Source organism: Phocoena phocoena, chromosome 16, assembly GCF_963924675.1.
Source record: "Phocoena phocoena chromosome 16, mPhoPho1.1, whole genome shotgun sequence".
Classification (NCBI taxonomy): domain Eukaryota; kingdom Metazoa; phylum Chordata; class Mammalia; order Artiodactyla; family Phocoenidae; genus Phocoena; species Phocoena phocoena.
In genome coordinates, this window is record NC_089234.1 from 16,240,597 (window position 1) to 16,384,775 (window position 144,179).

Consider the following 144,179-nt stretch of genomic DNA (forward strand, 5'->3'; position numbering starts at 1 on the left):
TTCCATGGGCTTCCCTGCATCCTTCCCTCCTTGTTGTCCAAAGCTGAATCTCCCTGGCGCTCTAGTGATTTGGCAATGACTCAACAGAAATAAGATTTCAGAACTCTGCCTGGTTTCGAATGTGCTTTCCACTTTCTCACCAACCCACTTCTCTGACCACACCTTGCCCTGAATGAGAAGTACATCAGCAGGAAGACTCACTGCTCCTTAAATTGCCCCAGTGGCATATTTCTATTTAGTTCTCCAGTGAACTTCCCCATCCTTCTTCACGCAGCCAGGCTAAAGAGGGCATTTCATTCAGACATGGCTAGAATGCCCTGCCCCAAAAACAGCATCATGAAAATCAGCTTACCGTTTCTTCCAAATGAGAAAGCAATCCCACCCTTTTTAACTCCCAGGAGCAATTGTAATGAGGATTATGAACAAGCACCACAGATATCAATTTTCAAATGTAAGAACCTTTTCAAGTGCCCTAACCCTAATTGTAGACTATAGCAGTATGATGGTTTTAAAAGCCAGGTTGATGATGCCTCAAGTTAAGTTATATTATACCTGCACGTGCAAGGGAAAGGGACATCAAAGAAAAAATGGATTTGGATGGCGAACAGAAATAAATGCCGGACACAGACGTTGAACACATCTGGCTTTCCTGGAGCCTGATGTTCGTTTCTTAGGCGAGGACAGTTAGCGACTTTCGTGAGAGCTGGGTGTGGCTTTGTTACGCCCTCTTACTTTCCTGTGAGTCTCTGAAGGCTTCTTATTTCCAGGCACCAAGGATGTATCAATTGTCTTAATTGTTACCCTTTAAAGCCTATTCTTATTTTGCGGTACGCGAGCCTCTCACTGTTGTGGCCTCTCCCGCTGCGGAGCACAGGCTCCGGACGTGCAGGCTCAGCGGCCATGGCTCACGGGCACAGCCGCTCCGCGGCATATGGGATCTTCCCGGACCGGGGCACGAACCCGTGTCTCCTGCATCAGCAGGCGGACTCTCAACCACTGCGCCACCAGGGAAGCCCTAAAGCCTATTCTTGTATTTTAACAAAGGAAAGTAATCTTTCGGGTGAGAAGTCAAGGTTGACCCAATGAATGCATGCAAAGTCAGGATTAGGTTATTATCAAGGAAATGCAGCTTCCTTACTCTCAACCTAGGGGACTAGAAAATTGCTTGGGAGAGGGAGGTCTTTGGGGGAATTGCTCAAGTGGAAGAATAACAACTATTTGTAATTAACATGTCATTTTTATGGGCTTTGCTTTTTGAATTTATTCTTGTATGTAATTTTAACTCTACCTCTTAAGATCTTTTTACCCTTTGATTTATCTAAATGTATCAGGTTCTAAAGTGACGATATCTTAACAGAAAGGGTTTGCCCTCTATGAAGCAGTATAGGTGGCTGTAGAGTCTCAGGGACCTGGGTTTGAGTCCTGGCAGCACTCTCTGGGTGACATTGGGGGCATGACTCCTAAGTGCTGTCTCCTGGCTGATAAATGGGGGATAATAACACCCTCACTTCCCGTGCTGCTGTGAAGGGTAGGATGACATAATGCACACAGCCACTTATACCAGGGCTGGGCACATGGTGCAAAGAACATCAGCTCGTTCAGAGATTTCTGAGGAAAATGGCACTGAGAATTTCCAGTTCATCAGGCAAATGCCTGCATCTGTAAAGGTCTCTCCTCTCTATCATGCTTCCTAGGACCAAACCAGACAGCAAGAGCACCCCGGCTGTGCCCAGGTTTAAGCCCTAAGTAAATAACAGATATAATCTCATGGGGAGCAAGTGCATTTTGTTATGGGTACGGAAATATTTTATCAGTCTTCAGACAAACAGTAGATGAAAGGACGTTGTTTTTTCCAATTTTTCTGACGTGTACAGCGAGAAAATAGCAGTGTGAGCGTCTCAGCAGCCTTAGGGGCACCTGGGGTACAGTAAATAAGACCATGTGTTGAGTGCAAAATAAGAGTCCTGGATGGGCCTTTCTGGGCTCCTGGGTTCTAAGCCCAGTTCTGCCACTGACAGTGGGACTGGGATAAGTCACAAGCTCCATGGGTCTGATTCCCTCTGAGAATATGGTGGCTTGCCTAGTTGGTCCCCATGGTCCAGTAAACCTCTGAGTCCTCAAATCAGCTCTCAACAGCTGTCATTTCCCACTCTGGGGGTTCATAAAAGCATTTTATGACAGCAGCAGGCTCAGAAAAAGGCTCAAGGCAAGATGTGTTTTTCTTCCCAGATATCTGTATCTAGGGAAAACGACTCCACTGGCTGTGCTCTGGGGTGACACAAGGCAGCCCAGCCATCACCTCTCATCGGGATCCGCTTGGGGAATATGAGGTTGATGGGACTTACGGTTAAGTGGAGTCTTCTCCGTTTGGAGGAGAAACACCTTTAACTGAAGCCTGCGGTGATTATCAGATGGCCGACAAAACCTAGCCAGTCTCCGTGAGCAGGATGCAAGGTCTTCACAGGGAGTTTTAGAACTTTCCATATTTAGTTCTAAGCTACACATGCTAGTCACTCTTTTGCAAACCGGCCAGCTGTCTCTCAGTGGGAGTGCATGCTACTGTTTCTTCCTGACGTGGGTTTACTTGACACTGTCGTGCCTGCTCCGTCTGAAAGCAGAGTCCACTCGCCCTAACCAGAAGAACTGGAGAATCAGATGCAGATCTCTGTGGCTCTTATGTGAGGAAGCAGCCTTTTGCAGGAAGACGGGCCGCCAGTTTGGTCGTGTGTCTGGTTTAATTGCTCCTGATTTGTCAAGGTATAGCCGTCCTTTTAAAGTGCTACGTAAGCAGAATGGAAGCAGAATTAACCCAAAGAATGCCTCATTTCCCATAATTCACTCCCCGAGTAAGCTGTTTACCTTCCATCAGCTCGCCAGCTACTGTGACATCTGTAGTAAGGGTGTCACGAGAAGTCCTTCGGCTTTGCCGCCGTCAAGGTCTTGCTTCCCACAAAGTGAGTGACACTCTTGCTGTTCTCTTAATTATTTTTATTTTGATCCTTGACTCCAGTTTAAAGAAGGAAGGCCTTATTTAATCGATCGTTTCTTAAAAGCAAAGGCTGGTATTGAGACTTGGGGTTGAATATGTGGTTATGAGGGGCACACCTAGATACTGGTGAAGCTAAGTGCAGGATGGTGCTAAAAACAAAAACAAAGTAAAACAAACAAAAAAAAAACCCAGAAGCGATGAACTTGTGAGACTGTGACAAACCGTCCACGGATCAGTGAATGAATGCCTTCCACCCAGGCCTGGTACCTTTATATAGAGCACACAGCCTGGGCTTCAGACTCACCAGCCTTTTCAAGGAGAGCAGCTTTATAAAATAGGTTGATACAAGATGGCAACACCTTCGCTGGGCTAAGACGGGAGAGGCTCGAAGGCCTGCTTTCCTTTTTTTCCCCTCTCTCCTTTCCTTCTTTTTTTCTTTAAACCAGAACTTCCTACTTGTCTTAGTTTCCTGTTGCTTCCATAACAAATGACCACAAACTTAGTGGCTTAAAACAGCACAGATTTACTCTCTAATAGTTCTGGAGGTGGGAAATCGAAAATGTCTCACTGGGCTGAAATCAAGGTATCAGGACTGCGTTCCTTCTAGACGCTCTGAGAAAGAATCTGTTTCCTTGCCTTTGTCAGCATCTGGAAGCTGCCCACATTACTTGGTGACATATTCCGAGGTTCCAAGGGCCAGGATGTGGTCATTGTCAGGCAGCCCTTATTCTGCCTTCCACACATCCAGAATCACTGAGTGCTTCTGAGCGAAGGTGTGGGGATGGGGTAGGGCAGTGATTCCACACGCCAGTGATGCTCAGCGTGCTGCTCTAGCTCTTGGAGTCAGCTAGGAGTCCAGAGCTTCTGGAATGGATTCGGACCAAACCTATCATTCTGGATTCTTTCTTGCAAAACCATGCGGCCCGCTGTGCATTTTACCAAAACATGAACTCAGTGCACATGACAAAGGCAAGTGTATAAAAAAATATAAAGAATTATCCAGCATATTTTACAAATCTGAAGGCACCCGGAGACAAAAGGAAAAGATTTTCTGTTGAATTTAGCCCTTATTCTTCACAGGTAGACGAGTCTCTCAGATAAGAGTTTAGGAAAGGGAACCTTGTCGGCAGCATAAGATACGAAAAATCCCAGAGTGCTTTTGAAGCAAGGATAAAGGGAGTGTTCACCAAGCGAGTGCATTTATTTCGACCCAACCCATACTTACCATTGTCTGCACCTGTTCCTTACCCTATGGTAAATACAATTAGGATGTTTTTCTTAAGCAAAGACCGTTGCTGAGTTTCCCCTTAGAAAGCAAAGGGCTGCCACTACCACCGAAAGCAAGAGCAACAGATATATTCTAATGCCTTTGGGACAAAACACATTTTTAAGGAAAATATTTTCTTTTGGGGACCTAAAATTGTCTTTAAAAGATTCCTTCCCGGGACTTCCCTGGTGGTGCAGTGGTTAAGAATCCTTCTGCCAATGCAGCAGATATGGTTTCGAGCCCTGGTCTGGGAAGATCCCACATGCTGTGGAGCAACTAAGCCCGTGTGCCACAACTGCTGAGCCTGCGCTCTAGAGCCTGCGAGCCACAACTACTGAAGCCCACGTGCCTAGAACCCACGCTCCGCAACAAGAGAAGCCACCACAATGAGAAGCCCGTGCACGCCACAACTAGAGAAAGCCCACGTGCAGCAATGAAGACCCAATGCAGCCAAAATAAATAAATAAATAAATTTATTAAAAAAAAAAAAAAATCCCTTCCCTTCCCGCCCCTCCTCCCCCCACAGAATCACAATCTCCAAAAAAAATAATTTTGAAAGAAGAGGAGGTAGGTTGGATAAATGTCCATGGAACTTCTGGGCTATTCTCATTTCTTTTTGAGGGCCAGCAGCCTGCTGTGGGTTAGAAGATTATGTTCATTTGTAATAAATTTTGAGGCTAAGAAAAACCAAGCTAATAGTCCTTTGACAAAGACCAATTTCATGCCCTTGTTTTAATCTTTAATCTAGTCACCATATGTTGTTTCTGAAGGATTAGTTAACTAAAAGACCTTATTTTGAGGACAAGCTGGACTAACGTTGGCAATATGCCAGAAAAATGAGAAAATAATTGCAGAAATGTCTGCAAAAACGCTTAATAATTTCTTTTATTAATAAAAATTTTAAAACTTAAGCTGGACTGGAAAGAGAATATAGATTTTACTCCAAATTCACGAGCTTTCAACCCACAAGAAACAAATGCCCACAATTCTTTTAGAGAACACAATTAAAGGTCCACAGATAATAGTAATGACAGTACCTATGGGGTAGAGACATCTCTAAATCAACTGTATTTCTGAGGTAAAATTTAAACCAGTAAGGAAGCACTACCCAGTTAGAATTCAATATTGCCTTCTTGTTATTTTTTTATACAATAGTAAATATTTGCATAGAGTTAATTTACATAGTTGCTGTATTGTTTTCCTAAGGCTGCTGTAGCAAAGAACTACAAACTTGGTGGCTTAAAACAATAGAAAAGTTTCTCTCCCAGTTCTGGAGGCTGTAAGTCCAAACTCAAGATGTTGACAGGGCCATGCTTCCTCTGAGTCCAGAGAAGGATCTGTTTCATTCCTCTTTCCCTAGCTTCTGAGGGCTTCTGGCAACCCTTGTCCCTCTTTAGATTGTAGATGCATCATTCCAGTCTCTGCCTCTGCCTCTGTCTTTATGTAGCCTGATCTCTGTGTGTCTCTGGATCTCTGTGTCTTCACATGGTCTTCCCTCTCATGTGTCTGTGTCCAAATTCCCCTCTTTTTATGAGGACACTGGTTACTGGATTAGGACCACCCTAATACATTATGACCTCATCTTAACTAAGCACATCATCAAATACTTCCAAATAAGGTCACATTCTGACCGTTACCATTTCACTGGCTCTGCATTTCCATCCGTATAATGGGAATCACATTTCTTGTTCCTGTCTGGTTTTAGTATAATGGATGTATTATTAATTGTTCTCCAATAAGATCTATCCTTTGAGTCTTACTCCTGAGATCTAGTAAGATAGGAGGTCAAACTTCCTGTGGAATTATTTTCATGTAACATGAAAATTATTAAGCACGGAATCTTTTTTCATATAAGCTTTTCAGACTTGCATCTCCTAGAACATACCTTGGGGAAGATCAGTTTAAGAATTTGCCCTCTGTATCCAGTAAAAATAATAAAACTAGAGATGTAGGTATGTGGTCTGAATGCTTGTGTCCTTCTCACCGCCCCCCTCCAGTTCATATGTTGAAATCCTACCCCCCAAGGCAATGGCATTAGGAGGTGGGGCCTTTGAGATGTGCTTAGGTCATGATGGTGGAGCCCTGTTGAATGGGACTAAGCTCTTATGAAAAAGGCCCCAGAGAGCTAGCTCCTCCCTTCCACCATGTGAGGACACATGAGAGACTGACAGTCTGCAACCCAGGAGAGGGCTTCCACTGGAACCCAACCATGTTGGCACCCTGATCTTGGACTTCCAGCCTCCAGAACTCTGGGAAATTTATATTGTTTACAAGCTACCCAGTATATGATATTTTGTTATAAGCAGACTGAACAGGCTAAGAGAGTAAGTAATATTCTTATCTTCAACGCACACACACACGCACACACACGTGCACACACACACGCACGTTGAACCACTGAATGCCGCATGGGTTTTTGGCTTTAGGAGAATGTGTGGAGTTTCTACAAGTACTGCTGAACATTTTCATTAGCTCTTGGATAAAGGCCTTCTTTCGTTGACAACTTTAAAAGATTTATGATGACTTTGGAGATGGCTACAGTTGCCAGTCATAAAAGAAACAACAATCTCATGAGCACTAGGCAGGGAATGATGGTCCTTGCCTGGAGTACAACCCAAGAGGATGGGGGAGAGGAGGTCCCTTGTGGAATGACAGTGTGCAGAGCTTGGCTGACTCACTCCCCGGTGAAACTGGTTAAAATTATAAGAAAGGAACGATTAAAACCTCTGGAAATGGTCCTAAGGACAAACAGTAAATGAAGAAACGTCTGTTCAAGAAAAATCTACAAGAATGTGGTGAAGAGTTGAGTCTGTGGTATTTGAAACAAGACTGCTTCCTCCCTCATCCCTCCAGCTCAGTGAGGTGAGGACTCCACTCCAGACTGCTGTAGCCAAGAGCACAAGGCTGCCTAACCCCCCAGCTCCAAAATGGGGGGGCTTCCTTCCTGCAAAAAAGCAGGACTTGAGTGTTTCCAGCTCCCAGCTTCCTGCTTCTGAGGCTGAGTCCCAGGCCAGTGTGGGCAGGAGGTGGGTGCTCCCTGCTTCTGTCCAGCCCTCGCTTGTGGAATGAAGGCTGTACCTTGGGTAAAGTGCACCAGAAGCACTGGGGCCCCTATTGCGCTTGCCTGGCTCCTGAGGTATTGGTAGAGGCAAAGCCAAGAGGACCTCGGGCTGCGGCCACCCCAACCTGCACTGAGCACTTAACCCCAAAACAGGAATGTCACTCAGGGAGAAGCTGTTGTGTCATTCCCGGTTCCAGAGCCCCGGCTCGGAGATTTTGCCCCGGGGGAGAGGGGGAGAGCAGGCGGTTAAACAGTTAGCTCCTAATCTCTTTCCAAAGGAACTGATTTTATTTATAACACAGTGAAAAAGCACAAATATAAAGGCACTCTGAAGAACCGTGGAGGCTGTGGTTAAAGGCAATACAGAGGTGATTCATGGACTTAAAGGATAGCCTAGATTAAAAAGATTTGGCTTAGACCGTGGGGTGGCCGGCTTGGAGGAGAGAACTGAGAAATAAAACAGCTGAGGAGGAGCCCTCGTGAGGTCAGAACACATCACAAATGCTGACCTCAGAGACTGTTCCTTTAAAGGAGCCACCATTTGATTGGACTCATTTGTAGAGCAGTTGAGTGCACTGTTGAAAACAATAGAGCAGTCTGCTTGAGATTAGTAGAGTTTAACAAACAGCTGGGTGTGGTCAGTGGCGGGGGAGAAAAGCCCTCTCTATACCGCAGTCACTCAGGGGTTCCGGCAGGCACACCCAGAGCTGCACCTTCCTGAGGAACAAAATCAGAGTCTTATCAATGTGTGTATGTGTTGGGTTGGGGAAGGGGTGGAGAGACTTACAGTAAAAGAATCCAGCCAGTTACTAACATTAAACAAGCAAAACAACAGTAAGAAGTGGATGTCAGTATCCAGAGTTGCTATAATATGTCATTGAATATGTCCAGTTTCCAACAAAAAAAATTATGAGGTATGCAATGAAACAGGAAAGTATGACCCACACACCAGGAAAAAACAAAACAAAACAGCCAACAGTAACTGCGTGTGAGAGCACCAGATGTTGGATTTAACAGAAAAAGATTTCAAAATAGCTACAATAAATATGTTCACAGAACTAAAGGAAAGCGTGATTAACGAAGTAAAGGAAGGTATGTTGCATTAAACAGAGAATGGCAATGAAGAGAGAAAAATTATAAAAGAAGCAAATGGAAGTTCTCGACTTTAAAAATATAATTGGAATAAAAGAATCACTAGATCAAGAGAATGAAAAGACAAGTGACAGATTGGGAGAAAATATTTACTTATCTGATAAAGGACTAAAAAGCCAATAATAAGAAAATGAGCAAACTGATTTAAAAAGGGCAAAAGACCTGAACAGACACGTCTCCAAAGAAAATATACAGATGGCAGATAAGATGCTCATCATTACATGTAAAAGATGCTCATCATTACATGTAATCAGGGAAATGCAAATTAAAACAACAATGAAATATTACTACACACCTATTAGAATGGCCAAAAACTAGAACACCAACAAGACCAAAATCAGATAAAGATGCAGAGCAACAGGAACTCTCATTCATTACTGGTGGGAATACAATAAACGGTACAGCCACGTTGGACAGTTTGTCAGTTTCCTTACAAAACTAAACATACTGTTACCATACAGTCCAGCAATTGCACGCCTTGGTATCTACCGAAATGAGTTGAAACCTTATGTCTACACAAAGACTTGCACACAGATGTTTAGAGCAACTTTATTCAGAATTGCCAAAACTTGGAAGCAACCAAGATATCCTTCAGTAGGTGAATGAGTAAATAAGTTGTGATACATCCAAACAATGGAATATTATTTGGCTCTAAAATAAATGAGGTATCAAGCCATGAAAATACATGGAGGAATCTTAAATGCATACTATTAAATGAAATAAACCAATCTGAAAAGGCTACATATTGCATGATTCCAACCATGTGACATTCTGGAAAAGGGAAAACTATAGTGACAGTGAAAAGGTCACCAGTGGCCCAGGGTTAGGTGGGAGGGAAGGATTAACAGTAAGAGCACAGAGGGTTTTTAGGACAGGAAACTATTTGGTATGATACTGTGATGGTAGATACATTTGCCAACCATAGAGTGTACAACACCAAGAGTGAACCTTGGTGTATGTTATGGACTTTGGGTGATAATGATGTGTCAGAGTAGGTTTATCAGTTGTAACAAATGTACCCCTCTGGTGCAGGATGTTGATAGCAGGGAGGCTGTTCCTGTGTTGGGTCAGGGTACATATGGGAACTCTGTATTTCCTGCTCAATTTTGCTGTGAACCTAAAACTGCTCTAAAAAATAAAGTCTATTAAAAATTCACTAAAGAAGCTCAAATGTAGATTTGAACTAGCAGAAGAAAAATTAGTGAACCTGAAGACACAGAAATAGAAAATATGCCAGCTGAAGAATAGAGAGCAAAAGGAATGAAGAAAGATGAATGCAGCCTCAGAGAAATAGGGGAAACCATCAAGCATGTCTGTATACACACAACAGAAGTATTGGAAGGAGAGGAGAGAGAGAAAGGAGCAGAAAAAAACACAAATTTTCCAAATTTATTGAAAAACAACCTACACATCCAGGAAATTCAATGAACTCCAAGTAGGATAAATACATAGAGATTGACAAATAAACATATCATAGTAAAAAATGGTGACAGTCAAAGACAAGAGAAAAATCTTGAAAGCAAGAAAAAAAAAACTTGTCACAAGGGCATCTCCGTAAGAGTAAGCACTGACTTCTCAGCAGAAAAATGGAGGCCAGAGGTTGGGGAATAACATTTAAAGTGCTCAAAGATAAAAACTGTCAACCAGATGGAGTTATTATAGAACCCACTAGTTGAAGGACATGGTCTACAACAAGACTGAACTTACGTTAGATCAACTGACTACAAGCCTGGTGGGATTCAGTATCAAGCCGCAGAACTCAGGACAACACTATAGTTACATGCAAATGAAGACACGTGCAGTGTGAGGTCTGGGAGGACCCCAAACACAGAGCTTCAGTGCCTTTTCCCAAGGGAATCAGTGTATGTCACCCTTCTGACTCAATGATGTCACCAACCAGGAGCTCTACCATTCATGCCCAGTTTTTATTAGGTTATCATTACCTAGGCATAATTTATTGAACATTGGACATGTGATTGAACTCTGTCTCCAGCTCTTTCCTTCCCTCTCCTCCCTGGAAGTCAGGAGGTCAGGCTGATATCATGTGACTCAAACTTCCATCCCTCTAATCACATGGTTGATCTTTCCAGCATGACCAGCCCCCATCCTGAAGCTATTGACACCTAGGGGCTCACTGTGAGTCAACTCATTGGCATAAATTTAGTTGTAATCCAAGGGGCTCATAAATAACAAAGATACTTCATCACTCAGGAAATTATAAGCGTTTTAGAAGCTCCATGCCAGGAACCTTGGGCAGAGACCAGATAAATATAATATTTGTTATACAACAGTCATGGTGTGTCATTCTTTTTATATGTTGCTAGATTGAGTTTGTTGGTATTTTTTATTGAGGATTTTTACTTCTATATTCATAAGAGAGATTGGTTTATAGTTTTCTTGTGATGTCTTTGTCTTCTTTTTGGTAGCAGGCTGATAGGATGAATTAGGAAGTGTTCTGCTATTTTTTTGGAAGAGTTTTGTGAAGAATTGGTGTTAATTCCTCTTTGAACACTTGGTAGAATTTACCAGTGAAGCCATCTATTGCTGGGATATTTTTGTGGGAAGTTTTGCAATTAATAATTCAATCTATTTATTTTTATAAGTCTTTTAAGACTTTCGATTTCTTCTTGAGTCAGTTTCAGTCATTTTTGTCTTTACAGAAATGTGTCCATTTTATCTGTTAAAATATTCGTTTTATTCATTCATAATCCTTTTTATTTCTGTAAGTTCAGTAATAGTGTCCCCTCTTTCATTTCTGCTTCTTTGTATCACTGTTCTGGAGATGGTAGTGGGGATCGTGCCCTACGTTTTTGGAGCGACACTCATGCTTTGTGAGCTGGCACTGAGTGGGGGTGGCAGCCTCTCATCTTCTTGGCTTGTGTCTTATGCTGTGGAACCTCTGTCGAATGAATGAGGTGGGGTGAGGTGTTCAGGGCCCCAGCGTTCTTGGCTTGCTGTGCCTGGGGTAGAGCCTTTACTGTATGAGTGAGGCTAGGAGAAGGAAGGCAGCCCGTGACTCTTGGCCGCAGTCACCTGGAATTTAGCATAGAGGCAGGGATAAGAGGGAGGTGGGCAGGGGGAGGGGGATAAGAATGCAGGCAGCCTGCCCTCCTGGGGAACTACTGCAGCCCTTACCTGGGAACTGGAGAGAGGCCACACCCACCCAGAGTGGGGCTTCTGATATACCGATCTGGGGCAAAGGGAACAAGGGAATGGGTTATGGCTCTAGTGCCATGGATTCTTGAGGTTTTAGTAGATTTTCTTGAATAAATGTTGCTTCCTTTGCTGTATGCAATTGGGACAATTTACAGAGATAGTTGTTGATAGATAGTTTTCACCAGTTATGATTCACTGGAGAGAGGGTCCTCAGAACTCCTCATGTGACATTCCAGAAGTATGCCTAATCTCCAGCATTAGTTTGCCTTTCCACAGAATGTGCTTTAAGTTTTGGCTTTATAACTTTAGGTTATGGACAGTTAGGCTGTGGACAGTTCAGGGAGGGCTGGTGAAAAACAGGAGACTAAGAAAGAAAACAGGGCTTCCCTGGTGGCGCAGTGGTTGAGAGTCCGCCTGCCGATGCAGGGGACATGGGTTCGTGCCCCAGTTCGGGAAGATCCCACATGCCACGGAGCGGCTGGGCCCATGAGCCAGGGCCGCTGAGCCTGCGCGTCCGGAGCCTGTGCTCTGCAACGGGAGAGGCCACGGCAGTGAGAGGCCCCCCCCCAAAAAAAGAAAGACAATGTAGGAGGCATATATGTGGGGAATTAATATTGAATTGAAAAAAATGTTAAAATATGATATGATTAACTTTGAAAAGAGAAGGTTAAGGTTATGAAGAGCTTAGTACAAAGTGGAATGCTTATAATGCAGAGCAAGACACATAGGTTAGACACACATAATCTCTTTGCAAGGTTGTTATATAATAGAACATATTGCCCATAAAGGTTGCAGAATAGCATTTTAAAACAGACTGGATCCTTTACTTTAGATGGTTGATCTCCTGAGTGACTAAAATGCAGCTTCCCCATCACCACATTCATTATGGTAGAATTTGACAGAGGTACTTTATTAACATAAATGATTAAAATAACATCAGTGTTGTACCTTTTACCTACAACACTGAGCCAGAGTGAAACACCCACGAATATTTTAAAGTTTTTAATAGCAAAGTGCAATTAAACCGAATGAGGTTCTGGGCCACGCGGATGATTATTTTGTTCTTCCTCCAGAAAGCTAAACAAATAAAAGCAGCTGTCTTTCCTACTTGACTTTCCGCAAAAGGCTGAGTTGGGCTTGTTGCTCCCCAGACTGGGGCACAGGGTAAACAGCCTCGTTAGATCCCTGGCAATGCTTGGATTCTTAGGGCATGTCAGCTTCCTGAACATGGGTAAGCTATTGTTTTTCCCTTTCCAGGATGAGGAGATAAACCCTACTTCAAATATTTATCCTCCTTATCTTTTTTTTTTTTGCGGTACGCGGGCCTCTCACTGTTGTGGCCTCTCCTGCTGCGGAGCACAGGCTCCGGATGCGCAGTCTCAGCGGCCGTGGCTCACGGGCCCAGCCGCTCCGCGGCACGTGGGATCCTCCCGGACCGGGGCACGAACCCGTGTCCCCTGCATCGGCAGGCGGACTCTCAACCACTGCGCCACCAGGGAAGCCCTATCCTCCTTATCTTGCTTACTCTAGCAAGGGACTTGGTTGTGGTGTCATTTCAAATGAAATGCCAAATATAGAACAATTTCAATTTAAAAAGATAGATATTATTTAATGAGATGCCTCTTTGCAAATTAAAATCTCAAAAATATTAGGGGAAATACATGCTCTCATATGTTGGCAAGATTATAGAACTTGGCCTTTCTTTGGGATCCTCCCACTCTTCCAGTGGCAGTTCAGTAATTTCTTCAATAAGAGGAAGAAGTATCAGATATAGTGATACTATCTGACAGCTTCTCTTAGCAACAGAAAATATACGGAAAATATATTTAAATGGTAATTTGCAAAGTTTGGTTAAAATTATACTTATTAAAGTTGTGCTCTAAGATACTAGAATTTGACTTTGGGGTCAAAAAGGGAAAACTAGTAACTACAGCTGGTGAAATATATACACAAATTATACATACTAAATTATATATGTATGTCATGATTATATACATATAGATATATAGATTTAGATAGTGATCAATATATATGTTAGTATATATTGAGTATTATAGAGTCCTAAGGCATAAAAGTGGTTTAAAGTTTATAGAGATGTCTTTAAGCTAAAAAGCTAAATTCTATCTGAGCTAAAAGTCAACTTAAAGTGCTTTGATGAACAGCAAAAGTACAGTACTCACTAATGTGAAAAAAATTCTCATCTTAGTTTCACTAAAACCTAGTGAGTTAAAAGCTGATTTGAAGCAATCCTGTTTATTTATTTTGAGGGGTTATCCCCCTCTTGGAAAATAACTAGCTGCACTGACACATCCGTGGATGCTGACAAAGTGTTGTTTCACGTACTGAAAGGCAAACTTCAGACTGCAGGAGTTTGGAAATACATTTGCCTGTCATTTCAGTTATCCAGGTTCCTTGATTATATCTGCTCCTAGACAGTTGACAAGATAAGGACTGAGCACAAAATATCACCAATGTCGATGTATTCCACGTGTCATGAAAAAAAATCACATAATAAAGAGCAATATGTTCTTTGGAAAGCTTTGAAGATCAAGGTCACAAGTCTGTAAAATAGCACAATTACTGTACGTTGGGCAGCCCGTGATTTCCTGTAAACCTTCATTTTAATGGAGTTCAAAAATATCCTAAGTAAGGTTTTATATACATAAAGGATATTTAAAATATTTATTGTTGCATATTCATAAAGCAAAAAAGGGAGGGGATGAATATCCAATTTTTTTTTAACTCAAGATCCTTTTCTTTCTTTCTTTCTTTCTTTCTTTCTTTCTTTCTTTCATTTTCGGCTGTGTTGGGGCACGCGGGATTTTCTCTAGTTGCAGAGAGCAGGGGCTACTCTTTGTTGCGATGCGTGGGCTTCTCATTGCAGCGGCTTCTCTTGTTGTGGAGCACTGGCTCTAGGTGCATGGGCTTCAGTAGTTGTGGCACTCGGGTTCAGTAGTTGTGGCTCGCGGGCTCTAGAGCGCCGGCTCAGTAGTTGTGGCGCATGGACTTAGTTGCTTCGCGGCATGTGGGATCTTCCCAGACCAGGGCTCAAACCCGTGTCCCCTGCACTGGCAGGTGGATTCTTAACCACTGCGCCACCAGGGAAGCCCAAGATCCTTTTCTTAGTAAGAAGTTTCTTACTGCGTTAGGAGTTCAAAACGGCAATTGCATTAGGTAGAGATTGGATTTGCACAAAATTATAATAACAAAGTTACATTTGGTTACCTAAAAGTGTTTTAAATTATTTTCTGGGTCCTATTAAAAAATCTGTGTATCTTTATAAACATATTGACATTTGAATTGGTCTATAGTGTGTGTTTCATTCTAGAAAATGTTATAAAGTCCTAAGGCATAAATAACAAATTATTATTTTGAAGTAAAACTAAACAAAAAGATTTTTCCATATATATTCCAAATCACAGAATCTTAGAATGATTCAGAACTTGAGGTCATCTGGTTTCATTTCCCACCCACTGTGATAAATACTTGATCCAACTATCTTATAGCCTCTATTTGAAGACATTCATGGGCAGAGAACTCGGTGCTCTCTGTGGCATGAATGACTCAATGTTTGGAGCATGGACTGGTTGTTAGTCACTGGGCTAAGTGCTTTTCTAATATTATCAAAAAATAATTCTGTGAGGTATTAATATCCAGCTAGATGAAGAAACAATGTTGGAGGTGAAGTAACTTGCTCAAGGCCATTCTGTTATTAAGTGACAGTGTCAGGTCAGCTGGAACAAATTGGTGTTTTAGACATGACACTATATGCTGTGTGACAAATTCCCTCTCATTTTACATGAATTCTCTTTGCATGTTCTAAGATAACCATCACAGGCTTTCCTCACTCCTACCCCCAAACAAACATTTTCTTTCTCATATTACTTCTCATTACCCTCTGGTTACCCTTACCAGGCCACCCACAAAGCTAGCAGTGCAATTGTGGGAAACAGAAGTAATCTTTTTCCCACTTCAATTTGCTCTAAAAAGTTAGAAATATTAATTTGCAGAAGTTCAAACAATACAAAAATATATCAGGTCAATAAATACTAGTCTTTCCCTGTCCTCTGTATTTAACTCTATATAGTTATTAGGAATTTGTTGTGTCCTTCCAATTAGCTATTTCTTGTTTCTCTCTGTATATGCAGGCAGCCCTTGCTTTGAACAATTCTGATGTGCACAGTTTCAGTGAGTATAGTTTAACGCCAGTTCCCCAACAACACAACTCCAGTTTCAGTTATCACAGTATATTAACTGTAGTTACCTATGTACAAACCTCACTGCCAGCTCTTCAGTCCACAAATCACTATGTAATAACGGATGTGTCCCATGACCATGACTAATGTCACTTTCAAAGTCTGTTAGTGACTAGTCATTGTTCACGTTTAGTTCATGCAGATAGCAAATCATGCAGTTGTGTTGCCTTATTGTTTTCTAGTGATAGAGCCATGTGACATTTTACAAAAGTGGAAAATCGAAAGAGGGAATTGGCTTAAAAGACAAAAGGTACAGCAAAGAAATGAAAAGTGAAAACACTGGAAGTGAAATTTGAATGGAACGTAAATAGAGTTACAGAGGAAACAGCTGCCCATGGGAATGTTTGATGGACTCTAGGTACACAACCAGAGAAACTGAGCGAACTTATTAACATAAATGAGGAAAGTGGCTGTGATGAAAAGAATGATGATGTCTCAGAGGAAGTGACACTGGCAAAAAAAAAACACTTCACATTAAAGGAACTCTTGGAGAATATAGCACAGTACTGAAAGCACAAAAATTAAAATGTTGGTAGCTCATCCAGACTTAGAAAGGAGTGTGACAATTTGCCAGGGCAGAGGAAAGGTACTTGCTCTCATAAATTTATGATGGGAAGAAAGCAAACAATGTTCAAATACTCTTGATAAGTTTTCTTAACAAAGAAATGAAAACTTAAACTCTCAATGTTTGTAATGTCTTAAATTACAGTGTGCTAAATATTAGCTTTATTTTTAAAATTTTCCCATACATTTATAACACTAAGAGTTTTTAATATTTTAGTTTTTTAAAGGTCATGGAAAATAATACTTTCTCCCATTGATAATTAAGATTGCTTTGCAGTTTCAGCTTACATGAATGGTCTTTTTAAAAAAAAAATTTGGTTGTGTGGGGTCTTAGTTGCAGCACACGGGCTCCTTAGTTGTGGTATGCGAACTCTTAGTTGTGGCATGCATGTGGGATCTAGTTCCCTGACCAGGAATCAAACCCGGGCCCCCTACATTGGGAACACAGTCTTATCTGCTGCGCCACCAGGGAAGTCCCTGCATGGTCATTTTTATATTGCATTACTGTACAAAGATTGTCTATGTCATTTGTGTGTGTGTGTGCACGTGTAAACAAATATGCACCTGTATAGAACTAGTTTGTTTTTTTTTTTTTTTAACTAGAAGTTGGTACCTTTTGACCCCCTTCACCCATTTCACCTTTCCCTCACTTCCCAGCCACCAGTCTGTTCTCTGTATCTATGAGCTCAGTTTTTTGGTTTGTTTGTTTGGGTTTTTGTTTGTTCTTAGATGCACATGAAAGTGAGATAATACGGTATTTGTCTGTCTGACTTATTTTGCTTATCATAATGTCCTCAAGGTCCATCGATGTTGATGCAAATGGCAAGATTTCCTTTTTTATGGCTATTTTGTGTATATACGTGTGTGTATATACACACACGTATATACACGCACATATATCACATTTTTTTATCCATTCATCCATAAATGGACACAGGTTTTTTCCATGTCTTGGCTCTTGTAAATGCTGCTGCAATGAACATGGGGGTGTATGTATCATATCAAGTTAGTGTTTTCATCTTCTTCAGATAAATACCGAGAAGTGGAATTACTAGGTCATATGGTAGGTCTATTTTTAATTTTTTTAGGAACCTCAATACTGTTTTACATAATGGCTGCACCAATTTTAATGCATTCCCACTAACAGTGCACAAGGGCTCCCTTTTCTCCACATCCTTACCAACATTGCTTGTCTTTTTTGATTATATAGTTAAAAAAATAAAAGAGGATATTTACATTAATTCTGTTGATGGACATTTAGGTTGTTTCCAGTTTTTCACTATTACAATTGCTGACACACTTTTGTGCACATATTCAAGTACTTGAACGAATCGATTTCTGTTAAGTACAACTACTGGGTCAAGACATTTATGCATTTAAAATTTTGATAGATATTTGCCAAACAGCCCTTGAAAAAGATGTATAATTTATATTCCTTTAAACCATTACAAAAGTGCACATTTCCACGTGCCCTCACCAAGACTTCTTAAATTTTGCCAATTTCACGGGCAAAAAGTCAGATCTATCAGCAAATCCTATTGGGCTTACCTCTACAATGTGTCAAGTTCTATCCACTTCTCCCATACTAACCCAATTCATAATCCACTCTTTATTGCCTGGGTTAATAGCTTCCTAACTGCTTCCTCTCTCCTGGCCCCATTCCTCATAATCCATTTTTCACATAGCAGCCACAGTGATCTTCAAAAACATAAACTAGATCACATGACTCCCTGTTTAACATTCCTTAGGGGCTTCTAGCTGAACTTCGAAAACTCAGAATGCAAATCGCTCAAAATGTGGCTGCTGCCTACCCTCTGACATTGTCCCCATCCTCCTGACCCCCACCCAGCTCAGCAAGTTTGTGCCAGCCTCATTGCCTTTTGTTTTTTAATGGAATGCAGGTGTACAAATTGTATTATCCATAACCCTTGGTTTTCTCTCTCAGTAAAAACTCCTGAGTCACTTAACACACAAGCTAGGCTGTCGATACAACTCGCATCTAATGGTCACCCTCATCTCCCTGCCTCCCACCCAAACTAACTACCAGTCTTAATCTGGTAGTTATCATTTCCTTGTTTCTCCTTTTTGGCAGAATTTTATCTATATATTCCTAAAATATTTTCAGTTGTTTAAAATGCTATAGAAAGAGTATCATGACTTACAGGGTTCTAAGCAGTAAAATTATCTCATCTCATGATATACTTAAAACAGCACAGAAGAGAGAAACATGGCTTTAGAGGGAAAATATTTAATCTGTTTCCTGAAAGTAATGTACAAAGCTTTAGAAAAGCGGCATTAGGTTTCAGTGTACAGTATCAACAGATTCTTGTTTTCTATAATCACACATATTATACACTTCTTTTGAGTTGGTAACGAAGGCCACTGTGTACTCATTCCAACCATCTTCTGTTAACACATGCACTTGAAAAAGTCACTGAAAATAGACTTGAAATAAACGTAGAAACAGTGTTGTATAAAAATATATTACTCTACATGAAATGCTTAAAAATGCAGACCAAGTAAATTCTTTTAGAACTTGACCATGTCTAGAAATATCAATAGATGACCCTGTAAATTGGATTTTCATTGCTTTCATTATTTTGAAGAAAAAATAGATATAATCAAACCCTTGGAATGACAGAGATGAAGTTAGCACAGCAGACCAACTCTATTCTCAAAAATAAAATCACAAGTTTATACACAGGTCTGAGTTTAAATCTGACAAATTTATGAAATGTTACAATTTGAGTGATGTGTGTATATGTGTATGTGTGTGATATATTGATTTGTCCATAATCCACACGTGAAGTAATGACAGCAGTTAAAACACTTCTAAACTGGCTCTCGATGTACCCTAACAGTGAACATTTCAAACTTTAAAAAAATATTAACCTATGTATAACATAATTAGAGACATATACGTCCAAGTAGAGAGAAATTACTTCTAAAGTCATGTCGGGTACTGTCCTCCTCCTTTGGAAACTGACGTATTAGGAATTTTAGAAGAAAAATTTACCACAGCAAAACCAATCTACTGCATCTGTTATTCTGGAACCATATAGTTCCTCACTGAAACTTCTATAGAAACTACTATACTATTGTTTTCCAAAAGCGTGAAGCCTAAGGTGTGGAGAGGAAGTGGTCGTGTGTTTTTACAGGTAAATTTGGATGATGAACCTCAGAGGCACTCGGGGAAAACACATTCCAACTCCGTACAAACACGCACTTGTTAGTGTCTGAACGGTGTAACGAACACAACAGGTAGCCATCCTGCACGTGCTCACAGAATGAGTATATTGCTGGTGGGATTAAGAATAATGACTACAACATCTAAAAATGGAAGGCAGCTCCAAGGCTGAGCCCTTCTTCATTTTCAGAAAGGAACGTGTCTATTTTTACCCTTCGTTACCATAATTTATCAACTGTTTTGCCCTATATACCTTAACACATACTTTTCATGAGCATAGCACACTAGATAAAGAATAAAAAATACTGTTTAAACTGGTTCTATTCAAATCTGAGGGCTAATTTTTTCCCCCTCAGTACTGAGGTCTCATTTCATTTTACTGCAAATGTAACCAAGTATATTAAAAGCAAAAGGTAGTAAATTCTGCTTGTCCATCTAACTCATAAAAAAATCTGACACTCTTGCTTAATTCTGTATTACTGAAAAACACCAGGTCTGCAAGTTGCCGCTTAAAGAGGAAGGAATTCATACCGTGCCCTGACATGTTACAGAAATACTTTTGAGTATATGGCTGTTAGGCGCTCCGCTGTGCTTGTTTAGTGCTTCTTAGTATATGGTTGTTGGTATAGGCTGGGAAGTAGATTTGGAAATACTTGCGATTCTTTCCTTTTGGTCGTGGGGCTTTCAACAGAACAAAATGTCCTTCGGTCCACTTGAGAGCAACATGCCAGTGAGGAAGAGGGACACACCAAACAAGGAATAACTGTAGCCGGACAAACATTCCACAAGTATCTAGGGTTCGCATTTTCCAACTCCAACCTTTGAAAAACACTAAACCAAATCAGCACACTAAGAAATGGAGGGGATGCAGTCAGAGAAGCTGACCACGCTGCCTCCTGTTCTGCTTTTCCCAGGCTGCGGTCAGACCGGCAGCCTCGGCCCGAAGCAGCCAGGCTGACCTGCAGTCTAATTAAATACGTGAAAGGGCCAAGGTCTGCTGGTCACAGAACACACACAGGAGATCAGTCCAGGCTCTACCTCTTAACGCCATGCTTTCTATTACCCTATTGCAAGGAAATGGGGGGAAAGAAAGCAAACTTTTAATTATTCAGGACAAAATCATGACTTGTGGTTAGCGTGAATTCATTTAAAAAAAACCATGTGCCACAGGAGTCGGAAGAGGAGGAAACCTTGGTGATTAACAGTGAATTCTAAAGTATGACGCTATCATTACCTTTTCAAGTCGATGTACATTTCTTTAAGGGTTTCAGAAGTGGAGTTTTATAACGATGTTAACAGATTATAATATTTAAATTAGCAAACGATTTAAATGAAAAACATCTGCATTCTTGTATTTAGATGACCATGAATCGTAATCAATGGTATGTAGCATTTTACTTCATACCTTTTAACAGTACCTAAAGCTGGAATGATAGGTTGACCTGGTGAAAACTTTACTATAATAAACTGCAAATATCTGAGTCTTGCGGGGTGGGGTGAGGCCTACGTACTTCAGTGCTATTTACGAATCAAGCAGGCAGATGACTTTGTGTTAACAGACTGGCCAAATATTACGTTTCTAGGGCTCACTTTGGTTACTAAAACGGTATTTTCTTAAATATGAATAAGCTTTTAAGGGTTTGAGAGAGTCCTGTGCTAAGAATTCTGTGAGAAGGTCTTACAATTACCTTCTGAAGACTAATTAAAATAGCACTTTTGGAACTAGAACTGAAAAGCTATTTAATTCTTTAATACATCCATCTGCTAAGAAAAACTAGATAATATCTGAATTTAAGAAAGAATGGTACATAAAATCTTCTGGGAAAAACAATTATACAGACTGTTCCAAACCCTGAAGGATAACTATGTATAATGAAAAGTCCCCAAAGCTAGTAAGATTAAACGGATTTACTTTACATTTCAATCACCACTAGGATTTTGGGGGTTCTTTGTGTTGATTAGTTACTATATATAACTATGAAGATTTATGCTTAAAAAAAAAAAAAATTGAGAGGCAGGCATCACAGCACGGTAGCTGAGTAGACGCACCCGTGCTCGGCCAGTCCTAAGTGTGTGATCTCCATTACACTGGTGTAACTGCTTATAGCTTCTTTATGTCCCAGTTTCTTCGTCAGGGAAATAAGGAAAAATAGTACCTCCCTCATAAGGTGGTTGTGAGGATTAAATCAGTTAATACACAGAAAGCACTTAGAAAAGTGTCAGGCACATAGTAAGCACTGAATAAATTTAGCTATTATTACTTTAAGTACTGCCAAAGGCTTAAGAAAGCATTCACAAAAGTACTCTTAATCCCAGTCTGTTTTCACTCTACATGTAGTACAGCTAGGAATTAGGAGATCTGTGTTCAAATAAAAGGTCCATCACTCACTAGTCACCCTTAGTCATTCAACAAAACTGGCTGAGCAACTGACTGCACCAGGCACCACTCCAGCATCAGCCGTTACTCGGGGAGCGCTGATCTCGAGACGCGCTGCCAGCATTCTAAAGCTGCTTCCTCATCTGTAAAATGGACATAAGATCTACCTGTCTGATTCATAAGGTTATTCGGAAGCTCAAATGAGGCAAAATGCATGAAGGCACTTGGAAGATTTAGGAAAGCACCGTCAGAGTATGTTCCAGGAATGTGGTTTAGGGTATGTCTGGACCCTCTAAGGAAGTTTATTACTCAGTTCCAGGTCTTAAAAAAACAAAACTGTAGGTGTTTCTTTATAACAACGTTTATAAAATAGTAATATGTTTATTATAAAACTTTCTCTTCTTGAATTCCAACTCTATGGAGAGTATTAAATACCAAACAGTTGATAGAGAAATTCGTTTCCTTTAGAAACTGTGGTTGTAAAGAAAATGTGAAGCCATGTGTTTATAGACGTAAGTTATTATCATTATTATTAACTAAGCCAATAACTAGCAGTTTCATTATTTACTAACTGCTATACAAACACTATTTCATTGAGTCCTTACAGCAACTCCATAAGGCAGGTATAGCAACCCCAGTTTATAGGGCAGAATCCAAGCGACTGCAAAGTCTGTGCTCATAAACGCTATGCTACATCACACAATAAAAACTCCAGCAGAAAAAGCCATAATCATTTCTGTCTCCACCAGATCACATACTTAAGAGAAGTGGTAGATCAAAGAGCTCTAAACTGTGTTCTGATCTTTGGTAATAAAAGTGACGTTAGAAAAGCTATTATAGAACAAGTCCTTACTGTTCAGTTCATTTTAAATCTTTAAAGCACATTCCCAGGTGGGGGCTTTTTTTTTTTTTAAATAAGCCATTGCTCAATTAAAAAAAAATTACGGAAAAGTAGAAAACAAAAATATTCACAAGTCCACCATTCATAGTCCGCCACTGACACAGTCCCTCTGCATATATATTTTTATGCAACTCGTGAGCTATGAAATTTAGTTTCTGATGACTGTTCTTAAACACGATGCCAAATATAATGGCTAGACTGTTTTTAATTGGCAGATATAAACTAATGCTAAATGTCGGGTAAGCAGAAAATTATATTACAGAGGTATGTATTATTAATGTCTTCGCAAATTTTCCAACTATGGAAAAACAAGCAGAGAATAACTTATTTCAGTGGTACTAGCTCCAAAGTATATTGGCCATGTGAGAAATTGAGTTGATCTTTGTATCTGCATAAGTATATATACACATACATACATACACACACATATATATATATATATATATACACTCATCTACATATACTAAGCTTTTTTTGGCTGTTTTAAGATTTATAGCTTTCTGCAGGCCTGATAACACTATAGCTAAATATATTATTAGAACAGTTAAGGAGAAAATTGTTTAGTCATTGAACTTTACCAAAGTTACACTTATGGGTGATTAAACTGTGTAAAGCTTCCCCTTGTGAAGAGGTTAAATATTTGCTTCAGACAGCATTTTCAAGATAAGCAAAATTCTTTTCAGAGCTATCAATCCTGAGTACAAATTCAGAAAAGAAAATTCTACCATTTGTGAAATGATATCGTAACGAGTGGCAGAAAAAATGGTGACAAAGCAGCAGAATAATTTAGGGCAAAGATCCCAGGTATCATGTCTAAGTGTATGTAATGCCACATTACCGGCACTTTGATTACAGTGACTAACACTAAAATCTTTTTTTAAGCTATCACTGAACATAACTTTTGCTTTTCCTCACGCGTAGATTAAAAAATATGCAGAAATCTTTATAGAAAACAAAGTCAGGAATCACAAAGTTTTTAAAAATAGACTTTCTAGTGCTTCCTCTTATGTAAGAGATTTATGTTAGTCATAAATTCTAGGAACCTATTTATATTGCTTAATATGATTTACAGAAAATCATACCAATCCATATAAATAATATTTTGCATGTAGAAAACAATGCAGACTAGTGGCTGGCTAAGAATAAGAATGTTCAAGAAGAGCGTAGGCTTAATACTAACAGAAAACTCTGTCTAGATAAAGTGAACAAGAAATATTTTTGGATTTTAGTATGAAAATACATGAAAATACATACTGTGTGTATATTTGTGTATAATACTGAAAAAATAGTTATCAGGCATTCCTGAATTAACAATTTAAAACTGTATATACTTCTTTCAGAGAGTGAAATTATTGTCCTTAAATAGGAAAAAATTAAGCCAAACTATCCTGTCCAACTGGAAGTGAGAACTATAATAATAAAATGAGATTAAAAAATTACCATGGCCTATTCTCCATAAAAGAGCAAATTAATGTTATATATCCTTTTATTACAGAACATATTTTTTTATGGAGAGAAAAGGTTTATGTGGTACTTATATATAATTTTAAACAGAATTCCTTTTAACTTTACATTTATAATACTTCTCTTTAAAAATATCTTTAGCAGGCTACAAATTAAATGAAAGTCATGATCTATGCATTTCCTTACTTCAGATTTAGGTAACTTGAATAAAAGAAGTGAATAGTACGTTCAAAACTATAGTTCAAAAAAATGTAAAGATATGGGCAGATGATCATGCTTAAAAATTACACTTCAAATTGAGCACTGGTTTTGAAGGGAGAAGGCATATTATGCTATATCGTCTATAAATATTTACTGAATAAATATGATTCTCCTGTTTTTAAAAATCTTGTAAGTTGATTAAACCACAAACATGTTGAATCAGTTTTAGTAAAAACAAGCAGAGGCTTCTAAAATAGTTATAAAGAGAAATTATGATTAAAAAAAACTTTCAATATCTTCTAGTGACTGTGTCATCAAATCACTGTATGTTTCAGCCTTAATATTTTAAAGTAATATATTAAGATATACTATACATATTAATAGCATGAAAATGCTTCACATTGAAATTTTCACTTTCAAGGCTTGACAGTAATTTTTAAAAACATCACAATAAATGATCATAATTTAAATTCTGAATATGGGAACCAAAAAAACCCCCAAACCCAACAACATCTGCATTTAACGCTTCAACTGAAGTGTAAACTTCTAAGACAACATACATACCCATTTGCATCAGATTCAGTGTCACAGTTCTTTAAGTGGTATCACAGACAGTAATGTGTCCCAAAGTCCCTTTCTCCTTGAAAGGCATAACATTTCTGTGGATTCATCCGTTATTTGGTAAGACTGTTCATTCAGAAAAAAGTTAAAGGAGTGAGCCTGTATGTCCTTAGAGACTCTAACTTTTAGAAATATAGAAATATATTTTCTGTATATAGAAACATACAGAATATTTAACATACCATTAATAATGGTATGTTAAAATAGCAAATAATTTAAAATAGACTGAATAAATATATCTCAAATGAGAAAATCGCAGAAGAGAACAAAGAACATTTTTACCACCTAGGTACTCTTTAAGCTGCTACTGTGATGAAAAGACGTGTTTGGGGGCCTAAAACAGAACTTGCACCTTGAATGGCAGGCGTCCTTATATGTGGACTGGATCTTAACTGTCTAGTTATTGTGCAATTTACACATTCAGATGTGCTGCCTGATTAGTTAGAATATTTGGTATCGGGGCTGCCCTGGGGGCGCAGGGGTTGAGAGTCCACCTGCCGAGGCAGGGGACGCGGGTTCGAGCCCCGGTCCGGGAAGATCCCACATGCCGCGGAGCGGCTGGGCCCGTGAGCCATGGCCGCTGAGCCTGCGCGTCCGGAGCCTGTGCTCCGCAATGGGAGAGGCCACAACAGTGAGAGGCCCACGTACCGCAAAAAAAAAAAAAAATTGTATCATTATTGTTATCAGTATTCACTGCAAATTATCCCATGATAATATTCTGTCCTATAATGTGGACTTAAGTCTTGTGCCAAATAGCAGCACAGATTACAGGATCATGGTTCAAATCACGGTCAATGACTTAGCTGGTACACAGTGAGAAGGAAGGAATTTGTCTATAATAAATAAATAAGGAGCATAGCTTTATTTTAGTATCAGTTGCTAGAACTCAACAATGGGTTTCTGGGTACCCAGAGGCAGAAATAAAGTTTCTTTTCATAAATTACACAGTGATGGTGGGGATGGAGAACAGGAGGCACTGGGATGCTAGGCAGCTTGCTAAAATATATACTTGAGTTCTACTGGAGGTATGTAGTCTTGCTGTGTATCGGTTATTTGTAAAGGCTGACTGAACAAAATTCCCTTCATCATACAGGCACTGCTGTCTGCACTACAGTAATAGAGAAATACGCTGATAGAGAGAACGGCTTCGAGTGATAAACAATCCCCAGGGATCTGCAGTGAGATTGTTGGTTGACTGGAAATGCTCTCTATCTCTCCAGATGGTATCTGTCCTTGAAGAAGCCATTCATTGCCTAGAAAATAAACAGGTAAATTATTAAGACTGCATGAGAAGTCAAGTAGGAAAGTGGACAAACCTTACGAACACTAGATTCGTTCAATCAACAAAGATTTACTGAAAGCCTCTAAGTGCCAGGCATTGTGCTCTGTGTGGAGGATACAAAATAAGATAGAAGTTGTTCCTCGTCTAATCATCTTGATGTCAAATTAAAATTCTTCCTTTGAACACTGTAAAATAAATTATAAAGTTATTTCTACTGAAATCCAGATGAATACTGCCAATATGGTTATAGATTTAAAATGTGATTATGGAATTTTAAATGAAAACTACTAATAAGTTCTAGAAATAAACATAGGACACTTCAGAAAATAGATCATTTTTACCATATAAGTGTCTAGAAATATAATATGCAAACTACAAAATAATCCAGGGAATACAAATGTATGTACAACTGCAGTGACTTTCAAGATGATGAACTACTGAATATCCAAAGGTGGTAATTTTAAAAAGCCATTGATTTTTTTAAGAAACAAGTAACACTGAATACATTATTCCAAGGGACTCAATGTAGAAAATGAATAGATTTTGTCTACCTCATTTTAACACATAAAACTCCTGAGACTTAAATACATAGATTATCTATGTAACAAAAGTCTAAAAACCCACTAAAAATCATTAAGTCTTCTAGTATTAAAGTTTTTAAAATGTTTTTATTCACCCAGTGCCTTCTCTCAGAAGGAACATATGCGTCATATTGAGGAAGTGCATACTTAGGCTGACACTCAGCATTAGCTAATTAAGAGCCATCATTTGGGAAATGCAGGACCTGCTTTCCTGCCATCTTAAATAGAACACATTGAACGTAATCTAACGACTTAACGACTCGGGGCCATCTGTACAAAAAGTGGACCATCTACTGAGTAGTGATGAAATCCCATGTCTACTTTTTAGCTTTTCTCTCTTTTGACCTCAGGATGAGTCAACAGACTAGAGCACCTGCCTCTACTGGTCCTCTTTATCTCTCCTTTAGTTTATTGCTCCTAATATTCTGTTGATTGAAAAATTAAATCTGAGATACATATATCAAATAAGAGTAAGGAGAATGTGAAAGGTTGAGAATCTAAAGAGTTAAGTGCAGAGCTTTTAAACAATTCTTTTAAAATTCTCTGGCCTTTTTGCTTGCTTCTGGACTGAAGAATATGTTTTATTTTAATGTTTGATTTTGTTAGATAGCAGGCTAGTGGGGGAACTTCTTATATGTTAAATAAAAACAGGAAAATAGTAAATTACACTATCTTAATGTCCAATTCTAGAAATAAAACAGTGTTTCTCTAGATAATTTTTGGACACATCACATGTATCTAAAATAGATGGCTAAAAATAGCTAAGAATTTTTCTCTTTAGATCACTTCACTTTCCTTTAATACTATCCATGTTTTGTACTCCAATAACTTGATACTAATTAACTTGTGTATTAGAGTTAAAATAAACATGTTAATTTACCAGTATCCTATTAAAAAAATACTCTGTTTTTAATTTTTCTGTGTGCGGTTAAAGCAGTTATCTCCAAATGATGCAATGCTTTCAGACTAATGGACACAGGCAGGACAGTTAAACTGGCAGTTGAGGACTTGCTCTGAACCTACAGAGGACTGTGGAATGAATGGCCAGGGTTTGAGTTCTCTTCTGCCCAAACATCCTCCTCTAGTACTGCATGGCTCAGCCCTCTCCTTTGTGGGGAGTAGATGGGGGTGATCTCCCCACAGGCTCAGTCAGTCACTCCAGAGCCAGCAAACTCTAACTCAGCAGTTCCTTCCGGCAGATCTCTCTGTTCTCCTGGTGTGGATACCAAGCGGGACAGTAGCTGCTGCTCTGAGAAGGTACCAAGGCAAGAAGGCATAAAGCCCGGACCTGGGTAACGTACAAAAGAAAAGTGTGTGAGGGCCTGAGACAGGAGGAGTCGGGCAGCAAATTCAAAACTGAGTGAGAACCTGTGAAACAGCACGGGAGGCTAGGACACAGCAAGATCACTAGGGACCGGAACTTACTACTGTTCACTTTCAAATTGTTGCCTACTCTCTTAGAGATGTTGGAAAGCACTGCTAGAAGACAAGCAGTACACTGATTACTTATAAGTTCATGAAGTAAGTTCACACTGTGATTCAAACACACACCCAAATCTTTACATAATTTACAGTAACTGAATACTTTGGAGAACAGACTCAAACAGGAAATGTTCTGAGATTAAAAGATCACAAATTAGTGACTGAGGACAAAGGCTCTGCCTGGACTCTAATCATAGTAATTCATCTGTACTTAATTACACATCCTCCTCCAACAATGTTTTTTCTTCTACTTGAATGGCATACTTTTAAGCAATGGCTTTGGCATTCTTGTCGCAAGAAAGTTAATGGGGCTCAAATTCTACCTTTGGAATCCCTAGAGGAGAAAACACAGCTTCAGGCTTAATAACTGGTAAGTCAAGTCCTAATGATACTACTGAAATAAAATGAACAGCAATGAGAGCTCTAAAGCGTTTGACAGACGCTATCTGGAAAAGTGAAAGATAATAATAAAACCACCAAGGAACTGAATTAGAGTTTGTGTCAAGTTAATTCAGTTAAAAGCAAGAATATATTAAAAAAAATCAAACTCAAGGGAAAAATCAATTTAATTCTTTAGAAGAGAATCCGTGAGATTTAGCGGTACGGTGGTGATCGTAATCAATACTGGGTCAGGACCCCAGACACCTGCTGATTAAACTACGCAGCCAATACCTACACTTCTGCTCCCTCGTGCCTCACCTTGGCTGGAGACAAACAGCCTCCACGTGGACTAGCCTAACTTTCAATTCATGACAGCCAGCCTCAAACACAGCCTCCTGGCCGGTCAGCAGTCACACTGTATTTCCCTCATGCAGTCACCCTCCCACCTTCCTGACCCTCTCCCCCTCCCCCTCTCACTCCCACTCTCAGCTGATGGCTGTGCTTCCCAATAATTAAGAAAACAGAAGCATGCAGAAGAGTGCTTCCACAAGCATCCACTTCACAGTTACCCATCTAGATCTCTGAGTCGCACACTGGGCCCTCCCTCCTTACCGTGGAAATGAGGTCCACATTCCTGGCAAAGGCCAGCCTGCCACCTCTCCTATCCTCCTATCCTTTAGGATACCCCGCAACACATACCATCGGTCCTTTCCTCTACTGATCTTTGCCATCAATATAACAAACACACTGCTCTCTCAACTCCGTTTTCCCCTGAGGGCAACTGCTCTCTTTTCCCTTATCTTTTTAGCTCAGCTCCTCTAAGAGCTATCTATGTTTAACTTTCTCCAGTTCCTCTCCTTCAATTCTTTTTTAACCTGCTCTAATCAGGCACCTCCTCCATCACTCTGAAACGGCCCTGGTGGAGGACATCAATTAACTGTAACATTGAATCAACGATCAATTCTTAGTCCTTATTTCACCTGATCTATCAATCGCGCTCAACACAGCTGATCACGCTCCGTAAAACACCTACTCCAGGAAACTACCCTCCCTCTTGGTTTTGCTTCTACTTGCTATTCACTCTTCAGTCTTCCATGTGGGTCCCTACCTCCCTTCTTGATCTCTTTATGCTGCAGTGCTCTAGAACAGGGTCACCAAAGTATAGTCTGTGGACCGGTGCTGGTTCACAAACCATGGTGAGTTAAGTACAGAAACCGAGAGTGAGGTTTGGAAACTTTTGTAACATCCCAATGCATAACTGGTGGCTTTGAATTTTATGTCTTTAAAAAACTAACTTCGTTTTTAGGACTAATAACCCTAGAGCTAGTTTGAGATGGAGTAGCACAATGGAAAAGACACTACACTAAGAGCCAGCAGAGCTGGGTTCAAATTCCATCTTCTGACCTAATTCAATATATGCCCTTCAGCAAATCACTTTATCTCTCTGAGCCCCTAGTCTCCTCACTTATAAAATAAGAGTCTTAAAACAGATGGTGTCCTTTGGTGCCTCTCAGCCCTAATATTCAAGGGCCTAACATTCTAAGACCGCACGAGTCTGTCTCATGTAATGAATTTGCTTGATAGCAAATGGCAATTATGATTAACTTCAGGGGAGTTACACTGTTATTTAGTAAAAGAATCTCATAGGCTAAAGAAAACTGCTAAAGTGGGGTTCAGTCTGGATCTTTGTTTTACAAGACCTTCCTCAAATCCTGCCCAACTGTAAACCTATCACAAGTGAGAAAAATTACTAGATCAAGTCTCAAGAATTTATGAAAGATTTGCATTTGCAAGATTATTGTCATACCTTCAGCTGATAGAAACCAGCAACTGGGTGCTCCTTCAGTTAGCTTTGTTCCTGATGGGAGGTCTAATCTTAGCTTGAACTGAAGAGTTTGCCCTGGAGATGCAGCCACCGGGGAAAGTCTAATGCCTGGAGCAGATTTAGGTAGTCTGGGTAGGGTCTTCTGTTTTTCTGCTGGGAATGAGCCGTCCACCATAGCACTTTCAGATCTGAAGACTGGGAGCTAGAAAACAAGAAAATCTGTTTTTTAAAGCACAAGTACTTTATAGTATTATAGACTGACAGAGCTTATTTTCAGACTTCAGTACAAACATGAGATTCTGTGTCAAGGAAACTTAATTGCCCTTCTCTTCTGAATCAGAAGTTGTTTAAATTTCCTCATGATTATTTTGTAGGTTCAGAAAAATATTTCATCCTGGCCAAAAAACTGCCAACATTTATGAATGAAACTGAATTAACTGTCCGATATGTTTATAGATAGCAGGAAATATAAAACTATCAATTTAAATGTAGTGGATATAATATACACCCTCTTATAATTTTCATTGCCAACTATAAGATGTCATTCATCTTATATCAGAGATCTATGTCAAGAGAAATGACACTTATGATGGGAATCTGTGTTTTTATTTTAAAACACATCTTGGAAATTCCTAGAATTTTAGAAAAAAAACTTGCATTTTTCCAGGCAAATGTGATATATAAAGGGGTAACTTGTATTAGAGACCATGTCCATATCTTTAAAATTAGAACTTACTTAAGTTTCTTCCAATCTTATTCTTAAGTCTTGAGAAATGTGGCTCCTAGAGCTTCCTTTAAAGATTATTTGGTAATGGATTCACCACAGGAAACAAAGATTACCCACTAGTCAGAGGATCATTAAAAAAAAAAAACCACCCAAGATTAAACAACCCAACCCACATAGTTTGTATGTGTAGTGTATCAGTATGTCCATACATTTAAAAATAGATGAGTCCTTTTTTTTTTCCTTTTCTGAAAGTTCATCAAATTCTCTCCAACTTCTAGAATCTTTCTCAAACACTCTTGGCACAAATGGAATTTTTATTTTAAAAATAACAGGATATCCTTGGAATAGGCACCCACTCACTACTCTACCCACGTTTCACTTTCACCACCAGAGATGGCCTAACCAAAAGTGCCTCTGTTGTTGCTGAGGATCTTAGAATCTTTCTTAAAATGATGCCCTTTCACTTAAAGATTACTTACCACAGAAACTGTTTTTGTTTCTAAATCCATCACTTTAATTTGATGGTTATTGGTGTCTGCCACATATAATAACCGACCATTCTCTCCAATACACAAGCCTCCTGGTTCATTAAAAGTTGAGTCGGTAAAATTGGAACCGATAACATTACTTGCATCTCCAGTTCCCGCTAATGTTGTACAGTTTTTTGTTTTTGGATCCACAACTTTAATCTAAGAAGATAGAACAAAAATTTATATATCTGAAGCTCAACTGCAGATTTGTAGTAAGGAAAAGTATCATATTAAGCAAGCCAGAGAATTCCTGATTGACATTAGAATTCTTAATAAATCTCAGAAAAGGAACAGACATTTCCATATTTTCTTAAAAAGCCAAACATTCAAATTACAGTCTAAGGGGAGATATTTCATTCTGAGGGCTAAGCCTATAAAATCCCCAGTTACATCCTGTCTTCTAGAAGCAATCTTTGATAAAATTATTTATGGAATTAAAAAAAATTTTTAATGTTCTTCTTTCCCCTCACAATGGGACAGAGTGGCACTGACTTTCTTCTCATGAATATCTAACACTGGCTGAGGATTTGGCTACTATCGTTAAACTTAATGACTCCTCGCTGTGTTTCAATTACATTAAATTCAGTCTCTCATCACAAAAATATTAACATTTGGGTTCCACTGATTTTATAAAAAGGAAAAATGCACAGTAAGAATGCAGTAGAGACAAAAAAAAAATGGAAATGCTGATGAAAACGGAATTACTTGCTAACAGGCGTGGCAACCGTGCAAAGGCTCAAAAATGTTCATTCGTTACTTGACGTGTTAATTTCCCTGCTACCGCCTTGTCCTCATTTACTCAACCTTACTAAGCAGCTTTAATGGCTTGCAATTCACAAGTTTTGGCTAGTCATTGGGAATTTGTTCAGTCCTTTCCCCCCAGCTCAGAGTACCATCACATCCTCTCTGCAAGAAAGGACCAAGAAAAGAACAGAAAGGCTTATGTACAGTTGTCCAAAACTGTCATTCCTCGCTATATTTTAGCGGCAATTGTAGGAGGCTCACAGATCTTTCAGCATTTTAAATACCGCAAGTGAAAAGCAGGGTATTATATAATTCTTTCAAGACTCACCTTGTGATTGTAAGAGTCTGCCACGTAAACTAAATTCCTTTTCTTGTCCCAAGTTACTCCAAGTGGGTGTTGAAGCTTTGCATTGATTCCTACTCCATCAACATCACCAAAAGCAAATAAATTCTTTTATTTTTTTTTTAAAAAAGAAAGAAACAGCATGTATTAAAATTTTTTACAGTGCTTTGTTAGGGTATAAAGTGAAAATTAAGATAGCTGTATATGCTACTTAAAGGGGAAGAAGTCTGATTTCATATAAATAGGGTTGGGCATTTGACTGAAATTAGAAAAAAATGATAGAATTCTGAACTTGAATTAATTTGTGATGCTTAGGAATTTTATTCACAAAAATCACACAGCTGATCAGGAACAGGTCAAGTCTACTGATCTGGTGCTCTTTCCACCCTACTGCCAAATATCTAATCTACGTTTTCCCCTTGCTTGGTAATCAATATTTTATCCTTCCTTTTCTCCTGAAACTTTGACATTTATATATAATCAAGTCGAGTCATTTTATTTTCTTCGGTGGTTTTGTTACTTGTATTTCTTCATACTCACATTTCCTTTGGTTTGACTTCCATTTTAACATGGATAAGCCAAGAACTTTCTCCTTCCTAAGCTTTATTAACTCTTCACAATTCAGAAAGTCACAAGCTTGTTAAGCAGGCACACCACACGAGGGTGCTTCTCATTACCATAGGATCTCTCTCTCCTCCCACGAGGTGCTTTACCGCTCCATCTTTCAGCGAGACGGTTCTCACTGTACTGCTCTCACTATCTGCTACAAACAGGCAGCTCCAGGGATCCTCTGAGGCCAGAGAAAGACCTGAAGGTTGGGCGAAACCGGCTTTGTGAGGATATGAGTTATTTCGATTCTCTTCATTTCCACTTCCAGCAAACCGAAGGCAGGTTCCTTTTTTTAACTCACTAAAAAAGACAAATTCATAGTGAAGTCAACATTGTTATACTGTGTCCAATTTCATTAAACAAATGAATGTAAATGATGAAATCAAGGGTGACAGCATTATATACAAAAAAAAAAAAAAATCCAGTGATCTTGGCCTAAATTGTGCAGATCACCTTTCACCGTCGTTTCTAATCATTAACTTATTTATCCACTGTGTAGAGACCTTTCTACCTTTTTAAATTTTTGACATACACAAAAGTGAAACTATTCTCAATGGCAAGACAGGAAATCACTGACAAAGTTAGAAATATAAGAATAAAGATCATATCATTGATGGGATAGTTTTTTTTTTTTTTCCTCCAAGTGATGAGAGGTAGGTACAGCTAGATCCCACCTTTACTTCCTGACCTCTTCTTAGCTTCATGCAACATTAGGTTCTGAAAGGGAATTAAAAAGATCTAGGTAACCTTTTCTAGCTCTTGCTAGCGTAAAGCTTAAATTTTCATTAAAAATGTTTTATTTCCTTGTATATAAGTAGAGACTAGAAAAAAGAATTAAAAGAATAATTTGTGAAAGATAGCCAGGTACTCATTTTAAGATAATAATATGATTACACTGCTTTAACTAATCGATTGTACAAATCCATTTCTTATATACAGTAGGGAAATTTCTATTTAAAGGACTATCGTAATGATTCCTTTTGTAATGCAGAGAAAGTTTTATACCTTGGCTTCTAAGTTTATGTCAGAGGAACTGTAAGGAAGACATGGTAACGTCCTGGGTTGAGGGGAGGGAAGAAGCTGACTTCAGATGCAAAATAACGAGAGACTATATGTATATCTTTTCCTAATAGGGCACAACATGCAAAAGTCTAAAATGACCATCATATCATTTACTAGTTGATATGATCCCAATGCTAACTTTGGTAGGGAGCCAGGAGTGGAGGCAAAGGGACACAAAATGTATAAATACAGCCATTTATTCAAGGAACTCGTAAAAATAACCTACTCAGAGGAATACATGTAATAACCAATATGCCAAACAAATAAAGGAGTTACAACGATTTTAAAAAGGAGTTGCCTTTATTAAAGGTAGAAAGAGTGGGGAGAAACGGTAACTTCTAAAAGCTCAGGAGCTATTACCACTTGAAGATCAGTAACAAATAACGATAAAGGGTCCTTAAAATTATAATACAGGTCAATGTGATCCAAATGGACACTTTACTATTGCAAACAAGTGACAACTCTACTTATGTGGAAATTTAGTCCACTCTTGACCATCTAGGTCCAAAACAGTCATCGCTTACAACAGCATATTCTGGTCATCTCTGCTACTACTTTTTTCCTCATCTTATGTTATTGGTCCTGTCGCTGTTTGGGCTACTATCAGCTCTGGCCTGGATAACAGCAATCGCCTCCTCACTTGTATCTCTGTCTCCAGTACTGTCACGCTCCAAATGCTGCCAGTGTCCTTTCAAAAACACAAATCTTATGTCACTTCCCAGCTTAAAACTTCCTATAAAGGTATATGCAGAATAACTTTCAAATCTCTAAAAAAAGACTCACAAGGCACTTCATGATCTGGCTGCTACTGACATCACTAGGGTCATTTCTTGCCTGGAAAACCTCTACTCTTCTGAACTCCTTTCTACTCTCTATCAGGTTTTAGTTTAGTACCATCTTCCAGGAAGCCTTCCTTGATACCTCAGATCTTATTTATATCAGGTGTTCCTCTTATTTAGGTAAGGGACAACTTCCATTTAAAGGACTACTGCAGTGATTCCTTTTGCACACAGCGCCTGCACTTCCCAACTATTTTTTGTTTGTTTTTGCTGATCTGATTCTTCCTCTGAAAACCTGCTGAGGACAGTAACCACATCTTTTCATTTTATTCTTAATATAGTAAACATATCACTTCATCCCTACGGCCAAGCACAGTGCCTAGTTTGCTTAATAAGTATTTGTTAGATGAATGATTAAATGTTGCAAAACATCGTACAAAGCAACACACACACATACACTCTTTAGAATATCTGATATTTTGGATTATCTATATGACTGCCCCTTTCTACTGATAAAGGTAACTGAGGTGACTGACACTTGCTTTCTAGGGTGGTTTGACAGTCTTTATGGTCTATGACTTTCATTCATTTATTTCTTCTGCAGACCCTTACTGAGCTCCTATCATGTGTCAGATACTGTGCTAGGTACAGGGGACACAAAAGTGAATGCGAAAGGGTCCTTTCCTTTAAGAGGCAGTCTACTAGGAGAAAACAGTTATGTAAACAAGTAAGTGCAACCAAAAACAGAAGGTGAGAGAGAGAGAGGGGTGAGAGGGAGGGAGAGGGGAAGAAGGGAGAGATGGGAGGGGAGGGCAGGGAAGGGGAAGGCTGGGGTGTTAGGGAGAATAGGAAAGGCTCTATAGAAAAAATACAAGAAAATTTGTAGAGACACTACTTTTCCAGCTTTATACCCCTAACAGTGGCAGCAATGCTACCAACATTTACTGTACACGCCAGGCACCAGGCTGAGCCTTTCACACACATTAATTCTCAAAACAAGCCTATGAGGTAGATATAAATAAGGAAACTGAGGCTTAGAAAGTTAAAGTGACTCTCCCAAGCTCATGTAGATAATAAGTGGCAAAGCCAGGACTCAATCTCAGGCCTGACTACAAAACCTGAGCTATTAACTAGTCTGCTATGCAGTCTTCAAATATCTGAATTAATGATCAGGGATATTAGAAATGCGCATTAAAATGAAAGATGCTCCCAGTTCTCCTTGTGGATGCTCGGGGGGACCGCTCTTCCCAAGCTCCCAAAAGTTGGGTGTGGTCACGAGCCTTACTTGGGCTGACGAGTACAAGTGATGTGTGTCACTTCTGAGGAGTTTTCAGAGCCAGTGAGCAACTCCCCAGCTCTGTCTCTCTCTGCCAGGACAGCTGGCAGAGCTCCAGACGGTGGCTGCTGCATCAGCCTGGGGGGCAGAGTAGTGCTCCCCCAGCAAACAGACCTCGTCCTAAGCCACCGGGGACCTGGGCTGCTGGTTATGGGAGCACAGCCCAGCACATCCTGACCAGTACAGTGAGAGTTACGAGGATGGAAACTTCGGGAAAAGGAGTTCTGTGAACGCCACGCTTACCCGAAGAGAGATGTTACCAAAGTTACCACTTACTTTTTCTTTGGTAATCTGCCATAGTCCAGCAGGAATGCCCATATCTGATGAGTCCCTGCCATGGCTATCCACAGAATGTCGTCTCTTTGGACCTCTGGACCTTTATGAAAGTAAACAGTAATTACTACAGATATATCTGGTTAATACAAACATTCCCAATCTTTCAGAAATTTAAATTAAGGGAAGACAGTAGTATGTTTATAAATCATCTGATAGAAGAAAGTAAAAATATTTGCAACGTTTTAAGTCATTTTGGAAATTTTTCCATTTTCCTCGTGAAAAGTTTACTTCTTTAGACTTATAAATTTACATTCACAGAAATCCGAAGTATTCTTAATAGCAAAATGTCCCTCTGCATCTCTGGGCACAATGTTTTTAAACATCTGATTTCTTACTTTATGTAACAGAAGAAATGCGTTGAAACACACTCTCCAAAGAAACTCTGGCACTCAAGTACCTAAATTACATGCTTTAGGAATATAGGAATAGTTCTTTGAACAATTTCTCATGAAAGGACTGTATGTTTTAATAGTTTAAGAAATATATTTTTCTACCCCAGTATTAGCTTTTAGACTTAAGACTCACATCACTGCTGCTCTTTAAAAATCTACTGTTTAATTGTTGTGAACCTTTTTCAAAAAGATATGATTGACATGTAATAAACCTAAGAGTACACTATATTACAATATAGCTGTTTTCTAAAATTAATAATTTTCTGTTTTTTTAAGACTGATATTACAACTTATTACAATGTGACAGGGCTCTGTTTCTCAAATTCTATTTTCAAAATATTTAATTAAGCTGTATTCTGAAGCTACTTTTACATGTAGTTGAGACATTTTCACTAAAATAATTTGGTCAGACACATGCTAAAATAAATATATCGGAAAGGCTATTTTATTTGTACTTTCTTTAACTTCAAGTAGTTGCGTCCAGAAGGAATTTTTCTTCCTTAACTTGAATTACTTTCAAGTGTCTTTTAATTTAACAAAATTAAATTTTGTTTATTTAATTTAAATTTTGTTTAACAAAAATGTTGACAGTCAATAAACTGTGGTTGCTATGTGCCAAGCACTTTACAGAGATTATCACTTAAATCTTCTCAAAAAGCCCTTCTTACAGGCCCTTTACAAAAGAAACTGAGGCTTAGACAGGTTAGCTAACTTGCCAGGATCACAGAGCTAGTAAATGAAGGAACTGGAATCTGAACCCAGGAAGTCCAACAAGAAAATCTATTTAACATGCTGCCTCTTTTGCTGTGTTAATTGCTATCATATGAAATCTAAAGGAAAGTAGTTTATTTCCATTTAATTTTTCATAGTCAAATATTTTTAATAAACATAAATTAAAAGTGACAGTGCATCCATATATTCTGGGGACTCAAGTCTCCGCTTAATCACTTTAGAACTAGATCAAAACCTTTTCATTATTATATTCTTTTATTTTATTTTGCCCCTGCCATGTGAAGACAAAGGTTGAAGGTGACCCTCTATAGGCCAGAAGAGAGCTCTCACCAGAAACCAATCATGCTGGCACCTTGACCTTGGACTTCTAGCCTCCAGAACTGTGAGAAAATAAAATTCTGTTGTTTAAGCCACCCAGTCTGTGGCATTTTGTTATGGCAGCCCGAACTAAGACATTCCCCCTGAGAACAGAAATGAGACAAGGAGATCTGCTATCAACACTTATTTAGCATCATATGAAGGTCCTAATTCATACAAGAAAAAGAAGCAAAAAGCATAAAGATTGGAAATAAAACTATAATCATTAGAAGATGACATGGGTTTAAAGCCTCTCTACTTTGCCAAAGAAGAGCTGTGTTGGTATATACAGGAGTGAAAGACCAAATCAGGTCTCCATTATCTACTTCTCCAAACAGGCCAGGCTAGTTCAACTAGGGTCTACCTATGAGGCCAGAGCTTCATCGTAATATTAGTGTGAGCATCTGTTTGGTCTTGGTCTCTGTGTACTTATTTCCTTTAGAAGCTGGAGGTATGAGAAATAGTGTAGAAGCAGAGGCTGTGTCAGGTCGGGATTCAGGAGTTTATGATTCTACATACCAGTTGATGAGGATGATAATGACGGGGGGCATGGTGGTGAAAATGAAAACCATTCGGAACATTTCCTGTTTAAGGCACTGAGCTAATAATAAGCGCTTTATATGGATTATTTCCTTTAACAACATTAGCAAGTCTAGTTATTATCATCTCCATTTTATAAAGAAATTGAAATTCAAAGGGGTTAAATAATTTGTTGGTATTCACACAGCTGAACCTGGAATAATAATCCATTAGTGAGTCCAATTCCAGATTATTAGTGCTCTGATCAGAGCGAAGGAACTACAGAAGTGAGCCTGTGCTCTTCTGGCCAACACTCTGCTTGGCCCGTTCTCTTCTCCCTCCCTTCCACCCCTGCTCCATGGACTTAGCTTTGGATTCAATTACCCAAGTGCACTTTAATGTGTGATCAGAAATTGAGATCTGATCAAATGTAACCAAGGCTTTATACTCCAGTATTTGTGGCTAGGTCACTCCTTCTGCCCTTCTCTTCTTGTAGCCTCTGGAATAGGCTGTGGCCAAATAATCTCTTTCAAGGATTTTTTCCAGTCCCTTGCCTTTCCATTTTTGGTTTGGTTCAGCTTATCAACATCTTGAGATTTTCATAATGAGAATCTTATAGCAAACAACAATAACAACGGACACTTATATAGTACTTTCTATGTGCCAGGCACTGTTCTGGGTGCTTTCCATATATTAATTCTCATAATTCTCACAATAAACATTTGAGGTAGATACTATTAGTATCTCCCATTTAGATGAGGAAACTGAGGCATCAAGAGGCTGAGTAACTTGTCCAAAGTCACACAACTACTAAGATGTGAAACTAATTAGAACCCAAGTGGTCTGGCCCCAGAGTCCAGGCTCATCACTTCCTTGCTAAACTGCCACTCAAGAAGTCTTTACCCACCTAACCATTTCAGTGAGGGCTGAAGAGTTTGTTCTTGTAAATAAAATGGGAGTTTAAAAAAATGGGGGGGTGTAGTCTGGCATTTATAATGTCTATCAAACTAATAATCATGTTTATACTGTTCATCCTGGATTTTTAAATCTAAAGTATATAGTTGTGGGACTTCTCTGGTGGTGCAGTGGTTAAGAATCCTCCTGCCAATGCAGGGGACATGGGTTCATCCCTAGTCCTGGAAGATCCCACATGCCATGGAACAACTAAGCCTGTGCACCACAACTACTGAGCCTGCGCTCTAGAGCCCGCATGCCACAACTACGGAAGCCTGTGCGCCTACAGCCTGTGCTCTGCAACAAGAGAAGCCACCACAATGAGAAGCCCGCACACCACAACAAAGAATAGCCCTCGCTTGCCGCAACTAGAGAAAGCCTGTGCACAGCAACGAAGACCCAACACAACCAAAAATAAATAAGTAAAATAAAATAAAATAAAAAATAAAATTTCCATCCTGTTGGGAAGAAGTCTCTTGACTTTCACCTCAGCTTTAAAAAAAAAAAAAAAAGTAGGGGGCTTCCCTGGTGGTGCAGTGGTTGAGAGTCTGCCTGCCGATGCAGGGGACACGGGTTCGTGCCCCGGTCCGGGAAGATCCCACATGCCGCGGAGTGGCTGGGCCCGTGAGCCATGGCCGCTGAGCCTGCGCGTCCAGAGCCTGTGCTCTGCAACGGGAGAGGCCACAACAGTGAGAGGCCCGCATACTGCAAAAAAAGTAGGGGCTTCCCTGGTGGCACAGTGGTTGAGAATCTGCCTGCCAATGCAGGGGACACGGGTTCAAGCCCTGGTCTGGGAAGATCCCACATGCCGTGGAGCAACTGGGCCCGTGAGCCACAACTACTGAGCCTGCGCGCCTGGAACCTGTGCTCCACAACAAGAGAGGCCCGTGCAACGCGATGAAGAGTGGCCCCCGCTCGCTGCAACTAGAGAAAGCCCTCGCACAGAAATGAAGACCCAACACAGCAAAAAATAAAAATAAATTTATTAAAAAAAAAAAGTATATAGTGGTATCACCAAGTATGGGTATTAGTTCATTCTAACAAGAATGTGGCAATCATGAACATTTCAACCTTAAATTAAGAGTGCACTTGGGACTTCCCTGGTGGCGCAGTGGTTAAGAACCCGCCTGCCAATGCAGGGGACATGGGTTCGATCCCAGGTTCAGGAAGATCCCACATGCTGTGGAGCGACTAAGCCCGTGAGCCACAACTACTGAAGCCCATGTGCCTAGAGCCCGTTCTCTGCAACAAGAGAAGCCACCACAATAAGAAGCCCCTGTACCGCAACGAAGAGTAACCCCCGCTCGACACAACTAGAGAAAGACTCCGTGCAGCAACGAGGACCCAATGCAGCCAAAAATAAATAAATAAAATAAATTTATTAAAAAAAAAAAAGAGTGTCCTTAGAATCACTGACTTACAGCAGTCACAAATTAAAAATAGAAAAAGGACAATGCCAATAGCTAAAAAGGTTTTGGGAGTTAAGTATTTTTAAAGGCAAAATGCCTCATAATTATCAATTATCAAGAAGGATTAGTGAAATAGTTTCAGAAAACAGGAACAAAATCAGCAAATGAAATATGAATATAAAAATTACCTGCAGTTCAGCTTTTACAAATTCTGTGTTATTTTAAGCAACTATGATCAAAATAGATCCCACTGACTAGAACCCTCTTAATGGCATCTGTGAAATCATCCATTAGTGTAAATGGTTTTTTCTGCACAGCTTCTAAATCTCCCCTGTAAAGCAAAGCCTTAATCCACTAGGAAAAAGCAACAAAGTCTGTCACTGCCAGGGCACAGGAAAAGATTAATTATAACTGGAGGAGGGGGAGAGGAAAAAAAAAAAAAAACTCTCTGGTGGAGGGGCAAGGAAATGTCTTTGGCCAAAGACCCCAGACACCAAGTAGAGATTTCCCACTGCTGGGAGAGAAGCAGGAAACGCTTCAAAACCACTCACAAATGTAAGAGAGAGTTAAGCTGCCAGAGAGAGAAGGAACAGAATCACTGAAAAAGCTCTAAGCTCTCCACCTTGTTTCATGGAGGCCCAGGTACACAGTGCCTCCCTAAGACTGAGGCTCACCAGAACAACAGAGAACTCTCCCTTAGCCCCAATGCAACCTAGTACAGAAAGACAGCAGCAGTCTATCCCTCGGGGATCTGTGCTGGCTGACTGAAAGCTGACGGTGGAGTACTAACACTAAGAAAAAGTCTCTAGCATCTAGCCCCGCAGGCTTAGGCAACAGCCCACTGCTAGAGGACTGTGAAAGCCATGGTGACTTGACAGAACTCACAGCAATAATAAAATCCAGATCCAGGCCAGCTTCTGACTAAATTGACTCGACCTCCCATAATAATGACAAATACTATTGATCTCAGCCTCCATAGTTCCACGCATGACTGGAATTTAACAAAAAAATGAGAAGACGCACATAAATGTAAGCAAAACAAAATAAAAAAACAAATAAAAAAACATTTTCAAGAGACAAAGCGATCAACAGAAACAGACTCAGAGCTGACCTGAAATTTAGATCTATGACATAGACTTTGAAATCACTATGCTTACTATGGTAAAGAATCTAGAGAAAAAGATGGCCAACATACCTAAATAGATGGGGAATTTGAGCAGATAGATGAAATCTCTAACAAATATTAAAATGGAAATACTGTTAGAAAAAGAATAATGTCAGAAATTAAAAATTCCTTCAACAAGCTCATCAGTTGACTAGACACAGCTGAGGAAAAATTCAATGACCCTAAAGCTAAATCAACAGAAATTATGCACACTGAAACACAAAGAGAATAAAGGGTGAACATTAAAAAAAACCCAAAACCATAACATGTAAAAGTTGTTGAATATAATATTAGAATCTAACATACGAGTAACTGAAATCCCAGAAAGAAGAGAAAGGAGCAGAAAAACTATTTGAGAAGATAATGGTTGAGAATTTTTCCAAATAACGAAGGACATCAAGAATCCTGAGCAGGTGACTCCTCGATGTATCAATGAAACTGCTGAAAGCCAAAGAGAAAATCTCCAAGGCAGCCAGAGGAAAAAACACATTGTTTATACTAAGGAACTAGGAAAAGAATTAAATCAGACTTCTCGTTTATACTATGTAAGCTATAACACAGTGGAATGACATCTTTAAAATATCAAAAAAAAAAAAGCGCCAATCCAGACTTCTTTATGGAGTAAAAATAGCTTTCAAAAATGAATGCTAATTACTTTTTCAGACCCTCCCCCTCCAAAGAAAGGGCCAAGAGAAATCACTGTCAGCAGACAAGTGCTGCAAGAAATGTTAAAGTTAGTTCTACACGCAAAAGCAAAATTACTCCAGCCAGACACGGGATTTTTAAGAAATCAGCAACGTTGGGAAACAGTCTGGCAGTTTCTTACAAAATTACACATACACTTATCATATGATCTAGCAATTTCATTCCTAAGCATTTGCCCAAGAGAAAATATACGTCCACATAAAAACCTGCACACAAACGTTTATAGAGGCTTTAATCATAATTGCCATAAACCAGAGACAGCTGAAACGCTTACCAACTGGTGAGTTAATAAACAAATTGTGGTACAGCTGTACAATGGAATACTACTCAGCAATAAAAAAGAACTACTGATACATGCAAGAACATGGATGGATCGCAGAAGATTATGGTAACTGAAAGAAACCAGACATACAAAACTATACAGAGGAACAAGGAATCATTGTTGCCAGTGGGTGGAGTGGGTAGAGTGGGTGGTAGAGGGTGAGGGAGGGAGGACTGAACAGAGTCATAAGAGAACTTTTTGGGGTGATGGAAATATTCTATATCTTGATTGTAGCAATGGTTATAAAGATTCTTCATAATAGAACTTACACCTATTAAGGGTAAATGTTACTTTCTGTAAATTATTACCTCATCATTCGAACTGAAAAAAAACCCTTATAAACACCAAGTCAGTGCGATAATAGTTATTCAGATATAAAAATACTACTACTGTTTTTACTTTGTTAAAATAAAAACACACTAGTCACATTATATAAAACTTATTCCTCAAAAAAATTTTGTATTATCCGATAAGAGGATAAATGTATTTTATTTAGAGCATACTAATGGAAGTCAGAGAAACATATTACCTAAGCTGTAGATTACCAGACTAGCATACTAAATAGTTGGATTTCAATCATTAAAGGTCAAATAAGTACAACTAAATTTCTATCTAGGGAAATGCTGATTAAAGGGCCAAGGAAGGTTAATGGCATTTGGGCACACTATCTTTTCTGTAAATGATTTAAAATCAGGTGAAGTCTGAAGTACTTAGAGACTAGCAGGGGTTCTGACCTTTACGATAAAAGAAATTCTCAGGTTATTGTAGGGCATGAGTGGAGACAGCACAGACTTGGTATGCATTTTAGAAACATGGCAATGTTTCTGGTGAAAAAATGAATTTATTGGAGTTCTTTTTAATTATTTTTAGTGCATTATAAAGTTTTGACCATATTTAGAGTGATAATCAAAAATGGACAAAGATGAAAATAACTTTTATAAAGTGATTTTTTGTAAAAATCAATGTATGTGAATTATTTCCATGCTTTTATCACTGTAATGGCATAATTAGGTTAAATATTCAGGTACTATTAAAAATACAAACACACACACATTTACATATTACATATATATTTAAAATAATCAGAGGTATTTCAAGTCCCTTTCCCTAATCTCTTTTTGAAGTGTACGCTGTTCATTATCTGAGTCTCTTGGTGGGGTATATATTCAACTGCATATTGTCTTTGTTATTTTTCACTCTCTTTATATGATCTATTTTCTTTCCTTTTAAGGTTTAATTTTTACTTAAATATGCATATGAATGGATAACTGTTCTACATAAAGGTTAAATAATAACTAAACATCCATGTGCACAACACCAGCTCAAGAAAAGGGAAGATTATGTGAAAACTTCCTGCATCCCTCTGTGAGCATATCCTCCTCCTCTTCCCAGAAGGAACTACCAGTCTAAAAATTTGTGTTTTTCATTATCTTCTTTGATTTTAAAATTTTACCATGTCTGAATGGATCTCTCAATGTATAGTCAGTCTTGCTTGCTACTGAACATTCTATAAAAGGTGCTTTCTCCACTCAACAGATTTCCTGATACTTCTCCATGCTGTCAGGTGTAGCTGTGGTCCATTGTTTGCACTGCAGAACAGCTTAATATATGATGATACCACAATACCCTATCTATTTTTCATGTTTCCCTTCTGATAATTCCATCCTTTCTCATATTCCTAACTATGGTAGAATTTCAGAAATATTCTATATAATTCTTAAAGTATTAAAAAATTTAAGTGCTTACAAGAACAATTTTTCTTAACCACAGTCCCCTTCAAGTTGCATTTAATCCCACATCTGCTTAAACCAGTTTTACAATTACATAATTTAAATATATTCAAACCAATTCAATATGAATGAATTGGAAGGAAGTTTTTCCTCTGAAAACAAAGTTAATACTCTGGAAAGACAATAAAGCCAAGTAGCAAAGTCAAATTGTTAGTGAATAAGATGTGGAAAGACAATTGGAAAGAATAGGTTTTAAAAATTTCAGCCCTGTTTTCTTTGCAGGTGTTTTAAAAACTCATCACAGTTTAAGGAAACCAAAACAATACACTGTGATTGGTATAAGACTGTCAGAAAAGACACACTTAAACATCAAAAGACTGGCTAAAAATGTACATTCTATAGGGCTTCCCTGGTGGCGCAGTGGTTGAGAGTCCGCCTGCTGATGCAGGGGACAGGGGTTCGTGCCCCAGTCTGGGAGGATCCCACATGCTGTGGAGCGGCTGGGCCCGTGAGCCATGGCCGCTGAGCCTGCGTGTCCGGAGCCTGTGCTCCACAACAGGAGAGGCCACAGCAGTGAGAGGCCCACATACTGCAAAAAAAAAAAAAAAAAAGTACATTCTATAAATGTACATTTATAGTTCTTAAAGCATTTTTAGTTTTATGATTAACAGATTTTTTTTTCCACATGGATCAATTATCATACCCAATCAGTTCAGTAAATTATTCTACTGGGGCTTCCCTGGTGGCACAGTGGTTGAGAGTCCGCCTGCCGATGCAGGGGACATGGGTTCGTGCCCCGGTCTGGGAAGATCCCACATGCCACGGAGCGGCTGGGCCCGTGAGCCATGGCCGCTGAGCCTGCGCGTCCGGAGCCTGTGCTCCGCAGCGGGAGAGGCCACAGCAGTGAGAGGCCTGCATACAGCAAAAAATAAATAAATAAAAATAAATTATTCTACTGGATTTATTTACTTCTACTTTTATTTCACAAAGTATTCAGGTAGTTTACAAGGAAATAAACCCTAGTAAGATAAATAAATTTAAAATAAGAAAATTGAAACAATAGGTAAATAGAGTAGAAAAGAAAGATGCAGCCAAGTAATATTAAAAAATGAATGTCAGCCCGGAGATGGAAACAACCTAAGTGCCCATCATCAGATGAAAGGATAAAGAAGATGTGGCACATATATACAATGGAATATTACTCAGCCATAAAAAGAAACAAAATTGAGCTATTTGTAATGAGGTGGATAGACCTAGAGTCTGTCATACAGAGTGAAGTAAGTCAGAAAGAGAAAGACAAATACCGTATGCTAACACATATATATGGAATTTAAGGGTTAAAAATGTCATGAAGAACCTAGGGGTAAGACAGGAATAAAGACACAGACCTACTGGAGAACGGACTTGAGGATATGGGGAGGGGGAAGGGTAAGCTGTGACAAAGCGAGAGAGAGGCGTGGACATATATACACTACCAAACGTAAGGTAGATAGCTAGTGGGAAGCAGCCGCATAGCACAGGGAGATCAGCTCGGTGCTTTGTGACCACCTGGAGGGGTGGGATAGGGAGGGTGGGAGGGAGGGAGATGCAAGAGGGAAGAGATATGGGAACATATGTATATGTATGACTGATTCACTTTGTTATAAAGCAGAAACTAACACACCATTGTAAAGCAATTATACCCCAATAAAGATGTTAAAGAAAAAAATGAATGTCATGTTTCCGTTACACTTTGCTGGAGACAAATCTGTCTCTAAGTTTCCTAGGAATCAACATAACAATGCAAACACAATCAGTTATGATATTCAAATTATCCAGGAGCTTAAAAACAAACTTGATACTTAGAAAAAAACATAATTATCTATAACACAGAAAAATTCTCTAGTAGATAATCAGAGAGGTTATTTATAAGATAATAACTGAAATTAGCAGCAAACCCTTATAGTAAAAACAGTTCAGAAGTCCCACAGGACTGTGGTTTGATGAAATATATAATATGAAACATATACATATATAAATGAATGTAAGATATGTTGATGTGTTAATATATTTTTAAATGAATGACATGATGTCAAAATACAGTTAAGTAAAAACAATTGTAAGGAGAGCAATTATTCTATGATCCAGTTTCCCCATACTCTGACAATAATGCATTAATCCAGGATTAGACTTCAGAGTGATTTAAAGCAGTGGCTCTTAAAATGTTTTGGGGTAACACACCACTTCGAAACTGATGAGAATCTGACCAACTCCCCCAAACCTTAAATAGAATTTCTGGGAAATTTAAGTACTTCGCAAAATCTAACCATGAATGCCTTGAGTATATAACTCAAGGTTAAAAACTCTTGTAGTCATTGTGATTATAGGTCCTTCATACAGTACTTGAAAACCATTTTCTCTTAGCATTTTGAAAGGTGTTGAGCTTATTTAAGTGCATTCAAGATTACTCCTCTTGCCAAGTACCTGGAGTGAAGCTAATTTAAACTGTAAGTTAAATGTGGAACCATATGCTTTTAATGATCTATTGAGCTAAGGTAGGATTCACTTCCTTTTCTAAAAGCTGAGCTTAATAAAGACACAAGCCTCAGCACATCACTCCAGTTGGAAGCTGAGGGAGTACTTGTCAACAGGGCCAGTATTTTTCTTGGAAAGCAATTTGGGTACACTCTCAATATGAGATAAACAACCAGAAATTCCATGCCATAAAGTATGACTGAAAAATTTTTAGCCTATAAAAATATGTAAGTACTTTATTAAATAAATCCAACTTAGTAAAGCATCCGGTAAAGTACACCCTGTTTTTAAGCAATATAAATTCTGAAATATGTAACAGATTGAATTACTGGTCTCAAGTCTATTCCTCTGTGGTAATAATACAACCACACCCTTGCCATTGCCTCACTGTAGGCAAAGTGCATATCCCTGCCCCATAACTTTGAGCTTAGTTATGTGACTTGCTTTAATGACAGTAGGTAAGCAGATATGACATGAGCAAAGGCTTTAAATGTGTGTAACTGGGCTTACTCTCCTGTGCTCCTGCCTTTTGCCAAAAGAATATACCTCAGTCAGCTACTGGCTCAAGAAAAAGGAGAAACAAATGGAGCAGATCTGGACCCAAAAAACAGTCTGGAACCAAGCCCAGGCTCAGCCTTGATCAACTGAACCCCAACCCTGTATGTAAGTGAGAAATAAAGGTTTAGGTTTATATGAGTTTGGGGATGATTTCTTATGAAGCTTTACTGTGGCAATTACTGACAGACAGTAAATACACGCTGTAAGATGTAAAACATAAATATCAATAACTGAATTGCTATATGGACTATTAACTATAAATCACTGGGGCTTACATATTAAGAGAATTCTTATTTTCCTTGAGGGAAGGTAATAACATACCAAAATAACAGTTCTCATCCACTTTGACTATATTTTACTAACAGATATATTTCAGACTGTTTTTCCATCTATAAGATTATGTTCAAATAGCTCAGGTGTGTACCAAAAGCAGGGAGGCAAGTCCGGTTAAGTCCTGATGGGGATGAGTATTTTTAACCCTGAAATTATTTAGAATTGCTGGTGCATGGTGATAAAAAGAAGATCGAGGTGTAGTTGGTTTTCTTATTGTTTTAAAAATCTCTACATATAATATATCTCCTTATTGGCTGCTCTTGAGACACACTGCTCCCTCTACCTTCTCAACCCCTCCCCACTGTGAGCCACTAAAACAACTCATCATTATTAGGGCACCAAATTCCAAAAATGGAATTTTCAAAAATAACTTACGCAAAATACCTAAGTTACATATATTAAGTGCAGGTAGTACCAGAAGTTCATTCAGTTACTTTATAAATATTAAAAGCTTTATAAAAAGTTAATCACAATGAAAAAATTAAGGTCTTTGAATTATAACCAAACTGGCATCATAAAAAAATTATCTCAAATGTAAAATCATCCAACTAAGATGGTGCTTAAGTCACTCTATAAATATATTAAAATCATACAAACCATTTAGCTCCAAGTTCCATTTTCAATATATTCTACTAAATTTCTTTCTTCATTACTCTGGTTTTAAACACGTAGATAACCATGTCAGCAACGCTGAGGGCCAGTGAAAAATAAGAGTACTAGCGCTGCTGGATTATCTTTTCGTCAAGTAATATATAGGTAACAAAGATTGTAAAAATAAGGCAAATCTCATTTTCAATTTTCTAAGTAATTCAGTAGGATAAAGTTTTTACTTTTTAAATTAAGTTTTATTTTTTAATCTTAACGTTTTCTTCCAGTTTTATTTATATAATTGACATATACAGCACTGTATAAGTTTAAGATGTACAACATAATGATTTGACTTACATACATCATGAAATAATTACATTAAGGTTAGTGAATATCCATCACCTCATATAGATTAAAAAAGAAAAGAAAAAATTTTTTTCCTTATGATGAGAACTCTTAGGATTTACTCATCTTAACAACTTTCATATACACATACAGCACTGTTAGTTGTATTAATCATGTTGTACATTATAGCCCTACTTCTTATGTATCTTATAACTGGAATTTTGTACTTTTTGACCACCTTCATCCAAATCCCCCACCCCTGCCTCTGGTGACCACAAATCTGATCTCTTTTTCTATACGTTTGTTTATTTTTTGAAGTATAATCGACTACAACTCTATGGTAGCTCCTGGTACACAATGTAGTGATTTGATATTTCTATACATTGCAAAATGATCACCGTAAGTCTAGTTACCAAAGATATTGTATTATTATTGACTATCTTCCTCATGTTGTACACTGCATTCCTGTGACTCATTTCTTTTTTAACTGGAAATTTGTACCTCAATTTTCCTCACCTATTTCACTCATCCCCACCATCCCCTTCCTTGTTTGTTGTATCTATGACTCTCTTTCTGTTTTGTTATGTTTGCTCATTTGTTTTTAGATTCCACATATAAGTGAAATTATACAGTATTTGTCTTTCTCACCCTCTAGGTCCATTCATGTTGTCACAAATGGCAAGATTTCATTCTTTTTTATGGCTGAGTAATATTCCATTGTATATAGGTAACGTTTTTTTAACTACTCAAAAGAAGCTATAATAATTAAATTAAAATTTTATTGATAATCTAAAAACACCCTCTGTCATGTCTTGATTTTTTATATGACAGTAAATAAAAAGGACATTGTTAAACAGTATAGTGTGTGAATAATCTTTTGAAATTTTGAAACTATAGTCTGTCCAATTTCAGAATATTCAGAACTATGTTAATTGGAAGCTGCAACTAAGATGAAATTCTTTAACATTAGAGAAATACATACCCTATCTTGTGTATAAAATACAATAGGTATGTAATGTTACATGTAATATATAATGATATATTTACTCTATCTTCTCTATATTACTGCTGGCTTTGTTTTTATGCAATTAACAAATCCCAAGTCATTGGTATAAAAGCATAAAATAACTAGTAAAAGAATTAGTCAAAAATGAATGTTCCCATAATATCTTAAAACTTTTACTTAGCAAAATTTACTTATATTTAATATCAAAAGTTTACATACCTGACCTTCCAAAAACTATATCCCAAGGAGAACTAATGGGCTGCTCTTCTCCTTTAGCTCCACCTTCTTTATCTGTACCTTGAATTCCAATGCCAGCTACAGTGCTCACCATCTCAGCTTCTAGGTCAATCTATAGACATTAATACAGGTTTTATGCAATGCATCTATTTCCCGTAGAACATACAGAAAACATGTACTTTATTTACAGTATGTGTGAACTTATTATATGTTAATAAAACTGAGTGGTTTTTAGTGTGTAAAAAAAAACCCATGTGCAACATACTTAAAAAAAGCTTAAAAAAAAGGCTAATCAAGTACATGGTGACCTTGTTATTGAAATGCATAAAACTCAGTCCTTTTCATTTCTTCATCCGTCCATTCCCCCACTTTCCTCTTACTCCCCTCCCTCATCATGCCTTTACCAGAACTGCTGTTGATCTCATCTCAACTATAAAATATTTTAAAAGAAGGTGAAATTTGAAAATTTAAAGCAGAATCAAGGAAAACACTTGCTTCTTAAATTAAATGTATGTATTTCAATTATGCTTGGCTAGTAATTGACACATATGGAGCTTAATATATGGTAAGAACTAATCCAAGTATCATCCATCCATCCATCCACCCATCTTAATAACCCTATGACTGTGATTTTGATTACTTTAGAGGAAACTGAGGCACAGATCATTCAGTAAGATCCCAAGATCCCACAGCTAGTAAGTCAAGGATCTTGGATTTGAACCAGTTCTAGCTCTACTATGTTACATAGCCTCTGCTTCATAAACCAAAAAATCAATGCATTCTACTGAAAAAAGATGCTCTGGTTTCATCTCCTGAGACACTTTCAACATTTTATCATGAAAATTTTCAAACAAAGAGAAAGCTGAAAGAATATTGCACCAAACATCCATATATCAACAGTTCACTGACTTGCTTTACCACATATCTCATCCAGCTATCAATCCTTCATTCACATTTTCTGATGCATTTCAAAGTAAATCATAAACATTAGTACACTGTCCCTAAATATTTCAGTAGGCTTGTCATTAACTAGAGTTCCATATTTTTTCAGATCTCCTTTTTCCTTTTTTGAGGCAAAACTTACAACGAAATGCACAAATCTTAAGTCTATCACCTGATAAATTCTCAAAAATGCATAAACCTGTGTGGCCCCAACTTATATACAGAATGTTACCTTCACTCCAGAAAGTTCCCTCATACCTCCTTCCAGTCATTCTTGACCCCGGTGGCAAACAGTGTTAATTTTTTATTTCCACCACAGATTAGTTGTAACTCTTCTAGGATCTCAGATAAATGGAGTCATACAGTAATGAACTCTTTTGTGTGAGGCTTCTTTCATTTAACATGTTTGAGATTTATTCATGTTCCTTCTTATTGCTGAGCAGTATTCCATATAAGGAATACATCACAGTTCATTTATATATTTTCTTACTGACAGACAGCTGGGCTATTTCCAGTTTGGGGGCCTTCAAATAGAGTTGCTATTAATATTCTTGTATAAGCCTTTTTGTGGACATGCTTTCACTTCTCTTGGGTATACACAGAGGACTGTAACTGCTATGTTATAGGGAAAGTATATGATTAGTTTGATTAAAAATCTCCCCAAAAAAAACTCCCAAAAGGTTTTTCTCCAGTGCTCTATCATTTTCTATTCCCACCAATGATGTATGAGAGTTCAAACTGCTCCACATCCTTGCCAGCCTATGGTATTGTCAGTCTTTTTCATTTTAACCATTATACTGGATATACAGTGGTATTTCATTGTGGTTTGAACGTACATTTCCTTCTCAGCTCGTGATGTTGATCACTTTTCTATGTGCTTGTGGTCATTCTTATATCTTCTTTTGAAAAATATTCAAATCTTTGGCTCATTTTTCATTGGTTTGCCTTCTCATTTTTCAGTTGTAGAAGCCTTTATATTTCATGGATACTAATCCCCTACATAGATGTGTTTTTGTGAATTTTTGTGACTATTTTCTGACAGCCTGTGGCTTTTCACTTTAACAGTGAAGTTTAATAGAAGTTTTACATTTAGATAAATTTGAATTTATAGTTTTTTTCTTTTATGATTATTTCTGTGTCCCGTCTTTGAGAAACCTTTGCCTACATGCAAGTCACAAGGATATTCTCATGTTTTCTTGTAAAAGCTTCATAGTTTTAGCATTTACATTTAGGTCTGTGATGCATCTTGAATTGATGTTTGTATATGGTGTGTGAAGTAGGTGTCATATTTATTTTTTCCCCATGTTGGTATTTAGTTGTTCAAGCACAATGTACAGAAATGACTTTCCTTTCTCCCGATTGATTTCATGCTTTTTAGAAAATCAAGTGACATGTATACACTGATGTGTATACAATTGATGCCTGATAAGAACCTGCAGTACAAAAAAACAAACAAAAAACAACTAATACTAAACTTACTTTGGGTTATTTGTATGGAAATATGTTAATATGTTTCAGACATTACATGAAATTTCTAAAAATCTTATATGTTCTGGTATAATGTTATAAGTCATAATTCTAGTTATTACTTTAAAATGTATATCTCAGAAATAACTAAATTTCCTTGTCAATTGCATTATCATCTTTCATCAAATCTTTAACCGTGGTCATTTTTAAGTCTTTTGTCATTTACAGACAGTTCTGGGTGTACTCTGATGCTTTTGCAAAAATGTTCCTAGAAAAGGGTTTCATCTTCAAGGAATTCATGGAAAAGACTGACAAGTACAGGTTTCTGGTAACTGACTATACTGCTGAACTGAATGCATAAGCATTTTCAGAACTCCAATGGAAAACTGATGAATTCATAAAAGTGCTAACAAAAGATCAAGATGAAAAAAATTAATTACATGGGACTGAGTGAACTGATGAGGATGATTATAATTTTTGTGACTTTCTGTTTGAATAAAAAGAAGAAAAAAATCCCACAAGGACTCAGAGGAAAAAATATACAAATCAATTTTCTCTGCAAAGTAAAGGAGCCGTTACAGTGGAGAATTACTGGACTGAATGTCAATATTATGACATAGTATGAGTGTGTTTCGTGTTTGGTAATTGCAATCATTGTTGCTTTTCTTGTGGTCATCCATTTACAATGCTTGGTATCAGTTTATTTATCTCTTGTAAAAATAAAATACAGTGTGTGTGTGTGTGTGTGTGTGTGTAAAAAAAGGAGTTTTCAGTTAACTAATTGATAGTCATGCTCTATAGAAATAGTATTTTAGAAGCAATATTCTGATTACCACTTATCCAGGTGATTCATTAACATATACCTCAAGGAAAAGAAATCCTAGTATGGAGTTCTCTTTAAGTGCACATTTCTTAAGATGACTCCCATGAATACTGACACCCATAGACTGAAATTCATTTTTTTTCACTTTTCTCCCAAACCCACATCACCAAAATTCCAAGCTATTACCTTAGAGCTTCTTGTAAAAAAAAAAAAAAAAGAAAATCAAGTAACTGCACAGGTGTAAGGTTACTTCTAGGTGCTGCATTCTTTTTTACTGATCTATATATCTATCCTTAAGAAAGTATGACATTGTCTTGATTATACATAGTACAGCATGAGTATATAGCATAGCATTATAGCAAATCTTGAAATCAGGTAGTGTAAATCTTTCAACTTTGTTCTTTTTCAATATTGTTTTAGATATAATAATCCTTTGCTTGCATTTCCACATAAATTTTGGAACCCGTTTGTTAATATCTACCAAAAAAGCCTGATGGCATTTTAATTGGGACGGCACTGAATCTATAGATCAATTTAGAGCAAACTGAATTTTAATACTGAGTTTTTCAATCCAATATTAATTTTTGTCAGCAATTTTTATAGTTTGAAGTATACAGGGCTTATATATACTTCTAAAAACTTATTCTAAGTATTTTATTTTGGTTGCTAAGTAAATAGAATTTTAAAATTCCATTTCCAGTTGACTATTACTAGTATATAATAAATATAAAACAAATAAAAATAAAATAAATAAAATAAAAATATAGTTGATCTTTATATACTGATTTTGTATTTTGCAACCTTTCTAAATTCACTTATTAGTTCAAGTAACTTTGTATAGATTACTTAGAATTTTCTATGTACATGTCATGTCACTGACAAATAGAGTTATTCTTCTTTCTTCTCATCCTCTATATCTTTTATTTCTCTTTCTTGCCTTATTATAATGGCTAGTACTTCCAGTACAATGTTTAATAGGCATGGTAAGAGTGGGGATCCCTGCCTTTTCCCCCCTCTCGAAGGGAAAGTATTCAATACTTTGCATTAAGTGTAGCTGTAGGCTTTTTGCAGATGGCCTGATTTTATCATATTGAGGACATTCATTTCCATTTGAAGTTTACTAATTTTAACATGATTAGGTTTTAAATGTTTTCCAATGTTTTTCTGAATCTAGTGGAGCATCATCTTTTATTCTGTTACTATGGTGAATTACATTTATCACCAGATTTATTCTGGTGAAATCCTCTTGCATTTTTTTTAGTAGCTGCTCTATAATATCCTGAAATCGTAAAGAATATTCATCAGTGTAACTTTATTTATATTTTTACTGAATTCAAAATCTGCAAAATATAATCTGCAAAAATACCATAGGCAGCTACAGATGGGCCTTGAAATAGATCTTGATTTAAGAAATGTATCACAGAAACTGATAGGATAGTTTAAAAAATCCTCTTGGAAGAAGCCCTGGGCCCAGGTGATGTTACAAGGGAGTTTTAATAAATATTCAAAACCATTAATTCCTATGTTAGACAAATTATTCCAAAAAACAGAAAAAGAATGAAAACCAGCTCATTTGATGAGGTTAGTGTGACCTTGATTCCAAAATCTGGTGAGAACAGTACAAGAAAATATAGAGCCATTTAATTTTAAAATATTAAATATAATTTTGGATAATCAAATCCAATTTGACTTTTTAAAAAATTCATGATTAGGTAAGGTTTATCCCAGGATTAAAAAGATGGTTCAACATCAAAAATATCTATTAATGTAATTCATCACATCATAATACTAAGGGCAAAAAAATATACAATTATTTCCATAAATGTAGAAAATGCATTTAATAAAATCATACAATAATTCTTAGTAACAAGGAATAAAGTTTCTTAACTTCATAAATATTTTATTTCCCAAAGCTATGGAAAATATTAAACTTGTGGAGAAAGTTTACAAGAGTTCCATTTAAGACTACGAGCATGACAAGACACCCACTATGGCTGTAATGCTTAAAAGCAATATAATAAAAGGAAATGGGAAGTATAAAAATAAGAAGGGAAAAGATAAAACTGTCATTTGTTCCTTCAAAAAATATAATTTACGTACATGAGAAAGAAACAGAAGTTTTTGCAGAAATGGATAAGTTGATCCTAAAATTCATATGGAATTGCAAGGGATTCAGAACAGTCAAAACAATATTGAAAAAGAAGTAAGTAGGAGGATTCATACTTTCTGATTTCACAACTTATTAAAAGTTATAGCAATCAAAACAGTGTGGTACTGGCATAAGGACAGATATATAGATCAATGGAATAGACTTGAAAGTCCAGAAATAAACCCATGCATGTATTAATAATTTTCAAAAGGTTGCCAAGACTATTCAATGGTGAAATAATAGTCTCTTCCATAAATGGTTCTGGGATAACTGGATATCCACATGTAAAAGAATGAAGTTGGACCCTTACTTCATACCATATGCAAAAATCAACTAAAAATGGATCTAAGACCTAACTGTGAGAGCCATAACTATAAAAATCTTAGAAGAAAACATAGGAATAAATCTTCATGACCTTGGATTTGGCAGTGGATTCTTACACGACACAAAAAAATATAAGCAATGAAAGAAATAAATAGATAAATTGGGAATCATCAAAATATAAAACTTCTGTGCATCAAAAGACATGATTAAGAAAGTGAAAAGAGGAGGAGGGAGGAACCAAGATGGCAGAGTAGAAGGACGTGCTCTCACTCCCTCTTGCAAGAACACCAGAACCACAACTAGCTGCTGGACAATCATTGACAGGAAGACACTGGAACTAACCAAAATAGATACCCCACATCCAAAGACAAAGGAGAGGCCACAATGAGATGGTAGGAGGGATGCAATCACAGTAAAATCAAACCCCATAACTGCTGGGTGGGTGACTCACAGACTGGAGAACACTTATAACACAGAAGTCCACCCATTGGAGTGAAGGTTCTGAGCCCCAAGTCAGGCTTCCCAACCTGGGGGTCCAGCAACGGGAGGAGGAATTCCTAGAGAATCAGACGTTGAAGCCTTGTGGGAATTGATTGCAGGACTTCGACAGGACTGGGGGAAACAGAGATTCCACTCTTGGAGGGCACACACAAAGTAGTGTGCGCATCGGGACCCAGGTGAAGGAGCAGTAACCCCAGGGGAAACTGAACCAGACCTACTTGCTACTGTTGGAGGGTCTCCTGCAGAGGCGGTGAGGGGTGGGGGGAGCTGTGGCTCACCGTGGGGACGGGGACACTGGCAGTGGAGGTTCTGGGAAGTACTCCTTAGTGAGAGCCCTCCCAGAGTGTCATTAGCCCCACCAAAGAGCCCAGGTAGGCTCCAGTGTTGGGTTGCCTCAGGCCAAACAACCAACGGGGAGAGAACCCAGCCCCACCAATCAACAGTCAAGCAGATTAAAGTTTTACTGAGCTCTGCCCACCAGAGCAACAGCCAGCTCTACCTACCACCAGTCCTTCCCATCAGGAAACTTACACAAGCCTCTTAGGTAGCCTCCTACATCAGAGGGCAGAGAGCAGAAGCAAGAAGAACTACAATCCTGGAGCCTGTGGAACAAAAACCACGTTCACAGAAAGACAGACAAGATGAAAAGGTAGAGGGCTATGTACCAGATGAAGGAACAAGATAAAACCCCCCAAAAACAACTAAATGAAGTGGAGATAGGCAACCTTCCAGAAAAAGAATTCAGAATAACGATAGTGAATATGATCCAGGACCTTGGAAAAAGAATGAAGGCAAAGACTGAGAAGATGCAAGAAATGTTTAATAAAGACCTAGAAGAATTAAAGAACAAACAAACAGAGATGAACAATACAATAACTGAAATGAAAACTACACTAGGAGGAATCAATAGCAGAATAACTGAGGCAGAAGAACGGATAAGTGACCTGGAAGACAGAATGGTGTAATTCACTGCTGCAGAACAGAATAAAGAAAAAAGAATGAAAAGAAATGAAGACAGCCTAAGCGACCTCTGGGACAACATTAAACACAACAACATTCGCATTATAAGTGTCCCAGAAGGAGAAGAGAGAGGCAAAGGACCGGAGAAAATATCTGAAGAGATTATAGTCGAAAACTTCCCTAACATGGGAAAGGAAATAGCCACCCAAGTCCAGGAAGCGCAGCCAGTCCCATGCAGGATAAACATGCCGAGACACATAGTAATCAAATTAGCAAAAATTAAAGACAAAGAAAAATTACTGAAAGCAGCAAGGGAAAAACAAAAAATAACATACAGGGGAACTCCCAAAAGGTTAACAGCTGATTTCTCAGCAGAAACTCTACAAGCCAGAAGGAAGTGGCATGATATACTTACAGTGATGAAAGGGAAGAACCTACAACCAAGATTACTCTACCCAGCAAGGATCTCATTCAGATTCGATGGAGAAATCAAAAACTTTACAGACAAGCAAAAGCTAAGAGAATTCAGCACCACCAAACCAACTCTACAACAAATGCTAAAGGAATTTCTCTAAGTGGGAAACACAAGAGAAAAAAAGGATCTACAAAAACAAACTCAAAACAATTAAGAAAATGGTCATAGGAACATACATATCGATAATTACCTTAAACGTGAATGGATTAAATGCTCCAACAAAAAGACACAGGCTTGCTGAATGGATACCAAAACAAGACCCATATATATGCTGTTTACAAGAGACCCACTTCAGACCTAGGGACACATACAGACTGAAAGTGAGAGGATGGAAAAAGATATTCCATGCAAATGGAAATCAAAAGAAAGCTGAAGTAGCTATACTCATACCACATAAAATAGACTTTAAAATAGAGAATGTTACAAGAGACAAGGAAGGACACTACATAATGATCAAGGGATCAATCCAAGAAGAAGATATAACAATTATAAATATATACGTACCCAACATAGGAGCACCTCAATACATAAGGCAACTGCTAACAGCTATAAAAGAGGAAATTGACAGTAACACAATAGTAGTGGGGGACTTTAACACCTCACTTAAACCAATGGACAGATCATCCAAAATGAAAATAAATAAGGAAACAGAAGCTTTAAATGACACAATAGACCAGACAGATTTAATTGATATTTATAGGATATTCCATCCAAAAACAGCAGATTACACTTTCTTCTCAAGTGCGCATGGAACATTCTCCAGGATAGATCACATCTTGGGTCACAAATCAAGCCTCAGTAAATTTAGTAAAATTGAAATCGTATCAAGCATCTTTTCTGACCAAAACACTATGAGATGAGAAATGAATTACAGGGAAAAAAATGTAAAAAACACAAACACATGGAGGCTAAACAATACGTTACTAAACAACCAAGAGATCACTGAAGAAATCAAAGAGGAAATCAAAAAATACCTAGAGACAAATGACAATGAAAACACGATGATCCAAAACCTATGGGATGCAGCAAAAGCAGTTATAAGAGGGAAGTTTATAGCTATAAAGCCTACCTCAAGAAACAAGAAAAATCTCAAGTAAACAGTCTAACCGTACACCTAAAGGAACTAGAGAAAGAAGAACAAACAAAACACAAAGTTAGCAGAAGGAAAGAAGTCATAAAGATCAGAGCAGAAATAAATGAAATAGAAAGAAAGAAAACAATAGCAAAGATCAATAAAACTAAAAGCTGGTTCTTTGAGAAGATAAAGAAAATTGATAAATCATTAGCCAGACTCATCAAGAAAAAGACGGAGAGGACTCAAAACAATAAAACTAGAAATGAAAAAGGAGAAGTTACAACAGACACCACAGAAATACAAAGCAGCCTAAGAGACTACTACAAGCAACTCTATGCCAATAAAATGGACAACCTGGAAGAAATGGACAAATTCTTAGAAATATAAAACCTGCCAAGACTGAATCAGGAAGAAATAGAAAATATGAACAGACCAATCACAAGCACTGAAATTGAAACTGTCATTAAAAATATTCCAACAAACAAAAGCCCAGGACCAGATGGCTTCACTGGTGAATTCTGTCAAACATTTAGAGAAGAGCTAACACCTATCCTTCTCAAACTCTTCCAAAATACAGCAGAGGGAGGAACACTCCCAAACTCATTCTACGAGGCCACCATCACCCTGATACCAAAACCAGACAAGGATGTCACAAAGAAAGAAAACTACAGGCTAATATCACTGATGACATAGATGCAAAAATCCTCAACAAAATACTAGCAAACAGAATCCAACAGCACATTAAGAGGATCATAAACCATGATTAAGTGGGGTTTATTCCAGGAATGCAAGGATTCTTCAATATACGCAAATCAATCAATGTGATACACATTAACAAATTGAAGGAGAAAAACCATATGGTCACCTCAATAGATGCAGAGAAAGCTTTCGACAAAATTCAACACCCATTTATGATAAAAACCCTCCAGAAAGTAGGCATAGAGGGAACTTACCTCAACATAATAAAGGCCATATATGACAAACCCACAGCCAACATCTTCCTCAATGGTGAAAAACTGAAAGCATTTCCACTAAGATCAGGAACAAGACAAGGTTGCCCACTCTCACCATACTTATTCAACATAGTTTTGGAAGTTTTAGACACAGCAATCAGAGAAGAAAAGGAAATAAAAGGAATTCAAATCGGAAAAGAAGACGTAAAGCTGTCACTGTTTGCAGATGACATGATACTATACATAGAGAATCCTAAAGACGCTACCAGAAAACTACTAGAGCTAATCAATGAATTTGGTAAAGTAGCAGGATACAAAATTAATGCACAGAAATCTCTTGCGTTCCTATACACCAATGATGAAATATCTGAAACTGAAATAAAGAAAACAATCCTATTTACCACTGCAACAAAAAGAATAAATTATCTAGGAATAAACCTACGTAAGGAGACAAAAGACCTCTATGCAGAAAATTATAAGACACTGATGAAAGAAATTAAAGATGATACAAACAGATGGAGAGATATACCATGTTCTTGGATTGAAGAATCAACATTGTGAAAATGACTCTACTACCCAAAGCAATCTACAGATTCAATGCAATCCCTATCAATCTACCACTGGCATTTTTCACAGAACTAGAACAAAAAATCTTAAAATTTGTATGGAGACACAAAAGACCCCGAATAGTCAAAGCAAACTTGAGAAAGAAAAACGGAGCTGGAGGAATAAGGCTCCTTGACTTCAGACTATACTACAAAGCTACAGTAATCGAGACAGTATGGTACTGGCACAAAAATAGAAATATAGATCAATGGAACAGGATAGAAAGCCCAGAGATTAACCCAGGCACATATGGTCACCTTATCTTTGACAAAGGAAGCAGGAATGTACAGTGGAGAAAGGACAGCCTCTTCAATAAGTAGTGCTGGGAAAACTAGACAGGTACATGTCAAAGTATGAGATTAGAACACTCCCTAACACCATACACAAAAATAAGCTCAAAATGGATTAAAGACCTAAATGTAAGGCCAGAAACTATCAAACTCTTAGAGGAAAACATAGGCAGAACATTCTATGACATAAATCACAGCAAGATCCTTTTTGACCCACCTCCTAGAGAAATGGAAATAAAAACAAAAATAAACAAATGGAACCTAATGAAACTTCAAAGCTTTTGCACAGCAAACGAAACCATAAACAAGACCGAAAGACAACCCTCAGAATGGGAGAAAATATTTGCAAATGAAGCAACTGACAAAGGATTAATCTCCAAAATTTACAAGCAGCTCATGCAGCTCAATATCAAAAAAACAAACAACCCAATCCAAAAATGGGCAGAAGACCTAAACAGACATTTCTCCAAAGAAGATATACAGAGTGCCAACAAACACATGAAAGAATGCTCAACATCATTAATCATTAGAGAAATGCAAATCAAAACTACAATGAGATATCATCTCACACCAGTCAGAATGGCCATCATCAAAAAATCTGGAAACAATAAATGCTGGAGAGGGTGTAGAGAAAAGGGAACCCTCTTGCACTGTTGGTGGGAATGTAAATTGATACAGCCACTAGGGAGAACAGTGTGGAGGGTCCTTAAAAAACTACAAATAGAATTACCCTATGACCCAGCAATCCCACTACTGGGCATATACCCTGACAAAACCATAATTCAAAAAGAGTCATGTACCAAAATGTTCACTGCAGCTCTATTTATAATAGCCAGGAGATGGGAGCAACCTAAGTGTCCATCATCCGATGAATAGATAAAGATGTGGCACATATATACAATGGAATATTACTCAGCCATAAAAAGAAACGAAATTGAGTTATTTGTAGTGAGGTGGATGGACCTAGAATCTGTCATACAGAGTGAAGTAAGTCAGAAAGAGAAAGACAAACACCGTATGGTACCACATATATATGGAATCTAAAAAAAAAAAAAAATGTCATGAATATGGGCGTAAGACAGGAATAAAGACACAGACCTACTAGAGAATGGACTTGAGGATATGGGGAGGGGGAGGGGGAGCTGTGACAAAGTGAGAGAGTGGCATGGACATATATACACTACCAAACGTAAGGTAGATAGCTAGTGGGAAGCAGCCGCATAGCACAGGGAGATCAACTTGGTGCCTTGTGGCCACCTAGAGGGGTGGGATAGGGAGGGTGGGAGGGAGGGAGATGCAAGAGGGGAAGAGATATGGGAACATATGTATAACTGATTCACTTTGTTATAAAGCAGAAACTAACACACCATTGTAAAGCAATTATACTCCAACAAAGATGTTAAAAAAAAAGCAATTGACTTTTGTATATATATAACAAAGACAACTCACAGAATGTGAGAAAGTATTGAAAATCATATATCTGATAAGGAATTTGCATCTAGAATATATAAAGAACTCTTACAACTCAATAATAAAAAACACAAAAACCCAATAAAAAATTGTCAATGAATCTGAATAGACACTTCTCAAAAGATGATAAACAAATGGTCCATATACGTAGGAAAAGATGCTCAACATCATTCCTCATTAGAGAAACACATATTCCAAACCACAATGATAGGCCACTTCACATCTAGTAGAATGCCTAGAAGTTTAAAAATGGAAAATGAAAAAAAGAAAAAAAAAGAAAATGGAAAATGGTAAGTAATGGTGAAGATATGGAGAAACTGGAACCCACATATATTGCAGGTAGATATGCAAAATGATGCAACCACTGTGGTTTAGCACGTTCTCAAAAAGTTAAACACAAAATATAAACCATATGAATCAACACTTCCAGTATTTACAGACTTACCCATGAGAAATAAAAATGTATGTCCACACAAAACTTATATGTGAATTATTTATAAATAGCCAAAAATTGGAAGACACCTTAAATGCCCACCAACTGTTAAACAAATAAAATGTGGTTTATACATGCAACAGAATGCTATCCAGCAATACAAAGGAATTAATTACTGACATGTTACATCATCAATGAACCTCAAAAACATTACACAGAATGAAAGAAGCCAGACACATAAGACCATATACTGTATGATTCTGTTTATATGAAATGTTCAAAGAGGCAAATTTACAGAGACAAAAAGTAGATTAGGGCTGGGGGTGGGAACGGGGATTAACTGTAATTGGGCATGAGGGTTCTTACTAGGAGGATGAAAATGTTCTAGAAATGATTTATGGTGATGGTTACACAACTTGTTAAATTTACTAAAAATTCCTGAATTATATTCATGAAATGGGTGACCTTTGTACTATGTAAAATATATCACAATAAAGTTGTTATAAACACACACACACCAAAAAAAAAAAACCCACACACAAAATACTACATGTTTTACAAGGTCACAGGTAAATAAGAAAATGTGAATCAAACATATCAGAAAGGCTGTCTATAGGAGTACTTAGGTACAGGGAATGGCAGGGGAAATGGGAATGGAGATGAAGAGGAATTTACAAATTAATAAATAAGTTATTCTAACAAGAGACAGGTCGGCATGGAACCATGATGTTCACGAGCTGTGAATGTAGGAGTATGATCAACCCTCTGCAAATGAGATCTTAAACAAATGTAAAATACAATAAATATTTTTATACTTTTAAAACTTTTGTTTTTTTTAAAACAAAAGGAAGAAATCATAATTCTCTCATTTCCATTTTTGCAGACACTAAACTAAGTCATAAAAATGACCTCGAGTAACCTATATTTGTTATCATGATTATGCTACTTAAAAAGTATTTGAAATGCAGTCAATACTCCAAAACCCCCTAAGTCCTAAAGGAAGAGAAATAACATAAAATCAAAAAAGGACAAGTACTCCCTGTATGTTGTGGGCTACATATATTACTACTTCAATATCCTGTTAGATATCTATGACACTATGATGAATTTTAGAAGCATAGAACCCCCAAAAGATAATGATAAGGAAATACTGACCTCTAAGGAGTTAGTAACATAAAAGCACTCTTCCTAGAGTATACAACATTAAGCAATTCGTCCTATGAAAAGTTCTGCCTAAAAAGGGCTCCTTGGTCAAATAAGTTTAGAAATACCACACACATATCCCCCCACTAGTGTATTCACAATATATTAGCATATTAAAATATATTAGCAAGACTTTCAAAAAATAAGTCTGCTTTAAGGGCTTCCCTGGTGGCGCAGTGGTTGAGCGTCCGCCTGCCAACGCAGGGGACGCGGGTCTGTGCCCCAGTCCGGGAAGATCCCACGTGCCGCGGAGCGGCTAGGCCTGTGAGCCATGGCCGCTGAGCCTGTGCGTCCGGAGCCTGTGCTCCACAACGGGAGAGGCCACAACAGTGAGAGGCCCACGTACCGCAAAAAAAAAAAAAAAAAAGTCAGCTTTAATTTATAAATCCACAAAATCCTTTTTTCATGTAACATCTTTTCATATTAAGAGGAATTCACACTTTAGAAAATGCTTCATTCAACAGATGTTATTTGCTTATAAATTAATTCAACAAATATCTAATAAACACCTACTGTGGGCCAGGCACTATTTTAGGTGCTTAGGATTTCAGTAGTAAAGAAAACAAATGTCATGCCCTCGTGGAGATTTACATTACAGTGGTTATTATTAAATGTTCTACATATGTTTTTTCCTATTATATATATATTAGTTGATAATTTTTATAATATAAATGGGCAAAAATATCAAGAGAGAGAAATAGCGAGAAAAGCAAGGGAGTACCTAAATGTACTTAGGTACAATATGTAGTATATATATGTTCAGACGGAATGGGTTAGATGAACTTACTTATTTTCCAAACAGAAATAACAACTTAAAGACCAACAGATTACAGTCAGAATACTCATCAATAAGAAATGTTTAAAATAACTAGGTAATACTGTGCAGTCATAGTCATATGACTAACATGGAAAAAAAAAAGTTAAAAAAAGAATGTAGGAATTATGTATGTACATTATGATTCCATTTGTTTAAAGAAGATTCTCTAGAGACAGTCCTTTCAATATAAAATTATTCGTACGTGAGTAGAAAAGTTCTGAAGACACAAATTTTAACAATGGTTGGTTACCCCTGGAGAGCTTGAATAGATGATTAGGAGACCTTTGTTACCTTTATGTATTAATTCATTTTTTTAAAAACAAGACCATATATTACTTTTATAATGAGATAAAATAAATTTTAAGACTAACTGACAGATAAATATTCCCAGACAAAGCATAAGAGCTGAAGGGATGCAGGAGTGGTATGTTTTTTTTTTCTAAGTTTGAGAAAATTTAACTGAAAAAGGACAAAGCATCTCTTTATAAATAGTAGTTAGGAAAATACCTCAAAATGAGGAGCTTTTGGGTGATTAGGCACATGACTTTAAAATAAAGGATTAAAAAACGGTTTGATGGGTTTGTCTAAGAATAAAGTTAAAGCAAGAAACCTCTGAAAAAAACTGAATGAGGACGATCTGAAGTATTTAAGCAACACCCTCTCACTTAAAATATTTATGTAGCAAGTAAATAAAGTTTTTCTGATTAGAAGGATTAAAACTTTATTTAAAATGGAAAATTACCTTTCTTATAAGGTGGTTTTCTGTATCTGCCACATATATGATATTATCCATTATGGCTACACCTTGTGGTGAGTTAAAAGTTGACTCTGAAAACATTCCATCTTTTCTTCCAGGGTTGGGTCCTACAAGACAAGATAGCTGTAAGACAAAATTTTTCCACTTAAAGTTATCTCAAATTAACACCGAAAAAATAAAATTTGTATTTAAAGCTGGGATTTTAATATAAATAACTTGATACTTCTACCTAAAAACTAAACTGTACCCCAAGATACCTATTTTTCTCAAGAGTATAAGTTTTGCTAATGACAGGGCTTACTAGATAATGGTTATTAGTACACTTTAGTAGTATATAGCAGAAGAAATTACTTCAAAAAGCATCTGAATTACCTATTATCTAGACTAGAAAGAATTAAAAAATAACTTAAATCTTTTACAATCTAGATGAATGATTTTTAACAATTTTGGAAGATAAACTCCTTTGATTACAACTGAAAATTACGAACCCTTTCCTTACAAAAATACACATGCCCATAAAATGTCACAGGAATTTCAAGGGGTTCCTAAATCATGAGGACCATTCAAGCATTTCTTAATAGCCCATGAATCCCAAGTTAACAGACTTCGTTTAAACCCTAGCTCTTCCTAGCTGATGATCTGGGCAAGTTCTGTGTGTCTCAGTTTCTCTTTTGTAAAATGGAATTAATAATATACCTAACTCATAGCACTGTGAGGACTAAAAAAATTAATACAGGTAAAGTGCTTAGAATAATGCCAGGCATATTTTTGTTTGCTATTATTACTATTATTAATAATACTATTTATTACTGCTGGTGATGAGAGTTCACTGGGAAAAAAAAGGGAGAGTACTGTGATCACTTCAGATTGGAAAATACTGTATACTATAACCTCCTCTCACATATTCATGAGATACGTTAGGCAGAGTACAAGATCCGAGTACAGTGACACCACCACCACCAAAAATCTTTTAAAGCACATCTAACCAGTATTTCCTGAGTGTATCTGACCACGGAATTCTTTTTAAAAAACTGTAGAATAACTATAAATTTATCACAAGATAACAATATTCCTAGAAACATATTTGGAAAAGGTAGCTTGCTGCTGGTTCCTCTGTTTAACAAAGGAGAATATCCATCTAAACTAGAAAATTTTAGAAATCTATTAAAAACTTTTAACCATTTAAATGTAATTTGCTATAACAGATGCTTTTTGAGTAACAACTGTCATAACTTCCTGTTATTAACCAAAATACCAAGTTGCCCAAGCAAAATAAACAATATAGAACACACACATACTCTAACAGAAACAACAAATAAGAAACAAATGAATTCAAGAGCTAAGGGAATGATACCTTGGCATACTAAGAATAGCCCCAGGACTTAGGAAACAATTAGTTTATTTTCTAGTTTATTTATTAGTTTATTTGCATCAGGAATGTTGATATCCCTACTTTATGTACTAACACTGCATGTGTGACCAAAGTAGGATTGCAAAGAGATGAATTACTTTTCTCTTTGACTAATTATGTTGTCAGATGTCAGTCCAGCCTGGTGAGCAGGATTAATAATGTACTTAACAGATTTTATTAATTATATGTCAATAAGAGCCCTTTTTAGATCAAGACCAGGGAGATATGAAAGAAAATGATCTATGCCTATATGATACTTTTATTTCACTACAACCAAATGGAATGGATTCAGAAGTATGCTTAAGTTCTTATGGAAGGAGAGAAAAGTATAATAATATACAAATCCTAGGTTATTTCATAATCTTAAGACTCAACTTCCTAGGGTATTGCTGTGGTCTTAAAAAACATATGGCTAGGGACTTCCCTGGTGGTGCAGTGGTTAAGAATCCGCCTGCCAATGCAGGGGACACGGGTTCGAGCCCTGGTCCGGGAAGCTCCCACATGCCGGAGAGCAACTAAGCCCGTGTGCCACAACTACTGAACCTGCACTCTAGAGCCCGCAAGCCACAACTACTCAGCCCGCGTGCCACAATTACTGAAGCCCGCTTGCCTAGAGCCCGTGCTCTGCAACAAGAGAAGCCACCACAATGAGAAGCCTGTGCACCGCAACGAAGAGTAGCCCCCACTCGCTGCAACTAGAGAAAGCCCGCACGCAGCAACAAAGACCCAACGCAGCCATAAACAAATAAATAAATATATATGGCTATATTTTGATGGAAAGTGAAATACTTCCATTTAAAATGCCCGAAATCTAAAATGTATATAATACTTTCATAAGATACAATACTGTGGCAGTTTTTTGAAAAAACAAGATGGGATATATGAATATACTTGAAAATTACACAAAAGATTTCCTCCTTTTGGTCTTAATGGAGTTTTTTTGGGTAGTTTTGTTTGTTTTTGAGGGAGTGAGAAGAGATTAATTCAGACACAATTAACAAAATAATTTCTGATGAAGTTAAAATCAGTGTATATTGCCCTTCTACAATTAGTTATTTATAAATTTCAATTTTAATGCATTTCCTTGAACTAGTTTTTTACATGTATAATGTAAAATACATTATATAACATAATTAGCAAACTTTACCTCCAATGCTGTACTGAATTTGTCCATTCCTCCAGACGACCAAAATTCTATGATGTCCAGTGTCTGCTATTACCAATCTATTAGAAACATGGTCTACTGTTACTTTGCCAGGAAACAGCAATGGTGAAGGTGGCAAAGAATCTTTATAGAGTTTTATTCCAATTTTATTATCTCTGATCTGTCCCCTGTCTTTGTAATATTTTAAAGCTATTGAAGTATATAAAAATAATTTCTCTCTATGTCCTTCTCCAATCAAAGAAAACAACATGTTTCCACGGGGTCCAAGTATGATCAGAGTTGGCCAGCAGGAAACTTCTAGTTCTTGCCAAAGGCTGGCATCTGCATCATTAAGCACAGGGTGGGTGATGTTGTATCGAAGAATAGCACTCTTAACGTTATCCAGGACTTTTTCATTTGGAAACTTAGCCGAGTGAACACCAACAATCAGAAGACCATCTAAACGGGAAAAGTTATACGTTGAACATTATGAAGTTTTAAAGTTTGAGTATCACCATCCACATATTAGGTTTTGGGTCATAAATAAATATAAACAGTCAGAGATTAAAAAAGAGGAAACACAGAACTAAATTATTATCTTCAACTGCGTTTACACTCATGAATAAAAAATTAACATTTAAATCTAAATTCAAACACATATGATCAAAACCATGCAGCTATTTTAAGTTTAAAACCCTGTGTCCTTTATCTAGATAAAGCTTTAAAATAATATTCTCTTAGAAGATGTTGAAATTTTATAACTTTTTTCCACCTGTTTTAATCCCCTTTGAAATTCACAGTGACTATGATTGCTTTTTGTTGGTATTTATTATCACATTATCCTCTTAAATTTTTCTGACCTAACTCTATTATAGATTAACATAATGAATATAAGCAAGATGTTTCCATAAGGTCTTTATTTAAAATTCCTATTGTACAGTTCTTAGAACAAACCTTGTTGTAGACAGCAGACCTGCTGAAAACTAAAAACTAAAAACAACATATTTCTTCTATCTAATCAATACAGTATATCAAGAAAATAATATAGAAAAAAAAGTATGAAGTGTTAGGCTGGATTCAGAGAAAAACTCAGCATTGATTACCAAGTAACATGTTAACCTCAGGCATGTTACTTAATCTCTCTGTGCATCAGTTTTCTTATTTGTAAAATGGGAAAATAACAGGAATTGCCTCATAGGTCAGTTTTGAGGATTTAAAAAGATAAATCTGTATAAGACATTTAGCATAGTACCTAGTTTACTGTAAAACTTCAACAAATGTTCATTATTATTATTTTTTAAAGTTATAAGTACAAAGATAACCAATAAAGGAGAAATACAACACTTCCTACGTATCAAAAGAAATCAGTAAAGTAAAATAGCAAAAAAGCACATCATGTTGAGAAACAGCAAATAAAACCTAATACACAAAATAACACAATAACTATACATAACACTACTTATAAATAAATGTGAATGGGTTTAACTCACCTACTAAAATGATTTGGATCAGAAAAGCTAAAAATAAAGATATGCACAAAGATATGTGGGCAAGTGAAAGCGACAGGAACATAAGGGTGTGATCCTGGTAGGTAGGATCTACCCGACAAGGTAGATTTCAAGCCCCAAAGCATTAAACAGGGCAAAGGAAGAAATGTTTTAATGTGAAAAGCATTCACAACAAAGATAAAACGATTAGGAATATCCATGTACCAAGCAATAAAGGAAGCAACTTATTTCTATTTTAAAAGTTTTCTTAAAAAAAAAAGTTTTCTATTTTTGTTCCAGTGGTTATTTTCTATTAATACTTTTAATATTATAAAAGTATTAATCCCCATTTTTTATAACCTTTTGCTATCTGACCTATCATTTTTAAATGGCATCCTTTACCACTTATTACCTATACAATAATCAATAGTCTTCTGTTTCCCCTCTCTCCTTTTTCTTTCCATCTTTCTTTAGTTGCATTCTTTCTAATTTTGTCAGAATATATGATTTTATATTATTCTTCTACTCTTGGGCGATGGATTTATCAATTTAGCTAAGTTGGAATTGTTTTCCAGTATTCTATTCCCTGCCTAGCTCTGGGTTATCCTGGACCACAAGATATTATGTGAGAGAACTGGAAGGTGTTAAGGGCAGCAGCAGCCATATCCTCTCTTGTTGGAAGATTGGTGCAGGGCACCAGGTGCTACTGCAGTTTACACACTCTGTAGCTCATCTACTGGCTCACCTCAGTGGTTGTGGGGTAGCAGCTGGGCCCAGGCAGCTGCACCAGCTCCTGCCAGATCTCCTCCCTCAGCTTTTGCAACTCCTGGGCCAGGCAAGTTTTTAGCTCCTGATGAGGGGTACAAACTTATTTTTCTGGTCACCTCATTATTTAAATTGGAAGCTTACATAGGTTCCAGTTCATTCTTACGGGTTCCAGTTCATGCGTGCAGGTTGTAGTTTACCCTTGATCTCCCCTACTTCTTATCCATCTTTCCTTTTCAACTGCCTGAACTTCTGACTTCAAATTGAGGCATCAGACACAGAAGCAACAGCTATATACATGTAGACTAGTTAACCAGCTCCCACAACTACATAGTCAAGTGCCTTTAACAAATCCTTATTATTTCTCCTTACTCCTTCTCCCCTGATCAAACTCTGACTGATTCACCAAAACACCTCATCCTCGTTGGTCACAGCTCTACAAATACATGTATGAAGTCTTCATTCATCTGTTTGGAGTTTCCTTAGTCATACCTGGTTAGAATCTCCCTCAAGTAGATTCACCAGAAAGGGCACATGGGCACAGTATTCTCTGAGTTCTTGGACATTCAGAACCGTCTTTCTAGGACTTCCCTGGTGGCACAACGGTTAAGAATCTGCCTGCCAATGCAGGGGACACGGGTTCGAGCCGTGGTCCGCAAGGATCCCACATGCCGCAAAGCAACTAAGCTCGTGCACCACAACTACTGAGCCTGCGCTCTACAGCCCGCGAGCCACACCTACTGAGCCCACGTGCCACAACTACTGAAGCGTGAGCGCCTACAGCCCATGCTCCGCAACAAGAGAAGCCACCGCTTGCGGCAACTAGAGAAAGCCTGCTCGCAGCAACGAAGACCCGACACAGCCAAAAGTAAATAAATTTATTAAAACAAATTAAATAAAACTTCTTATAACCTTGATTGATTCTTGAAAGGCAGCTGCTTAGATATAAAATCCTTGGTTTGTACTTCCTTAAGATTCTTAGAAACGCTGCTTCACTGTTACCTTGCTTTGTATGTTATTTGTGAAAAGTCTGTCCAGTCTAATTTACATGTCTTTCAAAGTCATCTTTTCCTAGAGGCCCTGAGGATTTTTTTAAAACATATTTAAAGTGTAATAGCTTTACTAGGATACTTCTTAGGCTGTTCTGGGTATTTTCCCTGGTATCTAGTAGGCCCTTTCAATATGTAGATTTAGGGTTCCTTTTATTTCTGGAATGTCTTCTTGGAATCTAATTTTAGATATTAGTTCTGGTCAGTTGTTTTGATTTTCTTCTCCAGTCTCCAAAGTAGTCTATGTTGGACCTCTCCTCCTCGTCTTCCAATTCAATCATTTCCTCTCTAACCCTTTTTACTACTTCTTTTTTTAAGCTCATTTTCAGTCTCTAAGTCTGTTTTTATATCCCTGCTTTAGCTCAATGCCCTTTATAACATTTTTACATGAATTTATTATCCCTTGGACACCCTGTAATTTAGTCTTTATCTCTAATATTATTCGAACTTTTTTCTTCTATTTCTTTTCTGGTTCAATCAACACTCATTTCTTCCTTTGTTTTGCGGGGGTGGGGGGGCACGTCCATTTCTGTTTTTAGTTTTTAAATTTCTGATTCAAGCTTTTTCATTATTCCTAAATACTTTTAGAGGATATGTCATTCAGTATGGAGGACTGTGTTATAGTTTCTGTCAACTTTTTGATTAAGTGAGAATTTTCATCAGCATTTCAACTTTGAATCACATTTTCAGCTTTTTACAGTTTCATATGGATGTGATAATCCTAATCAGTTTTTGGACAGAGCTCCTAGTTTGAGAGTGCCCTCTTCTGACAGTCCCCCTTTCCTGTGCAGTCTCTTTTCAGATCGCGCCGTTGGAAGAAGGAGTTGATGTGTATATTCTTTTGTTTCTGCAGCATCCTTAACTTTTCCCTCTTATCTTCTTCGTTCCCTTCAGGAGACTATCTCCAAGGGAAACTACACACACCTCTACATATCTGATTCTCTTCCAGAAGCGATGCTTCTCTGAGGCTTCTGTTCCCAGTCCCACACTCTTTCAAGAGCTAGTACTATGTTCTAGTATATCCAAACCTGTGTTCAGTATTTTGCACTTAGTGTTGGAGTTTCTCTTTCTGCAGGTAAGGGGATTACTCTGTTTGTGCTTTGCCTAAGTCCTCTGAACCGCTTTCTTTTTTTCATGGAGTCTTTTAAGCCTCCCCCATTTCTGTTCTCAGCACCTGCTGGCTAGTAGCAGCAGGATCTTTAATGGAAGTAAGTTTATTTCACAACTTACAGGTAATCTGAAGGCTATGATATTCTCTGTCTCCTAGTATTGCTGAACGTAGGATCAAGTGTGGTTCTATTTACTCTCCCTGTTGTTTTTATGTTTGGGGAGCGAGGGAAAGGGACATGGGGAGATTCAAAATTAGGTAGCCACCATTCTCCTCCAAACCCAGAAGTAGCAGAGATAGATTTTTATTTTTAACATCAGGTTTATTGAGATATAATTTAAAGTAATTTTGTACTCTGATGATTTGTTAATTGAGTAAATAAATATAACTGAGTCCTAAAACCAGCCTCTAACTTAATGGAGAACTAGAAGTTTTCCAGTAAGATAAGGAACAAGGCAGAGATGTCCACTGCTTCCACTACTATTTAACAATGAGTAGGAAGGGTGATAGCAGACAACAAAATCAGACAAGAGAAATCAGTTATAGGCGTAAGAATTGGAAATTTTCTTTGCAGACAATATGATAGCATGTTAGGGAAACTCCAGAGAATCAATTACAAAACTAACCCAAATAATAAAAGATTCAGGAAGTTGTGGAATATAAAATTAACACACAGAAATCAATGGACTTTATATACCTACATAATACCCAGTTTTGGAGGATATAATGGTAAACAAAACCCCATTTACAATAAATAGCCATAAACATGAAAAGACTTGTTCAACTCCACTCTAAAATGCAATTTAAAACTACACTGAGATACCATTTCTCATATACTAAACCAGTAAAAATGTAAAAATACGTCAACACATTTTACTGGAGCAGCAACGGGGAAAGAGACACCATACACTGTTAGTAAGAATGCAAACTGAGGGAATTCCCTGGCAGTCCAGTGGTTAGGACTCTGCACTTCCACTGCAGGGGGCCCAGGTTTGATCCCTGGTCGGGGAACTAAGATCCCAAAAGCTGTGTGGTGCGGCCAAAAAAAAAAAAAGGAATGCAAACTGGTGCAGTCCTCCTGGTACGGAACATGGCAACATCTAACAAAATTGTATATACATTTAACTTTGACCAAGCAATCCCATTTCTAGGAATCTACCCTTAAGATATACTACCAGCAGTACAAAAATGTATCCGCAAGATTACTCACTGTTTGTTAAATATTAGAAACAAAGTAAGGGCCAATACATAGGATAGGAGAGTGGCTGAATAAATTATGGTATACACATACACACACTCAAGTACTATGCAGCTACTAAAAATAACCAGGAAGTTCTTTATAAACTGATATGGAGTGACTACCAGGAAAAATGTCACATGATAAAAGTGAAGTGCACAAAAATGTCAATAGTATGTCAGTTTTTATGTTAAAAAAAGAAGAAATTTTAAAAAAGAAAAAGAATGGGACAGAAAGAATGAGAATGTAGGAACAGGCAGAAGAGATGGGTGGATGGATCTATACTTTCTGTACAGTCCTGACTTTCAGACCATGTTATAATTTTGCATACTCGAAAACAAAATCAACAGAAATGGAGAAAGGGGGCCTAAAAGTACAAACAGAAACAAATGAATCTAGCTATATTTCAAATGAATAACATAACCTCATGGTGGGTGAGAGGGACTAGTTTAAGTAATTTTTAAATTAGTTGAGAGGGACTGGAAGCAAAGACACCCCAGTAGCAACAAACACGCCTAGTACCCAGATCGTGGTTTCTCAAAACCATTCCCAATGTTCAATCCTAAAAGGAATGAGAGCTCCTCGGAGAAGTGGCTGATTCAGAGATGCGGCTGGGAAAGTACAAGATGAACCCGGAAATATTTTGTTGTGACAAGTAAAGAAGTGCTCAGAGAATGATAAGGACATGTCAGAAGGACACAAGTGATAGCTTGAAGGGGATCCCATTAGTCAAATACAGAAAATTTGAAAATCAAAACAAATGATTGATGATTTATAATAAATTAAAAAAGAAACCATGAGTTGAGTCCAAATATATTTTATATATATAATATATATACACAATATATATCTTATTACTTCAAAAAATGTATTTTTTTCCTTTGGTCAATATATCCCAACACTTCTTTGAAAAAGTGATGACTGAGGTGAGATCTAAATGATGAGAAGATGTTAACTATGTGAAGAGAGCAACAGAGGAGATTTCAGGGAGAGAAAACAACACATTGAAAAGTGGGACAAAACAGAGACTGAAGAAGGTAAGTGACTAAACACAGAGAACAAAGGGGAGCATGGGACAAAACAAGAATAAACATACAGATAGGGTCAGTCTCGTAAGTCATAATAAGGATTGAGATCTTTTTCTTAAAAGCAATGGAAGTCAGATGGAGAATGAAGTGCAAGTCTCAAAGATACTTCAAACTAAACTCACGAACTTTCCCTCTAAACGTCCTTTCTACAGCGTTTCCTGTCACCAAATGGCACCACCGTCTTTCCAATTATACAAGCCAGAAACCTACCTAGGATATCTCTGTAATAACCAACCAGCCCTCTCTCATCACCCATAGTTAATCCATGACTGAGTCCTATTGATCTTAACATCTATAACGGGCTAAGCTATTATCATATCTCACAGGGAGCATGATAGCCTTGTCACCAATCCATTTCTTGTCCACTAATTAGCTGCCCACCCAGGAGATGAACTGATCTTTAAAAAACACAAATCTGATCACATCACCCTCTGGCAGAAAATCTTTCCTAGGCTCTCCCAATGGAAAACCACATGCAAAAACCACATCTCACGTCTCCAGCATCTTTTTCCACTCTTCTTCCCCTCCCTCAGGGTACTGTAGCGACCAGGACTTTCTTAGTTCGTCCAGAATATCATTATTCCTCTTGCTTTAAAGCCTTGACACATAGTGTCTCTCTGCCTGGAACCTTCTCACCTAGCAAAGTCGTACCTGTCTTTTAGATCTCAGCTCAATTTTTACTCTTAAAAAAGCTTTCTTTAATTCTTCCAGATTGGAGTAAACCTCATTATTCGTTTTCATAGCAGTCTGTAATTTTCCTTCTTCTTTTTTTTTTCTTTTTTTTTGCGGTACGCGGGCCTCTCACTGCTGTGGCTTCTCCCGTTGTGGAGCACAGGCTCCGGACACGCAGGCTCAGCGGCCATGGCTCACGGGCCCAGCCGCTCTGCGGCATGTGGGATCTTCCCGAACCAGGGCACGAACCCGTGTCCCCTGCATTGGCAGGCGGACTCTCAACCACTGCGCCACCAGGGAAGTCCTGTAATTTTCCTTCTTAGCACTAATCAGAAATTATAAAAATATTTGTGTGGTTATTTGATTGTATGTTTTCCCCTTGTTAGACTGTAATTCCTATTAATTATTTAGGGATCATACACTATTTTATTATTTACCAGCATAGTGTCTCATACATAATAGGAAATGAATGGACAGGACATAAATACTGAAGAAACATATTTGTACAATATATAGACCACATCACATTGTCTAAATATAATATCTATATTGATCTACATACAAGGACAACTGCCAAATATCTATGCATCTCATGTTTTCAGTGTCAACAACCTTAAAGTGTACAGAAATTTTTCTTAAAATATTTTGCTTGTTCTATTAATCATACAGAATAAAAAACAAGATGTAAAAGAGTCTTCCCTTTATGGATCTTTTGCCAACACATGGATCAAAACTACTACATTTAAAATAAAACATGGAAAGAAGAAAAGGAAGAGAGAGAGACCAGAGGGAGGGGAAAAAGAAAGGGAAAGAGAAAAGGTAAAACCAAATAAAAAGAACAGCTGCTTCTAAAATATTAGTAATAAAATAACTTCTTTAAATCATTTAAGAAACTTCAGGGAATTCCCTGGCAGTCCAGGGGTTAGGACTCCGTGTTTCCACTGCAGGGAGCATGGGTTCGATCCCTAGTCAGGGAACTAACTACAAAGGTCTTATTTTTCAGAAACGTGTAGACATATAAATACAATTATGCATAGTAGTATATAACATATTTATATATAGTATATAGCAAACAGTATAGTTTAATCACAGGCAGTATAATAACTTAGTTCAATGCAAAAACTAAAAATATTTAAGGAGTTTTAGACGTTACAAAACCTGTAAGTTGAGGCATTTAGAGATCTAAAAGACGAGCACGACTTTACTAGGCAAGAAAAGATGAAGGCAGGTCACGGAGGCTAGAACACCCCGAGGGGAGGGAAGGGAAGAAGGATGTGGAGAGATGGAAACATGAAGTAAAAAAAATCGGGGGCTTCCCTGGTGATGCAGTGGTTGAGAGTCCGCCTGCTGATGCAGGGGACACGGGTTCGTGCCCCGGTCCGGGAAGATCCCACATGCCGCGGAGGGGCTGGGCCCATGAGCCATGGCCGCTGAGCCTGTGCGTCCGGAGCCTGTGCTCCGCAACGGGAGAGGCCACAACAGTGAGGGGCCCGCGTACCGCAAAAAAAAAAAAAAAAAAAAAATCAAAATCACCCAAACACTAAATTAAAGCAGAGACCAGAAGCATATGTGAATTTTTTTTTAATTTCAAAAACTGACATTTCCCTGTGTTTACATTAAACACTCTGAAAGTTTGCCATAAATCAGCCAATATTTTCATCATACTTTATTTAAGAACAAAGAATAATCAGTATATGGGGTGCTGCAGAAAGAAAGTGTGAAGTGTGTACAAAAAAGAGTTAACATAACAGGCCCCACTACTATTCTTTCAAAGACCTGCTTACAGTGCTGGTCTTTGCCTGTATTTGGGAAGCGTTCCCATCATTCCCAGAACTGATGAGAGTAGCTCACAAGGCCTAAAGTGCTGGGTGCTGTCTCTAGTGAGCTTCCCTGGTTGGCAACATCCAAACTCGCTGTAACAACTCTTTGCTGGGGGAAATTAAGCACCTCTTAGGCGACTCCACCAAGAGAGGATTCGGCTTGCTCCTGGTCGCCCCTGGATTCAGCCCCAGGCGTTTTTTCCCTTGGCTGATTCTGCTTTTTGTCCTTTTGTTGTAATAAATTATAGCCATGAGTACAGCTACATGCTGAACCCTGTGAGTCCTCCTAAAGAATTATTGACCTGGGGGTGGTTTTGGGAACTCTGACACAGAGTAAAACTGTATATTGACCCATTAAAAGGTTTAGTTTCCCTATAAATTAGAAATACATTCTTCTAATTTTTAATAAAGTGAAAAACAGCATATGCCACATAACGAGAACACCAGCGTTTACTCAGCAGTGTTATGGCATTTAGGTTTTTAAAGTCTGATTTAATTATATTAACATTCACCTAGCAAACACATTTTAAAATATGCCAAGTTTTCCTACTAGATGTTTTCTTATAAAACAAGTGCTTTTCAGGGCTTCTCTGGTGGAGCGGCGGTTGAGAGTCCGCCTGCCTATGCAGGAGACACGGGTTCGTGCCCCGGTCCGGGAAGATCCCACATGCCGCGGAGCGGCTGGGCCCGTGAGCCATGGCCTCTGAGCCTGCGCGTCCGGAGCCTGTGCTCCGCAACAGGAGGGGCCACAACAGTGAGAGGCCCGCATACAGCAAAAAACAAAAACAAAAACAAGTGCTTTTCCTTAGATGATAGCCATTGTGCTAAATTTGGGTGTTATATATCATTAATGCATCCAGCATAAACAGGTGAAAGAAATTAGAAACCCTCAAGGAGAAACCAGAACCATTCATTACTATTAAGTATCTTTTTACTTTTGCTTTAGATCTTTGGCATTTATAATTTCTTTTACGCTATTGTGAAAGTGATACTGGTCACCATTACACACTAGACTTTAAAAGCTGTTTACAGAGGAAGGAGGCTGAGTATTAAAGTGGGCTTCTTTCAGAGTGTTTTTGAATTAAAATGCACTTCCTCACTCAGCTGAGCATTTCCAGCTTACTGATAAAATGAATATTTCATGGAATAAAAACAGTCTGCTTAATGTCTCTTCAAGAACATAAACAGCATTGCTGAAGATAAATTCAGAAACATCAGATAGTAATGAAGTAAGACACGGCATCATGATAAATTAGGAGATTGGAATTAACATATACATACTACTATACATAAAATAGATAACTAACAAGGAACTACTGCATAGCACAGGGAACTCTACTCAATATTCTGTAATAACCTATATGAGAAAAGAATCTGAAAAAGAATGGATATATACATATATATAACTCATTCACTATGCTGTACACCTGAAACTAACACAACACTGTAAATCAACTATACTCCAATAAAAATAAAAAAGACAGCAGCAAGAAAGCAAATTTAGTGACAGCCTACTGAACTTTCATATGATAATCTCTAGGTATGCCTGCTTTTGTGAATATGAACTGAACTTATCTTCTAAGCAATACAAAAATCTTTTATTTCTAAGTTACCAGCATTTTCATACAGCAGCATAATAATGAAGTAATGTTTCTTTGAAATTACCATGTTGAAACCACTTACAAAGTATCTTACTTTTCAGAAGTGTATTTATATATAAAAATAGTTATCATTTTTTGTCACAATGTGTTATAAAAATATTTTCAGTAAACTGGTAAAGAGATTGTTAAGGATCCATTCTAAGAAGCCACTGAATTTGCTTCAGGTATGGGGTTAACCAATTAAGTTAAACAGTCCATTAGGGGTGATCTTAAGTAGGAAATGGTTAACTTTGGGATTTTTAACCCAGCCTGTAAGTGCCATTCTGAAACACAAATCGTACTGTCATCCTCCTCTTAAACAAGTAAATCAAAAACAACCTTAAACATCTCTGTACTTTCAGTGGATGAAAAAGTCCATTAACTATTAAGAACGTTATACAAAGCCCTTCGTAATGCAAGTCTGAACCTAATCTGCCTTCCTCCCCTTTAACTCTTCCCAGGGGCCCCTGTAACCTGGCGACACTAAACTACCACTCTCCAAACCTACTCTCCTGTGCTTCCCTCCTTGTCTACCTGTCACTCCCTCAGCCAGGAGTGTCCCTCCTGCCCCCATTTTCATTGTCAGCTGCACTCCTGCTCATTTTTCAAGTTCCAGCTTAATTGTCTCCTTCTCTTGAGAAATATTTTCCAAAGCTTCTAGGCAAAGTGAGTTAGTCCTTTCCCCATGTTCCATAATGCCTTAATTCAACTTTGTTACGTATTTCCCCAGCAGTTCGAGTACCCTGCACATAATACTCAATAAATGTATTTATTACATGGACGTGAACAAGACACACAAGTATCCAAAACCTAGGAGATAATGAAATACTCATGTTTCTTAAATATAGATGAATTTTTGAAAACATGGTTTAGCTACTGGGAATATTTGAGTTCTTGGTAAATCTCATCGATAGGCAATTCCAAGATACAGTCTGTTACAATTTAAAAGCATCTGAAGTTTCACCTGCACTGAAGGTTATATCCAACACTCCTTTTTTTAAACTAAGTTTCAAGAAATCCTTCATTTTTGTACATGTATACTCTATTCTCATCTTTACTCTCACAAGATCAGTAACCCCCTCTTCTTTTTAGTCACTGCCAAGAGGACAGCTTCAATTAATTTAAGCCTAATTAAATGGAACCTTTAATTAGTTTCATTTATCCCATATGCTCTCTTTTTAGAAAGAAGTAAACAAGAAAAAAATCTGAAAAAATGTCAAAGTTCTAAAGAAAATACTAAGTATAACCTCTTACATTTTCAGAATTTGTAATACCATAAAAAAGGATTTCCTGGTGTGCTTTGGAAAACATTAACCTTTATAAATAGTTTTTAAATAAAGCAGGGTCAAAGAAAAAGTATCTGTTATAATATTTTGCCTTCCAAAATATTAGCACAGGTAGTAGTTTATGTCATTTGAAATTAAAGGAAGCTTATTCATATTTCCTAATAAGAACTTTAAACCTTTTTATCACAACAAGAAGAATATAAAATTAGTCACACATTTCATTTTTTCTTTTCTTCATAGAACAAATTTAGGTAAGTCCACGTATATAAAATGACCTTTTTAAAATACTTGATCATGAAAAAAGTAAACTATGTCCTATCTTTAAAGAAAAGACCACAGACTAAATGCTGGTTCTTTAGGAAGGCAAACCATTATCACTAAGCTTAACTCTTCACGAAAAGGTACATGGAGTCCTTAATTCATAGATTAGAAATTACTTTAGAATCATTGAAGTCTTGCCAAATGTTTCATTCTCCTATGAGCAAAATGAGTCAGCTACTCTTCCAGTGACTATGCCAGGACAGACTGTTAGAAACCAATTAAAGGGCAGATACCTTTATCAGAGTATGTGTGCTCTAATGCATGAAGATCAGGCAACAGGTGAATACAGTTTATGCAGCAGTAGGTGAAGAAATCAAGGACGACCACTTTTCCACACAGATCCTTGTAGACAGAAATAGATTCTTCTGTGTTCAGCCATTCTAGTCCTGAAATTTACACAAAATAAAAAACGATTAAAGGAAATGATCAAGATAATTTACTTAAAACTTTCTATTAAAATGTGAACAATTATTATTTCTAAGGAAGGGACTGGCAGGGCAGGAAGGGAGTGGGGAGGAAGAAGATGGGAAAGCTACCACTATGAGACAGTCTGCAAATATAGTAAGAAAAAGCTACTAAATTCTTTCAGAAATGGTAGATTAGTCTGTGTGTGAAAGGAAGTAAGATTAACATATTTAGGTAAAAATAAGAGGAAATATCAAATATTAAAAGGACTTAAGTACATATTAGGTACAAATGGGCTACTGAGAATGAAGGTCAACCTTAAGAATAAGTATCAAAAAACAGTGTTAAAATATAAGGATAAACATACAAAATACCTAACCCAATTTCATAAAAGAGCTGAAATGCTCTGGATTTGAATGAGACCTTAAATACAAAATATTTTAAATGCAAAGTTAAGCAAAACACACTGCTATTATTATAGATTTCATGGAAGCAACATTAATATTGAAGAAGAGCATGTTCCCTTCCCTCCAAAGAAAAAAGGAATCTCATTAATCTGTGCTTGTGTAAATTAGAATTTATAATTACTTGACCATGATTTACAATTTTAACTATGCACTATGAAGAAAAATTTTGTTACACAAAAGTAGATTAAAAGTACAGCATCTCTGTTTAACCAATTTAAGGAAACAAAGATAATGAGTTTGTTGCTTATAAGTAAATAAATGCAGATACTAAAAGTATTAATTATAACTTGAAGCAGGTATTTGGAAATATTTTATACAAACTGAAAGCCAAAGCTGGGTGGAACAAATGAATAATAACAGCTAACAACTAATAACAGCAACTGAAGTTACTCAATTAAAACAAAATTCTAAAAAAAAAAGTCTGCAAATCAAACTAATATTTCTGCCAATTAGTCACACCTAGTGAGGTTTAGGGTACAGTGAGGTCTTAAATATCCATTTTGATAAAGTTTTAATAGTATGCCAGATCAAGTGACCCTATAAAACTTCAAACTAATTATGTATATTTCAAATCCTAATTTTAAAATATTTATGAATTTGTCTCAAATTTGTTTTCTGTAAATAGTCAAGTGACTTAGATTGGAGAGGCAGGGAAAGTATAATTACATGTCACTTATTGTGCTAGGTGCTTACCAGACTTAATAATTCACTTTATAATAACAATAATAACAATGAATATAACTTTAAAAGCTGCTAACAATGACATTTACTGAGCTACCTTATGAAGTAAGACCTTTAGATATACTATATAGTCTGCATAATAAACCTGAAAGGTAAATAATTGCTTCCATTTTATAAGTGAGAAAAGTAAGCCTTGGCAAAGTCAACTAACTTGCTTAAAATCATGCAACTGACAAATGAAATAACTGGGATTTAATTCTGGATCTGTCTGAATCCATCCATTATACCACACAGCTTCTCATAAAACATGTTTCTTTGAAGAAATTAACAAAGCACAGTGTTTTTGAGTTATGTTTATGACTTCCTGATTACAATAACTGATAAAGAAACCAAGAAAAAACTCACATCTAGTATTCTGTTCTCAATAATCAGGTCCAGCAGAAAATTTGTGTCAAATATGAAACCTGAATATTTTGTTGTATTATGTATGAGTCACAAAGATCAAATCTTATAGTAATGAAATACACTCATCGTAGATACAAACAAGAAAATAAAAACACTGGCCCAAATCCTAGCTGCTAGCATGCCCGTTTTACGACAGGGTACGATATATAACTAACTTCTTACAGACTTTTAAAAAAAAAATACACATTCATGTATATAAACTTTTAAAGTTTCTTTGATGGAATAAGCACTAATGCACCCAATTCTTTTGATAGAATTCCACAATAATTCAAGTCCAGTATAGGATTAATAACAGATAAAGTAAGCACGTATGAAGGCGAGAGAAAAAGGCTTCGAAAGACGAGGCTGTCGTCAGAGGCAAGGTTCCAATAGACCTCCCATGAGATACTGAACCCTGCCACATCGAACCAATTAACTATACATGTGGTTTCAGTGTCATGCCAGGAGGCACGCCAACACCACCAGTCAAAACAATGCCAGTCCCAACCAAAGAAGGTAAAGTTCGGTTTCATTTATCATAGCAAGATGAGCTTCACAAACAGCACTGCTGGGACTATCAGTTCCGTCGTGCTCCAAACATTCAGAGCCAGGATTCAAACCTGGAAACTGGCCATAATTGATTCAGATTTATTAAAATTACAAGGTTCACGACTTTGAACGGAGGAGTGTGACACAGTTAAGAAACCGGCCGATGCAGTACGGGGGGGGAAGGGTGTCTGTATAATCCAACTCTAGCCGTTCTCAGTTGTGAGGCCTTCGGCAGACGACTTAACCTCCCTGTCCCCGGGCCTCAGTTTCCCAACTAGAAAATAGGGCTAAGAAGAGCACCTCAAATGGTTCGCAGAGAGGATCAAATAAGATAATACCCTTGTGTTTAGGGCTGTGTGTGGCCCATAAGAAGTGATCAATAAATGGAAGCTAGGATGATGCACGAAGATGATGACGATGCTGGGCAACCAGACTGAATGGGCACGGACACTGGAATCACTGCCAACAGGGGTCACGAAACAGTCAGGGAAAGTCTATTGAGTTAACACACGGCCCGGGCAGATAGGGAGGAAACAGAGACAAAGATACATGTGCCCGCCCTCCACAAACCCCCGGTCCTCCTCCTCCGCCGCCGCCGCCGCCGCCGCCGCCTGGGGACAGAGGCTCGGCTGGGCGAAGCGCCTCTGCCCGGCGCGGCCGCAGAACCACGCCTCGCCCACCGCTTCAGGGGAGGGCGCCGTCCCCGAGGAAGGGGAGGTTCCGGGAGGGGTCCCCACCCCGAAGCCAGCCCCTCACCTTCCGGAAACTCGGGCACTGACAAGTCCTGTTCCCAGCCGTCCACCTTCTGCAGATACTGGTAGACCAGGCTGTCCTTCTCCTCCTGGGTGACGGCGTCGAGCAGAGCGTACTCCAGCGAGGTCTGAGCCGGGAGCAGGCCCGAGAGGCTGCAGCTCCGGGCTCCGGGCGCCGCCATGTTCTCTCCGGACGGTCCAGGGGCGGCCGCAGAGCCCGCGGGACGGTCTCGTTTGGAGGGAGAGGAACTTACGGTCTTCTGGTTTCAAAACCGCACATTCGCTTCACTCTCCACCAGCGCCACTCCACGTTCACAGCACTTTTTTCAAATGCTAAAGTACAAATTGACGCAATTCCCAGGCACGTAATTAAACTACCGTCCCAACCTACCCCGCCCCTTCTAAATCTTCTCGCCGCAGCTGAGCCTGGACATTCAGAGCGCCAGATTCAACATGGAAAAGGCTTCTGGGCCAGCGTTCTAGAAGCTCCAAGAGAACAATTCCCCACCCTTCACTTTGGAAATTAGCAGGTTTTAGAACTAAAACAAAACAAAATAAATCCGTAGGATTTAAAAGGGCCCTAACTCTTTTTCTTTTTAAAGTCTCACGTTTAGACCAGGATCAGCCGATTCGACACAGCATTGGGAGCGCGAAGCTGTTCCGCCACGGCACTAAAGGTAAAGGAGTAGGCTTTTTAAAGTTGTGAGCGACTAGCCCATGGCCTTGGCTTATATGCAAACGCAGCATTTTGTTACCCTGCAGTGCTGAAAGTGCGGGTGCGAATAGATTGTCAGCCAAGCAGGGGGAGGGGGCACGATGGGAGCGGACGCAGCTGGAGCTACTCCCGAGGCGCGAGGGTGGCAGGTGGGAGACCGCGGGGATCCCTGAGGGCCCGGCCTCTGTCTTCAGAAGTGGAGAGCACTGGTGGCTTTTGTGGAGCGAGCTGGGCTGGCAGCTCCCTCGCTCCCTTCCCTGGAGGGGATGAGGGCCTACTCTGCTGGCCTTGCAGCCTTTGATGCCCAAAGAGGCGGTCGAGCCGGTGGGAGGCATCAGGCAGGTGAAGCTTGGTTTTGAGGCTGCGGGAGAGAGAGCTGATCACCTTCAGGCAGACCACCTCTGGGGTCTGGAGATAGGAGTGTGGGTGGCCTCAGTGCAAGCACAACTTCACATACTTGAATTTTGTTTGTTCATTGTGCAGTGTTTGTTCATTACCGCTGGAGGAAGATACTGGATTGACCCAGGAAACTGAAGTTGTCGAATATCCACCAGTCACGGATAAGGGCGCGTTTTTGTTTTTGTTTTTTTTTTTGCCAATCACACACATTTGATTATGGTGTGACTAGTGTTACTAGCAAACTGAAGTAGCCATTAAGTGTTTGCAACACCTGCTGAGCCAGTTGCCCAGGGACTGTGGTTGGGTTTGTGAATTATTTGGACAATTGTCCAGTTGAAAGAGAGCTGACAGGAGCTTTATAACAATTTTACGAAGCTCCTTCTAAGATTGAACTGTTAAACCTATACTTCCCATTGGGGTTTAGTGTTCAAAGTATTACTGATACTACTTTTTATGAATCAAGTCCTGGAAAAAGCCAAGATACCTGAACGAAATACACACAATGGAAAACTCAGATGTTAATTTTATTGTGCTATAAATGAAACAGCAGGTGTTCTCATGTATAAGGTTTGTAGTTTGCCAATATAATCATTATCAGAGCTTTAGATTCCCATCAAGTTGGTGGGTTTTCTGTTACTTCTTTTTCCTGAGCAAAATAATTCCATTAAAAAATTTTGAAACAAGACATAGACCCTCAATTTACTTAAGATTAGTGCTTCTTTAATGATCAAAATCATTTTGCCATGTTAGAGGATGCTTTTCTGGAACAAGACATCTGGGAATACAAATCCAAAAGAAAACCCAAACCAGTACATCCAAATAATTGCTCTGAGAATATTCCAAAATCTGTTGAGAAAGCAACAGATGGACAATACCAGTCAAAACGAAACAGAAATAAAAAAAGAACTGTAGAAGGTAAAAAGAAGGTTAAGGCCCCCGAAACGTGCCTTGGAGAAACAGACAGTCAGACTTCTGTCGCTTCCAGTCAGAACTCTAGTTGTGGAGACGGTATTCAGCAGTGTCAAGACAGGGAGGCCACTCCAGGAAAGCACTGTAGGACTCACAAAAACAAACACGTGTCTCCAAAGATACGACCGGTTTATGATGGGTACTGTCCAAACTGCCAGATGCCTTTTTCCTCCTTGCTAGGTCAGACACCTCGATGGCATGTTTTTGAGTGTTTGGATTCCATACCATTCTCCGAAACAGGTAAGATTCCAAAAAAGATAGTGGACTCTAAATAGTCAAAAAGACCTGCGTTAGGCCAGACATATCAGTCCAGTGAAACAAGCCAGGTAAGCAGTAAACCAAAAATGAGATGAGATACTCAAAGTATAAATGACTTAACCGCAGAAGGAAACAAGGTAATGCATTGTTACGCTTCTTGTGAAGGGTAAAAAGATAACAGTCAATTCAAGTTGCAAACTTGAAAACAATATAAATGCATTTTACTATTTCATGAGTCCCTAAAAATCTGTGATTTTTCATAAATGTTAATTGAGCACATATTATGGTAGATATTTTCACCTGCATAAGGTAGGTGGTATTGACATCTGATAGATGAGGGTTCTTAAAAGCTAAACAACTTGCCCATTTTGTTATCTTTTATGAAACAGACTTTTAGAGAATCATGAATGTAGTCCAGCCTTCTAAATACGGCTGTGTTGGGGTCATCGTGCTAATGGACAGAAAGAAGAACTAGGAAGGAGTGTTTGGTTATTAAGATTCTAATAAATAAAATTGTGCCAAATGAGAACTGAAGTAATACTGTTTCTGTTATCATTTAAACTATATAATAAATATCATGTTTAATATGTAGAAAATCCTACTTGTAGCATATGGAGAATGGATGGTTATTGATGATTTGATTATTTAAAAGTTATATATACCATACATAAATTTTTAAATCTCAAGGAATCAAAATAATATTCAGTATGGCTTTCGTGTTAACTATGATTCAGAATACGTTTTATTATTAACTTCTAGTTCTCATTTTAAAGTACTGCATGAAGATGCAAAATAACTTAAAAAAAATTGGCACTAGCCTTATACAACCGAGAAAGCCTCATCAAATGCTAGTAATTTGTTTTTCAGTGGCTTGAAAGTCAGAAATGGCAGCTGGAATCCCATGGTGAGCAGTCAGGGTGAAATATCTTATAGGTGAAGCCACCTCAAAGAGTTTTTCTCTTGGTTTTTTCACTGATTAAACTCCTTTGAACGGATAATCTCAGGTGGATTCTTCTTGAATTGAATTTTATTCTATAACATATACTTTTATGAGGTGGTTTTAACTTAATTTTTGAGCAATGAAGTCTCCAGTTTAATGTGACATCTTCTTTTTGTGGGGGTGGATCATTTTTTGATGGGCCTGAAAATGAACATACAAGGGGTGGGGTATGCCAAGACGCTTTACAGACTGTTTCTCAGTCATAAAGGTATGACAGGGAATAGTTTCCAGATTATTAAAGCCTTATTATTAACCAGTTTATCAAACTGAATTTCAAATCTTAGAACAGAACCTAAAATGTTTAGGGTATGAACAGCTGTAATTAAGATTGCTATTACTGTTTTATATACAGTGTGAATATTAAATAACGGAACCTAATTTGGTACTGCAACTGTCATACGTATGTGTTACCTGATAAGACAAAAATTGAGGTAGAACTTTTAGTCTGTGAGAGACATACCAGCCTTCTCTACTCTTTATTGCTTGAGCAATAGTGACGGAGTGAAACTGATGGGATCAATTTGTAGCACCTGCTTCAGAAATACCTAGTGCAAGCATGACATGCATTTTGGAGGAGCTCATATTTGTGAAAGTTTTTAGTGGAGAGAAAAAGGTGTTAGTCTTAGATTTTGCTGGGGGGGGGGGAAGAGTATTTGAAAAGAAATTTAAAAGAATATATTGATTTAAAAATAATAACTAGCACCTTGCAAAACCATACTGGATTACTGATATTGTGTGATTTTTTGTTTATATAATGATAGCTATTGTCCTAAGGCCTCAAAGTTGGACTGATGACTTTCCACTTACATGTTAATTTATAGTGCTAATACTGTCAAAGCTTAGTCTGTGCTTTGATCTGGTAATAATTTTTTCTTTATTAAAATTTTCAGAGTGTCCTGATGCTCTTCAGTGTTCCTCAACAATTCCTTCTCATTACAAGAGATACACTCATCACCTGCTAGCTCAAAGCAGGGCTAGTAATAGTCCTTTCAGCGATCCATCCCATGAGTCAGGTGGGAGTTTCGGTGAGACTAATTCAGGCTTTCTTTGTAGCCTTAAGGAAAGATGGTCTTCATATCAGAAACAAACAAATAACTTAAAAAAAAATGTTTCAACTGATCCCTTGTTAGTGACACAATGTCTAAGAAAATCTCAGTCTCCAACTGAAACTGATAAAAAGGTTTCCTCTTCGACAAATATCCAAACTTCCCAACAAGTCCCACAATTTACAGAGCTTGTTAATAATGACAAACTGGTAGGGTTTGGTTTGCCTCTTGCTGAAGAATTAGACAGTCAAAACAGCCCAGAACACATAAATTTGACATTGCCAGAAAATGACTTTAGCAACTGTGAAATCTCCTATTCTCCACTTCAAAGTGATGAAGAAACTTATGATACAGATGAAAAGCTGGATGATTCACAACAGGAACTATTTTTTACAGAAAGCTCTAAAGATGGCAGCTTAGAAGATGAAAATAGCTCCACTTTGTCTAAAAAACTCCATGACCCTTTACCGAAGGACCAGGAGGAGAGCTGCCCCGAAGTGGATAGCTTCTTAACTCAGGATAAATACGATGAAGAATCGTATAAATGCAACACTCTAAATGATTCGTCTCAACTTACTTTCCAAAATAAGAGTATTATTTTACGTGATGATCCAGCATATACTGATGATTTTATATTGTTTCCACCTGCATTAGCAGAGCGGTTTACTTCTCCTAGTTACCAAGCCACTAAAGCAAAACCTGATGAGCCAGAATTTCACTCATCTCAATCAAATAAAGAGAAACAGGTAATTGAAGAATCAGCTGTTTACAGTCAAATTTCTCTTCCCTTACTTAAGAGTAAAATGTCAAAACCTTTTGAAAGCCAGGGAGGAGGGTGTCATTCTTTCCGACCAACCCAAAGTAAAACTAGAGAATTATCAAGTAAGAATTTCAATGCTAAGCACAATACGAACTCAGCATGTTTCTGCAGAAAGGCGTTAGATGGCATGCTGGACAGTAAAGGTACAGCTTTAAATACAGCGATATTTCCTAGTACACCTACCGCTGCTAAGTCTTTGAAAATATTGCTACCTGGCCCTAAGTGTAATGCATCACAACGTTCTACTAAGGTAATGAAGCAAATGGATATAGGTGTGTATTTTGGACTACCACCCAAAAGAAAAGAAGAGAAATTGCTGGTGGAAAGTGCACTAGAAGGGATGAACTTAAATACAGTTGTAAGTCCTAATGGAAAGAGGTCCCGGCAGCGCAAGAGGAAAACAGAAAAATCTTTAAGTGATTTAGAATTAGAAGCAAATAATTTAAGTGAGAGTCAGCCCTCTGTGGAACTTTCTCGTAAGAGGTCACAGCATCAAAGAAAGAGACTTAACAAGTCAGATTCATGGCAGGAAGGAGTACATCAGAAGAGTTCAGGTCACCGTAACAAGACAGAACCTGGAACAGTCAAGTTAAGTAAAGACAGAGTCTTCGTAAAATCAGCTCATGGCAGGCTGCAGAGAGGGAACACGAAAATCCCAGAGTCATCGAATGCAGGAGAATTAAGGAAAAGGACATGTCCATTCTATAAGAAAATACCTGGTAAGTTGACATATCAAGGCTTACTGTGTCTACGAAGATGCAACTTTTTTGTATTACATGTTCATTGCCCATGTTATGTGTGTGTGAAACAATTTTTTTGTGTGTTTACTTTTTATACCTCATTGACCTGTAACAGACTTTTTTCCTATTTAATCTTTTTTACTCCATTCAATTCAGCAAACTTTTATTAAACATATTTTATATATAAGGTACTATACTATTTAGATAGATATTACAGATCTGACAAAGATTCATATAGATCAGCTTAACACAGAAGGAGGAAAGGCTCTCTGTAAGTAACCATAATAACAGTCTCTAAGCACTTAAGAAAAATGCAAGTACTAAATAGCTTCGAAGAAGGAAAATGTCACAGGTTATACAGGTCATAATAAATGCTAAACATTTTTAAACCATATCATAACTTAGTTTCTCAGTCTTTTCATGTTCTTATAATTTCTCATGTCTTCATAGATGAGTTAGTAGAAAAATGTGTTGTAAAATGAATTTTATTATTGAAGAAAACAGGTACCCTTCTTCTGAAAAGAATATAAAACTGCCCAAATATACTTGGTTTCAGAAAAATTTTTAATATGCTTTTTTGATATTCTAAATCTATTCAGTATAATTTGTTCAAAATATTTATGTAAAGAAAAGCATTTATGTACATCATAGTACCAGTTCTGTTTTTAATAATTATTTTGATTAATCTTCTGTATTTTAAGTGAGCCCAGAATTAGTGGGCCATGTGTGGATAGGCCTCCGTAGAATTGTGGAGGTATGTTTATTTACCTGCATATCACAGCCAGCGTACTTGTTTTTTCTCATGAACAAATTTCAGAACAGCTCAATGTTTTTTATTTTTTTTTTCATTATTGCTCCTCTAGGGAGCCTGTTTAGGCTTTTTGTTTGTTTGTTTGTTTCCCTTCCTCCTCCCCACCTCCCACAATGAAATTCAAATACTACAGATACCCTGTTTCTGTGTTATTGTACTGTGGCCCTTTGGAGGGCCATTAGATTATTTGGGTCATCAACCATTTTTGCCCCTTAGGAGCATACCAATATCACCCCCATTGAGAATTCATGTTTTAAAAGAAAGGTAGCATTCTCCTTTTGCTGTTTTGCAGAAGTAAAGGATTTTAGGTGCCCAGTAAGTATTGTGAAAACATTCAGCAAAACAAAAAGGTAACTCATTTGTAGCTTAGTATTTTTAATTTTTTTTGTACAGTTATTCATTAAAAAGCCTATACTGGGATATTTAATGGAAACTTGTAAGACTCATTTTCGTCTCTAGTATCACCTTTTGCTGAATTTATGTGGTGTAGATTTTTAAATTAAAATGTAAAATTAAGTTGGAAATGAGATGTAAAGGTGTCAGAGGGTTTGCTATATAAGCAAATTGGGTTGCTTTTACTTAGTTAGCTATCGCTCAAGCAGCTGTGTTGGTGTTTTCATTGTAGGAACTGGCTTTACAGTCGATGCCTTTCGGTATGGATTGGTTGAAGGTTGCACGGCCTATTTTCTCACACATTTTCATTCTGATCACTATGCTGGATTGTCTAAAAACTTCACGTTTCCTGTTTATTGTAGTGAGGTAAGTTTTAGTATTCTAAATCCTGAATTTGTAGAATGCAGCAAATTTCTAACCAGTCTGGTTAAAAAAAAGGCAATTAAGATTGTAAGATCTATCATTCTTCTAGAAAATATATGAAAAAACAGACTCCACATTGAGATTCTAAAAGTAAATGAGTTATTGTCAATAGTTACAATAGATTTTTTAAATTATATATGCTTTGTTATGTGGAAACAATAAATATTGATATTGTTTTTTGTGAAAACATTCAGCATTGTGAAAATATTTACATGATGTACTGAAACATGTAAGTTTCATTCAGTAAATATTTACTGAATGCCTAAAAAGACAGTCAAGGCAAAATACCTAACTTCAGGGAGCTTTCAGGCTACACATTCACAAACAGTACCGCAATGGGATCTGTATTGTAATAGAAAAGTGAACAGAATGCCTAAAAGTAGGGAGAAGCGGGGCTTTACTGTATCCTAGGCTAAAGTTAGAAAAAGTTTCACGGTGAAAGAGATACCTTGAAATAATTATTAAAAGGTGAGCATTTTAATGTGTACTACTAAGGGCTTTGGCTAGAATTTGATTTTATCCTCAAGCATTCTTGAATTATCTTCTTTTTATTAATGAAGCAACTGAGGCTTGGAGAGGTTAAGTGGCATGCCCCAAGTCACAGAGCTAGTAATGGCAGAGCCAGAATTTGAACGCAGGTCTGTCTCATTTCAGAGCAAGGTAGAGGAAAGAGGAGAGAGCCTTCCAGGTAGAGAAGAGTTTGTGTAAAGGCACAGACACCTAAGAAGTATGCCCATTCCAGGAACTTCAGATAATTCAGAATCAGTAAAGACAAGATAGGGAATAACAGGAGATAAATCCACAGAAATGGGTAGGAGCCAGATCATGAAGGGTTTTGTATGACGTGATGGGGATGATGGACTTTTTACAGGTGAGGGAGAATCAGTGACCGTGTTTAAGCAGAGCTGTGACACAGTCATTTTAGAAAGTTCTTCCTGGCATTCTGGAGGGTTTACACGAGTATAAGTGGGAGAACCAGGAGATTATTAAGATGTTTGGGTTCTAAACTAGATACGAAATAAAAGACATATTTAATGTTTTAATGTATCAGCAATAAGCACATCCTGTTTTGCAGATAACTGGCAATCTGTTGAAGAGCAAACTTCACGTGCAAGAACAATACATCCATCCATTGCCAACAGACACTGAATGTATAGTGAATGGTGTCAAGGTTGTTCTGCTAGATGCCAATCAGTAAGTATTAAAGTTACCTTAGTAATACCCTATTTTTAAATATTCAAAAGGAAAACACATTGCATGGTTATTTAAGAACTTTTTATTGGAACTATTATGCTTGATATTTCATAAATGTCTTAGTTAAGTAAGATAAGAAACAGTTAAGTAAAGTGTGTTTCTCCTTTTTAAAAAAAATGTACCCAATTACAGGATCAAAAATTAGACATAGAGAGTTCTCTAAATGTTCTCTAACCCATTTTTTTTTTTTTTTTTTTTTTTTTTCTTTTTTGCGGTAGGGCCTCCCACTGTTGTGGCCTCTCCCGTTGCGGAGCACAGGCTCCGGACGCACAGGCTCAGCGGCCATGGCTCACGGGCCCAGCCGCTCCACGGCATGTGGGATCTTCCCGGACCGGGGCACGAACCCGTGTCTCCTGCATAGGCAGGCGGACTCCCAACCACTGCGCCACCAGGGAAGCCCTCTAACCCATTTTTTAATGCAGTTTAAATTACTATGCTTTACATGAGACTCCATCTTATTTTTTTTAATCTTTTAACATATTGCTGCTGTTCTTTAAGAGATAACCTTTTGCCATTTTCTTTAATATCACTTACATAAATTAACAGCTGGTACAAATTAACAGCTGGTACTCCATTCAGATTCTAGAGGTTTTTTTTTTTTCCTTTAAGAAATTCTTTAGGTTTTTGATACTAAAGTCTTGGAAGATTTTTTTCTTGGAAATTGGTTTTCTTTTTCCCTCATTTTTTTAAATGTAAAGTACTGTCAGGATTCACATTGCCAAAATGTAACTGTCAGTCAGCTATGCATCTTTGTAATTTCCATAGAATGTTAGCCTTATGTACCTTAGAGATCATAGATGCCTAGAGAATTAAAATTAAGACTAAACCTAGGTTTCCTAAAATCCAGGCTTGTTATTTTTTCAGATTGCCTATAAGTTTTTGTCTGCTAACTTCGCTGCTGCTTATTTATTTAATCACCAATTATGATAACTCAGGTTCTGATTTTTTTTTTTTTGGTCAACTTTATTGAGGGACAATTTACATAAATAAAATGGACCCATTTTAAATCTTTGCTGAATTTTGACAAAAATAAACACCCATGTAATTCCCACCACAATAAAAATATGGAAAATATTCCCCACCACAAAAGTTTTCCTTGTGTTCCTACCCAGTCAATCCCGAACCCCGACTCTGACCCAGGAAACCATTGATGTGTTTTCTATGACTATGGATTAGATTTGTCTTTACTAGGGATTCATCTAAATGAAATCATATAGTATCTTCTGTTTTGTATCTGGCTTCTGTCACTCCTCATGTTTTTGAGATTCATTCATGCTGTTGTGTGTTCCTTTTACTTACCGAATACTGTCTATTGTGTGGACACAATACAATTATTTTTTCCATTCACTTCTTGTTGGACAACTGATTTTCGTTTATTGATCTTGTATCCTGAGACCTTGCTAAGCTTGCTCATTAGTTGTTGTAGGTTTTTTGTAGATTCTTGAAAATTTTCTACGTATGTCATCCACAAATAAAGATGCTTTCGTTTTACTTCTTTACATTTAGAATGATATTTTTTCTCTTATTTATTGTACGGGATTATGCCTTCAATACAGTGTTGAATAGGAGTGATGTAAGCAGACATATTGCCGTGTTCTCGATCTTAAGGGGAACGCTTTCAGTCTTTCTCCGTTAAGTATGATGTTTGCAGTAGGGTTTTCATAGATGCCTTTTATTAGGTTGAGGAAAATCCCTTCTATTCCTATTCTGCTGGGAGTTTGTAATCATGAATGGGTGTTGAACTTTGTCAAATGTTTCTTTGGCATCTGTTGAGGTGATAATACAACTTTTGTCCTCTATAATGTTAATGGGGTAAATGACAAAGATGGACTTAAACCAGCCTTGCATTACTGAGATAAACCCCACTTGGTCTTCATGTATTACCCTTTTTCAAAATATATAGCTGGATTTGATATGCTACTATTTTGTTAAGGAATTTTGTGCCTGTTTTAAAAAGTATATTGGTCTATAGGGTTTTTTTTTAACTACACTTTTGTCTTATTTTGATATCAGAGTAATACTGGTCTCATGAAATATTCCTTCCTCTATTTTCTAAAAGGTGTCATGTAGTAATTATTATTATTTCTTCCCTAAGAGTTTAGTGGAAAATCTCTAGTGAAGTCATCAGGGCCTGAATTTGGGAGTCAGGGAGATAAGGGGAAGTTTTTAATTACAATTGTAATTATTTCCTGTGTTTTCCTAGAATTTAAAATGAAAATTCTCTGTGTTTCGGCAGTAATTTCCAAACCCTATTGTGTCAGGGGTCCCCGAGACCACCTTGAGGCTCAATGGTTCACCAGATGGACTCACAGGACACAGAAAAGCTGTTTTATTTGTGGTTACAGCTTATCACAGTGAATGGATACAGATTAAAATCAGCAAAGGGAAAATGGAGGCAAATCCAGGAGAAACCAGGTGCAATTTTCAAGGTGTCCTCTTCTAGTGGAGTGGCACAGATGTGCTTAATTCTCCCAGCAACAGTGTGTAACAACACATAGGAGGTGTGGCCAACCAGGGAAGCTCAGTTGAACCTTGGTATCCAGGGGTTTTATTGAGGGTCAATCATGTACACATGCAACACCCATGCTGATTGACCTGGGGTACTTAGACGCCAGTCCCCTAGAGCAAAGACAGATATTCACCATAGATCACACTGTTAACATAAAATATCTTATCAAACTAGTAACACATGGCCCAATGTGTCAGGCATACAAAACACTCTTAGCAGGCAGAATATTTCAAGGACTCTAAACTTATCTCCCAAGGGCCAGCCAATGACTATTCCTAAGGACAGGCCTTTCTTGGGGACCTGTGGAGTTTGCACAACACTGGCCTGCTGAATTAACCCTTTCCTGCACACCATTTTTTTTGTGTGTGTGACATAAACTTCCTTAAGTGAAAATGCTACATACCTTTGTAGTGCGATGCTATGTCATTGTGGTCAGCTAATAAAGTATATTAACTTGTTGATATTGAAATGAACACTCTTTCTTTAGATGCTTTGCCTGTGTTAAGAATATTCCTTTGAAATGTTTGTGTTCAGCTGTCCAGGTGCTGTCATGATCCTTTTTTATCTTCCTAATGGTTATGTCATACTACACACTGGAGACTTCAGAGCAGATCCCACCATGGAACGTTCTCTTCTTGCAGGCCAGAAAGTCCACACGCTTTACTTAGATACAACGTAAGAGAAACTTTGTTTGTGTACTTCTTTTTTCCACCAACAGCATTAGCCCTGCATGTTATGAATAATTTGAACTTTTGCTTAGGTAATCAAAATGATGGCTTACTGTCAATTATCATTTTAAGTATTAGGTGGATGCTATTTGAAAAAATATATACTTAAGAACAAATTTTGGATTGCATGGCTTAACTGACTCCAGCTCAATTTTTTTTGTAATATCCTTTTGAAAATATGGTTTATGTAAAAACCTTGTTACTGAAACAAGGATGAAAAATTTGGGAGCAAACTTTAGGAAAACGCCCTTTAAAGTTATCCTTTCAAAGTGTCTGTGTAACTATTAAGCATGATTGTGAAGAAAAAAACAGAGAATGAGATTCTGTCTGAATATTCAAACTTACTTTGTTCCTTTCTCCAAAAGGTAATCTATAAGTGGCAACCTTGAATTCCTAAGTGCTACATAATGGTATAAGCTATTATCTTCTTTTATATATTAAAATACCTCATCAATTGGTCAGAAATTATGTTAACCATTTCAACCTGTTTTAAGAAGAAGTGAGTTTGGATGGCATATCTTAGTAAGAGATGGTCTTTCCACAACCAGTTTTCTAATACTATAGTTAATTCTTCCATTCACCTAAATACTAGGTGAACTAAGAAAATAATTTTTTTTAAACTTTGTTACTTAATTCTACATACAATTCTGGATTTCTTTGTGAGTATTTATAGGAGAAAGGACTCAGTCTTTTCTTAATAATAAGAATTATGGCTGAACAGCAAAAACAATTTTGAAAATTGGAAAAATATTTCTTTAATGTGTATACTTTATGAGATTTTTCGTGAAAAAGTGCTTAATTTTCATCTCAAATATCTATAACTAATAGTGTTAATTTTTCATTAACTATTTTCATTAAAATAGTGTTAATTTTTCAATACAATTTTTCATTGTATTGAAGTAGACCCAACTGGATCTGCTGTAGTCCCATAATACTATATATATTTCTATATCTCCTAAAAGAAAGTAACAACCAGATGAATATTAACTGTTTGATTTAATGCTACTTCACCAAATTCATGTTCAGTTTCATTATGTTAAAATATATATATTTTTTTTGGGCTTCCCTGGTGGCGCAGTGGTTGAGAGTCCGCCTGCCAATGCAGGGGACATGGGTTTGTGCCCCGGTCCAGGAAGATCCCACATGCTGCGGAGCGGCTGGGCCCGTGAGCTGTGGCCGCCGAGACTGCGTGTCTAGAGCCTGTGCTCCACAGCAGAAGAGGCCACAGCAGTGAGAGGCCCGCGTACCGCAAAAAAAAAAAAAAAAAAAAAAAAAAATATATATATATATATATGTAATTTTTAAAACTAAATCAGAATTCTCTAGTCCAAAAAGATAATCTCTATAAATCATATTTCCTTTGATAGGGATTAGGGTTAAAAAAAAGATATTAAGGCTTATAATTCATAGCTAAAATAGCTACCTAGAAATATTCTTGAAGGAAAAAAAATGCAGTTTCTTTATTTGAGGGTTATAAAAGAAATATAATTAAAAAGGTATATTGAAATGTATAGTTCCATCATAAATAATCAATAGCTGGTAACAAATATTTTAACCACAGGCACTGGTGAGATAACTGCGGTGGCGTTAATGTACTATACTGCTGTTGTATGTAATTTTGCTAAAGCTTGTTTTCTAAAATAGCATCCAACTTAATGCTATGACTTTCTTGTTGTTCTTTTAATAAGTACCATATTTCCATATTACAGATATTGCAGCCCAGAATACTCTTTTCCGTCTCAGCAAGAGGTTATCCAGTTTGCCATCAACACTGCCTTTGAGACTGTAACTCTAAACCCACGTGCTCTTGTTGTCTGTGGCACTTATGCTATTGGAAAAGAGAAAGTCTTCCTAGGTGGGTGGTAGCTGTAGCTAATTTACTGTATTCTAAAGATCAGATTCTTTCTGCATAAAGCCCTTTCAGGCTCTGTTCTTTCAGTTGATATTTATTTCCTGAAACAGTTCAATATTACCTTTGAGGTTGAAAGAAAAATTTGATAGAGTTTGATTCATTTAAATTTTGAAAGCCTGAACTTAATGGAAACATTTGATAAGTATGTTTACGGTAGCCTTCATATCTACAAAATGTTTATAGAGCAAAAGTCCATGCTACATTAGTATTTTAGTAAACTTTGAAAGATGACTAGTGCATAGGTCTTTCACTGCATTCTTTGATGATAACCATCAATTAATTATTTTAGAGACCAGTTTTAGTTTTTGTTCCTAAATGCTTTTTGGATATGTAACTGTAGTTTGTCTACATAGTATTGTACTATTTTGCAAAGTACTTCCGTTTCTTCTTAACTGTGGTCCCATAATGTCAAACATTAAGACGTGAAATGATAAAGCTAAGGTTTTAACTCCTCCAAATTTTGTTTTTTCCCTCCCTCTAACTCTTTCCATATATCTTATGCAATTTTTAAATACTAGGTCTTTAAAAATAGATTCTTGGCTTTCTCACAATTTATTCCACATAGTTAACTGACAAACCTGTTCAGCCTTTTTGAGATATTATGGCAAAAGTGTGAATGTTTTGAATTTCTTTTAATTTGGTAAATTCTTATTTTAAAGTTGAGTTGTAATTTTATTTTTTTTCATGAGCTGTAATTTTACTCTTTTTAAACTTTTCCTTTAGCCATTGCTGATGTTTTAGGTTCAAAAGTGGGCATGTCCAAAGAAAAATATAATACACTGCAGTGCTTCAATATACCAGAAATTAATTCCCTCATCACTACAGACATGTGCAATTCGCTGGTTCACCTTCTCCCAATGATGCAAATTAATTTTAAGGTAAGCATTCAAGAGACATGTCTTCTTAGGATGAACTAGAAAAGGCAATCTGATGATTGTAAACTAGAATCCCATTTTACTTGCATTTAACGTAGAGGAATTCAGTTACAGTGGAGTCAAAGTAAACTTTGCCCTGGAAAATCTTTTAAGTGGAATTTTAAATGTTTTAAGTTTGTGTGTGTGTGCCGCTGTACAGAGTAACTCATATGCCCACCAGGAGTTTGAGAACTAGAGAACTGTCATAAAGGAAGAAACAAAAACAGAAGAGTGTGCAGCTCTCTGGTCACTCGAACATTCTGAGATTGTTCTCCATTCTTCCTGGATGAGTAGGGAAATGAGTGGAGAATTCTAGGGAGTTCTTACTTTTCTTCAGGTCTATTCTGTATAATATTAAGCCACTATAACATTAGTATACGTTGAAAATATACTTGTGAGGATTAAATGAAACAGTAGAAGTGAAAGAGAAAATTCTAGTGCTGGTTCTGAGCTATAAATTAAGATACATATGACATGACCTCCCTGTGATTTATGGGGGCTCATTTGTCAGATTTATTCAGATTCTAAGATTCGTTCCATTTACTAACGTTTTGACACCTTGCAATGGAATACATCACACCTATGGATTAAAAGTAATTCAGGGCTTCCCTGGTGGCGCAGTGGTTGAGAATCTGCCTGCTAATGCAGGGAACACGGGTCCGAGCCCCGGTCTGGGAGGATCCCACATGCCGCGGAGCAACTAGGCCCGTGAGCCACAACTACTGAGCCTGCACGTCTGGAGCCTGTGTTCTGCAACAAGAGAGGCCGTGATAGTGAGAGGCCCACGCACCGCGATGAAGAGTGACCCCCACTTGCCACAACTAGAGAAAGCTCTCACACAGAAACGAAGACCCAACACAGCAAAAATAAATAAATTAATTAATAAACTCCTACCCCCAACATCTTCTTAAAAAAAAAAAAAAAGTAATTCAGAACATAATGTACACCAAAAAATATGTTTTTAATTTTGCTATAATGTTTATGAAATAGCTTTTATGGAGCTTTTTGAAATAGCTTAGGTGTTGATTACTGTATCTGTCTTATAAATAATAACACATTGTGTAAAGAAAATTAGGATTTTAGTTCTATCCCTTGAGTAAGGAAATTCTCACTGGTGTAACTACTCTTTTCATGAGATTATGGTAAAAATTTTATGGCCTATTTTCATGAGTATATAATTCATAAAAATGTCTAGGATAATCAGGTCATAGTGTTGTCCACTGGTGTTTAAGCCAGCTTTGCAAACATATGTTAAATTTGAGAGACATCCAGTTTAATGGAGGCTAATGAGGATGTTAGTTAATTATAGAATGAACACTGATATCCTGCGGAGAGTATAGCATATTTTTATAATTTTTATAAAGATTACTTCATGCAATACAGCCTTATTTCCTGCTAACTTAGTTTCATTTGGACAAATTATCCATTTAGGGGGACAAAAGGGGTGGGGAAGTCAGAATATTATGGAAATGAAGGGACTAGACCTTTTCAAGAATAGTGTTTAAAAGTGCCATATGCTGTGGAGAGGTCATATAAGGAAAAAATGACCTGCACAGGAACTGTTTCAGTGAAGTGATGTTGGAGAAAGCCAGTGACAGCAGAGGGCTACGGAATGAATGAGAAGGTGTGCAGATGGCCAAGGAGCACATAAAAAGAGGATCAACACTGTTAGCCATCAGGGAACTGCAGATCAAAACCACAGTGAGACACCACTTTACACTCACAAGGAGTGTGCTAAGAAAGACAGTGCCAATTGTTGGTGAGGATATGGAGAAACTGGAACCCTCATGCCTTGCTAATGAGATTTTTAAGTGGTGCAGCTGCTTTAGAAAGCAGTTTGTTAACATGGAGTGACTATATGACCAGCGATTCCAGTCCTAGGTATATGCCTAGGAGAATTGAAAACATGTGTCCACTTCTACACAAATGTTCACAGCAGCATTATACATAATAGCAAAAAACCTGGAAACAACTCAGATGTCCATCAAATGATGGATGGATAAACAAAATGTTATATATACATAAAATAGAAATATTCTTCAGCTGTAAAAAGGAACGAATTACTGCTACATGCTACTATATGAATGAGCATTGAGACCCTGCCAAGTGAAAGAAGCCAGACACAAAAGGCCACATATTGTGTGATTCCATTTATGTGAAACATCCAGAATAGGTAAATCTGAAGAAGTCAGTAGGTTAGTGGTTTCCATGGCTTCAGGGAGAGGGAATGGGGAGTGACTGCTAATGGGTACGGTGTTATGGAGGGGTGGTGAAATGTTCTAGAATTAGATAGTGGTGATGGTCATACAACTTGGTGGCTATACCAACAACCACTGAACTGTATGCTTAAAAAACACCCAAAAACCTGGTAGTTACCTGCTTTGAAGACAAAAAACAAAAAAAGGAACATCTGAAATCATTGCCTGTATTATGTCCATTATTTGTCATAAGTTGTTGGTATTGTTTAGTAGCCCTTCCCCTTCCTCCATGCAAGTGGCCAGATATTGATGACATTTTTTACAATTTCATATCTTCAGAACACAGACGGAGCAGAAGCTGCCAGTTACCGTAAGACTATATTTTAGTTAGTACTTAAAGCCAGTTTTTCTTACCAGCCAAAAATAGTTTTATTGTATCAGAGCTAATGACTTTTTTGTGAAAATGTAAACCTGATACAATTGTCAGGGTTTCTAAGGCAGGCTTGAAAGACTTAGAAACCCTATAAATGAAACCATTCGTGCTACCTAGTTCAACATCCCAAGTTCATATACATAAGTATATAGTTTACTATCACCTCTGATTTAAACCTGATTCATGGGATGTGGTAAAACATTATGACAGTAATGTTATAGATGATTATTTGCATACTGAAAAAATAACTTTAGGGGCATCTACTGAATGCATTTTAATCACAAACTGGTTACCAGTAAACAGAGAGACAAGTCATAGATCAGGGACGTTATGTTGACTAAATGATAATAAAATTCCTCATGATAGTAGTTCTGCAGTTGTGGTTAATGAAAGACCAGTGGCTGTCAGCAGTCTTCTCTGTGTGTTTGGCTTATATGATAATATCCTATGTTTTTGTTTGTGGCACGGATTAATGATGTTTTCATGGTAACTCTAATTTGTCTCATGAAAAGCATGAAATTACTTCTGAGTGGGTTCTCCCGAGTGTTTTAACAGAGGCAAATAAGAATGGATACGTTTGATGACCTGCATTGATAGCTGGACTCTCAGTTTATGATATTATGTGTTTAATTGCTCCTAAACCTGTTTCCTATTATTTCCTTTTCTTTGTGAGGACAGGAAGAGAGAGGGATTAGTAATTAAGCAAATAGTATTACAATAGATCTTAGACTAAGTAAGACAAAAATCTGAAAATTTGCAGGGCCAGGGATATGGTAATGAAAACTTAGTTATATAGCTATATAACTTAAACTTTTTTTGGGGGGGTAGTAGTTGGTAAGAAATATGACTGTTTAATGGTAGGTATACAAATTAATAAAAGATCATTATTTGATGCAAAAGAGAAATCAAAGCGTTATTATTAATTTGTCAAGTGAAATCTTAATGTCTGATAGACACAGTAAACTATTCAACCTTTAAATAGTAATCAAAAAGAAAAATTTTAAAAAAAATGATGTGTTTGTCTTCTACCAAATTGGTGTACTTTTAAAAAAGGTAATATTCCTGTGCTGAGATTCAGAGAAATTGGCACTCTTCATCCACTTGGATAATAATGGAAAAGAGGGTAAATCCTCAACTATTTCCATTTCTAGAAATTTATACTAAAAAATGAGTCCTTTCTGAAGAGATCAATCTGTAAGTTCCTAGGTGCTGATGGTATAATAGATGATGAGAGTCTTAAAAAGTTAGGAAAGGGCAGATGGCTTCCATTAAAAAAAAAAAAAAAAAGACTCAGAAGGTGGTGTTTATTGATGCCTTCCCCTTAGGCTGTAAACTTCCAAAAGGTGAAGGCTGTGTCTCACCACTCTGACATCAGCACCTGGTGTTAATACTGGAACAGATATTTATTGAACGAATGAATAGATGGATGAGTGAATTTGTCTTTATCATTTCTTCAGAACTTCCTACCAGCATCTTTTAAAAATTCAGTAGAGTATGTATGGTTAAAGAAGACTTCTAGAAATCCAAGATGATACTATATACACTTTAGGTTTTTTATTATTTTAAATAAAATTAAAATTTTATTATAAATTTACACTAAGCCTTTGACACTCTGGGTTGAATCTTTAGCCCGAAAAGTATTAGAGTTTTTTTGTATCCCTCTTGTCATTGTTATATTTATCTGGATTTCTCTTATCTTGCAAAGGTTGAACCTTTGTCATTGATTTTCTGAGAATCTTACCTAATGTCCTCACTAATGATGACCTCACTAATGTTGACCTCAAGACTTATTAGCATATTACTTCTGATCATAGCACTGTGAAAAGATTTGAAATTATTCTAGTTCATGCATAAAGGGTGAAAAGGAGTAAACACTTGAAAAGGGAACACTAGATACTATGCATCTTAAAATGTACGTCTGAGTTGAGTATAATGCCATTATAAAGTTATTTCCATATTTTATCCATCTGTCAGACCTCTACTGGTGTATATGTATGAGGATATGTTTGGATTGATGTTTACCAGTGTTAATATCAGTATCTCTCATAAGGATAGTATTAGATGCTAGTATCTCTAATATCCTAATAATTGTAGGGTTTGGAGAGGTGTTTGTTTTGTTTGTTTTGGGTAGCTATCTGAATTGTAATTTTAAAACACATGATTACTTATCTTTAAAGTTGCCTCATCTTATTTTTCTCAGACTGTACTTAAACTTGTTTAACTTAGGTAAGTAAAGGGGAAAAGATTTTTTTTTCGGTGATTTTATTTTTTGGGGGAGCACAGCACTAGGTTTTCCAAGTTAATGTTCACCAAGTGAAAACTCGGTGACTGTGCCAATGTAACATTTTAATCATTCTGTTTTATTCCATATAAACCATCTTCACTGACCATTAAATAAATATCCTGTTTTTATTTAACAGGGTTTACAGAATCATTTGAAGAAGTGTGGTGGGAAATATGATCAGATTTTGGCTTTTCGACCTACAGGATGGACGCATTCTAACAAGTTAACTAGTATGGCGGGTATTATTCCCCAGACCAAAGGGAACATTTCAATATATGGTATAATTATTCAGTTTTTTTACTCTTAATGTTTGTAATTACCTTACTTTTTTTTTTAAAAGCAGTAAAACTAAGATCCAAGGATAAAGAGGCACCAAAGAGTCTGTAATAATTTAACAGGTTCAAATCATTCCTCATGCTCTACACCTGTATCTTTAGTATGTTGTAAGTGCATATAAAGGAGTATGACTGTAGTAAATAGACATTGACTAATACAGATCAGTCTATATGTGTGATCAGTGACATGTAGGGGAGATCGTAGAACTACTTGAAAGGAGGGGTGGGTAGTGCCATCGTGTCCTGGAAGTTTAAACGACGCTGCGACACCGAGAACAGGAAGACAGTGGATTAGATGTGATGACAGCAAGAGATACAGACTTGACTTTAATTTTTTCATCTTTGGAGGATGTTTACCACTGTCCTCAGAGACTGGCTTATTACAATAATGGCTGATGGAAACATTTTTGGATCCTAGTTTACTCAAAACAGGACCCTTTCTCCCTCTTTCTCTGAGGTATTTGATCTTCAGTAAAGAAGGTGAAGAGATTTTTAGTACTTAATTTTTTTTTTTTCCTTTTTATGTGTACAAAGCTTGGGGATGGAATCTGCTTACTTGCTGTGGAAATCAAGAGTCTTCTGCTGGTTACTTTTTAAATTTTACTCATATTTCTTCCAGAATTTTCCTGAAATCAATAGCTGGGCAAAGTGCTTAAAGGGAAGAATTGTTTAAAAAGAAAAGCCTACTTATAAATAAGAATCTATAGAAATGCATATTATTAAGTGTCTACATAGCAAAGTAATAGAATTTTTTAATGTTCAAAAGTTTTTGTATCATTTTAATATTTATTATTTGTAAAAGATACTAGCAGATTTTGTTATCAGAAAAAAAGCACCAAGGAATTTTTGGCAAAAATACTCTGGAATGCTTTCCTTTTCTCTTTTATTTTATTTTGGGCTTGTGCAGTTTTCTTTATTAGTTTGATTTTTAGTAGGCACTGTCTTTCGTGTTGCAGGGATTCCTTATAGTGAACACAGCAGCTACCTAGAGATGAAACGTTTTGTTCAATGGCTGAAGCCGCAGAAAATCATACCTACCGTGAATGTTGGCACCTTGAGATCCAGGCGCACAATGGAGAAATATTTTGAAGAGTGGAAGTTGGAAGCTGGATATTGATGTTACCTCAGAGGACTCAGAAGTAGTTAAGTAACTTCGGCCCAGCTTGTTAGTAGTTAAATCTTCAGTGATATGGTATTTCACTTTATGTGAAAAACCTCATGAAGGTCACTCATACAGCTTATTTTCTCATTTACGTTTGAATAACGTGTTCACAGTGCAGGGCCGCTCAGCATCATCAGTGATAATTGAGACTGGTCTGCCTAGTACCCTTGTTTCTTGCCCCTCCCTGTGGGGCTGTTGTATTCCACATCCAACAGTAGGAGCGTAAACATAGGCAGGTTTGGGGACCAAAGGATTCATGATAATAAACTAGGTTGAAAGCATTATATGTAAGTAATTACGTATCTTTAAAATTATTTAATATGGGGCATATTTTTATGAGATAAAGCTTTTCTATGATATGTATACTTAAATAAAAAATTGATCTTAAATTTGCCATAGTGTCGTTTGGTTTTTAGGATTTATAACTGACATTTATGCAATCATAAAATTTCAGTGACAGTAAGTCAAAATTTGACTCTGAAAAAGATGACTCAAAGAGACTAGAAAACTACCCAGTAAATGATGGAGAAAAGTTTGCGTGAATAATGTTTATCTGAATTGTTTACTCAAGACATCAGATAAGTAAAAGTTTAGATTGCAATTCTTTGTTTGTTTGTTTTTGTTTTTGTGGTACACGGGCCTCTCACTGTTGTGGCCTCTCCAGTTGCGGAGCACAGGCTCTGGGCACGCAGGCTCAGCGGCCAAGGCTCATGGGCCCAGCCGCTCTGCGGCATGTGGGATCTTCCCGGACCGGGGCACGAACCCGCGTCCCCTGCATCAGCAGGCGGACCCTTAACCACTGCGCCACCAGGGAAACCCGCAATTTTTTTTTTAAAGGAGATTATATAATTTATTTATGAGTCTTGATCTCTCCAACAGAGATTAACTGATCCAAAATGAAAATTTGGGGCAATACATGTTAAAAATGGTTTTATGGGGTTTAAATAAGAAAATGGCTAGCATAATGAAAGTATGCATGCGTATATATGTGTATTCTTCTATTGCCTCTAATGAAATTAATTTAGGGATTCCTTAATGTTTTAATGGAAAATTATTTTCTGTGATGATTTCGGTCACCAGAAGAATAGTACTCTCCATGAACTTTATTTTCATAAACTTGGATTTTGCTTTGTTATGGTGGTGTTAGTAGGGAATCATGTTTAGGGAAGGAAAAGCATTTGGGGCCCAGTAGTAATAAATCCAGTGTAACTATGTTCTGAGTTGATTTCAATTACATATTTAAAATATTTTGACTTCTTTGGGCTTGGTGTTTTAAACTTTTTATAAATCATTAATTAAGAGTTATAACTAGAAAAATTGCATGTAGTCTACAAATACAGATATTTTTAACATAGAGGAGATAGCCAAGTCATTTAAGGTCTTTTTTTTTTTTTTTTTTGAGTAATAGTTTTTTCCTAGAATTGTCATTTTTCATTGGTAAAAAGATTTTTCATGATTTTGAATGTTTTGCTTTGGAAATCCAGGCATGTTATTTAAAAGCAGCCTCAGCCGTCTTATTTTCGAACACAAAAACATCTTTCTACACAATTAGCACCATTATGGCAGCTTGGAAATGATTTGTTTTGCTGTTATTATTGCAGAATATGCAAACCCTCATTTAGGGACCATCCCAAATATGGGATTTATTTTACAAATGAGTCGCGACAACCGAACTTTTCAAGGCTCTGTTGAGAACTGTATGTGAAATTCTTAGTTCCAATGACCTAACACTTTGGTAGGTAAAAATGTTCAATTTTAAAGCAAAACAAAAGAAGAAAAAAATCTACCATCAACCCAAAATAAATGGATGGCAGCTCTTGAACATCCTTACCATGTGTAGATAAGAAGAAATAGAATTAAGCCAACAAAGGGGAAAATGCTTTACTATACATTACATGTATTCGGAACTTTTCAGAAAGCTCCTTTACACTCTTATCTAAACACTGAATTACCAGTTGCACCGACACTTGACAGGATGTTTTCAAGTTCTCATGACATTGATTTAATAGGAAAACCTTTTCCACTTGATGTCAATGCCTTTTATTTCTGTTATTTATCATTTACCCTGTATTTATTAATGTACCTAAATATGAAACTGGTTTTCAGAAAAACTAAATTATTGCTTTCTTCAGTTATTGAGTTATATTCTTGTGAACCAAATGCATTTAGAACTTCCTTATTTGGTCCTGAATAACTATCTATACTAGACTAGGGAACTCCAAGTACTAATACCCAAAATTATCTGTCTTGAAAGACTATTGATATTGCCTTGTAACTTTTCTGGTTGTTTTATTGCTGTTCATTCAGTTCATTTGGTATTGATCTTAGAAAAATTCCAAATAAGAAGTTATCTGAAATCAGCAAAATCATAAGCTAATGGTTATAGTTAATAGAATGGTTTAGGTATGAGAATTCCTTCTAATCTGAATAGTTGGAAGCTTTTAACTTGGTAATCATTTTGTATGCTAATTATATTTCAACTTTCCCTTAGTATCTACCCCTTCTCCAGAAAGTAGGCATACTTGCTTTGTTTAGGAACTCATTCCCCCATGATTTCACTGTTCTATTTTTGGTAAGCCAGAAATATCTTATAAAACACTTGTTATGGAGTGGACCAATTATACAACACCAAGTATAACACAAAATTATTCTTTTCTTAAACAGTCATAGCCAGGCCAGAACTAGGATGAGGCAGGAGAGATGCCTAGAATGTAAAATTTAAAGAGGCAAAAGGTAAAAATCCTTTTTAAGGCTGACCCTGCGCTTGCATGACCCTGAGAGTGAGTGTCTCCTTAAACGCTATTCTAGGAAATCTCTCTTGCCTCAGCCTAGTTCCAGGTCCTGATTCGTAGCACCTAATTATGTTTCTTTGCTATTTTGGTGAATCCAAAGTGGTTTTCTAAATAGAATATCGTTAGAGCTTTGTTTTTAATATACATTGAAACATAAATACTGTAATCTGAATTTAGGAGAGTACATTTTCAAGAATTTCCAGATTCATCAATATAGAGCTAATTATACCAGCACCAAAACCCAGATTCCTTTGAGATCCTTCCGCTGGGGTATTGTAAACACTTTCAGGGCAGGGCTCATATCTTACTCATCTTATGATCTAGTACCTTTTTCAGTATGTGGTCTGGTTCAGAGACAGTTCTAACAGATGGTAAATGCTTGAATGAATCTTGAATAAACAGTGAAAAATCCATCTATGTTCTAAGAATCTGACTTCCAAAATTCTTTTACATGTTTTCCTCAGGTGAAAATAGTGTGATTCCAGAAGAACCACTAAAAATAAAAATATATTGAAACTACTCAGTTGATTGTTCGGGTATATTAAAATGTCCATGACTTCAGTGTAGGAACAATTTAGAGAATAAAGTTTTATTTTTTGTCAAGATCTATCACTTTAGTTTAATTGTCACTAAAATCAGTCACTGAGTATTTGAATCCTCTCTCTTAGAACTTATTCTATCTGCTGAGTAACTGCTGTGTGCCCCACACTATTCTTGGTGTTGTGTGGAAATTAAGAGTAATTCAATCTAACAAGGATTTATTGACTGATTATTCTGCATAAGGTGAAGGGGGTATAAACATGTTCTTTGTTCAGGGATTCACACATAAATAAAATAGTCTCAAATGTCAGAAAAGTAGTATTAGGAGCGAAAGACATGTCCCTAGGCACCGTGACAAGTGGTATAATACCAAACACTTCAAAGGGAGAAATTAATTCTGATAAGGGAGAGACCATAGAGAAGATGCCTGTTTACACAGTCCTTAAAACATTAACAGACCTTTCATAGGCTGGAGAGAAATCTAAGAGTTAACAGACCTTTCATAGGCTGGAGAGAAATCTAAGGGTTAACAGACCTTTCATAGACTGGAGAGAAATCTAAGGGTTAACAGACCTTTCATAGACTGGAGAGAAATCTAAGAGTTAACAGACCTTTCATAGGCTGGAGAGAAATCTAAGGGTTAACAGACCTTTCATAGACTGGAGAGAAATCTAAGAGACAGCCAAGTCCTGGAGCTGTGACAGTGTAAGTTGTGCAAGAGGAGCTTTGAGCAATTCGTGCGTTGGCGTGTGGAGCTCAGACTAGAAGGAATAGGTGGAGGAAGATGGCACACAACTCTGATAACCATACTAAGGAGCTTAGAGGTTATTCTGAAGAATATTGAGAGTTTTTGAAGATCTGGGGGCAGCCAACATATACCTATGTGTTGGAAATGAAGTAAAAGTGAGAGATATTGATATATACACACTTATACATATATGAATATACACAGCTTGACAGGAGAACTGGGCTAAGCCTTGAACCTTGAGAAACGCGATAATTATGGAATATCTGAGGTGTTGACATTTAACACAAAATCCTTGCCTTTGAGGAGCTTAGTATTTCCATAGGGGGCTGGAAAAAAGCTAATATATGTAAGATAGTTAAGAGATAAATTAGTGTGGTTTTAGATCTTGAGAAAGGAAAGTTTGGGGTAGGTTGGAGTTGTATGAGCTAGTTGATGAAATAGGATACACGTGAAACTAGTTAAGAAACAAAACCGCATGTAAACAATTCATGAGTGATCAATTGAACTGGTCTTTAAGAAGTTCATTTAATTTAGATCAAACTTGGTTTATATAAGTGCTGCTGTTCTGTTTGGGACTACATTTTGTGGTTTAAAGCTATTGTAGATTACATAGGGATTTAAAACACCTAAGAACACTATTTGTCCTAAATATGATAGACTTTTTTTCAATGAAAGAGGAAATTTCGTAAAGACAAATTACATTAACCTGTATAAGCCCTTCTGCTGTTTCAAAATGGAAAGCAAGGAGCTTAAGATCATAAAGCAATGCTCAAAGCAATGCTTTAATACACTATTAGATAATGTTATTAAACTGTTTTTTTTTTTTAAGTTTGTTTGAAAGAACTGTTGTGGACTTCCTGCTGAGGCTCTGAGCTCTGATTAGGTATCACGTGGGATAAGCAGATAAAATTGTAAATGAACCAAAAGCAACAGTGTCTGGAAGGGGAATAAAGGCCAAATACTCTTGTTTTGCTAAATCAGTCAGGTTTTTTTATTAGTGTCTTTTATCCATGGAAAGAGTGCTAAACTCTGTTTCGTTATGTTTTGGTTTTCTTTTTTTTTTTTAAATAGCTTTAATTGAGTTATAATTCACATACCACCACATCACTTACCTATTTAAAGTGTGCAATTCGTTGGGTTTTGGTATACTTATGGAGTTGTGCAACCATCGCCACAATCAGTTTTAGAGTATTTTTATCACCCCCAAAGAAATCCTATGCTCATTAGTAGTTACTCCCCAGGCATCTCCTCTCCTCCCCCCCACCCAGCTGACTACCACCCACCCCCTCGTCCTGGGCAACAACAAATCTTCCTGTCCCTATAGATTTACCTATTCTGGACATTTCATATAAATGGAATCTAGTACATGGTCTTTTGTTATTGGCTTTTTTGACAATGTTTTCAAGGTTCATCCATATTGTACCATGTATCAATGTAAGTATTCCATTCCTTTTTTATGGCTAAATAATATTCCAGTGTTTGAAAATACCCACTTTGTCCATTCATCAGCTAGTGGATATGTGGGTTATCCACTTTTTGGCTCTTGTGAATAATACTGCTGTTAACATTTTGTACAAATTTTTATGTGAACATATATTTTCATTTCTCTTGGGTATGTACCTAGAAGTGGAATTGCCGGGTCATATGGCAACTCGGTTTAAACTTTATGAGGAACTCCAAATTGTTTTCCAAAGTGCTTCACCATTTTACATTTTCACCAGCAATGTATGAGGATTCCAACCTGTCCACATCCTCACCAACACTTGTTATTATCTGCCTTTTTGATTACAACCATCCTGTTGGATATGAAGTGGTATCTGGTTGTGGTTTTTATTTGCATTTCCCTAATGACTAATGATGTTGAGCATTTTCCCACTAACTCTGTCTTGAAAGATTGCACTGTACAGAAAGCTCGATTAAATGATTGTTCTAAAATGTATTATTTAAGCCTAAGTAAAACAGTCAGTTTTTATAGATTGTGGCCTTGATTTGCTAGAAGATGATGATTAATAATGACAGGTGTATAATTTTGGTCTGATGAGAATTATTTGAATTATCAATAATAAGATAAATTTAAATGCATAACAGCATTGCAGATATGAAGTGGTTATATGCAATGCAGGTAACACAGATTTAGCGCCTCAGATTGCAGAAAGGAAGCAAAATGATCTTCATAATTATAAGTTGGAAGGGAAGACTTCAGATAGGAAGTTATAAAATATTACGGTCGATAACAGCAGCTGACTAGAATAAGCAATGCAATTTATAAAAATGGTCAACAGTGTTGATGTGAATATATAAATGTAAATCTTTATCCGGTTTTTAAACGTTAAAATTGCAGCATGAACAACTGACACTGTGGAAATACAAAGTATCATGAGAGATTACTACAAGCAACTATATGCCAATAAAATGGACACCTGGAAGAAATGGACAAATTCTAAGAAAAGCACAACCTTCTGAGAATGAACCAGGAAGAAATAGAAAATATAAACAGACCAATCACAAGCACTGAAATTGAAACTGTGATTAAACATCTTCTAACAAAAAAGGCCAGGACCAGATGGCTTCACAGGCGAATTCTGTCAAACATTTAGAGAAGAGCTAACACCTATCCTTCTCAAACTCTTCCAAAATATAGCAGAGGGAGGAACACTCCCAAACTCATTCTAAGAGGCCACCATCACCCTGATACCAAAACCAGACAAAGATGTCACAAAGAAAGAAAACTACAGGCCAATTTCACTGATGAACGTAGATGCAAAAACCCTCAACAAAATACTAGCAAACAGAATCCAACAGCACATTAAAAGGATCACACACCATGATCAAGTGGGGTTTATCCCAGGAATGCAAGGATTCTTCAATATACGCAAATCAATCAATGTGATACACCATATTAACAAACTGAAGGAGAAAAACCATATGATCATCTCAATAGATGCAGAAAAAGCTTTTGACAAAATTCAACATCCATTTATGATAAAAACCCTCCAGAAAGTAGGCATAGAGGGAACTTACCTCAACATAATAAAGGCCATATATGACAAACCCACAGCCAACATCATTCTCAATGGTGAGAAACTGAAACCATTTCCTCTAAGATCAGGAACAAGACAAGGTTGTCCACTCTCACTACTACTATTCAACATAGTTTTGGAAGTTTTAGCCACAGCAATCAGAGAAGAAAAAGAAAAGGAATCCAAATCGGAAAAGAAGTAAAGCTGTCACTGTTTGCAGATGACATGATACTATACATAGAGAATCCTAAAGATGCTACCAGAAAACTACTAGAGCTAATCAATGAATTTGATAAAATAGCAGGATACAAAATTAATGCACAGAAATCTCTTGCATTCCTATACACTAATGGTGAAAAATCTGAAAGAGAAATTAAGGAAACACTCCCATTTACCACTGCAGCAAAAAGAATAAAATACCTAGGAATAAACCTATGTAAGGAGACAAAAGACCTGTATGCAGAAAATTATAAGACACTGATGAAAGAAATTAAAGATGATACAAACAGATGGAGAGATATACCATGTTCTTGCATTGGAAGAATCAACATTGTGAAAATGACTATACTACCGAAAGCAATCTACAGATTCAATGCAATCGCTATCAAACTACCAATGGCATTTTTCACAGAACTAGAACAAAAAAATTCACAATTTGTATGGAAACACAAAAGACCCCAAATAGCTAAAGCAATCTTGAGAAAGAAAAACGGAGCTGGAGGAATCAGGCTCCAGGACTTCAGACTATACTACAAAGCTACAGTAATCAAGACAGCATGGTACTGGCATAAAAACAGAAATATAGATCAATGGAACAGGATAGAAAGCCCAGAGATAAAACCACACACATATGGTCACCTTACCATTGATAAAGGAGGCAAGAATATGCAATGGAGAAAAGACAGCCTCTTCAATAAGTGGTGCTGGGAAAACTGGACAGCTACATGTAAAAGAATGAAATTAGAACACTCCCTAACACCATACACAAAAATAAACTCAAAATGGATTAAAGACCTATATGTAAGGCCAGACACTATAAGACTCAGAGGAAAACATAGGCAGAACATTCTATGACATAAATCACAGCAAGATCGTTTTTGACCCACCTCCTAGAGAAATGGAAATAAAAACAAAAATAAACAAATGGGACCTAATGAAACTTCAAAGCTTTTGCACAGCAAAGGAAACCATAAGATGAAAAGACAACCCTCAGAATGGGAGAAAATATTTGCAAATGAAGCAACTGACAAAGGATTAACCTCCAAAATTTACAAGCAGTTCATGCAGCTCAATATTAAAAAAGCAAACAAACCAATCCAAAAATGGGCAGAAGACCTAAATAGACATTTCTCCAAAGAAAATATACAGATTTCCTACAAACACATGAAAGGATGCTCAACATCACTAATCATTAGAGAAATGCAAATCAAAGCTACAATGAAGTATCACCTCACACCAGTCAGAATGGCCATCATCAAAAAATCTAGAAACAATAAATGCTGGAGAGGGTGTGGAGAAAAGGGAACCCTCCTGCACTGTTGGTGGGAATGTAAATTGAGACAGCTACTATGGAGAACAGTGTGGAGGTTCCTTAAAAAACGACAAATAGAATTACCATACGACCCAGCAATCCCACTACTGGGCATATAGCCTGAGAAAACCGTAATTCAAAAAGAGTCATGTACCAAAATGTTCACTGCAGCTCTATTTACAATAGCCAGGACTTGGAAGCAACCTAAGTGTCCATCAACAGATGAATGGATAAAGAAGATGTGGCAATATGTACTATGGAATATTACTCAGCCATAAAAAGAAACAAAATTGAGTTATTTGTAGTGAGGTGGATGGAGCCTAGAGTCTGTCATACAGAGTGAAGTAAGTCAGAAAGAGAAAAACAAATACTGTATGCTAACACATATATGGAATCTAAAGAGAATAAAAAGGTCCTGAAGAACCTAGGGGCAGGACAGGAATAAAGACGCAGACGTAGAGAATGGACTTGAGGATATGGGGAGGGGGAAGGGTAAGCTGGGACGAAGTGAGAGAGTGGCATGGACAGGTATACACTACCAAATGTAAAATAGCTAGCTAGTGGGAAGCAGCCACATAGCACAAGGAGATCAGCTTGGTGCTTTGTGACCACCTAGAGGGGTGGGACAGGGAGGACAGGAGGGAGACAGACGTAAGAGGGAGGAGATATGGAGATATATGTATATGTATAGCTGATTCACTTTGTTATAAAGCAGAAACTAACACACCATTGTAAAGCAATTATGCTGCAATAAGGATGTTAAAAAAAATAAATAAAATAAGGGCTGCCCTGGTGGCGCAGTGGTTGAGAGTCCGCCTGCCGATGCAGGGGACACGGGTCTGTGCCCTGGTCCGGGAAGATCCCACATGCCGCGGAGCGGCTGGGCCCGTGAGCCATGGCCGCTGAGCCTGCGCGTCCAGAGCCTGTGCTCCGCAACAGGAGAGGCCACAACAGTGAGAGGCCCGCGTACCGCAAAATAAATAAAATAAAATAAAATAAAATTGCAGCATGCTATTTAAGATCTTTTGTGAAGGCTCGATAATGAGATAAAGAACTTATTTGGGTCCTGTTTAGTCTTAAATCCTCTAATTATATAATTCCTGGTTAACATCCCGGTTCTTTTAAGTACATAATAAAGCACAGTGTTTTAAACAGTTCAGCTATTCACGTCATGAGAGTAATCAGCCAAGAAACTTATCTTTTTGTTTCTAAGCTGTTGACGTTTATATAAGAACTTTTTACTTACCCCAGGTTGTGTCCTAGTAATTTATTCATATGTATTAAAATTTTTAACAAGTGTCTGACGAAGAACAGGTGAGTTAAGTCAGGAGTCGTGAGAAGGTCAGCATAAAGTTCTTTTTGTCACCATTTGAAATCCCTGGACAAGAGGAAACAGATGGGTTTGGTTACATTACCCTTGCTGTGCCAAATAAACAATTAAGGAAAATGTTACATATCCTTTTGCTACACGTCTGTGTCTAGGCTAGGAATCGTGCTTAACATTAACAATGCTGGCCTTTCCAGCTGCTCAATATTTAATGGTAGAAGCTTGAAAATTTTTTTAATACATAGCATGGAAACGTTCATTTAAATCCTCATTGAATGACTTAGTTCATTAATTCAGGAAACATTTACTGGGTGCTAATTATCTGTAAGACACTCTGCTGGGCAGAGGAAGGGGCTTGATTCCTTAGGGGGACCAGGTAGCATTTAAAATGAATTTTAAACATGAGTACAATTGAGATACTCATAAAAGATAAAAGCTCAGAGTGGCTGTTGTATCTAAAAAAAATCAAAGATGCTTGTGAGAAAGGTTCCACTGAAGGACTAGGTGGGCAGCATCCATACAGCCAAGAAACATTTAAGTGTCCACAAAAGGAGTTCAGGCAATAAACAGAACATTTCGAAAACAACCAAAAATACAGAGATACCTGCGTTTACAGGGCTTGTGGAATATACAAAGTAAATGGGGAGTCATAATATTGAATACATTATAGGGGAAATAGGATGGTGTGGGCAGAGATAGCGTCCAAGTTGGGAGTTGAAAGATGAGTGTGGCCTGAGCATCCCCTCCTGGCATTCAGACACATTCAAAGCAACAACTTGACAGAGACATTCTGGTAGCCTTTTGAATCTTCCACGTCTCACAAAAGTATCAAAAGGGGAGTCTTCTTTTCAATGTATATTTGTTAAAAGTTATTGTAAAAGGAGAGAATTCTTAAGCTAAAATATTAATGGAATTAATATTAATGGAATTTCAATTAAATTGGTAGATAGACCATGCTTATTTTTCTCCTCTCCTTCCCAAAAATTCATTAACATGGTAGTAAAGGTATTAAAAAGAAATAGATTCACAAGAATAATTCCATCAGTGGTTGAGAGATTAAACAAGAAATTTCTGGAAGACAGAAAAAGATCAACTGGACAGACTAGCTGACAGATGGTATGATAGAGACTCTGGAATGAATTGAAGCTGTGTAATTGTGTGCATATGTGTATAATTATGTAAGTGAAAAACAAATGATACTATTAACATGAGGCAAACCAAAAGCTACACAAGAAAGGAAAATGAACTTCAGTTAAACTACTTGGTTCTGCAATGAGCAAAATTAACACTGATGTTAACAGTGATAATGGTTTAATCAAAGTCAGTGATGTAATGCTAATAAGGAATGGAAAAGGGGAAGATGTGAGAGAGAATGGTTAAATCAGTTCCCTGCTGCAAAGTCTCCCGTGGGTTCCGAATGCAATTAGAGTAAAAGTGAAATTCCTTATCATGGTTTAAGATTCCCACATGGTCTGGTCCCTGTCTGCTTCCCTGAACCCATAGCCTCCCACCCTCCCCTCTTGAACCATCATTCAGTGACACTGGCCTTCTTTCTCTTCTTTAAACAAGTCAAGGTCTTGCTCTCCTCAGAGCCTTTGCCCTTGATCTTTCCTGTGTGTAAAATGTTCTTTTGTCAGAGAATAAGTTGGTCCCTGTTACCCATTCTTTTCTCCCACAGGAATAGAATTTTAGCTCAGCACATGGCTGTCCAGAATAGAAAACACATTTCAAGTTTCTCTTGCAGCTAGCTGTGACTATGTGACTAAGTTCTGGCCAAAAGTATGTGAGCATAAGACATGGGAAATTTCTGAGTTGTGCCCTTATAAAGAAGAGATGCACCCTTCTCTTTTTTTCCATCTTGTTCTGTGAAACATGAATGTAGTGAAGATACCTTGGACCTTACAGATAAGGAACAAGAAAATAGAAGGAGACTGGACCCCTGGCTGGCCTACCCTCAGGCTATTACATAAGGGAAAAAAAAGAAAAAGAAAACAAAGTCACTTGTTTAGGCCATTGTTATAGGGTCTGTTACATGCACCTGACCCTTATCCTAATTAATACCGTTCTTGTTCTAGATCTTCACAATACAGGCTCAACTTGAATGTCATTTCGGAGGAACATTTCTTGACCTGAAGTCATTCTTACTCTTACTCTGTTTACTTCTTACCTGAAGTCATTCTTACTCTGTTTTACTTTCTTTATAGCACATAGTAGTATATTAAATTGTCGTATTTAGTTCTTTGCTTTTTAATTGGCTTTCTCCTAGAATTAAGTTTCACAACGTAATAATCTTGTCTGTTTTGCTCATTGCCTGGAACAGTGTCTGGCACATAGTAGTGAGTAAAAGGTATTAGTTGAATTATTGACTCCATCACACTGCAAGTCAAAAGACAAAATAGATCAATCAATACAAAGTGTCATACCCATATTATTTGGAAATATAGAGATCAATTAGTAAAAATATTAGCTAAATTAGCTAAAATATTCTTAAATGGCCGCTTCTGGGGACCAGAGCTGGAGGGGAGACTGTTGGCACAGGGTGCTATTGTTTTTTTATTATAAACGCTTTAATACTATTTGATTTTTTAACGTGCATTTATCACTTTGGGAAAGATCAAATTTAAAAATAAACAAATCAATAAAACACTGTGTGGTCATCACAGGGGTAGAAAAATGTTTAATGACATGGAAATATGAAAATAAAAAGAGTAGGTTATTGGGCTTCCCTGGTGGCGCAGTGGTTGAGAGTCCGCCTGCCGATGCAGGGGACACGGGTTCGTGCCCCGGTCCGGGAAAATCCCACGTGCCGCGGAGCGGCTGGGCCCGTGAGCCATGGCCACTGAGCCTGCGCGTCCGGAGCCTGTGCTCCACAACGGGAGAGGCCACAACAGTGAGAGGCCCGTGTACCGCAAAAAAAAAAAAAAAAAGAGTAGGTTACATAACACATCAATATGTAGAGCAGGATCCATTTTTGTATATTTATGAAGCATATATGCATAAAAAAGATGCTAGGTTATAGTCAATGCATATGGCAAATTCCTAACTTTAGATATAAATGGATATTCAGGTTTTATTAATAGAATCAGCTTTTTCCTGATTAACAATGTCGAATGAATATTTAAAGACTTTAGGTTTGAAGAGACACCATGTTATCTTCCTTCCTAGGTGTCCTACAGGCCACTTAATGCGCCATTTCTTGAGGAGTTTTACCCTAATCTAAGAGCGGTAAGGAGCCACTGGAATGTGTTAAGCAGGGATGGCGTGATAAGATTGGTTTCAGGCAGTTTCCTCTCCCTGAATTGTGGAAATGGTTTGGAAAGCCAAGCCTAGAATCAGAGAAACGATTCAGGAAGCAGTTGACGTAATCAAGGCAAGAAATGATGGATTCCTAAAGTGGGAAAGCAGCGGCTGGGTTAGAGAGAGGAGGGCTGCCTCAAGAACAACAGGACAGTGTTAGCAGGATTGGTGAGAGTGGGGCATGTTCACAGCTATAAGCTCTGTGAGGTCAAGGACGGTTTTTACTACTCCATCCTGGAACCTAGACCTCCAACCTAGAACAGTTGCTGGTACATGTGGACACAGTGAATATTTGTGATCTAAAGAAGAGGAAAGAATCAAGGGTGAGTTCAGAAGTCTGACTAGGTTACCTGGGTGACTGATGGGCTGTTCGCTGGGCAATGACATGAGGGGCAGCGTGGAGAGAGGGAGACCAGTGAGTAGCTTGAACTTGTTGGCTTACAGATTCCTGTTGCCTGTTGACATAAAGGCAGTTGGGGAACATTTGGATCTCCAGTGCTAGAAGATCTTGGCTAGAAATAGGTTTGAGAGTCACCAGCATTAAATGAGGAATGCTGCCAATAGAACATTAAGATCAGTTCTGAAAAATGCCCGTAGTATTTAGAACAAAGAGGTCATGAGTGATGATCACTTGGGGAGCTTAGAATATATGAGGTAATAGGGACTGGGGACCATTTTATTGTATTAAGGAGACTGACGGAGTGAGCTACCACCTTTTCCTCCTTTTTAGGGTTTTCCCCTTTTAATTTTAATGCTTCTCTGAACTTGTAACCACTACTACATTGTCGCTTTCTTATCAAGTTTCCAGTGACTAATTTGGCAGCAGGAAGGTTTTTCCACTTGGTCACATTTGTAATCAGTGCACTATCAGTGAGCTGACAGCACTTTGTGCTGGTCAGAATGTGGCCCTACAAAACCAGTCCTCCGAACGCTTGGCTCTTCCTGCTCTATGATTACATCCACGGTTCCTATGTGTCTTTTTCACCTTTCCTAGAATAACGATATACACACACACATGCACACACACACACACACACACACACACACACACTCAAGATCCAGAAAAAGATAATAGGTTTTGTAACTGTACAAATTATGCTGCTGTCATATTTTTGATTGACAATTGGATTGTGTATTTTTCCAAATTTTCTTGACTAAGGATACTCTCAGCACATGAATATTTTTCTTTTTTTTTTGGTCTCATCAGGCGGCATATGGGATCTTAGTTCTCTGACCAGGGATCGAACCTGTGCCCCTTGTGGTGAAAGTGAGGGGTCCTAAACCACTGGACCATCAGGGAATTCCCACATGGATATTTCCTGAATACAGCATTCCCCCGCCTTTTTCTTTTTTCCCTCAAGCCATTATTTCTCTTTTAGCACACCTCCATAATATTATTACTTTTCCTTTGTAATTAACCAGCCATGCTTCTTGCTTCTCCTTAACACGAAATCTCTCTTTCTCGTCTTGTATTTCATGATTTTCTCTTTATAATAATTCTTGTAAGCAATAAGTGATTTGGCAAATTACATAAGAATATTATGCGGTAGCTTGTACTGTATTCAAACAAAATGTCTCTAATTGTATGCCACCTGTTTTGTCATCAAAACATTTACTCCAGTACTACTCAGCACCTTCTCGGTGGCAGGCACCACATATGTGCTATAAATTTCAATAGCAAATACAGGCCTGAGAAACGATTCAATAATTTTCTGAATGAATGAGAAACCTCAGGCAGTCACTGATACAGACAGGAGTTTGTGGGGAGAGTATGAAATGAGATTAGACGTCACACTTGGAAAACCCTGTAGATAAAGCCATGACAGCAATGGTGGTCCCTACCACAGCAGCCCAAACAGTAGCAGATAAAGTGATGGATGGCAGGTCTTGAGTACCTTTTAGAGATGAACATGAATGTGTAAAGCACCCTCACTCCCCGTGGCTCTTTGATGATGAAAACTTTTTGGTTGGAACGGCCACCAACCAAAGGAAGAAGGAAATTTTTCTAGCTCCAATTAAACATGGTGAAATTAGCCAGATGAGCTGGGAACACTAACATCATTACATGATGCTCAAAGGAGTCAGGTGTTAGCTCTGCAAAAAGGCCATTGGTATCATCATCATACAACTTGTAATTAATTTATGACTCTCTGAGAAGAGATATTGCTGACACGAGAGGTGTCGTAATGAAACATTTTGGCTTAGTGTCCAGAGACTATAATTTAGGCCTGATTCTGCCACTAATTTCTGACCTTGGGCAGATGAATTCACTTCCCTGAATTACTGAAATGAGGTCTGTTTCCTCCACTAGAATGAGAGGGCTGATAGATCTCTAGGTCATGGCTATATAATTCTATGAGTCTGTTAGCTCAGTTGCTATTTTGTTCAGAGTGTTTCATGCTTTTCCAGGACTTGGACATGATGGTTTTGGTCAAGCTACTTATCACAACATATATATTCTATAATATTAAAATATGTTAGATGAGAAAATGTTTTAAATCAATTAATTTTATTATTTAATTTAAATATATATGTATGTGTATATTTATATATATATACATATCTATACATATATATAAATATATAGATAGCAGAACTTCCTTCAGTTTAGATTTGGGACCTTGAAGGTAAAGTAATGGAAGAATTGATCCCTTATAGTGGTATTAACTAAAACGGTTGTATTAACTCTAAACTAGGACGAGGAGCCAATAGCAATAGACCTGCCCGTCAGTAAGTGAATGAAAGAATGAGTAAGCAGAGCACATTCATTCTTCTGCATTCTCAGGAGATAGTGAGCACACAGGAGCAGAACAAATCCACAAATGCAGATTATTCATTTTGATAAACAAGGTGTTATACAAGCAGTTGGTAAGACCTATATATTACATCAATTGCCAAATAATGACATAGTTTAGAGCTGCAGTGTCCGGATTCAGCCTAGTGGTGCAGTACGTTAACAGGTTCTGGCAGATCTATGCAACCTCTCTGGTGATTTTGTTGGTTAATAATATACTGCAGTATCTGCTCTTCCCCTGAACTTAGAATAAATTGATGATCCAAGAGGCATCAACAAGAAGGATATATTTGAAGGTTTGGGGTGGCTTTGGGGAGAATAGAAGTTGAGTGACCCTGAGTAAGAACTGCTCATTTGGACTTCCCTGGTGGCACAGTGGTTGAGAGTCCGCCTGCCGATGCAGGGGACATGGGTTCGTGCCCCGGTCCGGGAAGATCCCACATGCCGCAGAGCGGCTGGGCCCGTGAGCCATGGCCGCCGAGCCTGCACGTCCGGAGCCTGTGCTCCGCAACGGGAGAGGCCACAGCAGTGAGAGGCCCGCGTACCAAAAAAAAAAAAGAACTGCTCATTCATTTCCTACTCAAAGGAGGGAATTTTGCATCCCATTCCCTTCCATATACTCAGGATACCCTCCATAGGCTTAAGATAGCCAGATTCTCAGATGGAAAATAGCTTAATTCCCTATAAGGCAAGATAGAGGCCTGGCCCCTAGTGGGAGCACAAGAGGACAAGCTATTTTGCTTTTGGAAAAAGGAGTGGCTTTTTAAAGTTCCATTCTTTCTCTCTCTCTTTCTCTTTTTCTCTCAATTAGTCTCCAGAGCCAGCTTTTCAACCACAAGTAAGATGGATACAAACACACCAGATTCTATCTCCACTGGTCATTGTTCACCCATTTTGGCAACACCTATCCTCCTAACAGCTAAAGGATCAAAAGATAATAAGCACTACCCTCTGTTTATCCCTAAAGGGGTCCCTGGAGACAAGTTTTTCACCGTTTCTTGGCTTTGGTGAGAGAGGATGTTGTTAACCGACTGTCATTTTAGGGGTCAGATTACAGTGTCACGACTAACAGGGCGGCTGGTTTGCCTCACCGATAAAAGAATGAAAGTCCTTGCTTGTAAATAGCTTTGTCTGTGTTAGCCACCTCTTAAATTAGCCTTGCTACCCTTGCATTCCCCAACGGCTACTTCAAAAGCCCTGCTCCTTCTTAGACTGTGTCACCCTGGTGACTAACCTTGGTAATCGGCTCCTGGAGGTTTTCATTCTGGCGGAGTCTTAGCGCCTGTGTGTGATGGCTCTGAATCTGGTGGGATATGGTGAATCTGTGTTCTATGTTTGCCTGCTCCTGGTAATGGAAGTGTTTGTGTGGAGAGGGATGGGGGAGGAATGCTCCCCTGCTAGGATCTGAGCAACTGGGTGCTACTGAATTTCGTCACCACTTTATACACACCTATCAGATTCGTCCTAAAAATAAGAAAGGTAATTTATTCCCAGTTTTATTCCTAAAAATAAGGAAGGTAATTATGCCAAGACTGAAGAGAGCAGCCTCTCAGCTCTTCAGAAGTTCTGAGTCTCACCTGTAAGTTCTGCTAGCAGATGATACTTTCTACCTACTCTGTCTTCTTAAAAATAGTCACCTGACAGACTTTGCAACAGCTGGTGGAAAAGGAGGTTGGATAGTGAAAGGAGAAAAGAATACAGTGCCTAGAAGAGGAGAGGGAGGAGGAAAAGCAGGATGAGGGGGGAGGGGGACAGCAGGAAGGAGAAGAAGGTGGCAACCAGATGATGAAATGAGACCATTTTTTGTAACAAAGCATTTGCCTTTATCTCTTCCCAGGTATCCAGAAACCTCCCACTGTGGACTGTTCAGTTCACTCACAGAAGGACTTTCTAACTCCTCATGGGTTTCCTTCTGAGCTTAGAGATCGCTCGGACGACAGCTTAATAAAGGGGTGAGTATAGCTAAAACAGCTCTCCTTCATTCCAGGGTTTCTCAGAGTATGATCTGTGGGCATTTCTCAGGATTACCTGGGGCCCTAGTTTAAAAAAAAAAAAAAAAAGACAAATTCCTGGACCTCAATCAGTATCTCCAATGGGTGGAGGGGGAATCTGGGGATTTACAATCTGCAGGGTTTTTTTTTCCTTTGTAATTAAGGAGGAAGGATGCAGATTATTCTTACGGCCCCCCAAAATTCGTGAATCACTGCTTTAATCCATAGGCCTCAGAGCTCCGTTTTTCTCCCTGTAAAGGATAAAATTTAACAGTATTGTAGCACTTGCGTCATTAGCCAAGAAATGTAGGCGTTGCTTAGTTCTAAGCATCCTGAAACATCAAAGAAAAGTGTGTGTACAAACACTGAAAGAGAAAACAGTTGCTTCATTGCTATGATACATAGTCAGATACCATGAAAGATACCAGCACCCTGAGTCACAAAAAGGAAGTAAATTAGGAAGCTCATCTACTAGTGGCTTAAGAATATAAGTACTATATACAAGGAAAAAGATGACACACCTGAAAGCAAAGCTTGAATGAGGAAGTGGCTTTGTTAGGGATCTCTCAGCAGACTTCACTGCAGTGAATTTCTAGCACAGGCTGCCTCCTCTCCATGATGGAGGCATTCTTCCCTGCCTCGTGGTGGACACAACAGCTCATTACCCACAGTTTGCATGTTGTGGGTCCAGGAAATGCAGCTGACTTTGAATAGTACTATGAATTTGAGGTGGAAAAACATTGAGATCTAGTGCCTGGCCAGGTAGCTGGCTTATCCCCAAAATGCAAGCCCATGTTTCTGGGTTTTCTCTCCTGGGGACTCAATGTGCAGGGGCTTCCAGAAGATAATCAGAAATGACCCACAGAAGGGTAGAAAGACAACCCACCTCATGGTGTCAGATAAAACATCAGGTACACCTGAAAACCTGGTATCTGAGAATAACTCAAGACACAAGCAAACAAACACCAACCAAAAAAGCCCCTCTGCTTTCCATTTTGTATTCTGTAATGACCCATCTTTTAAACTTCTTTTTTTCATGGATAGGAGTAGAAGAAAGAAATTCTTATATGTACTTAAACCAAATTAACTCTATCAAAAATAGGATCATTTTAAATAAACAATGGGATTGAAGAATGGAACATTCCAAGAAGAAAACAATCAATAATTAAAGTTTTTTGTAGGTCAGTAATCCACTGAGTGGATTAAATGAACATTTTGTGGAACGATGAATTGGATAGAAAACAGTTCTGCTTTTTATGTATTTATAAAGGTTTATGTTGCTAAATTAGGGAGTTTTTCTTTTTTATACAATCCTTATAGGTTTTGACAAATACTGCTTACCTACTGACTATTATTAACGTCAAACAATAAAACAGCTAGTTATTTTATCAGCAACACAAGTTTATTCGGGAGCAGCAAAGAATTGCAGTTCAGGACATGCAATTATGGTGAACCACATGCAAGTCTAGTAAAACAAAAGAGAGGAAACTTTTATAGAGGAGAAGGGGAAGTTGGGAGGGGCTGTTAAACAAAAAGTCCATTGGAAAAAACTGGGGTTTCTAAGTATAGTAGCTTTTTATTAGCTGAATTGTAACTGTGTCATTGATTTCTTGTCATGAATCAAGTAACAGAGCTGAAACTGACATTTAACTTTGTAAACTTCAAGTGCTGGAATGCCTAAAATCATTACATTACACGAGGATTACTCAAAAAGCTGTCCTTCTGTTCTTGTGTTTTGTCAGCCTTTGAAATATTTAGCATGTGTGGATTTGAATCCAATAAAAGATATGTACTTTCTAGGTACCTTAGAATGAGAAAATAGTGAGAGAACTTCACTTGTAGTAATTGGGGCTTTTCTGTGATGAAGGGAACAAATATGGCCATTCTGCACTGTAAAAGCTGAGATTGAATTTTGTTGTTGTTTTTGTTTTGTTTTTTTAAACATCTTTATTGGAGTATAATTGCTTTACAATGGTGTGTTAGTTTCTGCTTTATAACAAAGTGAATTAGCTATACATATACATATACATATATACCCATATGTCCTCCCTCTTGCGTCTCCCTCCCACCCTCCCTGTCCCACCCCTCTAGGTGGTCACAAAGCACCGAGCTGATCTCCCTGTGCTATGCGGCTGGTTCCCAATAGCTATTTTCCATTTGGTAGTGTATATATGTCCATGCCACTCTCTCACTTCGTCCCAGCTTACCCTTCCCACTCCCCGTGTCCTCAAGTCCATTCGCTACATCTGTGTCTTTATTCCTGTCCTGACCCTAGGTTCTTCAGAACCATTTTTGTTTTTAGATTCCATATATATGTGTGTTAGCAAATGGTATTTGTTTTTCTCTTTCTGACTTACTTCACTCTGTATGACAGACTCCAGGTCCATCCACCTCACTACAAATAACTCGATTTTGTTTCTTTTTATGGCTGAGTAATATTCCATATTATATATATATATATATATATATATATATATATATATACATATATACATATGTATATATATATGCCACATCTTCTTTATCCATTCATCTGTCGATGGACACTTAGGTTGCTTCCATGTCCTGGCTATTGTAAATAGAGCTGCAGTGAACATTGTGGTACATGACTCTTTTTGAATTATGGTTTTCTCAGGGTATATGCCCAGTAGTGGGCTTGCTGGGTCATATGGTAGTTCTATTTGTAGTTTTTTAAGGACCCTCCATACTGTTCTCCATAGTGGCTGTATCAATTTACATTCCCACCAACAGTGCAAGAGGGTTCCCTTTTCTCCACACCCTCTCCAGCATTTATCGTTTGTAGATTTTTTGATGACGGCCGTTCTGACTGGTGTGAGGTGATACCTCATTGTAGTGTTGACTTGCATTTCTCTAATGATTAGTGATGTTGAGCATGAGATTGACTTTTGTACCATTCTTGGTACTGTTTTCTTCTGACTCCAAATTTTGAAAGTACAAATGAAAGCCATGCCTTTTTTGGATTAAAATAAATGATAGACAATAATCTCCTTTTTGCTTGTCTAGTGTTTTATTATTTACAAATCCCTGTCTCACTCATCTCACTTATCCAAATCCAGATCAATATACGCAGATGTCCTAAAAGTCCGTCCTTAGAGCTCTGGTTATCAGTTTGTTCTCTTTCAAGAACCAGGTCTGCACAAGCTGGGAAAGTTCCTGGAGGTAGGTTGGAATAGAAGACCCCTCCCACTTTTGTTCCACATCCTTATATCCCTGCAAATGCCACTACTTCTGCTTTCATGTGTGCTACTCAGACTGGTAACCTAGTGTCATTCCATCTTAGGGAACCTGGAGGGAGCTGGGGGAATAGAATGACGCCACACTTTTTATTCCTTTTTTTTCCTGGCAGACTTTCAAACCATCAGATCTTCTATGAGATGTTTAATGCTTCTTACCAATTCATCCAGTGAATCTGGGGGTTAGGAGTGCTAGGTTCAAGTTCTCATTTTGCTACTGAGTTACCATGGGCATGTCTTTTGACTTTCTGGAGTCTTTCAACCTTACTCTGAAGATAAGACTATTAGATCAAACGGCCTCCCATACTCCATCCAATTCCAGTACTTTCTGTATTATGGAGAATCTTTGACTCTCTGCTGTGAATGAGACATATAGGAGACTGTAAGGACAGACAGGAAACAGAAGTCCTGGTACCTGCCCTTCAGTAACTACAGTGCAGTTGAGGGGTTAAGGCTTTCAAACAAGAGTCAAGTTATCAGTCCAAGGCTATGTGTTATGAAATGCCCAAGCGGCTGACTGCCGAGACTCACAATCCTGATTGCAGAGCTTGAAAATAATACTGGATACAGTTTGTAAAAAAAATCTGTGAGCTCTTGGGAGGCCAAATATCATCAACAGTCTTTTGCAATTTATTGGAGTAGGGACAGGCATCTGCGAATTGTAGATATTTACATAGATGAAATGCAATACTCTAAGGGGATTAGACTGCATCTCAGTAAAAATGAAATGTCTAGTCACCATATTGTAAATTTAACTCCAACCAGAATCTTTATTAAGCCTTTTGGGGCAGGAGGACATGGGGATATAAACATTTTAAAACTCGGCTATTCTCCAGAAGCCAGCACTCTTTCCAGTTGCTGAGAAGAGAATGTCCTATTTTAGTCACATTTAAGTAACTTTAATTGAACTATTAACTCCTTATTAGCTAGTTTGAGACTAAGAAAAAGTCAAGGCATGTACAAGTATTTAGAACAATGGCTACTTTTGTGATGAGTATCCTTAACCATTCTTGGTAACGAGTCAGGGCCTTCATTAGATCAAAGCCCCTAGTATAGGGCTCTGTACGTGGGAGACACTCAAAAAATGGTAGCTGAGGGATTGACCTTGAAATTCCAATATACCCGAAAGCCAACTTTAAAGAAAATAATTAGCAGTTGCACATTTGAAAATTTTGTACGTGGTTTGCATTTCACTTGTTTTTCCATCTAAGCCATATTTTTCAAATGAGGAAACTGGGGGTCATAGAGATTAATTTGCTCAAGATTACACTGCCATGGCGTCAAGATTCCTTCACCTTTAATTTTAAATTCCATGGTTCTTTCCAAAGTCTTGAATGTTTAGAACATAAATACAGACATAGATAGATACAGATATTTCTCTCAATAACTTTGCATTTTTTGGAAGCAAAGAAGTCCTTGAGAAAGAAACATCTTTTAATCTGTGATTTCTTTTCCTTCCCATTCCATTTTCCAGGCTTTCATATATCTTGCCTTGGTTTAATGTGTTGAACTTCCCAAATATCAGACCCAAAGATAAGTTTCAGAAAAAGTCAAAAAACACAAACTTGAGAATAATTTTTAAGAAGTCCTCCAGTCTTTAAAGATTCCTTTTGGTGCCCAATGTACATTTGAAGCAGAGTAGGACCCTATATGGTCCTTGCCCCACCATGTCCTCAGCCCGCCTTTTGTCCGTGGAAAAACTTTAGCCAAAGAATAAGTTTAATCAGACAAGTGAGAAATGCAGAAACAGAGGAAAACAGTCAAAGGACACCAAATAATAATAGTTTAGTCATTAAGCATAGTCAAGGACCTTTAGGTCCTCCTTAAGGGCTATAGATAATATTCTGAGCCATATCCTGTGAGCTGTCTTATAGATACTGAAAGCCCCACCAGGTGGAAGAAGTGAACTACATGATGACAAGACTGTAGCCATGACACAAGCTGCCACAATTCTAAGAATTGGCCTTTAAGAAATGGAAACAAACTGACCCTGGAACTGAAGATTAACTATGCCCGAAACAATCGAGATGACACTGGTCAGACCACCAATGACCAATTTCAAGATAACTGTCAGAGCTGACTGTATTGTTTCTGCATGTAGCCCCCTCCTTCTGTCTATAAAAGCTCTTGCCCCCTGATTGTCGGGGGAGGGGGGAGTCGGCCTTTGGACAGGCGTCCGCCCTCTCCCCACCCCCTGAGTTGCCGGCCTCCGAAATAAAGCAACTTTCCTTTCCTACCAACACTTGTCTCTCGAGAACTGGCTTTCGAGCGGCGAGTAGCCGGACCTGGGTTTGGTAACACATTGGCCAGGCTTCTTAACCAGGGCTGGCGTCTGGCCTGGTTTTTTATTTCCCTCTACTGCTACCTGCTGGTAGTGGATCTGCAATGGCATCTTCTAGACCATAGACCATGTGATCATTCATGTTTCTAGGGTCAGATTCTCTGTAAATCAGTGATCCTCAACTTCAGCTGCTTATTAGAACAACATGGGATGTTTTCAAGAGTACTGATGCCCAAGTCTCACCCCTAGAGATTCTGATTCAATTTGGTCTGGGGAGGGGCTCATGCATTGGTATATTTTCAAAAGCTCACCAGAGAATTCTAAATTGTAGCCAAGACTGAGAAACACTGAGCTAAATCAATTAAATCTCCCTAGTACAGATAATAGGAAGGTTAATATAACTGTGAAAAATATGCATTCGATTTTGTCATATCTAGACCAGTACCCCAATTTATTTCTTAGCTCTGGTACAACTCATTGCAGCTCTAGGTAATTTTTATGCATTAAAAAAAATTGAAATCAATTATTTTCTCTGCAAACTTTCAGGATTTTCCTCATGACTAAACAGGAATCCAGCCTAAAATAAGTTAGCTTTATTTTTTTTACTGCATTTCATATTATAAGCTATGATATAAATGAATACTAAAAATAAAATGAGTTATGAAAAATGTATAATTCAGAAAGAGGTGCCTTGCATTTCATATTAATGTTCCTGTAAGCTTAGCATTCCTTTGTCACGTGAGTCCATGTTAGGCTAAGTCAGAGGCTTTCTTAGTATTATAAGCAGGCAGATTGAAAACACAATTTATTTGAGATTGAATTTCTGTCCAGTCATGAGGAAAACTGAAAATTTCAGAAAGAGAAATTAATACAAGCTTTACACACACACACACACACACACACACACACACACACACACACCCACATCATGTACAGATCTTATATATTTTCACAAATTACAAATGAATTGGAAAAGGGATTTGATTTTCTTGGAAGTGAATTTAACAGATGATCCAAAGAACATCTATTAGAATAAATAAATGTTTATCCTGTATTCCCAGGAAGTATTCCATAGGCCTGCAGGTCGGGAAGAATTTCCACACCCTAGTCAATCCCAATCTCAAATAGCCCAAAGGAAAACATGGCATATTTATCCTTTAGATCCTCATTATTTCTGGGAGGCTTTATATCTTGTCAGGACAGAATGTCAGAATCTATCATCACCTATACCTGTGAGGCCTTGACACTTTGACCGGCTGGACTTCCTAGCATTTGGGAAACTACAGCTGTGGCATTTTTTCTTTAACTGCATGAGCTTTCTGGAAAAAGAACAAAACCCAAAACCAAACCAACCAAAAAAAACTCACCTGTTATCTTTTGGCCTTTAGGCCTTCCCTTAGCTTAAAAAACTTTTTAAACACACAAAAAATTCACAGTCTTGTTAAGGAGTATTTTCTCAGTCTGATGGGGGAGAATTGCCAGTGTTAGCCTCAAGGGCAAGTTTTATGGAAAAAAAAATTATGTAATGGAATACAAACCATTACTTAACAAGATGATTCTGAAAATTTCACTGATTTCCAATAAATATGGCCTTAAAAAAATAAGGGCACATGAAAGAGAAGCAGAATAAATTCATTTGCTTTTAGTCTTATTGCCTGATTTCAGCCTGATTTAAGTTCTGAAAATATTGTGCAATTATTTATTTTCATGGCTGAAGAAATGAGTTACAAAACTAGGGAGATACGGTCTTGAAACCATTTGAAAACAACCCACCAGCCCAGTCTCTCACCCTTGTTTTATCTAGAGGATTATAGTCCCATGAATTTCCCAGCATTATCAATTTGGATTTAGCCAAGATTCCAATTCTGATCATTCTGACCCCCAGAATAGATCTAGGGGAGGTAATGTGATTTTTAAATTTCTATTAAAATCATTTTGTACATGGAAGGAAATCATTTCAGTGACCTTTGCTACTGAAAAGGACATGGGCCGTTTTAAATTCCTGAGATTTGTGTCAACATCAGTCAAAATGTTATCACTAAGATGGACTGTTCCACCTGGTTCTATTTAAAACTAAATGGGATTACTCACGGAGATCCAATCTACTTCATCAAGTTGTTTGGGAGGGAAGGCTCTTTATTTGGAGGCCAGATGTGGGTTTAAACTGGAGAGGGATGGGAACCCAGAGAACTTATCATTCATCTAAGGTTGCACAGTGAGTCACGGTGAAGGTCGGACTACATCCAGATGTTTTGCTGTCCACCAGCACCACACTGCCTTGGGAACCCCACTGTTAAATGCATTGGCAACATTACTCTTCTTTTTAGTTCTTCTGATAAATGCAAACCTCTGCAAGTTCTTAATTTCTTGCTTTGTCCAAATGGTGCACTTTATCATTGGAATGTTAAATTCCAGACTTTTTTTTTTTTTTTTTTTTTTTTTTTTTTTTTTGCGGTACGCGGGCCTCTCACTGTTGCGGCCTCTCCCGATGCGGAGCACAGGCTCTGGACGCACTGGCTTAGCGGCCGTGGCTCACGAGCCCAGCCGCTCCGTGGCATGTGGGATCTTCCCAGACCGGGGCACGAACCCGCGTCCCCTGCATCGGCAGGCGGACTCTCAACCACTGCGCCACCAGGGAAGCCCCCAGACTTTTTATATCCAAAAGTTGTTGCTAGGAAATGTCTGATCCATTCCAACTACTTTGCAAACGCAGCAAAATTATGAAGTGAAAAATATTTGAGGCCTTTACAAGGGTACACAAGTGGGATTGTTACTTCTCAGAACAAAACCAAGTTATTCAAGAGATTACGTTTGCTGGGAGGGGAAAGCCAAGAAACCGCAATCCAGCAAGATCACAGCAAATACACGAAAGTGTTTTGATATTGTCAGCATGTTAAGTGTATTTAAATTTTTAAATGATTTATTAAAATATATGTATTTAATCAATAACATAGTTATACTTAATTTTAGGGTAAGTACGTAATTTTTTTAAAATAAGGGTTTAATTAAATAGTAACCAGTATGCATATTATGAAATAAAATTCATATTTTATGGCAAGACAAGAATAATTCAGACACAAAAAGTTTTCTCTGCCCTTTGGCCTCCTCTCTCCCCACTACTGTGCATTGTGTATCTGCATGATACATCGACCAAACTTCCCCATCGGCAGAAATACCTGCTCAACCATAAAAAGCAACATTCTCCTAGCATCAATAAGACAACTCCTTAAAAGATAACATTCCTTCTTAATCTTGTAAGGGGCCATGATGGTGCTAGATCTGGATTGTGTAAACTGTCAATAGTACATCATTTAACGTATAGCCCTCTGTCTCAAAAATTTATATAACTATGCCTTCACTTCTAACAGGTGGAACAATTCTCAAACTTCCTGAGATGCTTTTCTCGGGTTAAAATCCTCAAATTTGGCTCGAATAAAATTTTCCATTTCTTTCTTAGAGAGTCTGATTAATTTTTCATCAACAGTATTATTTAGAAGAGTTTGTTTTATTGTTTTTAACAAGAGAGAAACAAACAGGAGTTTATTAACTCGTATACTTCAGGTATCCATGGGACACACCGAGGGAAAATCAGAAGTTTATTTTCAGTTCAGAGGTCAGTCAATAAAAATTCTTCCTAGAAAGTATTGGCAGAAAATACATACTCTCTGTCAACTTTGTATGGAAAACACATCTACTATTATAATTTCTGTGCTCGAGGTGACAATTTTACCAAAATGTAAGCTCCATGAAAGCAACTATTTTTGCTTTTTTTTGTTTAGTGCTACAGCTCTGGTGCCTTAAATAGTCCCTGGAACGTAATAGGTGCTGGAAATATTTGTTGAACCAATGGTTTTTCTTAAACAAATACAAATTGGCCAGCAAGTAGCCAGGACTGGAAATTTGGAGGATTTACTAAGGCCAAAGAGCATTTAACACTTAGATCTTATTCCCACTTTCAGGCTGAGGTTGGTCATCGATTTGAGAATAAGGACAGGATTTTGGCCTTGACGTTGATTTTTATTTTTCAAATCTTCAGCCCACGTGTTTGCAGCCAGGTGTTCACCTTGACAATTTGCAATGCCTGAGGTGGCAATAGAAAGAAGTGTTATATTTCATCCACTTTTATATCTTCAGGATGTCTTGCACATAGTAGGTTTTCAATACACACCTACAGATTTGCATTGAACTATGCAACTTCAGTTTTAAGTGTAGCTTTCTATTTTTCTTGGCGAATGTTAATCTGGGAAAGAATCGACATAAGGACTGAACACGTAGGCATACTGCTATTCAGTCCTGCCGTGATGATTAAGTTTGGTTTTATTTCAGACCTGAAATGAAAAGCAGTTCACATATGGGAAGCTGCTGCCCAATTCCTTTCCACCTGCCAGTCATTTTTGAAGAAAGTGCAATCTGCATAATTCTCCATGTCGTTTTCCAATGGATATATGTCATATTAAGATACTTTGGTTATGTATTTCAGTATGAGGCCCCCTCCAGGGCCAGGTAGGTTGACAGGAAATGGCTATGCACTCTGGTGCCCCTGCCTAATTAGGACTCACATTTGGGGGGTCACATGGCAGAATTTTCGCAGGAGGGCACCAGGGAGAGTTGGGCACTCAAGGAGAGGCCCACCTCTCCATACCTTCCTCTGTTCATTTATATTCCTCAGAGCTAGAACAGTAACTATTATCAAGTGCTGACTTTCAACACACTTTACTTCCTTTCCAAATGGTAATCTTCACATCTAGAACCATGGGATCCAGAATTTTCCAGTCTGGAAAGACTTACCCTTTGCTGGGTATTCATTTTGGTCTTTAATAATTGGCATCCTGAGAAAGTCAAGGCAATGTGTAAAAGCAGCTTCACGTGATGGTCACTGAATCTTCAAGCGACTGCCACACACTCTGGGCACAAACTCCCACCAAGTGTAGGGGCCCCAACCTTGAAGGCACAACATTTACGCCCTGAAGTTGGGTGATAGGTTGACTGAGTTTTTGTCATTGCAGATGAAAGAAAGCAGATGTGGGTGCTTCAGAGCGTGGTGATCTTCTAAAGAGTAGTTCTCTCTGAACCCAAAGGGGCCAGTGGTCAAAGGTGGCTTAATTTGAAGCCAGATCACTTCTTGACCCCTGATCCACATAGTCATAGCATTTGATTTTTCCATTTTGTGCAGTGCGGTGAAAAAGGGCCTCTTATATCATGTCATTTCTATGTTAGAAGTCTAGCTTTAAATTCTTGAATTGCTTAGAATACAAGGACTAAACATATGATAGAACCAAAGCCTCTAGAGAACCAGATTCTCTGATACGCTAACATATAGAAAGAGTTGTATTAGTTAAAGAGCTCATAGAGAAGAGCTGAGAGTTAAAAACCTGGGAGAAAGAGACAGAAAGAAAAAAATATCAATAGGCACATGAAGAATTAATTTAGAAATTATAAGAATAACAATAAAACTTGGCACTCTTTGTTAAATTAAATTAAAAGAAATTTGGACTACAAAGATCTCAAAGAACTATTTCCTCTATAGAATGCTTGGGAAATGTGTCTCTGTAAAGTACTTCATCTGGCTGCCATCTATCAGATGGAATTAAAGAAATAAATCTGTTTATTCATTGCCAACCCCCTCACTGTTGTTTTTTCAACATGGAATAATACATAAGTTATTAAGTAAAAAAGTTATTAGTTATTAACTTTGAAAAGAGGAAGAAAGGATAATTTTCAAAAGGGAAGAAAAGTAGATACAGGAAACCACCTTGACTTTATGATGACATCAGGATATATAACAAACAAAAACGAAATCTATTGACATTGGCAGAAATACAACGTACCCAGAAAAGGTCAAATCAAATAAGTTGGGTTTGTCCTACCCTTTGTTCCCTCAAAGGGTAGGACAAATTATAGGAATTTAGGGGAATTTATCTTTAAGGCGTTGCATTTCTTAACACTTTATGGGAAAATTAATTCACATAGACTGATAATCTCAGTGACTACAGAGGCCATCTGGTTTTCCATAGTCCTCTGAATAACTTCTTTGACATGTGCCATCTTTCCTGGTTAGTCAAGAGCATGGAGTCAGATTCCTAGTTCTGCCATTTAATAACTCTGTGACCCTGGGCAAATCACTTCACCTCTCTGATCCTTAGTTTTCCCATCAGTAAAATGGAGATCCTCAAATAGCTAACCTCACAAGATTAGTGCAAGGGTTAAATGAAGTAACGCTTACAAAGTGCTTGGCACGCTTCCTGCTATATAATAAACACACAATAAACGGTCGTTTTCTTCATCCTAGTATGCAGTGCTCTTTTCACTATCATGCTCATTTCAAACATTTTTCTTCTTTTGTTCAATCTGCTCTTCCTTTGTCTTTCCAAATCTCATTCATTCTTTTAGTCCCACTTTATCCCACTCCTGTTCCAAGGGGGGCTTCTCTGAGAACATTAGCTTACATTCATGTTATCTTCCTCCGAATTCCTGCATTACTTTTTGTTTATATGGTAGATTTTAACACTTAGATTCATTCTTTCTTATGTTACACAATACTAGTTTCATGATAGTCACATCTCCCCGAGTAGATTTAGAATGACAGGCTTGATAGGGTTACAAGGGCTCCTTAAAAACTTAGGCTATCACTTGGCCAAAAGAGGTAGTATCATTCCCATTTTACAGATGTAGTAATTGAGGCCCAGGAGGTGAAGGGAATGTTCCAGGCCCAAGGTCAAACAGAAGCTAGATGACAGATCAGTGGGACCCCGAAGACCGTGCCTCATAAGGTAAGTGCGTGGGTTTTGGAGCCAGGTCACCTGGATTTGAATCTGTGACCTTGCGACAATTACTTAACTTCACTGAGCTTTATTTTCCTCATCTTTAAAATGAGGTTGGTAGTACTTACCTTGAAGCGTTGTTGAGAAGGTTAAATGGAGTAATGTTCAGAAAGCAGTGCCTAGTGTAATTGAAGAGAGGCTCAAAAATCCAGACCCCTTTCCATTCCTTTCTACATCTTAAAGAATAAAGTAGGCATCTTCTACAACTTCTAAGCGCCAAGCCTTATTAAGCAGCACTGAGCAAATACTCTTATTGACTCAAGAGAAAAGTGGAGGGTTTTGGCTGATGACAAACGTTAGCACTCTATCACCCCAGCATCTCTGAAGTATCCAGCCCTAAGAACTCATCTTCATAACCAAAACCAAGTGGAGACTTGGTGTGCTGTGGGCATGTGTAGCTGCACTTTGGGGAAGGCCCCATATTGTGAGACTGTAACCCCATATTTCACTTTAATTCGACGTGCACTTATTATTCTGAGCACTCTTACAGATCCTAACAATATAAACGTGACCAAGATATGGCTTAGTTTGCAAAGAATCCACAGACTTGTATGGAATAACAGATATATTGACAAAAGAAGTAATAGATTTACATGCTACAGAGGAAATGGATACAAATTGATGTGGAAACATGGATGGGGCAATCAGTTCTACTTGAGAAAGGGAGGCGAAGAGATCGAGAAGGATGGCATTTGAGCTGGACCTTGGGGGTCAAGTGTTTGCCAAGTAAGCAAATACTATATTAAAAATACTCACAGCGCTCTGATTAGCTTTACTCTTATTTTTCATTTAATTCCTGCACCGTAGAGAGTTAACCAGGCAATTCTTGTATGGTTTAAATGATCTGGACTGTCATCTATACTCTCAGATTCAAAAAATTAGGAGGGAAGGAGTGCAAGGGGGAGGGGATGGTGGAAAATGCTTTGAAGATAACGAATAATGTGCAAATGTCTAACAGCCAACATATGAAGACGAGCATCTTTCCTAAAATGATGGTGTCATTACTATCAAGTCTATTTATACAGCTCAGTAAATAAATACTGCATTAAAATGTTCACAGCACTGCCTAATAAATCCACAGCGCAGCTCAAGTTTGGCTTATGTAAGCGGAGAGGAATGCTGGCAGAGCTTTTGTGATTTCACCCACTTCATTTGGAAGTGTGAGAATATTAATGAAATAAAAGTTGGATCACAGCATCCAGGCTGATTTGAGCTGTCAGCATCTTGCTAGCCAGCTGTAATTGGTTAAGACCAATTTCTTCCTAGATCTCCCTCTTCTTGAGTTCAAGTCCTACTCTTCTTCCACGTAGCTCATTGCTAGAGCTTCTGGTCTCCCAGCTGGATCCTCCTGATTTGGGCATTGTTTAGGCTTTGGGAAGACCTTTTGGCTACAGTGTTAAATTTCGGTGCGATTTTTTTTGTGGCAAGATAATGGGATTGCAAAACAATTTATGAGACAGCAGGATTGGATTAGCATATAAGGCAAAAAACAATTTGATCAAGGAGTTACCTTTCCTTGGAGCACAAGAAAATCCTGCCAGTCCTACATATGACTCTGAACAAAAATAGCAATTATGTTTTCTCAGCAGTTCCTAGAAGAAGGCTTTAGAGGACTGACTATAATTTCTGGCCACTTTCGCCAGTATCAATAGCTACTTTGATAAGTTAATTATGTTATTTGTTTTGGATGATTTATTGGTATCTTTCCTCATTTTCTGTAGTCTGGCTCTGCACATCCTGCCCTTCTAGGCACTGAGTGCATTCTTGTCCTCTCTTACCATCCTTCTGCTCTAAGGCTCACATAGTCATTTGCACCTTAGTATAAATGAGACTTTAAATGGGATCCCTGGTCCTTGAGGTACTTTTATCTTAAGATTTGCTGGTACACACTAACAAACGTAAGGTAGATAGCTAGTGGGGAGCAGCCGCATGGCACAGGGATATCGGCTCGGTGCTTTGTGACAGCCTGGAGGGGTGGGATAGGGAGGGTGGGAGGGAGGGAGACGCAAGAGGGAAGACATATGGGAACATATGTATATGTATAACTGATTCACTTTGTTATAAAGCAGAAACTAACACACCATTGTAAAGCAATTATACCCTAATAAAGATGTTAAAAAAAAAAAGAACACCTATAAAGGAATTAAAGATGTTAATCAGGTGATCAACTGTTTCTTACAACAGGATACTCTCATTATCGTCACATGAAGCCATGTTTTAGAAACATCTGCTTAGTCGGTCATGGGAAAGGCTGCTCCTGCCTTTATTCTTCATCAACTATAAATGAACCCTATCTTCAAGGTTGGGGGGATGCCTTGATATCCAATTTCCTTACCCCAGTTTAGAGTCTATGAGGGACATTTTTCTTGCATATTTTTAAAATTGAGATATAATTTACACACCGTAAATTCACCTTTTTAAAGTGTACGATTCAGTGGATTTTAGTATATCTAGAGTTGTACAACAATCACCACTATCTAATTTCACAACATTTTCACCTCAGACCATTAGCAGTCACTCCCCATTCTCCCCTCCCCCATCTCTTGGCAACCATTCATCTATTTTCTGTCTTTATGGATTTGTATATTGTGGACACTTCATATAAACAGAATCATATAATATGTGGCCTTTTGTCCCTGCCATTCTTCACTTAGCACTTTTTCAAGGATCATCTATGTCATAGCAAATATCAATACTTCCTTCCTTTTTATGGCTAGATAATGTTCTATTGTATGGACATATCACATTTAATTTATTTGTACATCAATTGATGATCATTTCCACTTTTTGACTATTATGTGTAATGCTGCTATGAACATCCATGTACACATTTTTGTGTGACAATATATCCATTCTATTTGGGAAAGTTTTACCCCTAAGCAATTTTTACCCTCCCGCCCTTAATTAGGGATTATTAATTCCCTGAAGGAAGGTATTTTATTTCTGTTGATATCACTAGTGCTTGGCACAGTTCTCTGAACCCAAGATGTGCTTAAGAAGTGCCATTGGTGACAATTCAAAGGGCTTAGATGGTGTAAGAATTAAGGAAGGAGTGCTGTAGGGCCTCGAGAATTTCTTTGGTCCTGCCAGTTACATTCTGATGTCTGTGCGCCGGTGATTTGGCCTGTTCTAGAGAATCAAGTAAATTTTATTCATTCTTCCATAGGTAAAATTTCACCCCTCACACCACACAATAACTAAGTAAGTAAGTAAGTAAATAAATAAATAAATGAATAATCACCCTTCCTATGAGGCTCTCCCCAAACCAACCAAATAGGATTAATCTTTAAGCCTTTTACTCATTTAACACTGAATTTGTACTTTAACAAAGGATTTAGGGCTTGTAGTTATCTATGCACATATTCCTATTACTCCTACTTGATGAAAAGGTTTGCAAAGTCAAAGATGCTTTATTACTCATCTCCTGTCCAGAGTTCTAGCCTAATGCCTTTGGAGCTGTGAATTGCTTGTTAACTTGAATGTTACACGGAGCCAGATGGCCATCTAAAAGAAGGGGTATGAAACATGCTAACCAGTCATAATAGGAGCCTCCATAGAGTTCCCCTGGCTCCTGGAACAGAAGGTGTCGACTTTTATGGTTCTCCTGGGCAAGAGGCCCAGTCAAGGAGTGGATATTATTGAAATCAGAGCTGTACAAAAAATCTGAGTCATTCCACACATTCTTCATCTGCACTTGGACAGTATGCTCCATGCTCACTCCTGCCTGTGTCACTGTCGCCTGTGGATTATCCTCTTGCAGAGCTCAAGTTCCTTGCTCCTCCAAGAAGCTTTCAGATGTAGAGTTAGACTTGTGGCCTCCAAAGCCAACCAGTCTGGTTTAAATTCTGGCTCCGTCATGTATCAGCCACAGCCTTGAGCAAGTTGTTTAGCTTCCCTGTGCTTTGGCTTCCCGTACAAAATGGGGGGTAGTGACAGTCCTGGTGTTACAAGGCTGTTGGAGGATTCACCAGCGTGTGTACGCTCAGCTCACTGAATGTTAGTCATGAATGTACTCCATTCCATCACCATCTCTTTCTTCTGTCACCATACAGTTTGGTAATTAATTATCCTCTAGTTTTTTTTATAGGGTAATTTTACTTTGTCCCCCATTCATTTTTCCGGGACACACTTGAGAACCAAGAGGCAGGCAAATGACAAAGCCTCCACTACCACCATCAAGACAGCTGAGCACCTCAAATTAATGTCACAGAGCCCCTGTACTAGAAACTAATGGGCTCTCCTCCTAAAACCTCTTATACACACACTTGTAGAGTACTAACCCTTAATGTATGTACAGTGAGTACACGAGGCGCCATCTGCCTCCCCAGCCCATGGCATAAACAAAAGCCGTCCAGGATCGTTTTGTATAAGAAAAAATGAGAGATTGGCACAACATTGTAAATCAACTATACTTCAATTAAAAAAATTAAATTAAAAAAATTAAAAAATAAAACCCCACTTGTAACAATGGACAGGTCATCCAGACAGAAAATTGGTAAGGAAACACTGGCCTTAAATGACACATTAGACCAGATGTGTGTGTGTGCGTGTGTGTGTGTGTGCGTGTGTGTGTGTGTATATATGTAATTGTCTTCCATGTCCCAGTACTTCTTAGAAAATACTTAGAGTATGGTAAAATAATGCCCATCACCATGACCCTGAGTAAGAAGAGTTTAAGAAGGCAAGAGAGTGTTAACAAATTTCAGAAAGATTATGATGAACGTAATTTAAAATTTAAACTAGAGGAGGGTGACTTCTCAAATGACATCAGGTAAACAAGAGATCACAGTTTGATCATTTTCCTCTTTTTTTACTACGTCATAAGCTCTTGTTAATGAGTTTTAGATCTTGCATATTTTTTGTGTCCCCAGGAGAGCTCCCAAGTCAATATTGACTAGTCCATAAAAACCTGTTAATTGTTGAGAAAACAGCTTATATTAAAAAGGCCCACAGCTTGGCTTTTAAATTAATTGGATCTGACCCCATACCAAAAGAAAAAAGTTATAAAAGTCATTGATATGTATATTTTATTTGAAACCATTAACAAACTAGAATAATGCTTGTGAATTGGTATTTAACCCCACATATAGTGATTCCTTCTTTTAACATGTATTTATTAGCCCTTGTTGTGAGCAGTGCAATGTATTTACGTGCTAGGAATATGGTAGAGAGCAAGGCAGGTGTGAATTGTTCCCCTCTGAGGGGTTTAACATTCTAGGGCAGGGCTGTACACTAGAACTTTCTGCAATGATGAAAATATTCTACATCTGTGCTGCCCAGTACTGTAGCCGGTTACCATCATACGGCTACCGAACGATTCCAGTGTGGCTAGTACAACTGCAAAACCAGATTTTAAATTTTATTTAATTTTAATTAGTTTAAAAATTTAAGTCACATGTGGCTAGTGGCTACTGAATTGGGCAGCCCAGCTCCAGAGTCCAGTCCTGTGAGCGCAAAGTTCACTTAAACCCTTAGATATCCAGAACCATCTAGCCAGAGTTGATATGGAGAATGGCTCCGGAGGTCCTTCCAGATTCTTGATCATTAGACAAAGACTTCATCAACTCAGATGTTTTAAAGAGATTTTTCAATAAAACACATTTCCTGCATGTCTGTGTATTCAACTTCAGGATAGAAATCTAAGTTAATCCAGCTTCTGAATCTGAAAGCCCTCTCCCTCTGGGCCTGTTTATGACAGTTTAGATCCCCCTTCTCATCCTAAGGGAAAGTACTTGGCACAAGCCCTGAAGAGAAAGGGGTAGGGGTGGGGAGATTGAGTGCTTCAACTTCTCAGCTGATTAAAGAATTATTGCTGCTCCCACCTGTCTTCTCCACCACCCCGCAACCCATCAACATGCCCACAAACGCACCCACATCTATGTAAGCGCCTTTCTGGAATCCATGCTAATATGTCAGCAGCTTTGAGTCAGGATAGATGTATTTGGCCCTGCATGTCCACTGCATGTCTTACCAGCTGCTGTTTAGGTTTCACTCTGAATAGTTTGTGTCCTCAGCAGAAAGAACAAAGTGGAAAGATACAGACACCCTCTGAGGCCTGTCCTAGAGGCATGATGCAACCATTAGGAAGAGGGAGTGGCTGAGAGGTGGCAGCTCCAAATGCTCTGTTGGAAGGTTGAGCAAGGGCAGAAAAGATGTCAACCTGCAAGCTGGAGGGGCCACGCGGAGCTGGGGAGCCCAGGTAATTCTCTTCACATTGCCAGCTCTGGTTTCTTCCCCAGCAAGACTGAAGTGCACCAGATTCAGGCCTAGGTTATATGATGGCCAAGACTAGCTTATAATCCATTCTCGTTACCTCCTTTCCTCCAGAAATATGCCCAGAATAGGGCTATCTCTTGCAGGGACAGTTGGGTTCACCACTCTGCAGCCCCCAGCTCCACCTTCACTCATGTTCGTCCATCTGGAATCGGGCTGGAATGAACAACAAGGGCAGCTCTGGAAGAGGAAGGTCACAGATGACTCTATGCACCGAGGATGGGTGTGGATGCGGTGGGGGGTGCACAGTGGGAGGAGGGTCTATCCTACCCTCTCTGCTCTGATGAATTACATGTCTGTGAGGCACATGTCCTTTTCGCCTTGGCCTCGAGACTTGCCCCCATCTCTCAGCAGGCTGTCCTACAGTTCTCTTGGCCGACTAACAAAAAGCTGGGTGTGGGACAGATGCCTCGGTTAGCAGATCTCTGGGCCAGTCACCAGCTTTCCTTGGGGCCACTCCCCAGTGGCAGAGAGCAGAGGCACAGGGTTCCTTTCTGGAGGGGGAACAGAGGGGTGGTTGTCATCAGCCTCTTCCAGAACTGTTGAAAACGAAGGGCCTTTTCCTCTCAAAATCACCCTCGTGCATATTCCGTGTCCTGTAGCTTCTCAGAAGATACACCAGCCTCTCCCTGTTACCCTGGGGGGTGATGCTCCCCAGAAGTGCTCCCTGGTCCACCTGCAGTCCAGTCACCTGGTTGTTAGAAGGCAGATTCCAGGGCCCCACAACAGAACTACCAAATCAGAACCTTTGGGTTGTGGGAGATCTTGAAATCTGCCCTGAGACTTCCTTTGGGGAACAAACTGCTCATGTGGGAGAAGCCCCTAGAGCAGGATCTTCGTAACAGGTATCCCAGATGGTTCGGCTGCAGGTGGAACGTTCTGGGACGAAGAGAGGGCCAGGAGCAGCCTCTCTACCCTCATTACACAGGGGAGAGCACGGACTGGGAGCCAGGAGTCCTGTGTTCTCCCGGCACCTCCGTGAGCCACGTAAACGCTTCAGCACCTTAGTCTTCAGGCTCTTCTTCCACTCAGTGCGGAACTGAAGGGCCTGGGAGCTAGTGCTTGTCTATCCATCTCAGCTTAGACGTCTGAGCAAAACAGGAGAAGGACCTCTGGGCTTCAGAGCAGTGTACCCGCCCCATTGCTGATTCCCAGACAGTTTTACCTTGATATATATATATATATATATATATTTTAAACATCTTTATTGGAGTATAATTGCTCTACAATGGTGTTTTAGTTTCTGCTTTCTTGAATCAGTTATACATATGTTCCCATATCTCTTCCCTCTTGTGTCTCCCTCCCTCCCACCCTCCCTATCCCACCCCTCCAGGTGGAGCTGATCTCCCTGTGCTATGCGGCTGCTTCCCACTAGCTATCTACCTTACGTTTGGTAGTGTATATATATGTCCATGCCTCTCTCTCGCTTTGTCACAGCTTACCCTTCCCCCTCCCCATATCCTCAAGTCCATTCTCTAGTAGGTCTGTGTCTTTATTCCTGTTTTACCCCTAGGTTCTTCATGACATTCTTTTTTTCTTAAATTCCATATATATGTG

The 144,179-nt window shown here is 37.9% G+C and overlaps 2 protein-coding genes across 2 annotated transcripts; one reads left to right on the top strand and one right to left on the bottom strand.

Moving 5' to 3' along the window:
- Window positions 1–26,032: 26,032 nt before the first annotated feature.
- NHLRC2 (NHL repeat containing 2) lies at window positions 26,033–84,851 on the bottom strand. The gene is made up of 11 exons (XM_065894447.1): window positions 84,655–84,851; window positions 81,586–81,738; window positions 68,883–69,338; window positions 66,310–66,431; window positions 51,062–51,191; window positions 37,154–37,253; window positions 33,769–34,000; window positions 33,077–33,199; window positions 31,954–32,163; window positions 30,730–30,949; window positions 26,033–26,449 (listed from the first exon to the last, which is right to left on the bottom strand). Exons 1-11 carry the CDS (start codon window positions 84,830–84,832, stop codon window positions 26,193–26,195), a joined length of 2,181 nt encoding a protein of 726 aa, XP_065750519.1. The 5' UTR covers window positions 84,833–84,851; the 3' UTR covers window positions 26,033–26,192.
- A 1,656-nt stretch (window positions 84,852–86,507) lies between these two features.
- DCLRE1A (DNA cross-link repair 1A) lies at window positions 86,508–105,908 on the top strand. The gene is made up of 9 exons (XM_065894846.1): window positions 86,508–86,973; window positions 88,882–90,576; window positions 92,034–92,167; window positions 93,300–93,418; window positions 96,522–96,662; window positions 98,425–98,570; window positions 99,351–99,505; window positions 104,593–104,734; window positions 105,748–105,908. Exons 1-9 carry the CDS (start codon window positions 86,508–86,510, stop codon window positions 105,906–105,908), a joined length of 3,159 nt encoding a protein of 1,052 aa, XP_065750918.1.
- The last annotated feature ends 38,271 nt before the right edge of the window (window positions 105,909–144,179 follow it).

Bases quoted from the DNA above. Each gene is read 5' to 3' on its own strand.
- NHLRC2 (XM_065894447.1), bottom strand. From the start codon at position 84,832: ATGGCGGCGCCCGGAGCCCGGAGCTGCAGCCTCTCGGGCCTGCTCCCG. The intron at 37,254-51,061 runs GTATGTAAACTT...ACTTTCATAAAG, and splicing joins TATAGTTTTTGGAAGGTCAG to GTCCAGAGGTCCAAAGAGAC. The intron at 33,200-33,768 runs GTAATGAGAAGC...AAAAAATAAAAG, and splicing joins GAGGAGAGAGAGATCCTATG to AATTTATTTGCTTTTGGTGA.
- DCLRE1A (XM_065894846.1), top strand. From the start codon at position 86,508: ATGTTAGAGGATGCTTTTCTGGAACAAGACATCTGGGAATACAAATCC. The intron at 86,974-88,881 runs GTAAGATTCCAA...TAAAATTTTCAG, and splicing joins CATACCATTCTCCGAAACAG to AGTGTCCTGATGCTCTTCAG. The intron at 93,419-96,521 runs GTAAGTATTAAA...GTTTGTGTTCAG, and splicing joins GTTCTGCTAGATGCCAATCA to CTGTCCAGGTGCTGTCATGA.